This window comes from Ammodytes marinus (genome assembly GCF_949987685.1).
Source record: "Ammodytes marinus genome assembly, chromosome: 9".
Classification (NCBI taxonomy): domain Eukaryota; kingdom Metazoa; phylum Chordata; class Actinopteri; order Uranoscopiformes; family Ammodytidae; genus Ammodytes; species Ammodytes marinus.
This window is the reverse complement of record NC_137213.1, coordinates 23,400,828-23,545,006: the sequence shown is the minus strand read 5'-3', so window position 1 is coordinate 23,545,006 and position 144,179 is coordinate 23,400,828. Positions and strand designations below refer to the sequence as shown.

Below are 144,179 nucleotides of genomic sequence, written 5' to 3'. Positions count from 1 at the left end.
GCCGCCCCTGTGATAATGACAGGACTGGACTCCTACAGTACTAAAGACGACAGGGCAGTCATTTTCAACAATGAACATTGTGTGCACTGCCTCACACACAAACTCTCAGTTCAACCAAGTCCACAAACAAAAATATAACAATTTAAAATAGCGTTTTTCTCTTACTATGCATGTTGCTTTGTGGGACTTACTTTTAGCATGGAGAGAGCTGAAGTAGCGCCGAAGATTTGAAGCCTTGAAATGCGCAAATGACACCTTGCATATAAGGCAGAATGGCTTGGTATAACGTTCAACAAAAAATATGAACTCTCCCACTCTGTTTCGGAGCGAACTTGACACAAATAGTTTACTCACGGAAAACCTCCCTCCAAGCTGAGCGGGCAGTTTTAGGTTGCGTCCGCACCAAACGTTTGCGAACGTTATGTTGCGTCCTCAATTAAACATTTGCGAACAGGCATACACATAGGGCCTACACATTAATAAAATAAAAAATGAAATAATAGACAACATGTAAAACGAACGTAAGAGCCGCATGAAACGTTTGCGAACATGCACACACATAGGCCCACACAAAAAAAAAGTATATAAAAAAAAAAAAAAAAATTATAATCACATAATTTGATAAGAACTGAAGAGCCGCACGAAGCTGGGCAAAGAGCCGCATGCGGCTCGCGAGCCGCGGGTTGGCCACCCCTGCTTTAGGGGGAATCCATCCCAGAGGAGAGGGGAGCAAGGGAGGTTTGAAGTGGTGGGTCGCACTCGCTTTGAACAACAGTGCTGCACCCAAAAGCACTGGGTCTCTGAGACGAAAATAGACTCTCATATTGTGCTGTTGTTTTTTGTTATTGGCCACATTGACCCTCACACCCATCTCTTTTATAAAGCAAAACAACACAAAGCCGGGAAACCGGTAGAACACAGCTGCGGAAGCAGGTTTATGAACATCTAAAAAGGCAGTCTAATTAAAAGTGCTTTAAAATTATACAATTTAAGAGCATACGCTGAAACAAGCAGACTCACAATAGTTGGCAGAACACTATTACACAAGTATCAGCAAATAAATGGAGAAAACATACAGTCTCATGGGACATTCTTGTCCATTTGGATTGAATAAAAACATTTTATTATGTTGCCTGTTGATTATTAACATTCTGCTAACCAACTCCTCATTAGCACAAGACTTGTTTGCTTTTAGTCTTTTTTTAGGATAACATGCAAATTCCAAGCTATCTTGCGGGGGTAACACTTTACAATAAGGGTACATTAATTAATGGTTAGTTAATGCTTAATAAGGTTTAACTAACCATTAGTTAACTGTTAACTAATGTGTCTAGTAAGCATTTACTAATGGTATTCATGTTAACTAAGGTATTAATTACTACATTATGTAATGTTTATAAATATCCTATATTAACCTTAGTTAACCCATTAATTAAGCTTGAACCAACAGTTGATTAATATAATAATAAGCATTAATTAACTGTTAACAAATGTCATTTCTGTAACATTACTTAAGCATAATTAACCATTTATTAATGCTCTTTGTGACCCTTATTGTAAAGTGGGAACCATTGATCCATTAAGTAACACTTAATAAATGCACACCAGTGCTGAATAGGCATTACTGAAGCATAATTAACCATAATAGGCATTACTTAAGTGTAATTAACCATTTATTAATGGACTTTGTGACCCTTATTGTAAAGTGAGAACCATTTCTCATGAATTAACACCTAATAAAGGCATACTAGTGCTGATTAAGCATCACTTGAGCATAATTAACCATTTCTTAATGTTATTTGTGACCCTTATTGTAAAGTGGGAACCATTTATCACTTGTTACACTTAATAAATGCAAAATAGTGCTGAATAAGGATTACCTAAGTACAATCCATCAATCAACAATGCTCTTTGTGACCCGTGTACATTCTCTATAATAACAATATTAAACATACTAAAATATTTCCAACTGGAAATCAATTCATGACAACAATCTGTTATCAACACAATGCAGTCACAATTTAAAAAAGAGAGAATTTTATTTTATTTAGAATCTTTAGTTTTATTTGGAAACACGGCTCTCACATTTGACATGAATACCGTCAAAGAACTCCAAAATAGTTTCTTCAACAAATTATATCCAGTTTAATGATTTTCTCTGAAAGTAACAAACAGGAGGAAATGGATTACTAACAGCAATGGTGAAACACACTGACTCAACAGTTAGGTTTAACAGGTAAATATGTATTTTCTACTCTCTTCCTTGAAGTGTATATCATTGTTGCAACATAAACAAAAATAAAATACACAAAGAACATAACAGTTCCATTTTTAATCATGGACTGAAGATATAACAAAATAATGATCACTCTCTTGTGACTAAACACTAGTTTAACCTGGCCCTATCATTGTTATTTGAATGAGCACATATGTATTTAATTTAACCTTTATTTATACTCGAATGATCAGTTGAGGGGTGACCCTCATTTATAATCTTTCGCTCTCTTTAGATCCAGTTCTTGGGTTTGCTAGCCACTCCAGGCCTGGGTGCTCCTCTCCAAATGAAGCAGTTGGGCTGGAATCCAAGAATCTTGTCTAATCACCAAGTTGATGTACATGGAAAAAATGAAAATAATCAGTTAACAGTTCAGATGCATTTTTGTTTCCTTTATCTATGCATTGTTGTTTTTCCTTGGAATTTGTTTGAACTCGACACCATTGAAAATGAGGGTCACCCCTCAATTGGTCTCTCGAGGATAAATAAAAGTTAAATGAAAATGAAATTAAATAAATCATTAAAGCATAGCATTACGGTTCCACATTATGTATTATTATTATAACATAATGCATTGCATTGCTTAACTGAAATATCTTTGGTACCTTAATCAAATAAAATTCTAACTGAACCTTTAACAAGTTGACACTATTTTTTCATTCAAAAAACATGTTATCTCTATGGCCATTCTACACAACACATGCTCAGCTTTAGCTCATTTTAGCAAGAAATAGCAACATGCACTTTGCATATGGAATAATGCTAACATTTATTCACATACGGTTTGGTGTCCATGAACACACACTTTACTTTGCCACCACTACAATTACTGCTAAAAGTTACCTGTGAAGCTAGCCAGCACAAGCCTCATGCTAACGCTGCTCATATAGCAGCGCGCTAATGCTAACGTTGCTATGCTAGCGGGAGGCTATGTCGCTAATATATTTCAAAGTATTCTTACACACACACAACTATATCATCTCACTAACACCTTAATTAACTCACCAATAATTTCATTTGGCTAATGGCAGCATAACTGTAACCACCACAGGTCTTTTGTGTGAGAATAATGGGTCGGTCAGGTCAAGCTGGCTTCAAGCACGTAGCTTAGCTGCTGCTTTTACTGTCCAGGCACACATCCGTCTTTCTATCCTCCCAGTGGCCAGGATCCAGTAAAAACGAGATCTATAGGTGATTTATATGATCAATAATAGGCTATTGATAATCAACAATGGCTGTAGAGTGAATGCATGTATGTATGCAATGTATTTTCAACTTTGGGAAGGTGAAAATATGTTTGGAGACTTTACTTAAGAAAAATATTTCTTTACAAACCTTATTGACATTAGGATTACCCACGTTTTACAAGCACTTGAACTCGCCCAGCGATCAGCTAGCAAGAAAGAGGATGTGTGTCTGGACAGTGAAGCAGCAGGCCAGCAGCTATGTTCTTTATTCTCACAAAAGACCCGTGGTGGTTACAATTACAGTATGCTGCCATTAGCCCAACACAATTATTGGTGAGTTAACTAAGGTATTCGTGAGATGATATAGCTGTGTGTGTGTGTGTGTGTATGTAAGAAATGAATAATGTGAAATATATTAGTGATGCAGCCTCCCGCTAGCATAGCACCGTTAGCATGAGGCTTGTGCTGGCTAGCTTCACAGGTAACTTTTAGCAGTAATTGTAGCGGTGGCTAAATAAAGTGAGTGTTTATAGACACCAAACCATATGTGAACACATGGAAGCATTTTCCATATTCAAAGTGCACGTTGCTATTCCAGGCTAAAATGGGCTTAAACTGAGCATGTGTTGTGTAGAATCGTCATAGAGATTACATGTTTTTTGAATGAAAAAATAGTGTCAACTTGTTAAAGGTTCAGTGAGAATTTTATTTGATTAAGGTACCAAAGATATTTCAGTTTCAGCAATGCAATGCATTATGTTATAATAATAATACATAATGTGGAACCGTAATGCTATGCTATAATGATTTAGATAAAGGAAACAAAAATGCATCTGAACTGTTAACTGATTATTTTCATTTTTTCCATGTACATCAACTTGGTGATTAGACAAGATTCTTGGATTCCAGCCCAACTGCTTCATTTGGAGAGGAGCACCCAGGCCTGGAGTGGCTAGCAAACCCAAGAACTGGATCTAAAGAGAGCGAGAGATTATAAATGAGGGTCACCCCTCAACTGATCTTTCGAGTATAAATAAAGGTTAAATGAAATACATATGTGTTCATTCAAATAACAATGATAGGGCCAGGTTAAACTAGTGTTTAGTCACAAGAGAGTGATCATTATTTTGTTTTATCTTTAGTCCATGATTAAAAATGGAACTGTTATGTTCTTTGTGTATTTTATTTTTGTTTATGTTGCAACAATGATATACACTTCAAGGAAGAGAGTAGAAAATACACATTTACCTGTTAAACCTAACTGTTGAGTCAGTGTGTTTCACCATTGCTGTTAGTAATCCATTTCCTCCCGTTTGTTACTTTCAGAGAAAATCATTAAACTGGATATAATTTGTTGAAGAAACTATTTTGGAGTTCTTTGATGGTATTCATGTCAAATGTGAGAGCCGTGTTTCCAAATAAAACTAAAGATTCTAAATAAAATAACATTTTCTTTCTTTTTTAAATTGTGACTGAATTGTGTTGATAACAGATTGTTGTCATGAATTGATTTCCAGTTGGAAATATTTTAGTATGTTTAATATTGTTATTATAGAGAATGTACACGGGTCACAAAGAGCAATGTTGATTGATGGATTGTACTTAGGTAATCCTTATTCAGCACTATTTTGCATTTATTAAGTGTAACAAGTGATGAATGATTCCCACTTTACAATAAGGGTCACAAATAACATTAAGAAATGGTTAATTATGCTTAAGTGATGCTTAATCAGCACTAGTATGCCTTTATTAGGTGTTAATTCATGAGAAATGGTTCTCACTTTACAATAAGGGTCACAAAGTCCATTAGTAAATGGATAATTACACTTAAGTAATGCCTATTCAGCACTGGTGTGCATTTATTAAGTGTTACTTAATGGATAAATGGTTCCCACTTTACAATAAGGGTCACAAAGAACATTAATAAAAGGTTAATTATGCTTAAGTAATGTTACAAAAATGACATTTGTTAACAGTTAATTAATGCTTATTATTATATTAATCAACTGTTGGTTCAAGCTTAATTAATTGGTTAACTAAGGTTAATATAGGATATTTATAAACAGTACATAATGTAGTAATTAATACCTTAGTTAACATTAATACCATTAGTAAATGCTTACTAGACACCGTAGTTAACAGTTAACTAATGGTTAGTTAAACCTTATTAAGCATTAACTAACCATTAATTAATGTACCCTTATTGTAAAGTGTTACCCTTGCGGGTGTGAGTCATGTAGATGAAATGTTGTTGTTTGATTCAAATAGCTACTGTAAGTCTTTTTGGAGGGAGGTACCGTTTTTCTGCAATTGAGAAGTATAACATTTATAGTATAACGTTTAGCAGAAATAAGAATTTACTTGAATGAGGGTCTCTTTTATATACAGTCTATGGTGTGGCTGTGTGCGCAGATTCACAGCTTTGCTTGGCACAAAGATGGGATGAGTTATCTGTGCTCTAAGCATGCACACAGATTGGATTTGCACTGAAAGGAATAGTTTGACATTTTGGTAAATGTGCTTATTTTCTTGTCAAGAGAAAACATTTGATGATTGATATACCCCACCATGTCTGTATAATATATGAAGCTAGAGCCAGTGGGTGGTTAGCTTACGTTAGCACAAAGACTGGAAACAGACCCAGCTAGCTTGGCACTGTCCAAAGGTTAAACAATAAATAAAAATCACACCACCAGCACTTCTAAAACTTCCTAAAACATGTTATATTTTGCATTTTTCATCCGTACCGAAAACAAAATAATAAAAGAAAAGTCACGTTGAGAAGATATAGTATGCCAGAACTACAGACGTGTGTTACTGCACCCAAGAATAAAAAAAAACATAAATAGTCAGTTTTTTTAAAATAAACTAACGATATTTAATGAGTTCGAGTTAGTGAGCTTCAGAAGTAGGCTTAATGGTGGATTTTTTAAACTTTAGTCAGTTCCTGATTATCAGTCTTTATGTTAAGGTAAGCCAGCTATTGGTTACCTTCTTGCTGTAGCGCCAAATTTAGCATAGGCTACAGACATGATAATAATCTTTTTATCTCCGTCCCTGCAGGGAAAAAATAAGCTTATTTCTCAAAATGTAAATGTAATAATTGCAGAAAAAAAGCACAAATTCAACCATCCAAAAACCCTTTCACTAGCGTTTAGTCTACATATCTGAAAAGGTCAAGTGCTCTCTTACAAGAATGTTATTGAACAGCTATCCCTCTGAGAACATGTGTTCTTTAAACACAACACTGTTTGGTGACAGGACCACCTTCCTGTCGTAAGTCTGCCTCTCAAAACGTCGAGCCTAACCATTCCACAGACTTCCAGTGTGGGATGCTCCGTCACCACAGGAGCTGTAACTGAAGTCTTCCAATAACTCTGCCCAACAACACACACTGAAACCTCACATTTTAAACAGCCAAGTGGGGGTTATGGAAATGCCCATCAGCCCACCAAACACAAACTCCTGCGCATTCAGCCGTTGAAACAGAGAAGGTGACATCCTTGGCTCTGTTGAGGGGACCACACTCAGGCCCGTACCACCTAAAAATACCTGGCGAGCCGACTGGTGATGACCGAGCGCTGCTGCAATGTGGTCTTCTGAGAACCGCTGTAGAAAGCCCTCTTTGTCAGTGTGCGTGAAGCTTAGCTGTCAATTTTACCACCAAAATGGCTCCAGGGCAAGGCTCGGAAGATTTCTTGAAAAAGCTGTCTCTAAGGTTTGCTGAAAGACATCTGCTGTTGGGGGACGTGTCTGTGATAGTGACTCATTATTAGCCATCAGTTAGTGCCAACCAGCAAATCAACAGGCAGGATGCGGAGCTGTTTTCTTTGAAAATAACCGCCATGACTTATTTTTGCCCCAACGGGGACAGTTAAACAACTGCATAACTGAGTTAATATCTAAGTGCCCTTTTGATTTGGAGCTTAACAGACAGCCACTTGCTTGAGATGGATGATCATTTGGAGGGTTCTGGGAAGGCTCACTGAGCTTGCAGACAGCTACGGTTAGCAGTTTCCACTCTCCCTTATTAGTCTAAAACAAACAGTAGAATGATGTTTCATTTAGCTTGCAGACCAACGATAATAAACAGAAATACATTTTGAACCATTATAAGCGTGCTCCTTGAGTTTCATCTGGCCTGCTAACAAATAGGTAGTCTGTTAAATGACTCTATTAGTGACCAAAAATGCAGATGGTTTTCATTGTTCTTGTGGTCGGCACGAAAAGCTTGTTTATCCTAGACTCAAACCTTGAAACCCCCCTTATCAAATGGATCTCCTTTTGTGAAGACTATGAGCTCAGAACACAGTGGAGTCAGCATTAGTCACCGAACCGGAGGAGCCACTAATAGTCTGGAGTATGACTGGTAACAGTATGTATTCTGGATATACAGTTTCACTCATTGTGATGAATGGCATGAGCAACGGAGGTCTGTTCAAGGGTTCATGACTGCCTGGGGAGACACAGCCAAAGGAGTGATTGCCTCTACTACTCAACTGTTTTTACACCATAGTTAAAAGGTGGAGGGGGGGGGGGGCTAAAGGGCCTCCCAACCTAAACTTGCTCAAGAGAGACATGAACCATAGAGCCACAAAAGACAACAGAAGGGGCCACAAAAATGTTTTATATCCAGTCCATCTGAGGATTAAAAGAAGGAAAAACAAGATTTATAGCAGTAGCAATAATACTGACCTTTTGTTTCATCCACTAACAATAAATTCTACATCTAACAAAAAAGGAACAAAGAAAAATTGTTTGAGCAGATTCAGATTTATTGGCTTGTTTTTGAAAATAATCAGGAAACACGTTCAATGGAAAGAATAGATAGACATAATGAATATAAAAGTCAAAGAATTAAATAAAAAGAGGCTGGAAGCAAGAAAAGATATTTGGGATACATTTGACCAAAACCAAAGTATAGACAATTTAAAAACAAAGACCTGCTAAGGCCAATCCTATTTGTGATTAAAACCTTTTTCCCACCAGTTTTCAATTTAACTGGAAACTCTATCACGGTTAAAGGATATAACAGGAAATATGCAGTCTGATCTTTTCATTTAGCAATTTAAAACAGCTGCACATGTGACGACTTTTGAGCAGGGAAGGAATTACAGCGTTTAAAATGGGATGTGATACAATTCTTTATTTTTTTTAATGACAGCTTCTCCAATTTTATTAATAACACTCAGCTCTGCATGGCAGCTGGCTGTGTGCTTGGAAGGAGGTTCTTGAGATAATTTGAAGTAGTATTTCTACAGCTTATGGACCTTAAAAATCCCTTTCATATTATTTTTCTCTGAGCAGTAAAAAGTTGGAAGACAATTTTCCGATATTACTAATACATTCCTACAGTTGGGGAGGCGAACACATTTAACTTTTAGATGTATTCTTACTTCGCGGCAAAATGTTGCAACTTATGAGAACATGTTTTTTTCTCTGCTGACACTCTTGGCTTGATCATGTGTGCAATGACCCTGCATCCAGTCTTTATTCACATCTGTTCAGGCACCAGTGAGCCCATGGTTCCCTATCAGCTCATATGATGTGTTGGAACAAACATGCTCAATTTAAAATATATTGAGCAAAACAAAATGGCAATTCTTCCGTGAAAACAAGAGCTAAGCAAGCTTTAAAAAAAGGCACATGCGCCCTTGCTGCCTTGGAATGGAACTACATTTCAGGGATAAAATGTTCATTGACCTTGCTGTGATGTGACACTTTGATAGAGCATGTACAATTTGAAAAGGCACTGGACTAAATCCTGTTATTACTCAGCCCCTCTCTGAACCAAGCTGTAAGTGAACAGGGTTTTGCAGAAGTTAAATCATACTATGGTGCCATCTAGCGGTGGACTAGTTTCACTACCTAACCCTAGCCCTCATCATAGATAGTATATAAAAGGCCCTCACTCAATGGTATAGGGCAGGCAATATGGAATTCAGTTTATTTTTCAGTCAATTTGAAAAAAAAAAAACATTCATTGATATGCCTATGAAAAAACGTTGCACTAGTATTAGGCTATGTGTTATGGTAGGCTACTTCTTGTCAAGTTATAATTTTCAGCCTGCTTGCAGCGCATGTCACCGGATGATGACGTCATCGTAGGATTTAATGAGCGTCATGGCGGCTCATGCTAGCGAGCTTGAGATTGCTAAGAAAAATTTAACTGAAGCAATCGGCGATAATGTCAAACAGTAAGTAAAACGTTGTCCGTGTGTGTTTTCTGTTCGCGGTGGTGTTTTTTCTTCTTCTATATTGTTTCGCCGCTGAACTATGAAGTAATTTTGCCATTAGCCAGCTTGGCGCCACTGAGCAGTTTGCTAATGTTTGTAGCATCTCTCCTCAGCTATGAGAAACTGTTCAGTATGGCTCACAAAAACAATATTATCTCTACAGTATTGAATATCAACAGCTGACCCTATATCTATTTGAACGTTTTTACAGGTGTGTATGAATACAGCTTAAATATGTTTGGATGTGTAACCTGACTGAGTCCATTTTTAAAGATGTAAATGCTCTAAATATTAACGCTTTAATTCGTAATGAGCTAAGGTTAGGTTAGGTCTACATACCGACTCTCGTAGGCTTGTTTATTAAATGAAAGCAATGTTGTGAACCCACATTACCTGTTGTGTCTCCATCTAGTTATTGGGCAAACCTGAAGTTATGGTTCAAACAAAAGATCAGCAAGGAGGAGTTTGACGTTGAGGCACGTCGCCTGTTGGCGCAGGAGAATGGTAAACAAGTCAAAAAGCTTATTACAGTTTATTATGTTGAAACATTGTTGCTATGTGTATAAGCGTTGCATTCTGCATTTCCTTCCCGATTTCCCCTGCAGTTCACGTTCACAATGATTTCCTCCTGGCTATTCTCACGCGTTGCCAGATCATCGTCTCCACACCAGGTACGAATTGTTACATTATGATACATTTCCTCTGGAACATCATGTCAGCTTCTGTTTAATTGTTGTATTTAAACTTGCAGTACCATCATTTGTTATCACTCCATTGGCTAGTTGTATTTATTTATTTGAATTGTTGGTCTTAGATGCTGGAGCAGTATTATTTACAGACCCTTTGTAAAAAAAAAAATTACAAAATTGTTATGTTAATTGCTGTATCGGTGTGATTTGAAAGTTTGTTTAACAAAATACAAAATGAAAAATGGCCCGTATCCAAAGAATCTCAATACTCGCCAACTACATTCAAGCACACATTGTTGATGGTTAGTTATTCAAAAGCCAGTAAGATGAAAAATTGTGTCATGTGTTCGTTGACTATCCTCTAGAGGGCGCTGGGCCGTTACAGTGGCAAGGTGGCTCGGCTTCAAAGCCCGGCAAACCAAAAGGGAAGAAAAAGTGTTCCTCAAGACAGAAATTTGATGTAAGTACTTATTCTCCTATACATCCCTGCACAGGCTGGGTACCTTCAAGTTCACAGCAACTCTACTTAATGTTGTATATTGCCTTCAAAATGGCTGGATGTATACATGATTTAAGGTTGGTGGAACCCTAATGCAAAATGAAAATTTGACTGTCTGTTTCATAGATGTGTGTCTTGTGTGCGCCCCCAGCATCGTTTCCAGCCCCAGAACCCTCTGAGCGCTGCCCAGCCTTTCAGCCCGCGGGAGGTGGGAGGGGAGGAGGAGGAGCTGCGTCTCAGCGCCCACACTCTGCTGCTGCCCACACGGGGCCAGCTGGAGGCCCGCATGATGGTGACCGCCTTTGAGCTGGGCCTGGACAACATCACAGAGGATGCCGTCAACACCATGTCCTATGCTGTTGAGGTTTGTACTCATAAACAACTGTCCAGTGGCAGTTTGAAGTCAAGTGTGTTTATATTTCTACAGCCAAAATCACACATTTGCCTACGCAAACTGTATTGCATATTCTGTTAGAGTATGGGGGTATGAGTAATAAGTAGGGCTGGCCCGAATGCCATTTTTCAGGCTTCGAGTATTCATTGGTTTTTCCGAGTGAATATTCGGATAGTCGTTCCAGAAAAACACACCATCAAACCAACATTAATAATGCCAATGTACTCACTGAAACCAAGTGTGTGAGCCGAGACAGCAAGCTGCTTAGTTTGTTGATGCTTTAATAACTTTCGAACGGTAGTAAAGTCGGAGTTCCTTACTTTTTCCCCGTGGAGGCAAACGGCTGTTTTTACGTTCCAAATCAGTTGTCTTCTGCGCCATCATAACCCATACAGGAGCTTATCAATTCATCCAGGAACGTGCATCTTTTCGGCGATTTATAAATCCATACAAAGATCCAATATTGATAGTCTTTTGTGTCCATATTATATCCTGCCTATTCCCATGATGCAAGCAAGTCACGGTTGATGATGGCTGAATAGCATGGCTGAATGTAAACAAACAGCTGAGCTAAGCTAACGTTAGCATTACGTCAAGCATTACATTTCCTTCCGAAATTGCGCTAATATTGTGGTAGCCTATTGAGTTATTAGGAAATAGGAACACAATCTATTCTTCCTCCATCTCTCTCTCCCTCCTGCGCTTGGTGCCGCTTTTAGTTTGCCTCACTCTGGTAACATCACGTAGCCTACTACAGCTGATATCACCTGTGGTTGCGCTTTGAAAGGGCACCAGTTTGAGCTACCTTTGCAAAAAAAAATGTAAAAAAAAAAATTTGAATAAAAAAAAACGAATATCCCAAATACTGAATTGAGCTCCGAATACTTATTTAACAAACGAATACTCGGATACTCGAATAATTCGGGCCAGCCCTAGTAATAAGCCCTGCGTTCCAAATCTCATACTCTTTTCTTTTTCACTATTCTACAAACTACAGCAAATCATTAAAAGTATGTAGTTTAAGCATGCAATTTGGCATACGATTGGGTTTACTTTTACTTATTTATTTCATCATAAAATCCCGCCTTGACCTTGCCTTTTGCTTATACATTCGTTACATTGCTGGTTGTTTTCACATGGATGCTTCTTCAATGTGACTTCTGGTGCACAGTGGATTGTGGGTCAGAATTGCAAAAAAGGCATGCTGATTTCCCCACTAAAAATGATGACATTTCTGCAAGTTTCATGATTTCGTATACTAACTTTGCTAAAAACTGGACATGATGAAATGATGATCTTAGCTTTTTATTGACATTCTGTGTCTTCACATCCATGCCGAGGCTTCAAATGAATGGCGAGATGTATCGTCTGTACCGCTTATTTAGTATGAGTGACAGCTGTGTTTACCCAGTAAATGGAGCAAAGCTTGACTCGCCGCTCTGTCTGATTTCAGCACCACTTGAAAGACGTCCTGACGGCTGTTATCACCCGGAGGAAGGCGTATCGGTTACGAGACGATCATTTCCCCTACGCCTTTGGCAGTGATGTTACGCCGCAGCCCTATCTGAAGAACAGCCTCGCTGCCTACCACAGTGTGACTGAATGGTAAGGACAGCTGTGTGAGCTCGCACTATGTGATCAACATTTTTGCCAGTTTTACATGAGGGAAAGAGGTCAATGTAGACAAATACTCCTGCTGCTCTGAAGGGTTATTCAGCTTTGATCTCCACACAGTACATTTAAGAATGCGTTCCTGTTTATTGTAATCACATTTTAGTAGTAATCACATTTTTCACTCTAGAGAGTCATTTAACTTTTTCTTTCTTTCTTCAGTCCGCCTCCATGTGCTTCCCATCCTGCCGGCCCACCGACTCAAGTGTCACCTGATGAGGCCGAGCAACAAGCTGTTCACCTATTGGCTTGTTCTGCCGACATGCTCCCTGCGCCCCTCCCTCCAATCAGCATGTTCGATCTCCTTGAGGCTTTGCAGGTAATCTTAGGACTTGTTCAGACAGCAGGCACATCCCATTTCTTTCTCAAATCTGATTTTTAACTGACTGTCAGCAGCGTCAACTGCAATTGGATTTGTTACATCCAGACATCACCGCTCTATACCAACCTACCTCCATGGGTTACTCCGGTTATAACTGTGGTAATAATTTGGCTGTCATTACGTTTGCTGGTGACGAAGGTTTCAAACGCGGAAGTATGACGAATGGAAGTCGTGGTGCCAAAGTCCTCAATGTCGATCACTGTCAGTGGTCACAATGCTGCCAAACGTTGTTGTTGTTGTTGTTGTTGTTGTTGTTGTTGTTGTCAGGTGCACTCTCATCTGCGTCTGAAAGAAGTCTGTGATTGTGTGTCGTGTTGTAAGTGACACAAAAGGCACTCTTATATTTCAACGACCAGATATCCGGACTAAAGATGCATTTGAAAAATTCGATTTTGATTGCATATGAAACCACCTCGTCATGTAGTTTTGATTTAATTTGCAACAATCAGATCTAAATATATTTTTCTTGGTGTTCAGACTTAACAAAATCAATCTGGATACAATCTGGATATGCCAAAATGTGTTCATGTGTGTCCCAAGTCCCAGGAACTTCAACAAATTAAGCATTGCAAATTTGAAGCAACTAGAATTAAACTTATCAAATGGATATATCTGGCCATATCTGCATTGTGTGGTAAGATTTGGTGAAGATGGCCCTGTACCAACTCTAACCTTTTGAAAGGGTTGGGCCGATGGGCGATGTTGTCATCCTTCAGCGATGGTTTACAGCCATGGCCGATGGATCAGTAACCATGGTCACATCCTGTTTTAAAGGCACCCCTCCCATCCATAGACATATTATAAGCTCTCTTCCATGTACCGCCTAATCAGGTAGAATTTGTGTTCCGGGTTTTTAAATTTGTTACTTAAGGTTCAATTTCAAATCTTGTGCCTGAACGATGGCTCCCAGCTACCAATAAGGTAATATAATACCTTATTGCAGGTAAACATCAACATTATTTTTGAACTACCTGGTTTGCGCCTGCTTTTGCAAATAACGGGCTTTAAAAAGTATTTTTTGTATCGTAAACCATCAAGCAGTAAAGGCTTCATGGTATACTGTAGAAGTCCCTTCTTTAAACTGCCTATGTCTTTGTTTTTTAACACTTTATTTTGAAAACCACGTTGACACACTGTAGTATCCGTGTGCTAACTTGGGCAAGTCTGACGCAGTTTGAGACTTCATTATTACAGATTACTTGTGTAGCCTATAATTATATTGCATATCCCATCCATCCAGGTAAGACTTCCTTTCTGCAAAACTTGAAAAAATGACACTAGAAAGTTGCTCACTGTGCCTGTTGGCTCGCCCTAAGCCGTATCTGTACATTTACTGTAAAGTATGCAATAGAGGTGCACTTTAAATATAGGAAGGGCTGGTTTGACCACGCAAAAATGAGACATGACTAACCACTACAATACTTGACTAACCACTACAATACAGTACAAGTAAATATTTTAACAATATATGTGTAGATTGTTGTTATATATTGGTGAAATTGTGTTTGGACCTCTGTCTCCTGCTCACCACCGAATTTATTCACATTATTACTTCTGGCCTGTCCCTATTTAACCACTAGATGTTTATATGGTTAAAAATCCTTCTTAATCATTGTCTGATGTAGGTCCACCATGGCGTGATGCCCTCCCACACTATGTACGCCCTGAACATGGAGCGCATCCTGTCTCGGCTCTGGCACCCCAGCCACGAAGAACTAGAGCAGGACCACGTCCACCGGCAGCGCCTCGCCGCCAAGGAGGGTGTGCTGGTCAGCTGAGATCCACTCACACACAACTGTATATGAACTGTGTGAACATCATCAGGAAAACGCAAAAAAAACAATCCACACTTTGAAATGGATGGAAAACCCATGTCCATAAAAACTGAACTGATTTTTTTTTTTTTATAATACATGAAAAATCACACATCCGTTTCTCAAAGAGATTAAAGGACTGAGATGAGAGAAAACAGTTGGACCATGAAAACAAGAGTGGGCAGTCGACTCCACCAGCCAATAGCTGGCAAATTAGCGTTGTAGCTGCTTTCTTTTTGTCTGTTCCACCAATTTTGGCAGTCCTACCGACCGCTTACTTCTGTTATATCGGGAAAAAATATAATTTGGTGATAAAATATGGAATGAGTTTTGGATGTACAAGCAACTTCAAACACTGAGCAGGAAAATGAGCTTCCAGGCCAGGATTCACAATGTTGATGTTCAGGTGTGTGTGGTAAAGAAGCTTGTTCTTTCACCACAAACGAGAGAAACAAAAACATCTGAAAAAAAAAGATTGTGTGTATGACCAGGTCACACAATACACTACTGCATAGGGAAGTTTAAATATATTAATATGAAGATCTTCAAGGCCAAGTATGTAACACTCTGGTGTTTTGATTTATTCTGGCTGAATTTTAGTAAGGGGCAGCAGCACTTTGATAAGAATTCTGGAAGGTCATCTTGCTCTATTCAGAAAAAAAAGAATGACAAATAAGAACATTGTCCTGCCTTCAAAGGTGCAACAGAAGTGTCTGTCAGCACAGGGTTCAACAATAAGTGAAAACACCTGTGTGGCTTTATGATGGGTGTGCAGGGTTTGTAAAATGGGTTGGACAGCTGCCTCCTGTGCCATCACGCCCCTCATGAACATACCTTGAAGTATCCTTAAAACATTTACTGGTGTCTGGTGTATGGCCCATCTGTGTTAGTGGTCCACAGTGTGTGTACGGATTAAGCTGAATTTTTAATGTCTTGGTGCACTTACATTTCTGCTCCGTCTAATGGCAGCATCTAGTTCAGGTTTAAATATGTAAACATTTTGTATTTTTTTCTTTTCTACACAAAGCTCATTTGTGATTTTATATCACACTTTCCACAACTGTTCAGAAAATGAATAAATGTTTTTTTTTTGTAAAAGTCGTTCACGAGTTAATAGATTGAGATGATCAATGTCATTGAAATATTTCTTTTGTTCCTCGACACACACCCATAGTGAGTAAACAGCTCTGCTTATGCATCATAGGTTTTCTTGAAAGAGTCACCAGCTGTAGCGGGAGGACACACCCACCGTCCCACTGCGCATTGAGGACCTCTTGCCATATTTGGCTGCATGCGGCTCACTTCCGACGCCTCGTTGGCCAATGAACGGCCGCGTAGATTCACCAACCATTACACGCGCCATACACTGCACTGGTGACTCAATATCCCGTCCGTCCCAGTTCCTTTAATAACAAACACTTGGTGTAATGCACTGTCTGTAATGCGGATTTACTCGCCTATTCAGTAGGCACCAAAAGTACTCACACATCACGCGTGTCCAACATTTTATTTGATCATATGTACAGTTCGGAAGTGCTCAAAATACAGCGTACAAACATTAGTACAAAGTGTTATTTCAGGTCTAACATTAGTTATACCTATATCACAAAGTCGTATGAACATAAGTGTTAAGAAAGTAAGGCAGGTTCTGTCAGTAAACGCTATACACACACACCTATAAGACTCCTTGCGTAAAGGTGCGAGACATTTTTTCCTTTTTTTTGTTAGTGTTACTCTGTACATACTGTATAGTCGCTGGTGGGATACTCAGTGCTAGACTCAAGTCTATATGCATACATTGCTATACTTGACATAGTGAGAGGGATTCGCAGGGGCAAGGCCTCGTTCATATTGTGTCTCTGTCCGTTTTTTTGGCTCGGCTGAGTACGAATTTGATCTCTTGGTTTTGAGTGGAAATAAAATATAGACAATTCTTTTGCCAGGAATATCTTAACCAGTCACATCAGAGAGAGGGGGGGGGGGCGTTTGGATCAAACGTTTCCTCTGAGCTGGGTGCGTCCGTGCAGTAAGTTTGGTGGCCTCTGCTCTGTAGTATTTCATCATACTGAGCAATTACACGAATGTGGTCAGTCTCCATTCTTTTTGCTCTTTGTCAGCACAAACTTAGTGGATAATTTGATGAAGAAAAAAATGAAATGACTTAGCGGGCCCCAATTTTAAAAGCTGCATTTTGGTCCAATTTGGAACCAAGAAATGTCCCTTGGTTCTTTCTCCCCCATAGGGCAGTCTCAGAACGCTTGGAGCTGCTGCGTCAAAATGAGCTGGCAGCCGCTGTTTACGTGGTCCATGACCTTTTGCTTGAGCAGAGCCAGCTCGTCCCGCAGGACGTTGGCGGAGGAAACCAACTCCGTGTTTTGGTTCTTGAGGTTTTTGACCCTGTCCTCCAGCCGGGAGATCCTCTCCAGCTTCCTTTTCCGGCACTTGGACGCGGCTACCCGGTTCCTCAGGCGCTTCCTCTCCGCTTTGATGCGCTCCTGGTTCTCCATGTCGATGGGGGACATCGGCGGCGTGTCTCCGGACATCTCGGGGACCGTCTGCGGCTCCTCTTTGAGCGCGTGTAGCCGCGAGTGCTGCTGCCCGTGAGCAGCCTGCTGGTGCTCCATGTGGTTTTGGGACGGCGGGGCGTTTGCGTAACTCATAGGTGGACCGTGCCTGTCGTTGGCAGGTGCAGACGCGGAGCCCACAGCCCGGCCGAAAGAGCCCAAGTTTGTGTACTCTGGTGGGTCGGTGCGCACCGTGCAGCTATAGGGAACCCCGCCGCTCTCGGACGCGGTAGAGGCGGAGACCATGCTGTTTGCCGCGCCTGTGGTCTGTGCGTCAGGGTGGCCGGCGCCTGCTGGGGGTGGCTGCTGGTGGTAGTGGAGCTCGGCCAGAGCCCTCACGAAGCCCTCCGCGAAGCCCTCCTGCTCGTCGGTGATGTTCTTGGGACAGACGAACTGTGTCGGGGTGGGAGTCGTGAGCCCGGTGCACGACTGGATGATGAGTCGCTCCAGTTCAGGCGAGGCCAGCTTCAGCAGCCCCACGTCCGGGGACGTCAGGATGTCCAGGGCCTTGGCGCTCAGCTGGGGTCTGAAGTTTTTCGGGTCGTTTAGGTTCAGGGTCATTTGTTGTTTGAGGGTTCTGGGGTTGAACCCATACACCGTCGCCCCGTCATGCTGAGAGTTATTGGAACCGCTCACGGCTTCGTCGTAGAATGTCGCTTCCATTTTTCTTGACATAAAGTTTTTCTTTTTCTCTTAATCACCTTGAGGTCATACAAAAAGGGGAGTCCAAGATCGATTGTTTACATATGTCCAGTGATTACCTATCTCTCTGCTGTCTTGTGAAAGAGTACGCCTATTGTTGAAGTTCAACTCACTTGACAACTTCGCGTCCGGAGAAAACTTTTCTCTTGTGAACCGTGCGATCATCCACAACAAACAAAAGCGATCGTTTCCTCCTCCACCACCGAGTTAAATTCACCTGAAGTATCCTCTAGTTTTCTTTCCTTCTTCTCCTTCCCAAAAACTACAAACAGTGCCTGAATACGGGTAATACTTTCTATCACTTCCAACGTGGAGACGAACTTTATCCACCTCTAAGCTGCAGCTCTACTGAAAATAACAATGATGTCATTTCTACGGCCTCTCATTGGCTGGAGATGATTTGGTGGGCGGGGTATGTCTAATGACATACAGGTTGCTCTGACAACTGGCCATATCCCCGCCTCCCGCAATGGATTATGGGATTAGGTAATGCGGACAGTGGAGCAATGTACTCTGGGATTACGTAGTCTTTTTGAATATTTAGTTACCCGCTCAATTATTAGTTAGTTACCCATCCTAAAGCGAGGGCTGCCCCAGATGGCTAGTAGCCTATACTTGAACATTGATTAGCACAAAACAGCAAAGCCATACTCTGTCGATGAGATTTGTACACGAGGAACGGGTAGGCTAAAACGCATTAAGTTTCACACTCCCTGACCACTATAAGCACGTTCTAATGATTAACCTACTTAAACGTAAATAAAATCGTCACTATATAAACTAGTAGCCCATTAGTGAGAAAGTGACTGCTGCTGGCTGATAAACCAGCTGAGGGTTAGACAGAGGAAAGACAATGAGGTCATACCTGTGCTTAGAGCCCCTTTGTTGAAAAGAACAACACAATGTAAAGATGTCTTGCTACAACATAGCCTACATGTTTAAGTGTCTTAAAGGAGAAATGTGTTCACAGAAACACAATCACTACTATTGGCAAAGTAGGCTATGACACATACAAGAACACACATTTAGGCTATACCAATATAAATAAATATATAGGCTATAGGCTACTAATACACACCTATACTCAGACATGGGCTATGTATGCTTATGTATACTGTAGGCTACATGCTGTGCGTATAGCCTAAATGTATTTATATTACATGTCAATATGCCCAGAATCTTAAGGCAAGACACTACTTTTAATTTATTTTATATTTTTTTATACAAGTGTTAGAATAGATATGCAAATTTGGCAAAATGTTACTAATTATGAGTACATTAGCATCTCATTAAAAAATAAAAATCTACATGTTTGATACAGCCAGTTAAAATCTTTATTTAATTTTCAAGAGTCCAAGGATTTTGAGGAACAGATTTTGGAAACACTCTTTTTTCCATTTAACAAATAAGAAAAAATGCTTTCTACAGGAATTGAAAATTGATTTTCGGCATGTTTATAAGAACAACAATTAGCTTATCATATATCAGGCAATCAACAACATATGAACGAATCCTTCTGTATTAACCTTCATAATGGTGCTAAGAATGATGATGGAAAGTCAAGTTGATTTAAGAGCTTGAAAGAGATTTTTGGTTGAGAGTATTGAGAAAATATAATGTTGAGAGATAATAGCCGTTAAACATGGTTGTAAAGTAGAAATATACAGAGTCAGACAAGGTTTAGTAAAATAAACACTTTCATTTACATATTCGATATTTTATTTATAGCCTTCTACTATGAAAGAAAACATGTTATGGAAGCAAAATAGACAAAACATCTCAAAATTGACCAGTACATTAATGTTTTTACCTGCCATGTATCGCCTTAAACTGGTCATACATCCACGGACAACATATAAAAGGAAATATAATGCATTGATGAATTAATTAAAAAAGAGGTCATTAACCATTGCACGTTTTGTTATAAAAGCAAACGTATCATAATTTTTAGTCTTAACCCTCATTCTACCAACGTATTTTACAAAGGCATATAGACTATCAACAGGTCACTAGAGCTCCCAAGCAAAAAAAACAAACAGAAAAAACACCATCACCATCTCCTACAAACATTATTAGTTATGTTAATAATTCCATCTCAGAGAAAAAAAACAACAGATTGTTATCATTTTAGGAGGGTTAAAGTTATCTTAGTGCTCTAGGGGAATATCATTGTTTTAGAGTGAATCTGCAGTCTGTCAACTTCAAAATGACTGAGAGAGCCCCCCTACTCTCCCTGATGGCGTGTGATACTTTACATTATACCTAGGGGGCAAAACCCCTTTTTTTTGAAAAACAGACATGGAGCGTTGTAAAAGGTTGTTCACCAGAAATGATATCCAGGACCTTCAAGGATCCCAACCTGGGTGGACAACCTGGTCAACTAGCTGCTGGAAAGCTACAGGGGGCCGACATAGAGCATATCAGAACCACTGTTTAAGCGAATGGGGGTGGGCTAATAGGGAATTTTTTAAACTTATAGATATCATTATGAAACTTTGCAAGTTGATTACTGACATTAAAACAACAACTTTTTGTATTACAGTATTTTCCAAAAAGTTTGAATAAATATGACAAATCATCAATATCTTACTAATGATGCGTACATTTGCATATCTGCAAAGCCCCAAAATCTAGATGTTGGACAAAAGCACAGTCAATTTGTTTTTAAATTTTGAAAACAAAACAAGTGTCCAACTGCCTGAAGCCTTTCCTAATCACAGTTCAAATTTGATCAATAACCCATAGAAAATGCATTTTTTACACTGTTTTTTCCAAGGGAATGTCTAGCCGTTTCCTAAAATACCAGCTGGAGACTCCAAAAGGACACATTTGGTCCATGGCACATGAAATGTAACTGTGTAAAAAATGTATTTTCTATGGGTTATTGATCAAATTTGAACTGTGATTAGGAAAGGCTTCAGGCAGTTGGACACTTGTTTTGTTTTCAAAATTTAAAAACAAATTGACTTTGTTTTCTTCCAACATCTAGATTTTGGGGCTTTGCAGATATGCAAATTTACGCATCATTAGTAAGATATTGATGATTTTTCATACTTATTTAAACATTTTGGAAAATACTGTAATACAAAAAGTGTTTGTTTCAATGTCAGTAATCAACTGGCAAAGTTTCATAATGATATCTATAATTTCAAAAAAATTCCCTATTAGCCCATCCCCATTCACCCCCATTCGCTTAAACAGTGGTTCTGATATGCTCTATGTCGGCCCGCTGTAGCTTTCCAGCAGCTTGTTGACCAGGTTGTCCACCCAGGTTGTGATCGTGGAAGGTCCTAGATGTCATTTTTGGTGAACAACCTTTTACAACGCTCCATGTCCATAAAATCACTTTGCCCCCTGGGTATTACAAACTATGGCAAAGATAAACTCAATAAATAATTATATTTATTAAAACTGCATATGGCAGGAATGACTAGGGTCAAAATGACCCCCAATATTTTTTTATACTCTTAAAAAGCAGGAATTTGAATATAATCACAAAACAATGATATTAAATCATAAAAAATTTGAATGATAGAATATAAAACCAGTGAGATATGACAAGATGTTTACCTCTGGGTTCAATATGACCGAATATGTCGATATAGAATGATGGTTAAAACGTAAGTGGTTGGCCACTCGATCTTTGCTTGTGACAGTGTTTACATTACATAATAACCTCCCTGTTGGGAAGTTATATTGATAATATCCAGTGTGTCAGTCCTCCTATAGGGTGTCATATGTGAACGTGAAGCTGCGCTGCTGTGCGACTGAAGGCCCTTTGCAGCTGCAGTCCAGTCTGTCTGGCCTCTCCCATTGTATTATTCAACACGTCCTCCTCAAGCCAACTATAAATAAGTTAACAGCCCCAGACAGCCTGGGAGAACCAGAGCTGCCTGAGGTCAACACTCTCGAGATGACATGTTGTCCTCACAACACGGCCGTGCAACACCCATTTGGAAGTATTTGACACCCTGAAGTGGAAATTGCAGCGCTGGAAATCGTTAAGAGACGTTTGTGTCTAATACTGCTGCCACAATGAACTATTGAACTATTAGGACTCGGATTTTCCCGTCTGTCTGTCTGTCTGTCTCCCTTCCTTTTTTTCTTTTCTCAAGATAACAGGGCAGCTCCCAATGAACTAAAAACCAGCAGTGTAATGATACTAACTAATGTTACTTAAGTACTATATAGCTACAAGTTTGAAGCACTTGTTCTTTACTTGAGTATTTTCTTTTCATGCTACTTTATACATCTACTACAATTCAGTGGTAACATTTTACATTGTTCTCCACTACATTTATATGATGACTTAAGTTACTAGTTACTTTATGAATTAAGATTTTTGCAATCAAAACATATGAAGAGTTTGAAAAGATATATTGTATACTACCCCAACAATATGTTGACCAAAGTTTCAAGCACAGATGAAACTTTGGTCAATTCATCGATAACTTAATTGTCAAAAATTTTCCAATGACCATTTTGAGTAATTTTGAATGCAAATATGCTGAAAACAAAATGGTTCCAACTTCTCAAACTTGAAAATCTACTGCTTATCCTTTTTATTCATTTACATTTTTACCAAGCAAAACATCTATTTATGAGCAAATGAAATAAGGAAATACTTTAATCTATAATAAAAATAAAATGTATTGCAGATAGTTTCCAGCTACAAACCCTGCCTCTTCAATGGATGCATGATAATAATATGCTAATAATCATCTTATATATAAAAGTAGAACTGTCACTTTTACTTTTGATACGTTAAATACATTTTCCTGATCATACTTATACAAATACTCATGATTTTGAAATACGTTTCAAATCAGATACTTTGGTACTTTTGCTCAAGTGTTTTGTAATCTGTGACTTGTAACGTAAAGGGGTCATTTGTCTAGTAAGTCATCTCTTTTCTTATCCAAGTATGTTTTTCATGTGCTCTTTAAACCTCTGCCAATAACTCTCTGACCCACTTCACTCTCCCCTAGTCTCTCTCTGTACACCTGTGTGAACTGTATTTTCCTCTCAAACTGCCGCTGTGGCCCGGCCTTGCTTCCTGTTTCTCTCTCTGCTTTTCCCCCTCTTTCTGGCCTGACGGGGTCGGCTTTTTAAGATAACACCGCTTCCCTCCTCCTCCCTTGCCCGGGCCAGCTGTTTCCACTGCATGCAGTATTTCTAATCAGGAGCTATAGTCCCTGCCCTGCCTCCACAACAGGCCAGCTTTTGTTGTACAGAGGTGGGACAGTCCACGGTCTATGGAAACACTCCCCCTTTCAATTCACGAGAGCAAAACACAGAGAATGACTATATATGCAAGTGTTGATGTATCAACAGAAAAAAGTTTTGATTACCTTAAGGCGTGGACCAGAGGGACCGGCACACACACACACACACACACACACACACACACACACACACACACACACACACACACACACACACACACACACACACACACACACATCGAGCAGTGAGAGAGACAGATGAGATTTCAAACATAGTCCGCACAGTGTTTGTTGAGGACCATCTGTTTCTTCCTGTCCTGCTGCTCGGTTGTCCTCCGTACATCTCTGCTGATCATTCCTGGTCCAAACACGGCGGTCAAACAGCCAGCACCACTTCCTTTAGACAGCTGTTCATCTCCTCTAAGAAAAGAGCACAATAGAATGAAGGGACAAGGTGGGACGAAGAGTAAAAACTTTGACATGTCAAATGTTTTTGATGGCTGCAGGTTATTGTCTCTGCCTTCCTGCGACACATTCCGTTTTGCAACCCTAATGCTTCACCATTGTAACATTGTGTTATCTATGATGGTATATGTTGTCTTTCCTTATATGGCTCAAGTATGAGTTGTCAGTATCATGTAAGAGACACTTTCCACAGAAGACTTTTTGACATTTCATTTAAGGAAAAGCAGAGGTGTACACTACTTAATAACATTAACAATGGCTGCATACCATTTACTGTGTTCTGTTTACTCTGGGATGACAAGCTACGTGGTAGAAGTGCTGGTCGCAAGGCTAACGTGTATATATGGGTAAATAAAAACGCTGGACCCTGATTGAACTCAAAAAAGTTCCAGATAATTCCAGTGCTCACAGCAGACTACATATGGTGGCTTTGCTTCAGTTATTCGCTCAAACTTTCAAGACAAGTCTAATATTTAAATTTTCTGGTGAATTTTGTACTGATAGAAACTGCGAGAAGTCAGGATTTTTGGTTGAAATCCGAAAATGTCTAGATAAGCATTCAAATCATTATGACAAAGAATGATTTTAGTGTTTTTAGTGGTAGCTTCAGCCCTGGGCAGGTTGTCGGACACAATTAATTACATTTTTGAAGCAGAACCCCTTGAGCCGCCCATTAATATTTCTCATGATAGTCCTACTCCTATTTGACTGTTTAAATAAATGACATATGTTTCTAATAGGCTAAGTTTTCAGCTACTTATTATAGCCTGCTATATTAGGCTGAATGACATTCCTGTATCATAATCACCCATAGTAGGCATAGCTAATGCTTTTCTAAGTCTATTTTTGTGTACAGGGACTTTTCCATGGCTTAGTTGTCTACCAAAATGCTTGACTTTACAAAGAAACTAGGATAAAAAACGAAAGACAGAAACAATTGTCTCACTGCACTTAAAAAGAAAAGGAACACTTATACGTCTATTATAGACTACTATCTATGGTCTCAGCACGGAAACTCGCTTTGCCCTTTTTGGCCGCTTTGGCGTTCCGTCGCAACCACCGTCTCCTGCTCAAAGTCTCGACTACGCTCACCAGACACTCAAAAGTGATGTCCTCTGCGCTGATATAAGGTTTTGATCCGCCGGTAAGTTCGGAGACGTTGTTCTAGCAGATGTTCAAATGCCCTTTATGTTTGATCCTGTTTTGAACAGAAAATCTCTATAGGCTATCTTTTTCTTTTTTCTTTTCACTGAACGATAACGTGCAGTGTGGGGACGATGTTAGTGTCTGACAAAACACAAGAAATACATAATTCATTAAGAGCAAATGTACGATATACACGCGTTGGTAACTGTGTTTGAAGTCAACTATTTCGAAACCTATATTAACTGTTGACGACAGTGCAACCTGGTTAATAATCAACTCCTGCCCTCTCTGCCCCCCGCCCCCTTCTCCTCCTGTACATTCAGCTGGTCTCCCCATCATGGCAGAGGTCTACTACGTTGGGGTGGACGTGGGCACTGCCAGCGTGAGGGCAGCGCTGGTGACGAGGGACGGCGTGCTGAAGAGCACTGCAGAGGAGCCCGTCAGCATCTGGGAGCCCCACACTGACCACTATGTCCAGTCCTCCACGGAGATCTGGGACAAATGCTGCACAGTAGTCAAGGTAGGGTGACGTCAGAGCAGTGGTCTCCCCAAATATGATGTAGCCTACGCAGCACGCACAGATCCCTGTTCATTATTCTTAGCTCAGTATTTAGTTCATCCACTACTCTTAGCTTCCATTTTTTTTTAATCTTATTAGATAAATACTCTTATTAACTAACATGTTAACGGTTTATCCATATAGGCCTTCTCTTAGCTATTTCAATTGTTTATGAATTGCTTTTCTAATTCAAGAGAATAGTCATTGCTCACTTTTTCAACTGTTTATCTTTTATTCACAGCTTACTTTTTCAATACTTTATCCATTATTCCTAGGTAAATATTAATAAAAGAAATCCAGCCTTGATACACAGCCTAGGGCTATGTAAACCGGCATGTTACTAGCTAAGGTGTGCCCCCTTTGTTAACATACAGGTTTACAGAGCCTAGGCTGTGTATTAACACTGGATATTCTTTCAGCGCACAAACAGTACGGACAGGTAGCGGATTGTGAGGTGTTCTACAGAATCACTGACTCCACCTTTAAAACATTACTCTTATTTTACTATCTCAACAGCTACCCATAACTCTTAGCTAACTATTTCAATATTTCAAACACTACTCTTAAAGCTTGGGGGGGGGGGAGGATTTGGGGAGAAAATTGGGATAGAGATTCGAATTCAAATACCTCAACATCTCCACTTGTTCTCTTTGGTCCCTCCCCTATGGTCCCTCCCTGACATGCTCTACACCAACAAAGTTGTGCCAAAGTGAATGGACAGTCCCAACAGCCAATAAGAACAGAGAATCGGAGCCTCGCTCTGATTGGTCAAAGTGTACAGCTCAAGTTAACTTTGACCAATCATAAATCATAAACCCCAGCTTTAAGTGACTTTCTCCATCACTTTTAGCTAAAAATCTTTCAATTGCTCTGCTAACTTGCCAACTTTAATGCACTCTCAAATGTCAACCCATGTCTTTGAAGTGTTAACTTACAACTGCCTCAGGTTGATAGAAAGTCAGCGTAGTGCTGCTTACTGTTTTTTTTACATTTACTAAACAGCAGCATCACAACATCAGCATCACACCAGTTCATGAGTTTATTTGGAAGTTAATAATTCTGCAATACACAAACACGTGGATCTATTTTTCATACTCAGTATAGCTACTGCAAAATCCCTCCAAGAGCCACCTGGCAACTGCAAAGGTACTCTCTGGGGTACAATTGCACCTGGTTAGGAATCACTGGCTTAGAGGACATGCTGATCATTGGGAAAAATGAAATAAGGGCTCATTTCATTTCAGCTGTTGTAATCATATATCATTGTAAATGGCAGTGAATGTTGAAACGATGTGCATGTGATATGTGTTCCAGAGAGTCACCCAAGGTGTGGAGAGGAGTCAGGTGAGAGGGATCGGCTTTGATGCCACCTGCTCTCTAGTGGTTTTGGACCAAAGCTTCCAGCCTGTGCCAGTCAGCCAGGATGGTAGGTGGAACATTTCTTTCCTCTACAGCCTGACCTTTTTACTCACATGGCTTTTTTAAAATGTTATATTGTTTTTGTTTCAGGAGGCGCTATTTATATATTCCTAAGGACAAAATGATGGGGTTTTGTACAATTTGATATATGTTTGAAATGTCGACTGAAATGGATCTTTTGAAGTGTTTTCTTTTTTTTTTCTTTTTTTTTACACAAAACCTTTAAATGGATGACTTTTTGCTTGCACCAGTTATTTTAAGTCTAATGTAATGGGATACTTTATTGATCCCTGAAGGTAAAATCCCCTCCTCCACAGCCAGGTCAGGGGTCAGGGTCAGCTAACAAATCAGGACCCCTGGAGAAGGTAGGGATTGTGTGTGTATTTTTACTTTCAATTAAGCAAGGTGGACACACAGGGGTACCCAGATACACAGGTTAAATGACTGATCATGTGCTCCATAGATATTTCATACAGTATATCCATCACAACAGTTATTTTTATTGTTATCCTTACGGACTCATTTCATTTTGGGTGTTGAATCTAAGTTATTCAGTCCATGCCGTAGTAGCTATTTGGTATGTTTAGTTCAAATGTACCTTGCTCTCCTGGCTCTCCCAGGTGACAGACAGAGGAACGTGGTGATGTGGATGGACCATCGTGCTGAAGAGCAGGCTGCTCGTATAACTGACAGTGGCCACAAGGTCCTGAGTCGGGTGGGAGGGGTCATGTCACCAGAGATGCAACCCCCAAAGCTGCTCTGGCTCAAAGAGGTGAGAGGTGAGAGGTGAGCAAGGTCACTACAGGGCTACCGATCTCTCTTTTTTTCTTTCTTTTTATTATTGTGGCTTTCTGTATTGGCTGGTCAGCATGTGCCTGAAGTTGTTTTTAGATGTTTTTTGTTGTTAAAGTGGACTCTGGAAACCTGTTCTAAAATAGTAAAAATCAATATATGATATCAAAGTTGGGTGTCTCAATAAGCTAATAAATATTCATAAATATTATAAAACTTAGTTAAAAAGAAATGCTTTTTCACTGTCTTGACGTTTGACAGGACTGTGTGGGCGTGCCCGTATCAAGCGGTCTCCATGGAAACAGTCATTGTTTTTATAGAATGTTCAGGCAGAGAACTGCAGTGATTGGTTGAAAATAAATATTGTGTCATAAGAACAAGAGCCTAGCCCGCTTCATTTTAACCGAATTTCTGTGAAGTTGATTAAACTTAAATATCTAACAGATATGAAACAATATCTTTAATTTGGATTGATAAATATGCCTAACTCTTTTCAGAAGCTTACTATCATGCAACTAACTCCCCAAATGACATAGGTAGAAGGATTTCCTTGATTTACAGGGGCTTTAAGGCGCATTATTATTCATTATTATCATTACTCACCGATCAGGGATTCATTAGCACACATTTCTCCTGCCTTTTCATCAGAATCTTTATGAAAGCTGCTGGAAGAAAGCTGCTCACTTTTTGGACCTTCCAGACTTCCTGTCTTGGAAGGCGACAGGCTCTTTGACACGGTGAGCTTGGTTTGGGCGATGGTCATTGTGACCGTGTGATACATTATCCTTGTATCAGATGTCTGTTTAATAGAAAGAATGGGGTTGTCCTTCATAGCTGGGCTAATTATAAGAAAAATGTGCCCTTTTTTCACGGACAAAGTGTTCTTGATAAGGTGGCCTTCACCAGATACTGCTAATATGACGCCCTTGCTGTACTTTGATGAATATATTATGAGGCCACTCTGCAATGTTTCACAGGTCTTTGTGTACTCTGGTGTGTAAGTGGACGTACTGCCCTCCAGAGGGATGGAATGCCGGTTTTTGGACCAGCATCGGGCTGGAGGATCTCCTGGAAAGCAACTTTTCCAAAATAGGTCATTTACAAACAAGCTTTTAAATGAATTGTACATTGTAAGATGTTTAGAAAATCTGAAAATACTATAAAGACATTTCAAAGGGCATTGGTGTTATGATGTTTTCAATAAAATGTTCTATAATTTAAGCCGTGCCGATGTTTTGTCGTCCAGGCAATGTGACGTGTTCTCCCGGGAGCCCGCTTGGAGACGGCCTCACCAAGGAGGCAGCGTCAGATTTGGGTCTGGACCCGGGGACTGCAGTCGGTGCTTCTCTCATCGATGCCCATGCTGGAGGCCTTGGTATTACATTCAACAACTCTTTTATTGAATCAGTTCCTCTCCGTCAAATATGTCAATTGTTTTTACAGGGTGCATTTGCAGCTTCCATGTATTATGAGAGTTAAAATTGAAAAAAATATATATACAGTATATAAACTCGTATAACCATACATCATTAAGAGACCAATGGAAGAAGGTAGACAAAAGATTAAAAGGAGGAGTCAGCAATTCTGGAGATCTCCTCACGATCCACTACCTAAGTACTGTGTGTGCGCTGATAAATAAATCTGATGTTAATACACAGCCTTGGCTCTTTGAACTGGCATGTAAACAAAGTGTATGTTAACAAAGGAGGCCCACCGTAGCTAGCAACTTGCCTGTTAAGAGTTTAGGGTGATTAACACCTGATTTTATATTTCAGCACGCACACAGAATGTACAGGAAGGGGATCGTGAGGTGATATTCACTGATTTTGGCAAAAAAATATTTTGATAACAAGCGTTCTCCAGAATCACTGACTTCACCTTTAATGTTTATGTCATAATTTTTGTAATGAGTGGCTGTGAGATAAAACTCTAAAATGTCAAAAATGAATGTGCTTATAAATTAGCATGGCATAAGTACTAGAGAAGATCAGGGTATCATCAAGCACTATCATTTGAATATCAAGGCGATGTAAATATCCACAGCAAGTTCATGGAATTCCAGCCGATAGTTTTCAGCGTGTTGAGCACAAAGTTGTGATTAATGATGCTGATCACACTGTATCTGGAGCCCTGTGTTAGCTTCAGAGCTGCGGCAGACCATTCCTCTGGTTCACAAATCTATCCTAGCCATCTGGTTTTGTTCTGGGAGATAAACTGCCTGTGAACTCTACCCTCTGGCCTCTGGCTGTCACCTCTGCTGCTCACACATTGTTGTACCAGTCAGAGGTTAAAACACGCTGCCCTGTGAGTTGCTGTCTGTGTGTGTGTGTGTGTGTGTGTGTGTGTGTCTGTGTGTGTGTGTGTGTGTGTGTGTGTGTGTGTGTGTGTGTGTGTGTCATAGTGATGTACACACACACACACACACACACACACACTCCGGCCCTCACTCGCAGATGAGCCTTCCACCGTGAAATGAAACCAGCTTAGAACAACATTATTCCAGCAGTTAGTGTCACTGCTGAATGTCTCGTGAAGGTTAGAGAAGCACTTCAAAGGGATTTAAAGCCTTTGGTCTGCAAACCATTGTCATTTGTCCCTGACAAAAGTTCAGTCAACTTTTATATTATTTTTCTTATTTTCTTCTCTGCAAAGTAGAATTTGATTACAATCTGTTACTTTGCTCTTTCCAGGTGTGATAGGTGCTGATGTAAAAGGCTTTCACTTGCCCTGTGAGGACCAGTCACTCACTGCACGCATGGCAATGATCTGTGGGACATCAACCTGTCACATGGCCGTGAGTGCTTCAAATTAGCAACAATGTTTCCTGTTGTAGATTTGAGTTGTAGATATGCATATGTGCCCTTAAAAGCATGAATATGGTGTGAACTACATGCTGACCTCCGACACTTGCACATGTCACCGCATAACTAACACAAGACCTCCTATAATGAATTATATACCTCCCAGACTTCACAACTCTGATTTGATGTAAAACGTAGCTAATGCTAATACTCACGTATGCAGTCTATTATGATAATTTCTCTGAACATTTCTCATATTTTGAGTAAATTTCCTATTGTGTGTAATGCGTAAATTTGCACCAGCCAATAGCAGTAAGTATATGAAGTGAATCTAACTGTTGGTCTGTTGGCACATCTTCCTTTGTTCGCATGGTTTCCATTGCCATTTAAAACAAGCCAAGGATTTCTGTTGACTTTAGTTTCTCTCTGCCAATGTCAAATCATTGCCGTTGTGATTGTTCGATGCCAACTTCAACATTTAAGAATTTCTCTTCATGTGCGTCAGATCAGCGAGCGGCCTCTGTTTGTGCCAGGAGTGTGGGGGCCCTGCCTGTCTGCCATGGTGCCTGGCATGTGGCTCAACGAGGGAGGACAGAGTGCCACAGGAAGGCTGGTCAGTCCACTGTGGGCACACACACACACACACACACACACACACACACACACACACACACACACACACACACACACACACACACACACACACACACACACACACACACACACACACACACACACACACACACACACACACACACACACACACACACACACACACACACACACACACACACACACACACACACTGTCTTGCATATTCACACAACACTGTTTGCAAAAAGAGACAGCATTATGACAATGCATGTGTGAAGTCAACAAAAAATTCACCCAGACCTAATCCACACATGTAGCCAAATGGTCAACGTTTAAAAGCAATCTGCTTCCTCTCCAGTAAATATGTCGCTCAAAATAATTGTGTGAAGCTACTCATTGGTTGAGGAAAAACAGTGAAATGTAAAAAAAAAAAAAAACAGTGAGGCCTTTTTTGGGGGGGGTGGATACATCAGACTTCTTTCAGTATACTCTAGTTATCTTCTATCATTGGGCTGTTAAGATTCAGATGAGCTTGTAAACCTACTACCTTTCTGTTGAACTGGTGTTGCTCTCTCTCCTCCCTCAGATCGACCATATGGTGAGGGGCCACGCTGCCTACACCCAGCTCCAGGAACAGGCTCGGCAGAGGTCAGCTGATTTAGTGCTGGACTAGCCCCAAAACGTTTTAGCACAGCTGTAATCCCTGACCAGCTGATGTGTTCAGTAAACTGGAAGATGTATATTAAATAATTATGTAATTGGTTGACTTTCTTAGCATTTTTACTTAGTATTAAACAAAAACTCCCTGCTATATGGTCAATGCCCACCCGCTTACTTACTGGAACATGCTTTAAATAATGCCTGGGCTTTTCCTGCTATGACATGTCAAAATGTCTTCTGTGAAAAAACCTTGCTCAACAAATTGACAGTGTCCATTCATCAACATCTTTATTGTTATTTCATTAAACTATGTTCTTTATTAGCTTACTGTTATTTCTCCCAGAGTTCCCTTCACTGGCGAGAACGTCTACAGCTACCTGAACAGCCACCTGAGTTTAATGGCTAACTCCCGCTCTGCTGTTGACCTGCTGGGCTCAAGTCTGCACGTGTGGCCGGACTTCCACGGGAACAGGTCGCCCCTGGCTGACCCCACCTTGAAAGGCATGGTGAGGGAGCATGAGCCTGAGGCTTCCTGTGACTCATGACATAATATATGTTTGATCAAAGTGTGGGCTTTTCATTTTTTTAAATAGCTTATTAAATTAAAATGTACTTAAATAAATAATAATTAGCAAAGGAAAATAAAAAAGCTGCTCTTTGACTTTATTACGAATTTATTTCATTCAACATCTTTTGGCGTAGTTAGCCTAGCTATACCACTCTCCTATGCAACCCCAAATCGTAGTTTTCCTATTGCTGTGTGTGATTATGGTTTAAATCACTGAGATAAAAGGTTCATTAGGGCGCTTTTTGGAATTCTGGACAGCATCAGGCTAGCTGTTTTCCCCTGCCTCCACCCACTAAGCTAAGCTAAGCTAATTTCCTCCCATCTCTAACTCTGAATGTAATGCACAAACATGAGAGTATCAATGTTCTCATATACATCTTTAAAGTAAGCAGAGAAATTTGCTGAACTATAAAACTACTTCTTAACAAAACCAACTCATACTAAAGTTAGCCGCTTCCCTTAGCTGCTAGCTAACTTGAGTCAAGCCCATGATTAACTCTAATTTCATTACAAAATATGAAGTTATATTTTTCATGATTTTGTCAGTGAAAAGAAAACCTGTTGCCTAAAATTAGAGTGTATTGTAGTTGAAGGCTGGGACAGTTGAGCCACTGAAATGATTCTGTGAAGAGAACTGTTGAATATTACTTCGACTGAGTCACTGTTGACTTGGAGATAGTAGTGATACCAGACCTTTTTTAATGACAGCTTTGCATTCACCAACCCAGTACGGTTGCTAAATGCCCTTCTTTTGCTGACTCTTCTTACTCAGCACCGAGACATTTTTTGCGCAGATGATTCATTACTGTTTTGCAGGTAGTCGGACTGTCACTCTCCCAAACCTTGGATGACTTGGCCCTGCTCTATTTGGCCACTGTACAAGCCCTCGCTGTGAGTCTACTGTTTTTGTATTTTTTCGAAAAGTTTCACTTCACATTTTTGTACCTTTTCTAAGTAAGAACGAAGGTTGTCTTTGTGTATTTGTAAACTGAAAACCCCTGTATGTCGTCTTCTCTGGTGTCAGCTTGGTTCTCTCCATATACTGGAGGCCATGAAAGAAGCAGGACATGACATCAGAACCCTCTTCCTGTGTGGCGGCTTGAGCAAAAACACCCTGTATGTACAGATTCACGCCAACGCCACAGGTATGAAGTAATGAAGTATGAAGTATCTGTTTTGATCTTGTGACTAAAATGACCATTTAAATACCGATGAGACAAAAACTTTAGCTTTTCACTATTTGCACTCAACCATACACATTGTTTTTTAAACCTTTTGGTAAACATTATCTCCCATGGAGGCTTTATCCGGTTCCACTTTTTTTTTAAATACATTTTCAGGATTGCCTGTGGTGTTGCCTGACCAAATGGAGGCTGTGTTAATAGGAGCGGCCATCCTGGGTGCGTGTGCATCACAGGACTACAGCAGTATAGAGGTGGATTGACACACAGACAAAACACATCACACAAAGTTACATAAATCATCAAAGTATGCAACTCATTTGGAAATATGGTGCACATTTAATCATTTTTCAGTGTATATACACTGAAGAAATTATGAATAGTCATAATCAATTTACACTTGCTATTTCATGCAGTTAGAAAAGACAGTATCAAGTGGGTTTACGCCCCTTAACTCTGATTTAATAAGGGTTTATCGCGGCCTCTCGTGAGCAATTCTTTAATTGTATCTCAACAGCAAATATATGAGGATGAGCCTGAAGCAGCTGAACCAAAACAAATTTGTATCAAAAGTTTATAATATAATCTTTTTAATGATGTTTAGGTATTTCAACGTAATGCACTGAAGTTAAAACAATGCCGACATTGAAGCAAATAAATAGTGTAACATTTGGTGGCTTATTCTGAATTTTGCCTATTAAAGGAGTTGTCATGTGATGTAGTATTATACTGCAGGCTGACTGTTAAAGTGTTTAAGGATAGAGCCAAATCCGAAATAACAATAATGTTCTTTTAAGCTCCCTCCAGGGCCACTGAAGACATGATACAATTGTTTCCACAGGCCTGAGTAGTGTTCCTCATGCAGAGTAAACTTAACTTCATGGTTTAAATCGGTAGCGTGTCCCTTTTTTAAAACCTGTTTATTTTACAATATATATTATTTAGCACTTTGAAATCCAATCTTCTTATTTTGCTGTCCAATAAAATGTAACCTCAAAAACATTACCATGCCGAGCCATACCATATGCACGTAGCATAGAGATCTTATGATCACTGACTCAATGCCTCCATCTGCTGGGTGGAACCAGGAACACACAGTGCATTGGTGCTGCTGGCCTCCATCAAAGAGAAGATTTGTGCAAAAATTAAGTGATGATTGATCCCTTTTTTCTCATGTCAAGTCATCGTGCCGGTGTCTCAGTACCAGAGCCAGTAGCACAACAGAATGGCTAGCCTTAAAGCCAGATATACTAAAAATAAGACGTTATTGTTTGGACTAGGCCGCACCTGTCAATCCATTTTGAGCTGCAACTATAGCAGACAGTTGTTGTGTCTGATCCTTTGAGCTTCATGCCAGAGTCCACTGGCTGGATTTTCTAGGTTTAGGCAACAGAGAGGTCCTGCGGTTTGCCTTTGTTAATAGTATAAGTGGGTCACGCTCTCACAGCTGGTCTGAAACCGAGTGTGGCGTGCATGCATAACATGATTTATTAAGTGGTATTTGTCTCTGCAATTTCTGTATTTAGGAGGCAATGGAGAGAATGGCTAAAGTGGGGAAAGTTGTTCAGCCTGACCATGAACTCCAGAGGTGAGACGAAGAGATTTTTTATATATATATATACAGTATATATATAGTTAAAGATGGAGACAGCGATTCAGGAGAATGCTTGTTGTCAAATTCAGTGAATATCTCCTCACGATCGTTACCTGACCGTACTGTGTGTATGCTGGAATAAATGGAAGCCTAGGCCCTGTACATGTAAAAAAAAGGGGTCTTCTGCAGCTAACAACCTGCCTGTTTACAGGGCCTAGGCTGTGTATTAACAGTGGATTTTTTTCAGTTTTGAGAAAAAGAGATTTTGACAATAAGCATCCTCCAGAATCGCTGACTTCACCTTTAAAGTCATGGTAGCGGCAAAAGTCCATTGGGTCATAATATCGCTTTTATATGAAACTGGACAATGTAAAAAAGTCTGGATGTTGTATTACAATGAACCATAGTCATTCAGTATTATGCATTACATGTGTTACATTATTTTCAGCTTCTATGAGAGAAAGTACAAGGTGTTCCAGCGACTGTTTGCCCACCAGAGGGAGTACCAGGCCCTGATGAACCAGAGATGACCCAACGGGTGGGAGGCGGCTGAGCTGGAAGTGACTCTCTCTGACATAATAGTGATGACAAATCCACACACTGGAAACAGGAACAAACGTCTTAACCTGGCTGCTTTTTCTCATATGATTAATGGGCCAGCTTTAAAAAATATATATATATCTTGAGGGTTGTATATGTGTCCGGGGGTTTGGTTGGTTCCGATGAAATGACTACTAGCATTATTTAGAATTAGCACATGCAGGGATTTCACACCACCTGCCAGATAACAGTAGAGAAGGCCTCTATGGACACACGCTGTTGGTGCTTTTCATGGCTGCCGGTCATGTAGATCCACTGCTGCAGTTCTACCCAACGTGAAGAGGAAGATGCAGCACTGGACATATTGTATAGTGGTTGACATTGTCCATCCAAATTCTATTACAATCAAATACTCTCGCCTTCAAATGTATTTCTTAATAAATAATTTAAATGATAGAACTGTGCTTGTGCCTTTCACTGTCACTTCGCCAATAATGTGTTTTGATATATAATTCAGTGCGCGTCGACCCAATAGTGACATTCATTTTTAAACACCTTGTCCTTTGTTCTCTCTTCACCCTATCCAATCTTATCCTTCCATTTCCTGTTTGTGACGCTTCCACTTTTCCTTAAATTCTCCTGTGTGTTGGACACAGAGAGGAGCCTATTGCCAGCAGCTCCCAGGATCAAAGTTGATAAGCTCTTCTCTGATGCTGTGGCAGAGCCGGCCCGAGGCATAAGCGAACTAAGCGGTCGTTTTTTTTTTTTTTTTTAGTTTGTGTGTTTGATATTAACATCATATTACGCAAATGTGAGTCATCATACAAACAAAGGAATAAAATATTTTGGTCTAGGTAATTAATAGCCTAAACATTTACAGATTTGTTACGATTGCTAACCCACAGTGGGCACAACTGTAGCTCAATGTGCAAAACTACAGTCTGCACTACCAACATTCACTGGAGCTGAACAGTTCACTTCACCTGCAAAATAGGCTTAGTGCAGCAAACACTATGAACCAGCCTCATTGAGATAACACATATTGTCACTCAGAACATACTCAGAGTATAAACACTAGCATCAAACCCCAATACTCAAATTACAATAATTTGAGTTACTTCACACAAATTACGTGATATTTTCTTTGAGGAAAGACTGACATTATTTCACATGAAATTGTTTATTTTATAACATAGCTGTTATGTTTACGTTAAACTAAAATAAATGGAAATCAGAAGTTTGCTTCGATAGATACATATTTTATATTTTTTTGAAAACATTTCCAAATGTAATATTTATCCTTGTAAATATTCTATAATTGTAATACAGAAATCAATTCCTGTTGTTATTTACTATAAGGATGCAACTGTAAGCTGTTTGTTTGCTGGAAAATTCGTATTACAGATGCAACTTTAGATCTTTGCAGATTGGGTTGCACTCTCAACCCTGTCTCTTTCAATGAGATACCATGATTCACAATAGGGTCTATCACTGTAGCCCTTACTGTATATTAAAGCAGCTAAGCTGATGCTTCAAGCTACTGAGATGGTTCGACCCAGATCACCTGGCTGACGCGCTAGTTTTCTCTCCACTATGTGCTTTCTTGAGTTGTAAATAATCTCATCCGAACTTCTTCTTGCGTTTCATACAATAAGTTTATTCCACCGTGCAGTATTTACTTTCAAAGTGCAGCTTCATAGCGATGCAAAACATTTGCGGTCAAAAACCGTTTGCCCTTCCAGGTCAAACACCTGTCAATCATTGTTCCTGTCATGCCTTTATAGGGCAAGATTAGACTGCCACCTAATGGCCACACAGTGCATAACAGACGGACACTTGTAGATAACATTTGGCTTCTACACACCTCCCCCTAATTGTTAATGGCAGCTGACATAACAATTCAAACAATCAAAAAAAAGAAGAAGCAAATGTTACCTTTCAGCAAAAAACACATTCCTACATTTCATGTACCAGACACAGTTTTGTCACTGGTCTTACAATGACATTGGACTTGGTCTGCAGTTTCACAGAACGTACAAGCCCTTGTTTATCTGGAAAAACCTCTAGTATCTTGCCAAGTGGCCAGGAACTACGAGGAGCTGATGAGTCCATAATCACCACAATGTCTCCAGCTGTTAAGCTCCTCTTCTTCTGGTGCCACTTTTGCCTCTCTTGAAGTAAGGGCAAACTACTCCCGTATCCATCTCTTCCAGAAAAGATCCGAGAGGTACTGCACTTGTCTCCATCGTCTTCTTGTGTATTGGTCATGGGACTCGAACACTCCAGGTGGTAAGGCTGGTCTGTAGGACTAGAAACATCACACACAGCATTTACTGTTGCCTCCCTTTTGACCTCCTGATCATTAGAGTCCACCGAGAGTTCCACCACAGGTTTAGGCCACTCCTCCTCCTGTTGCCAAAGAAACATGGGACCTTCAATCCATCTGCTGCTCCTCAGGAAGTCAGCAACTTTTAATCCCCTTGACGCATCATCAGCTGGATTGTCTTTGGAAGAGACGTGTCTCCACTGTGAGGGTTCAGATGTTTCTCTGATGGTTGAGATTTTGTTGGCCACAAACGTGTGAAAACGCCTATCTTCATTGTTGAGGTACTTCAACACTGCAGTGCTGTCAGTGCAGTACATCGAGTCTTCCAACTGGAAGTTCAACTCCTCCTTTAGCAATGAGTCCACCCTGACCGCAAGAGCTGCCGTTGTCAGCTCAAGGCGGGGAATAGTTACAGCCTTCAGTGGTGTCACTCCGGCTTTACCAAGCAAAAACATGACCTGAATGTGGTTTTCCTGGTTTAATATTCTGATGAATGTTACGGTCCCATAGCCACCTTCACTGGCATCAGCAAAGTGATGTAGTTGTGCCTGTTTGACCTCTCCAAAGTCCTCTGGCTTGACACACCTATCCACATTGAATGTAGCCAGCAGCTCCAAATCCTCCAACCACCCTTTCCATTGATGCAAAATGTCCTGTGGTAAAACATCATCCCAGCCACACCTTCTTCGGCAGAGCTCCTGCTGCATCATTTTGGCAAGTAAAGTGACAGGTGCCAGGAAACCTAGTGGATCGTACACTGAACTGGTTATAGACAACATACCACGTCTGGTGTTAGGCTGTTGTTTGAGCTCCATCCTGAATCTGAAAGAGTCCGTCTCCACACACCACTGTAAACCCAAAGCTCTTTCCAGTGGAAGATTGTCTCGGTCAAGATCCAAATCTTTTAGGTCCTTAGCCCTTTGATCCTCTGGGATGGTTTGCAAAACCACACGACTGTTACTGATCCATTTCTCCAAGATAAAATTCCCTTTACGACAAAGAACGTTGAGATCTTTTATCATCTGGATAGCTTCTCCTTCAGTGGCTAAGCTCTTCAAACAGTCATCAACATAGAAATTCTCTTTGACACATTGAAGTACTTCAGATGAAAACTCAGACTGGTTATCGTCAGCAGTTTTTCTCAATGCATAACTTGCACAGCTGGGAGATGACACAGCGCCAAACAGATGTACAGTCATCCGGTATTCCTCAAGGTCTTTAGTGACATCTCCTTCTGGCCACCAGAGAAAGCGAAGAAAATCCCTTTCTTCCTCCGCCACCTTCACCTGGTGGAACATTGCTTGGATGTCACCCATGAATGCCACTGATTCCTGCCTAAAGCGAGCAAGAACCCCAAGAAGCGAGCTGGTGAGGTTAGGACCCTGCAGTAGTTCGCTGTTCAATGATGTCCCATGATACGTTGCTCCACAGTCGAACACCACACGAAGGGACCCTTTCTTTGGATGGTGTACACCATGGTGAGGGATGTACCACACCTTCCCATTCTCACACCACTGTTGTTGAGAGACCCGCTCTGCATAGTTCTTACTTATGCGTTTGTTCATGTACTCTGTGTACTCCTGGTGAAATACTTTGTTGCGGAGGAACCTTTTCTTTAGACCTTGGATCCTTTGCTTTGCCACTGTGAAGTTATTAGGCAGATAAACCTCCTTTTTCTTGAATGGCAATTTCAAACAATACCTTCCCTCCTTAAGTACTGCTGAATTCTCCATAATCTCCAGAAACTTGAGGTCTTGTCTGGACATTTCATTCTCCTTCACCGACCTTTCATTAAATTCCAGATTGTACTGATTAATCAGCATTTCTTCGAGTTTGCACACAGCAATCCTGTTTACCGTAGCCACAGGCAGGTCCTCCTCCAAAGCATCACTCTCTTCATTCAGTGGACCGTTAACAGCCCATCCTAGCACAGTTTTTATAGCATATGGGCCATTCCCACAACTGTTAATGACCTCCCAAGGCTCCAATATCTTGGGGGCATTAGTTCCGATCAACAGGTCGACATCTGCGTGTATGGGTGGGATGTGCACCTTTGACAAATATGGCCATTTTGTCAACTCTTCAGGTGTCACCATACTATCAGGAGTCACTGGCATCCTTTTCTGTGTAAGAACCTCTGGGAGAGCATGAAAATGAGTGTCATTCAACTTAGCTATCTCCAAGCCACTCAATGAGTAGGCTGGAACAACTGCTACTTGCCCCATTGTGCTCAGCTGGAAGTTGATTCTTTTGCCTGTGATGTTTAGCTTCTGCATTAAATTCTCAGAGCAGAAAGTGGCTGAACTGCCAGGATCCAAAAAGGCATACGTTTTTATGGTACGATTTCCCTTTGCAGCCTTCACTTGCACAGGGAGTATGGACAAAACACACCGATCCTTACCGGCCCCTGTATGCCCGCATGTTTCGAGGGAAGCTGGTTGGTTGCTAGATTGATCAGTTACCATTCTCAGAGTTGTTTGTCTCTTAATGTGGAGCACAGTGGGGTGGGTTTTACCACAGACTTTACATGTTAAGCGCCTTTCGCAATCTCGGCTTATGTGACCAACGCACAAGCATGCGAAGCAAACTCCATTGTCTTTCAGTATTTTAATTTTTTCATTGTGCTTCTTCCCATTGAATAGTTCACAATCCTCAAATGAGTGATTGCGGTCACAGCAAAGGCATCCAGCTTTCACTACTTTCTCAGGGTCTGATGTTGGCTCCATAACTCCGCCAGATACGTCCATCGATGTTACTGTGGTAGCCACAATATTTCCCTTTATACTGTTTCCAGGTGGCAATTTAAACCTGGGGAGAGACTTTATTCCAGAAACATTAGTTACTGGCTCCAGTATGTCACCAAACAGGGGATCAGACAGAATGCTGACACGGCGCTCAATAAATACGACCATATCAGCAAAGTGAGCTCTTTGCTTTGTTTTTTCCATGATGTCATGTGCTATTGTCCTCCATTGCTCCCTCATTTTGAATGGTAACTTTGAAATGATGGCTCTCATGTGTACTGGCATATCCAGTTCCTGCATGTACTCAAGCTCTTCCATGATGTTGCAGCAGCCACGTAAGAATAAGGAGTAGGCTTGGAGTGCTGTCACGTCCTCAGATTTGACTGGTTGCCAAGCGAATGCCTTTTCCATATAAGCAGTTGCTATTTTGTACTGATTCCCAAAGTGTTTGTCTAACAGGTCCCTTGCCACTTTGTAGCCATGCTCAGGAGCCATGTGCTGACAGCTCCGCACCAGTTCTTGTGGCTGACCTCTAGTAAATTGCTCCAAATAGTACAAACAATCTGCTTTTTCTGCCTTTTTTTCCACTCCTTGTTCAAATAGGATTCAAGCCTTTGACGTCCTCGCCTTTCTTGCTTTCCTTTCCAAAATAGGAATTCATGCCATTTGAGGCTGCTTGAGAAACGCTTCTCTGATAAGAGGCCTGAAGTACTGCCAATTTTGCAGTGGATGCAGCTATTTCAGTTTCTATAGCAAACTTCTCTCTTTTCCTTTTAAGTTGTTGTGCTTGCTCCTCCAAAGCATGACTTTCCTTTAAAGCTGCTGCACGAGCAACAAGTGAAGCTCGTTCTGCAGCAGCCTTTATCTGGGCAGAGGATGTTGTGCTTGATCTACCACTTTTAACACTCCTATGGCTCGAGTGTCTACTAGCAATGTTGGAAATGCTGTCCTGGGGATTTATTTCATCCTCCCCTTTACCCTTTTCATTCAATTCAACAGCACCGTCATTGTATGAAGAAAGCCACAATTTAGCAACAGAAAAACACTCATTGTTGGAAATCATTTTTGCATTAAACCATATATTATGTTTTTCCTGTTCCTCAGGGGGCAATATACACAACAACGATTCATGCATGCATTTTGCTTCATCACACAGTGTTTGCAATTTTTCCAGAGCACTCTGTACCTGTACGTTTTCACCAATTGACATTAAACTTTGCATTGATTTTCTGATGTTAGTTGCCTTGTTTAGCTTAGCTTTCCTGTCACTTTGTAACCTGTCCAATTTCCCAGCTAGTGCTTTAGCAGTAAGTTTAACCACACGTTCAACATCTTGCGCTTGAGCGTCACTAGTCACATCCTCGCGTCTAACAGTCTCGGTAACGTGAGTGTCCAATACCTCGTCACGTTTCTCCATGATGTCAATAGTCAGTACAAAGTTTGCTGCACGCAACAACAGTCAGAGCAAAGTCAATTGTCCCCCAGCCTCGGAAACCAATGCATTGGATTTTTGTCTCTAATGTGTGCACACAAAATAATGGCCATAAAGAGTGTAGCGCTACAAATACCTCCGTGCGGTGGGCGCCGTGCGATGCTCCGGTGGTCCGATGCTCCAATCAGCTGTTAGCAGCATAGCTCCGACTCCTGCGTCTCCAATCCACGGACGTCTGCAAACTGCTCCCGAAATCTCCACACACAGCTCCCGGCCTCCCGCTTCTCCTCCGTGTTCCAAACGTGCCAACAGTTCCTTTACGGATTCCAAAATGCAGGTTTTTGACTAATATTAAAGCAGCTAAGCTGATGCTTCAAGCTACTGAGATGGTTCGACCCAGATCACCTGGCTGACGCGCTAGTTTTCTCTCCACTATGTGCTTTCTTGAGTTGTAAATAATCTCATCCGAACTTCTTCTTGCGTTTCATACAATAAGTTTATTCCACCGTGCAATATTTACTTTCAAAGTGCAGCTTCATAGCGATGCAAAACATTTGCGGTCAAAAACCGTTTGCCCTTCCAGGTCAAACACCTGTCAATCATTGTTCCTGTCATGCCTTTATAGGGCAAGATTAGACTGCCACCTAATGGCCACACAGTGCATAACAGACGGACACTTGTAGATAACATTTGGCTTCTACACTGTATTTCATAAAAAAATTACATTCATTGGTCCATTTAATTAATTTTTATTTTTGAGCCTTCCCTATACTGTATATACAGTATATTCACTAAAAAGTCCAAAACAAGACACCTTCTTAGTGTTTCAGTTGAAATTGTAATCCGCAGTGTTTGAAATGCACTAGTCTGAAATCCATTTTGTTTTTTTGAATGTGTGGTTTACAGTTGTGGCAGCAGTGTGTTAGCATTTGAAAAAAGTGCTGGAAATCCACAGTGTTGTGCAGGCTGTGGTTAAGCCATGAGATAGGTGTGTAGAGTTTTGAAAATTGTGTTTAAGCAATGAAAAACGAGCTACAGTTTGGTCCGAATGAACCGCTGCTCTGCATACTCTTGTTAGAGTTTTGCACATGTCGCTCCAGTTGAGCCCACTGTGGTTTAGCAATCGTAAAAAACTGTAATCAGTTCATCTGGGAGGTAATCCGAAATTATCTGATCATTTCACGTCCACATCCATGAACAGTGTGTATTGAGTTTATTTAAAAACAATTGGAAATGGGGCTGCCCTCAGTTGCCCATGCACTGTGTATAGTCTATTGCCTATTTCAGCCTCGTTTGTAAAAAAAAGAAAGCTGGACAACAGAGTTCTTCTGCTTCGTTCCTCTCACTGCATTTAAATCCATTCATTATATTACAGAGAAATATGTCCCGTAAAAGAAAAAGAGCTCCAAGCCCAACCCAGAGGACCCTCCATAATATTTTATTTTATATTAATATTTTTATGGAAACTCCATGTGTCCTTCTTCAATAGCTTCTAATTCATCTGACCCAGTGTCTCCAAATAATTTTTTCACACAAAATTTCACAGATTTAGCCTCTTAATTTTCCTCTCAAAGTGCACCAGATTCATGCATTTCACTTTAAAAAGGTTAAAAAAAATCTCCCGGGGGGGCATACCCCCGGACCCCCATAGGAGGGTCTGAATCTCGGCTGTCTAATATTTTCGCACAGCTGCACAGTGGAGGCACTAGCGGAAAACACTGGGTATGTGAATGATATTTAACAAAGATCTATAGTTTCAGCAGCGCTAACATTGGAGAGGGGCCCCCTGATCATATTTCGCTTTGGGCCCCCTGAAGGCTTGGGCCGGTTCTGTGCTGTGGACCCGGTGTTGAAGGAGGACGCCAAATCCTACACAGCTGAGTTTAACTGTCGCCCTTCAAACAGAACTACCTTACAATAGACAGAGGGATTTCATTGCAGTAGTCCATCATTTACAGAACATAATTCAAATTAGCAACCGTAATGTTTTTATTGTTCCACACAGGGAAGATTCTTACTTACTTCTTACTTTATAGTTAAACAATTCACATAGGAACCCAAATATTTAACCCGCCATGAAGTATCTCTCTTATACAATAGAAAAATTATTCTGCCATACTGTGTACAATCAACTTTTTGTGTATCTATTAAGAATATGTATTTGTTCAAATCTCAGCCCTTGCCTTTCCAACAACATTCCCCCTTTATAAAAATAGACCCAACCAGATTTTATTACTGAAACTGCACATACCAAAAAATCTCTGAATTAGAAACATTTTCTTTAATGAGTTTCCTTCTATTTCATCAGTTTAGTCAGGAACTGATTGACACCTGAAGGTCCAGAATGGAGGCCTGTTGGATGAACGTGGAGTCAGCCATTCTGTCATTATAACTTTATGGTAATAATCAGCAAATATATCAAGATCTGTTACCTGTCCTTACTGTGTGTACACTGAAACGAAATCCAGTGTTAATACTGAGCGACTCTGTAAACTAGTATGTAAACAAAGGGGGCCCCACCGTAGCTAGCAACCTGCCCATTTACAGAGCATAGGCTGTGTTTTAACACTGGATTTTCATTTTAGCACCCAACCAGGGTACGGGATTGCGAGGAGATATTCACTGATTTTGACGAAAAGGGATTTGGAGTGTACAACAAGCTTCCTCCAGAATCGCTGACTCCACATTTAAGGTACAGTCACATGTGATATTAGTGAGCATTGGATATCAGTGCTGTCACTGCCTGTGTTATGGCTGAGGTGTGTAGCGCAGGTACTTCTTTCCAGAGGGCAGGTCTTTGGTGTAGGTGCCAGCTGGAAACAAAGCCACAGCCTCCTCCTCTGTTATGCTGGGGGGAACCATCACACAGTCTCCAAGCTGGAAGAAGACCCACACAGAAAAGAAACCAGGTTAGTCTGAGTGACAGCAGGTCCATTACTGTCAATGTAGGTCTCTTTAACACATGTGACATACGATACGCCTACCTTCCAGTCAACAGGTGTGGCCACTCGGTTCACTGCCGTCAACTGAAGTGAATCCACCACGCGCAAAATTTCATCAAAGTTGCGTCCGGTGGTTGCCGGGTAGAGGAGTGACAGCTTAAGCCTTTTATCTGGGCCGATGATAAACACCTACACACCAACAGAGACAGAGGGGTGGAGCCTGAAACTGTTATCTGCTATCACGCCTGTAGAGAATTAGTTCTGGAGAATGATTGTTGTCAAAATCACTTTTTATCAAAATCAGTGACGATCCGCTACCTGTCGGTACTGTGTGTGCCCTGAAAAAAAGGTGCTGATACACAGCCCAGCTTCATATAACGTGTATGTAAACTAAGTGTATGTTAACAAAGACCACCGTAGCTAGCAACATACCTGTTTCCAGAGCCTAGGCTGTGTTTTAACACAGCCTAGGCTTTTTTTTCTTTTTCGTGCACACACAGTACTGACAGGTGGAGGATCGTGAGGATATATTCACTGATTTTGACAAAAAGTGATTTTGCATTCTCCATTATCACTGGCTCAACATTTAAATGCTGCCTTGGAAAAAAGGAAAAGTGGCTTTTTATGGTGAGGACTCTTACACAGCGGGCGGTGAGTGGCATGCCATCTTTGTCCTTCTCGTCTGGGTCCAGCATGCCCAGGGCCACTGCCAGCTCCCGTTTACTGTCCGCTATGATGGGATAGGGCAGTGTGGAGCAAGCAGACTCATCACAGTTATACGCCAGGATGTCCTAGTTAGTACACAGACACAAGCCCTTAGTTATTTGAACGAAAGCAGTGCCACACTGGTGTAGCTCTGTTGGTATATAAACATCTGTGTTAAATGATTATTTTTTTTTGAAGATTAATGACAACAATATAAGGGAAACGTGTAGTGGAGAAGAGTGTCAATGTCAAATTGAACAAAACAAAGATAAAAAGAAAATAAAGAACAAAATGTAGCTTTAAGATTGCTTCTAAAATGGGATATGCTGTATATTAATTTGATCTTGATTGACAACCCACTACTGTATTTCATTGTGTAGATCGGACCTGCAACACACTAAAGCGATCAAAGTAATCCGATCTGCTGTTAAAACAAGGGTTTTGTGTAACCTGCTTAATTCCTTCAAAAAGGCTTTACTGAGATCAATCAGAGCTCACTACAATTTTACCAACTTGGAACTCAAAACGTTGACGCTCAAAAACTTTTGATTGTATTCAGCCTCATGGCTACTAGGTTTTACTGATATCAGCTTTGTATGTTACTCCAGGTGTGTGGTGATAGAAAACAGAGGCTGCAGGTATCACACCTTGGTCCAGCCGTGGTGATCCTCCAGGCTATCGATGGACAGGGCGATCATTTTAACATCTCGTTTAGTGAACTCATGGCTCAGTCTGGCAGCCCGTCCCAGCTCGGTGGTGCACACGGGGGTGTAGTCTCTTGGATGGGAGAACAGGATTCCCCATCTGGAATGAAAAGGGAGATTAGTGAGGCCCTGTGTGGAGAGGCAATCTGAGGTTTCAATCTGACTGATTGTTTCCTCTGCAATCGGACACACACACCTCTCAATATCGGGGTAACTATCTTTGCTTTGTTGTAAGGTTGCACAATAGGCTGAAGTTGAATGACGCATTTGACACCAAAACTGACAGGATGTGACCTATTTGTCACTCAAATGGGTTTTAAAAATGATGATGGCATAGACTCTTTTTTCACGAGGTCAGCTTTGTGATTGTGGAGGGATTTTAGGTTTGACCTTTGGCCCCGTTCAGTTTACTGATGCTTTTGAATTTGAATCATCTCTCAAAAATGATCAAGAGCCCAATGATCTCTAATATAATAAACAGCTGTGCATCTGTAAATGCCCAATGCATTTGTCGACTACATTATAGATGAATATGTGAAGAAGCCACAATATCACCTTTATAGGTGTAAACGTTTAGATGCTATGTAAAGAATATATTGACAAAGGTCAAAAGCAGAAGTTGAATAAAGTTCAACAGGAACTAGACTAACTGCCAGACCCCTTTCTGCATATTGCTCAAGTGAACTGAACTCTTGGTAAGCCTGCAATATATCAATCTATATAAGTAAACATATCCAATAAGTCTACTTACGAATCACCGAGAAATTCGTGGAGTTTGATTATGCCAGTGGTGGTCTCTGCTTCAAAATCAGGAAATACATCTCCGAGCAGTAGTCCCGGCATAGTCAGTGTGACCGCGGAGTTTTTGAGTGAGGTGTTTCTGATATGATGAGCGTGAGGCAAGAGTGGGGAGGCGGAAACTTCCCTGTGAACACGCTGCACTATTTGCATAATCATCAACTGTGTAAATGGCCACGTTCTGACTCGTAAAATGCGCTGCGTTTTTCAGGTCAGTTTCGAAGTTGACCAATGTTTCCAAATGACCAATTTACGCACGCTCACTAACAAGGATTTGGACATTTTATCAAAGTGCAGCACTGACACACTTATCCTCTAGAACATGGTCATGTTGTCTCATGTATAATAAAGAAAACCAATCATAAAGTGAGTGCAACATTAAAAACTAGCTGCTAAATTAACACATTAATTTAAAATGTCATACTGGTTTAATAACATGTTTCAAGGGAGGATAATGTAGCCACGTGACGTGACCAGAGCAGTCCACTTCTGAATCGGTGACATTTTAACCCCTGTATTCACTCTCCTATGTTTTTCGTCGAAGGCAGGATTTGAGTGTTGAACAGGCCACAGGTGGTCGATAAAGAAAGGATACATACATTAGCCTACTGTGGACAATTTGTCAAACGAATATGTCTTTACCAGCGTCCAGACGGAATAGTTGCCGTGGAGTTGCGTGTGGAAACCGGGCGTCATCATCATCCTCATCGGAGTGCCGCCGCCGGGCCTCCAGCTGTGCGTACTTCTCCCCCGGAGCGCAAAGCGAGGACTTCTCCGTCAGTCTGAGCCTGCCGATGTTCACCATAACGCTGCGCTTTTTGCTGGCGATAGATCTGTGGCTGTCCAAGCGGCTCGGAGTGTGCGCCTGTGAGGAGTCTTCTTGGGGCAGCATACGGCCCCTGGTGCGTCTGGTGGAGTTCTCCGGGCATGTCATCCCCTGGCTCGTCGGCGCAACGTACACTCTGCTGCAGGGACACAGTGTGGCGGAGCAGGAGATCATGCTGAACTTGGCCCTAGGTGAGCAAATGTGTTTCGATTGTTTTCACTGTTGGTTAAGAAGGACTCAAGTATGATTAAAATAGTAAGTCTAGGTTATGTATTTAACATTGGTTTGAATGTCTTCAATCAAATTCTGAATTAATCTTATGCCTAAATCAGTCATATATTCGCAACCAAGATCAATAGAAACATTGTTGGCATTCGCCTTGTATTTGGTACGCTAGTTGTGCTACTTTTCGTCATCAAAGAAACATGTCTTTATTTGTGAAATAAACATTCCTGAACGCAGCAATCTTGTATGAAATGCGAACAATCCCATCATAAACAAATATATCAATCTGCTTAAAGTTGCTGTCCTTTATGTTTATTATTTATCACCATATTAGCTGCGCTAAAGATGATGCGTTTTTGCGCATATTGGTGCCAAAGTTAACGCAGTCATCACTGGTTTATGTTTTTTTTTTTTTTTTTTAAATCAACAAAAGTAATTGGCTATGGAAAAGGCACAACATAACAGGCCAAATCCAAAACATAATAATGCATCAGTAGTTCTAGCCTTGAGAGGCTTTTTTATGTGCATGATTAAGTTCGTTGACTGACAGCCTTTGAAACCAAAGTGTCAGAGACTGTGCGGTTGTACTGTATTGTGCTGTGGTGAAATACCAGAGCTATTTTTGGTACGCAATAGCTTAAAGGATACCACTGTGTTTTGGAAAAATGCTTCAGACTAATGAGAAATGAATGAGGTGAAGGTTCAATTTCATTTCATTTCAGATAACTTTGTAAACAATCAAATAACTGTAGTATTGTTACTATAAGTATAACACATTTGGTTGTGTATTCCTGTCAAATATAAACAGTTTATAATTAATATTTTTGCAAGTAGTAAATAATGGTAAGCAAATACTTTCTTAACGCTTTACATACTTATGCGCCATTAATTAATTACAACTTTGGGGTTGCCAGGTTGTGATTAAACCCTTTTTGCTCTTTCACAAAGACAGATTTAAAACAAAACGCTGTATTAATGACTTATCAACATTACAAGTTATAATACATACATATTTATTGGCTTATTCCAAAGTAACAAACTAATGGATTTCCAGCATTATGACAAAATAGGACAGACACTGGTTTAGGGAATTATCCACAAAAAAGTTGTTTTATTAGTGGCTCAGAGGTGCTTTTTAAAGAGATAGTAGGGCTGTGAATCTTTTGAAATCCCATGATTCAATTTGATTCCATTCTGATTCCTGGGGTCACAATTTGATTCAAGTTTTTGATTTAAAACGATTCCCAATTCACCACTATTAGTAGGTGAGTTATTAACCATTAAGATAGCCAGTAATTTGTACTTCTGAACCATTTATACATGGTGTCTTATTACAAAGTGTCTTATCTTTCAGAGTGATAGCCTAGAATCAATATAGAAAAGTTATTGCTGTGAGGTGAAACATTTCTCAATGTGTAAAGTAAGCTAAGTTACTTTGTGAATAGGTGAGCTTTTGGCCTTTATCGCAAACTGAAAGCATTGTTTTATCTCTCTCTCTCTCTCTCTCTCTCCTCCTCCTCGTCACAGCTCTGTTGTTGGATCTGCTGTTGGTCAGAGTTGTGAAGACTCTGGTGAGGCGTCGCGTGCCCGCTCAGAACCGCTCAGACATCCTCTCCACCCTCTTCGTGGAGCGCTACTCCTTCCCCTCGGGCCATGCCACACGGGCGGCCATGTGTGCCCGCTTCCTCCTGGCACAGCTGGTGGACACGGCCTCCATGAGGGTCCTGGTGTTGGGTTGGGCCGCTCTGGTCAGCCTGTCACGACTGCTGCTAGCCAGACATTATGTCACAGACGTGGGCTTTGGCTTGGCAATGGGCTACTGCCAATATAGTCTAGTGGAAAGGTTGTGGGTGACCTTGGACTGCCTGCAGGACCTACTGCTCCTGCGACTGGGGGAGACACTCAACAGGGCTTACGGTGGACTCTGGATGGCAGATTGGAAACATTAGGCTCGGTGGAACTGTGTGTGTGTGTGTTTGTGTGTGCACAGCACTGTTAATCTGTATCTGTTTTTATGTGTATTTGATTGTGGTATCTTTGTTATCACTTGTAATTGCAAAGAGCTGGCTCACAAGCCCTCCATGAATAAATAAAGGTTATATAATATTTTTTAAAGATTTTTTTTTTTTTTTTTTTTTTTTTTAACTTTATTTGTCCCCAGGGGGCAATTGAAGTTCCACTATTGAATCAAGTGGTAACATTGAAATGGATGGCTTATGTAGTCACTGGTGGGATGTTGCATATCCTTTTAAGATGCATACACAGCAGAATTGAATTAGTCTCTAACAAAAAGACATTTAACATCTAAATTAAAAATAAAGCGAACTGTTTATCATATACAGGTGTAGGTTTTTATCTCACTGTATGAAAGCCCAAACTAGTGCATACACTTATACTTATAAATCGCTTAAGTGACACCTTCATCTCAGTATGCAGTGGCACAATAATGTTACAAAGAGTATCAGTTTTGTATTGAACTGAAACAATCCACATTGGGTTGACTGTATGATTCTGTGAACAGTGGTTGGGGGGGCGGGGGGCTGGCGTCATCAAACAGTCGCCAAAGTTTCCATCAGCTGCTGCTGAGTCTCCTGACTGTCATTACATGACAACCCATCTCCTCTTACGGCATTGTTATTCTGTGCTGCCGACCATCATCTTTAACATACCATTGAAATTTACAAACTTTACCAAAATGTGCTAATATTTTGTGGGTTCGCCTTCAAACTTAGAGAGCAGACAATTATTTTTTTCCCTGTGCATGTTCAGTCGATCAAACTATTTGTCACTATAGCTTGTAAATGTGCAAGAGCAAGACCATAGAGGGCAGTGCACAACAGGAATATGGCTGCTAATGGCAACATTTCTGTGTCAGTTACATAGCTGAGTTTTTCATGAATATGGGATGTCTGGTCAGAGACTGAACTTGTTGATACTGAGCTCTAGGGCGTCCATTACATGGGCATAAACTGCTCACAGTCCCTCAATATCAGGCACAATGCAAGTGAGCTGTGTGTGTGTGTGTGTGTGTGTGTGTGTGTGTGTGTGTGTGTGTGTGTGTGTGTGTGTGTGTGTCCATTAAAACAGTAAAAGAGCCCAATATGCAAACTGAAATCACTGAAATAGCAAGAACATAGGCTAGGCTAGCTAATAATCAAAAACCAGCAATAGGGTGCTGCTGATTACAGACAAAGCTATAGCCCTAACATTAACACAACTAATAACAATCTCCATAACAAACTGAGAAGTCCACTTACTGAACTCCCTTCGTATCCTACTGTGGATAACGTGCCTACTTTGATAGGACCGACTGTCGCGTGCCATATGTGTCGAGTCCGCCAGAAGTCGTTGCTATGGGGATTAATTGGCTCTCTGTTTTTATCCGTGAACCACAGGTGCGTCGTCTGATCTGCTGATATTACATTAGACTAGAGAACGTTAGTTGAAAACTGTTTCGACTCAGGACTCTCTCTGCCTGTGAATACATCTGAATATGTAGTAGGTAGGTAGCCTCCAGTCTCAAGGTTTGGATATTTTCTTATTTTTATTAGGTATTTTGTTTTTAGAAGACATTTTAAAGACGCTTTTGCTATATTTCGTCGTGCCCTTAGCCAATTGACATCACATTTCATATATTTAGGCTAATTCTATATAATTAACTTAATTTTTACAGACATTTTATTAAAACACACAAAGCAAACTTTATTAAGTGCCATTCATATAGTCTATAAGAAGTAACGCTTTAATTACAGTCTCCAAATATCCCAAGCAGTTATCAGTTGTTAGCAAATGTTTTTTCTTAGCACCTGGGTACATACGCATGCTTTACTTAGGCCTACGTCATTCATCAGTTAAAGTTAGTGAATAAAAACGTAATATAAGATGATGAAGTCTGTTTTCGTAACTTTGGCCATATAAGCTTGAACAAATTAAAGAAGTAGATAATACACAAATAAATCATACACCCACCATTTTGTAACATTTCTGTTTATCATTAGAAAAAGGATGTGAATACTTTCATATACAATTACACAAACAAGCACATTGGTCGTTTAAGAAATGTTTTTTTTCATTATTATTCAGAACATTAAATAACATAACGTGTTGACAGATAACAGAAATGTTTCAATTAAAAACTCATGCTCGCTGTTGGTAAGGATTCCTGCGTCATCGGGGGCTCTATCACAACTACATTAATCTTGTTCATGAATAGTTTTGTTCCTAAAATAGATCTTATTTACAATAGCGATAGAAAAAATAGATTTTAGTGATGCAAAAACACAGTAGAATGCCAATGATTACATGTTTTATCTCATTCACTTGCTCTTGCATGAGCACAGTCCTGTTAACAGCAGACTCTCTACCTGTGCGTCCTGTTTAGCTGCTGCCATGGCTGACCCTGCCCAGCCTGATGTCATAGGTGACCATGTGGAAGTTGTCCCAAGCGTACAACTTCCTCAGGGCGTGGTTGTAGTCCACCATGCTGTTGTAACGGTACATGTTCTTAAAGGGAACAGCCACAGCCTGCCCATTGCCAGTGGCCGTGTCGAACATGTAGTTGATAGTAGTGTTGGGTGCTGTGTAGCTGGCCAACGTGTACAGACGCCCGCAAACCATGAATGCGTTGCCCACTGTGTTCTTCCTGATGTTGGTCTCCCAGGTCTTCCTCACCTCCAGGCTCTCCGGGTCCAGCTTGGAAATCACAATGGCCCCCTTAGCCTTTTGTGTGCTGTATATAGCCCAGAGGCCCTGTTCGTCCGCTGCCAGGTCAATGTCAGTGTAGCCGCCCCAGGAGTAAGGGTACTGGCCGTGGAAGCCAGCGTGTGGCAGGTCCACGCGTGACGCCAGGCTCTCAGAAGCCAGGTCGTAGCGGACCAGGGCACGGCTGCGTCTGCGCTGGTAGTAAAGGGAGCCACGGTACATGGTTGCACCGGTGCTTTCCACCGGCTCTGGCAGCAGCAGGACCTTCATGGGGAAGCCTCTGGAGAATTGAGCCATGTCTTCATATGCAAAGAGCTGACGGACATCTTTGCCCACTGTGTCGATGCGCCACACAGTCTTGTTGGTGTAATCGGGGCCCTGAGGCTCGGGGTCCTGCAGCCACACTCCATACTTCCCTGTGATACTGTCAGCCTTCCTGTGCAACACAGGCTCTCCAACGGACTGCAGCTCTCCACAGCCTGCGGAAAAAAAGAGTTACACTTTATGGTGTTTGCAGTATATTTACAATGTTTTTTTAAGGCAATGATTTGCATCACATCCAATTGGCTCATTTCCGCAAAACCCCAACTTTACCTGTGGAATTTTGATTTCCTCCAGGCATGAGGTGGGACGCTGGAACCTCTGTTACCTCAGCCTTCATCTCCTGATATGCACCATTGCCAACATCATACGCAGGGTCTGACAGGGAAGAAAGCAAAACAAATAATTGTGAGAAAGCGAAAGATTACATAAAAATACAGAGTGGGAAGGAATTTTGAGTAGATCTTGACAAAAAGATAATTTATAAATACATTACTAGTAAGCTAAAGTCCCAAAAAACAGACAACGTCTAAGTGTCTTGTTTCTTGGCCTCAGAGCACAGCAGGTACCCCCTATAACCTGCTCCTGCCCTCCTGAAAATGATCACACACAGACATGCATGAGTGACAAAGCCGTAAAAGAAGAGGTTGTTTTGTAAATTCCAATCCCCTTTCTCAAACTGAGACCGCTAACTGCAACCTGACCTGTCGCTCCAGGAGGGTCGTCATAGCCATGGTAACAACAAATCCATCCCCCCCACCCACCATTAATTACCATTAAGCTATCAATAGTAACATTTGTAACATTTCTTATTGTTAAGTGGTTAGGAGAATGTGTGCTCTTTTAGAGATCATTGGGTTAATAACAAGATTCTAGTTTTATATTTGTGTTTTCCCTTAACTCAATGATGTACATACCACTGGCAGGTCTGTTTTCACGTGGAGTCCCCCCTGAGGTGTGTGTCTGCTGGCAGGGTTTCTGCCTGAGGCTCTCTGCCTCCTGACTCAGCTCGTCCAGCCTCCTCTGCAGCTCCTGGACCTGTGTGTTCAGACGCTCCTTATCCTGCTGCAGCTGCTCTCTTTCCCCCGTAACCTGGGACAATGCTCTCTGGAGAACCTCTTCACCGTTTGTCCCCAACCCAGTCCCCTCACCTCCGTCCCCGCCTGCTATGAGCCGACTGACCAAAGCCTCCAGCACAGTGAGCCGGGACATGACTCCTTCCATCTCTGGTTTCATGCTGATCCTGGAGCAGTTGGACTCCTCCGGACTGGCTACGGTGAAGGTGTACTGGCAGCGTCCGGCGTGGTCATTGGAGCGGCGGAGCGAGGCTCGCCCTTGGGCTTGGCTTGGGTTGGACAGAGCCAAACAGGACAGGCACAAGTAAAACACCTGAAGCCACATTCTGGATTCAACTGTTTGTCCTCCTCTGTTCGGTAAGTCTTGTCTGGATTTATACTTCTTCTTCCTTCCTTTAGCTGGTCTCTTCCCAGCTGGTGCAGGTCAGTGTCTGAATCCCAGCAGTGCTGAGACAAGGATATTTATACAGTAAACCACCAACAAGTGGGAGGGGACCAGGAGTGTGGCAGGGAGGGAAATAGCCAGGGGGGGTAGGTGAAGTCAGTGTGTGTTAAGGTCCACGTGTGTTAGCTTCTTACTGGTAGTGGGGTGACGTGCACTGAAAGGGACATATAATCGGAAAATCACATAGTATCAGTGGAAAAATACACAAATTGGGGTTTGTTTTTTCCTGTACAGAATTTGTTAATCATGTCTCAGCAGTTGGTATGTCTCTGCAGGTTGTTTTGTCTGGACAGCAACTCTTTATGTGTCTACTGGATGTCACCTGCTGTGCTGTTTACTTCCTCCGTAGCTGATAGTTTTACTATTAAACCGCCATGTGATTAAGCCTAATCTCAAAGAAATTTTGGCTCAAGGGTGAGTGAGCCAACATTCCCCAACACAGCTCAACACCCAGGTACATTCACTGCTCTTTTAGAGGACTTGAGGGCACACAGGTAGTCTTGCAACTCTCCACAGCTGTGCAGGATGTCTGGCACAGGAGGATAGGCTGGCAATCTGGCTAGTAATGGAGACATGATGTAGTCTTCCAACCAAACCTGCATAATCCTCATGCCCACATCAGGATATGTGCTATACTGTATAGTGCTGGATGTTGTGCACTACTTCTGTCTGAATTCTCACTGAAATGTATCAATTGAAGAGTGCTCTAAATCATTTTTCACAATGAAATGAAAGAAAGGGTATGTGAGTAGGCTTCATCTTTTGGCGACCATAAATATCCCCATTCTATAGTTTTTGATAGATAGATAGATAGATAGATAGATAGATAGATAGATAGATAGATAGATAGATAGATAGATAGATAGATAGATAGATAGATAGATAGATAGATAGATAGATAGATAGATAGATAGATAGATAGATAGACACTTTATTGATCCCTTGGGAGTGTTCCTTCAGGGAAATTCAAAAATCCAGCAGCTGTAGTACATACAACATGACACAAAACAAGTAACACAAGAAATATTGAAATATTTGTCTTAACCAAAATGATGGACTGGTTGACCAGCAGATAGACAAACATCACCAAACCCCTAGAGTCATGCTGCTAGCACATGGCTGTAATAGCTTTACATGAAATCCATGGACTTTTATTTGTCTGGTCACATTATAGTGGAAACTAAACCTTTTTATAATCAAAATCATCCCCTCCAGCTTTTCTTTCTCTCTTTACAGAGGGATGCGGTCCACCTGTGTATCAGCTGTCTCCATGTGATAAGTCTGGGACCTGGAACTGGTATTACTTCCTCTCAGTTGTTTCTCCACTGTTCTTTCCATTGTTCTTTTCTTCATCAACTTGCTGAGACTGCCCTCTGTGACCAAATGTTTCACAGAAGTTCACATAAGAACCAGAAAACCCTTAAAAGCAGCTAGCAGCGCACATCTGTGTTTGGTTCCATAAGATCAATCTACTGTCTTGTTAACCTGCCTGTTTTACAGCCCAAGGGAAGACATCGGTATTCCACAATGTTTTTACCACTGAGGTGTATTTTTGTTATGTAACATAACGACTCAGGATCGCAATGTGCTCACAACTTCCTCCATGCGAGTACAAAACAGTAGACATCATATCAGCAGTTATTTAAAAAAAACTTCCAAAGTACAATCCCAGAATTCTTGGCATTGTAGGATTTCAGCTGTTTAAGGGATATTTTACTGCTTTATTTGTTTGAATATGAATTACATAATGTTATATAACAGAGGAGGGAGGGGGCTGGGGATATTGGCATCTTAAGAATAACTAAACCAATGAGATAAACAGTGTGACTGCTGAATCAGGACAGATGTGGAAAATGGAATGCTCACCATTAGAGTTGTTTACACAGCAGCCACTGCAAACCGCAGTTTAGAGGAAAGCATGTTCAAGGAGGAAAGTGGGCTGGTTAGAAGTTTAGAATGCCTTGCCAGTTCTCATATTTTTGAGTTGCTGTGACAATGACATCATTTTCTAGGAAAAACAATTTTGAGAAACACCCTTATACTTAACAACAAATGGCTCGCCAAATGTCCATCAACAGGTGTGAAGTGTTGCCTAACCTGCCATTTACATGGGTGCCAGTCTGGCGTGGTCTGGTTGATGCACAATGTAATGCTCACATGAAGCACTCCCTCAGAAGAAGAGTGTTAGACAATCAGCGGTTAACACTCACAGCCTCCCACCTCAGTGTATAGCTGACATTTTAACTACTTTCCATAAGAGTTGGAGCCTGAACTGTGTGTGTGTGTGTGTGTTCAAGTTTATAAGTTAAGCAAGTGAGACAGTCTTGACACAGCTTATGGTGTGAGCAATGGATTGCATAGAATGATTTTGATGCTTTTGACTATTTATTGCATTATGTTCCCTGAGTGGGCCCGGTGGGGTTAGCGTGAGGTGTTTCTGAGAAAAACATTCAAATGGCCCTCTGTCTGATGTGAGCGTATAATCACAGCGGATCACACGCCTACACACGTAAAACCTCAGCCTCACAGCAGCACAGTAGGGGTTGTTTGGTCTTTCACAGCTCAATGCAGGTGTTACACCAGAGGTCCTCATCATTACTGAAACATACATGGCACCATCTTGTCCATTGTTAAAACACACAGTCGACAGTGGGTGTCTGATGCACTACAGATTGTAACATGTTTATTTGTGATACTGGACTATATAAATAAAATAGGGATTTTCAGAATATGCAAAGAGCAAAATTTAGAAATGCCAGCCAACATCAGTGGGCAGAAGAATAAATCAGCATCCCCTACAGAAAAATGTAACACTGATTAACAAGTGATCTGCAGTTTAATAAAACAGCTATGTTATGTGGCATTAAAAATCGGATCACCAAAAGTATATCAATCTTTAATGAAGGGGACATCAATCTTTGAACCAAATATAATGGAAAAGAGATATTTCAGTCTGTACTAAAGTAGTGGACTGCTGCCATGACTAGGCTGAAAGGGTTACTTACTGTTTTTGTTTTACATTGCGTCATCTAAATACACAGTGTAAATATAATAGAATTCCTGCTCTTTGTAATTCCAGTAATATCTCCAAGACAGTCCCTGTCAAGGCACGATGTTTTTTTATAAGTATGGGTGTATGGGATTCCTTTGCTTGTAATATGCGTTTGTCCGTTTCAGTAAATTCCTCTTTTCCTACCTATGACACAAACTGTCATTTCATGTGTGTGTGTGTGTGTGTGTCTGTGTGTGTGTGTGTGTGTTTTAAAGGTGTGCATTATGTAATGGGGCCACTGTTTTTCCCCATTGATGGCTGTTTAAGCTTTTAGGTTAGTAGTTTTAGAAGAACAAGAAAGTGAGTCTGTGGATTTAAATATGTTTTGTTCAAACCAGTAATCTCAAACACTCATCTGTTTTCATTTAGAAATGACCAGGAACCTATATTTCTCCGTGGAACATCACAATGGACAATCATCTCATTTGAGAAGGGAGAGAGGGCAAGGAAAACAGAATTGCTTCCGGGTGAGTAGATTTAAATATGCCATGTCTAAAGGCTGTTACATACTCCGCGAGAAGAAAGAACAAAGTTCTCGTGACAGAGCTGCGAGAAGAAAATTACGTAATTTTCTTCTCTCAGCTCTTGTTTAGCTGTTCTCGCAGCTTGTTCTCCACACATCACCCGGGCCAAACTTTCTTCTCGCAGCTTGTCCGAGAACTATTGTGTGATTGGTCAGTCTGAAGTCAATGAGGAAAGCGAAGTGCCCGTTTGAAAGAAATAAGGAAAATCAGCTGGCGCTACTGAGTCAATTACCATGGTAACAATGCGCCGTGGTGAGGAGTTCGGCAGTTGAGTTCTCATGAAGTATGTAATATCAGACGAGAAAGAACTTCTCGCAGCTCTGTCACCGAGAACTTTGTTCTTTCTTCTCGCGGAGTATGTAACAGCCTTTAGTCAAAAGCTGCACGTGCAGTACCATCGATGACTTCTTGTTGGGCTCTGCAGAAGACAAAACAGAACCTTACTTGCCGCAGCAGCTCATGTTGTTGTACTTCTCAAAAAGGACACAGCAAGGTCATATGGTGGACTCAGACACGGACAGCACCATTCTGTCCAAACACAGTGCTGCAATGAATCATAGGTAATGCATGAATCAGCCAATGAAGGAGTGGCGCATGGACACCAACATGTTGATGACTACTCTCCCTGGCCTCCCTTTGACTTGAAGCCAATCATTTGTTGTGCTTCACCATCCGTCTCTTATGAAATAAAAAAACATACATGCAATGTCAAACAAAAACACATATGAATAACACACACAAGAATATACCCTGTACTTGACTGGACTACTGCTCGCATACTTGTGTTTAATCATTTTCATCCTTTATCCAACCTCCTGATAAAACCATAGATAGTATTATAAAAGGATAAAACACACAGTATACATCTGCACAACTGTAGGATCCACTAAGCTGTGTCCTACATGGGCAAAGGTAGACAAAATAATAGAAACACCTCATGGAAAGGACTTTTACTCTGAAGTAACACAAGGTTAAAAATCATTAAAGAAATGTTTAAGTCACTTCTACAACTATACTATACAGTATAGATAATAATAACAATGCTATACCATATTACATGCACTGCATTGTCTTCTACATTCATATGATTGTGCATATTGTATAACATAGGATGTCAGGCCATTCTACCATTCTATGTTATCTATACTTCTGTCAGCTAAACTGTTACAATAGTTATCTTCTGAAAATAAAATAAATAAAAAGTCCACCAATTGTAACTGACTGTTCGAAAAACAGATACTTCCCGTTAGAAATGTATGTGGCGGTTGCAGTCTCACAATATTCACCCCCCTTGAGAACACCTCAGTTCTGACCCAATAAATGTGTATTATTCCTACAATGCCCTGGTAGGCCTACTCTGTCCAGCTTTTAGGCCCATAGATCATCCAACTTCACTGCTGTAGTTGGACAGGTCAGTGTTGAAATGACTGCCATGGTCCTGGTCTAAAAACAGGCCCATTTTGAAGTCTTAAATACTGACCTGGAGACCAGTCTCCTGTCACCCCAGATACCTCAGGAAACAGGATCTTTGGCAGAAGATGAAAGGTTTGGTTCAGATAGAGAGAGAAAGAGGTGTCGGATTGATGTTGACGTTACTGGATACCGCTGCTCACACATCCTTTCTCTGTCAGGTAAGGTCACAGGGATCGAGCCTGAGAAGAACCACAGTGGCCCCGTTAGACCGATGTATGTGCCATAATTCTTCACAACATCATAATAACAGACCCTTACTTCAATTTCTAAGACCATCAGACACTTACAATACAGACCCCATAGGCCTACACCCCCCCCTCCATGGTTCTTACTTCATAATGATGTGTATTGTAAAGTTATAATTTTTTCTTATTTAATCATTTATTACCAAACAAAGAAGCATAGGCCTACATACACTCGCCAGAGACATGTCATGTTTTCTTTAAATAATGGCAGGTATCAGCTGGTCTCAAACCGCAGAGAAGCAGTGGTTAGGCTGTTAGTGCCATCTAGTGGTATACCAGTTCCCTACATGAGCAACACAGTATTATGTGTGGACTACATCTTTACAGGCCTGATGATGATGAATTGGGCAAATTTGAATAAATCAATACGATTTTACTGTCACAGGCTGAGACAAATGAAGGTGGTCGCGCAAATGAAGGGGCTCTGCTTGTTTTGCCCTCGATGCTTCATATAGGCTATCTGATACATTTTCAACATCTTTACAGATTAGCTTTAAAACCAAACTAGCTCTCTCCTCATATAGTCCTATCGTCTCATGATTGGCGATGTTCACAATCACTTCCAGCTGAAAGACACTTGTTATCTGCCACAGAGGAGAGAGATTAAGGCAGAATGGCAGCGTCCTTTCCGCATGACCGCCTCCACCAGCCTGGGTCTGCAGTGACAATCTGGGACCGAGCATCACACGTTTCTGTCCAGTTCAAGCGATGTTTTCAAACATGGGCCGATGATGTCAAAGCCATTATGTCGTGCAGCTCATTGCAATGTTTTTTTTTTTTGTTTTTTTTTAAATTGTGTATACATGCACTATGGACAGCGACATAAAACGGCCTTATGTAAAACTGCCATGAATGAAATGGCAGTGTGTGAAATTTACGACAGCTGGTTTCTGCTCCTATACTGCAGGGATCTGACCGGGCTCATCCACCTCCTCCTCTGTTGCAGCGATGCGCGCAGCCGTGCCGCATGACTCACGACGGCAGAAATGGCACGGATGTAAACAGGGGGCGGGTTCAGGTAGGCCTAACCTGTACCTGTGCAGCCAATGGGGCTGCGCGTTTCTCTGCCTCCTCCCAAATCCCGCGCTTTTCATTGGTCCTCCGCCGCGTCGATATGCTGTCGGGAGCGAGGCGCAGCGTCGCAATTACACCGCGCAACGGAGGAGAGGGCGAAAGAAAAAAATGATTTAATCTGTCAAAGGCGAATTTGTGTTCGCAATGAGACTGCTCTGACATTGAGCCGACCGGAGGAACGGAACGCACACAGGAACAGGGTTGATGCAAAAGGCATTTGAGATAAAGTGGATGCACCACCATAGCAGGTGGTGCTGTTATAATCGTCCAAGGTTCTTGTCACTTGTCTTTGCCTTGTGAGCTGCCGCGTCGTTTCAGCACTGGACAGCGACCGGCACCATCGGACGCTGAATACACCGAGGGAATTCTGAGGCGGGGTATGCTCACAGCAAACACAGCGCTACAAATGTGTGATTATTTATCAATATGACGTGTTTCCCCCCCCGGACACTATTATAATCTATTTTTGTATCGACGCCTAGCTGCACGTAGCTGGCGATGCTTTTGTTTTTCATGTATTTAGCGGTATTCGTGTGGGATTTGTGGAGCCTAGGACACACGGGTTTGTTACGTGTGACTATATGGAAGCCTACGGATGTCCACTCACCAAATGCCCTTGAAAGCTACAGGCTTCGTGCGGCATGCTATATATATGTGTGTGTGTGTGTGTGTGTGTGTGTGTGTGTGTGTGTGTGTGTGTGTGTGTGTGTGTGTGTGTGTGTGTGTGTGTGTGTGTGTGTGTGTGTGCGCGCGTGCGCGCGCGCTTTTGCGTGTGTGACTAAAGGAGATGGGGGTTGGGGGTGTTATAGTGGTTGTGGTAAGCAAGCAACTGCGCAATTGTCTGTCCCTGTCCGTTCATATCCCTCTGTTCTGCACCTTTCTCTCTCCCTCTCTTGGTCTCTCTCTCTCTCCTTCTCTCTCTGCCTTTACAGTCAGTCCGACCCTCACTTGCTTGGGGCAATGCGCGGCTAGATGACTTCACTACATCAACAAGCACCGTGGTATCCTGGACTAATATAGCAGCAACCACATCCCCCTCCTTCTTTCTCTCTCTCTCTCTCTCTCTCTCTCTCTCTCTCTCTCTCCATTTGCTGATCCAGAGTCCCTCCATCCAAAGGCACCATGGGAAACCGTGGCATGGAGGACCTGATCCCGATGGTCAACAAGCTGCAGGATGCCTTCAGCTCCATCGGCCAGGCCTGTAACCTGGACCTGCCGCAGATCGCTGTGGTCGGTGGCCAGAGTGCAGGAAAGAGCTCTGTGCTGGAGAACTTTGTAGGCAGGTAAAAAACACCACCACAAATAGGATAATCCCTTCTTGAGGATGACATAAGAGGCCTATGTGGCCAGCCCTTCTGTGCAGAGTTCAAAGAATCTCTCCAGCTCTAGGTCACCACTGTTTTACCTTGTGATGAGCACAGACCTTCACCTTATGAGCAGGAGTAGCATATATATATATATTTTCTCAACCACCCAACATTGTAGCAACTATTTTTTTAGTTTTTTTATTTGGATTTTATTTGGACATGGACATGACAATGTCATTGGACGAACCAGATGCATTGTTTACAGTGTGTTAGCATAAATGCTAGTTTACAACACCTGTCCACAGGAGGCTTTTTTAAAAACAACAAAATACACTAAACAAAACAGAAACAAGATCAAATACTGATAAAACAAGACAGACTCTTTCTCAGTCCTAGAAATATCCACCTGCCTTTTCAGTTTCCAAGCCTCCTTCCCCGGGCATTAATAGGTCGAAGCCCCTGTAAAAATGACAGCGTCATGTTCTGTGTTGTATAAAAATGCAAATTAGAGGGACTCATCGTTGCATGCAAGCATTTTAAATCATCGTCCTACTGTAGGTGCATGCAGCAGTGTCAGCCCTGCACTCCTGAAAACACAAATGAATATTCATCATCTCGCCCTGGATTTTGGTCACTCACAACAAATAAATTATGAGCAGGCTAGCAGCTGTAGAATTTATATTTTGTTCAAGATAAGGATCATGCCATTACAAGCCAGCAATGGGATTCAGCTGGTACTATCACTTGCATAAGTTTTAATTTAATTGTTTAAAAATAATCAGAAACAGAAGTACAACCATATTTGTCGACTGCCAAACTGCTACTATAGAATGTGCTTCTTCTAAGGTCCTTATTTTCTGCTCAATAATGTGATAGTACTTTGTTTTATAGCACTGTATTTAGAAGATCTGGAGGCCTTAGTTTTAGTTCCTGTAAATGTTCTAATAATAAAAAGAAGGTCCAGTTATTAGGGTTTGTTGAGAAAATAATCATCTAAATTATTTAATTTATTGTAGAATGAATCTTCTTCTCATTTTCACATTCTATCAGTATACTCTTCGTGGAGAGCATCATTCAGTGTGAAACCAGGTTTAAGGGGTCTTCTGTGGTTCTAGAGGGAGCTTTCTAACATCTGAGTAAATAGCCCTGATGATGTCATCAGGGTAATTCATGATGATTTCTTCATCAGGGTTATCTTATTTAGGCTTTAGACTCCAACTATTTGACAGGAAGCAATCTATAAACAAAGGGGAATTGAGTTTGAAAGATGAGAGCAGGACATTTCTAATGAAAGAGGCTATCAAACTGCATTATGGAATATGTAGTTTTTTTAGCACTTGACCCTTGGGGCTAAAAGTCAATGTCTTGGCCTCTGCTGCTTTAATTCTGGCTTTTATTTTTGCAGTGTGTCCCTCACAAGTCCTCCAAATATGTGAAAGTGCAACGCTTAATCATTAGAGTATCAATTCACCATTTCACAAAACATAGTCTCATGCCATTTGCTCGATTGTCTTCAATAGAACCAAATTGTTAATTACTTTCCCAGTTCTGTCATACAAGTGTGCAGTTTCCAGATGGATGCATTGATTTTGTTCTGGTCCAGCCCTTATGGGGAGTCGTGGTGTTGAGTAATGATCCATCTGTCCAGATCTGGCTGTGCACAGCGCTGAATGGAAGTAGTGGGCTCCTCTTTTTTTCTCAAACTTGTCCCACTTGAGGGAGTTCCTAGGGTTGATGTGTGCTAATAAGGTTTCTTAGAATAGACCTTTAGCATAGGAGGTAGGCGTAATGGCTGTCAGATTTGTTGCATGCTCACACACAGTAGCGGTAACCACACATGCACACGCACGTGTACGTACACACACACACACACACACACACACACACACACACACACACACACACACACACACACACACACACACACACACACACAATGAGTTGGAAAGCCAAATGGTGAGGTCGTTGTTTTGAGAAAATAAAGTCTCAAAATGAAGATATCATAATGCCAACTATAGCCATGTCTTCTCTCATTGATACATGTTTACATTGGCTGTGGTTTGATATAATGAGTTTTTTCTTCCCCAGGGACTTTCTGCCCCGTGGATCTGGCATTGTCACACGTAGGCCCCTGGTTCTGCAGCTTATCAGTGCCACTGCAGGTGGGTGCTCGCACATTTGCCCACCCACACATGCTAGCATGCTTACACACATACATACAAACAAACAAACGCACACACACATGCAGCCTCCCCCTCTCTGCTTTTTAAAGGGTATTAATTTTTCTCCTTTGGCCTTTTTCCCTTTCTTCACACAACTGGCATTATTTTCCTCTCTTGCAAATGCAGCACCACCAATCTCAGTTATAAATTCTTAATTTTTATCCTTTCAGAATGGGCTGAATTCCTTCATTGCAAAGGGAAGAAGTTCACAGACTTTGATGAGGTTCGCGCAGAGATCGAGGCAGAGACGGACCGTGTCACAGGGGCCAACAGAGGCATATCTCCTGTCCCCATCAACCTGCGGGTTTACTCCCCTCATGGTGCGAAGCTATAACCCAGCTTTCCTTAGTTTAACTGTCAAGTAACTGCATTTATTAACACATTTGAATCAAAGTAGACTGTGACAACCTGTGAGTCATCATACTTTCACTCTTTTTTGATTAACCGGCACAAAAGTGGGTCATTAGGGACAAAGAATTTGATTTTGCTAGCCAAATAATTATATATTAAGATATATCTATGTTGTTAAAGAGTTGGCTAACAGGCAGTTTAAAAGCTTATTATTAATGCAGAGTACAGTATGTTTAAATACTCAACTCTGAAGCTATACTGACATGACAAGGTGAATGTTATCCTTTGCAACCACTTCAAATGATGGTCTAATTAAACCTGCTTTCTACCACCTGTAGTCCTCTGCTCCACACAGAATAGCCTCCAACATGTAGGCCTAATGTGAATTAATAATATTTGTATAATGATTTCTCATTTCTTCTGTCCTGAATCTAATAGCATGTACAGAAAACATTCAATAATGTTCTGATGGTTATTTGGCAAGTAATAACAAGGCCTAAAAAGCTTTAGCAGGGACATCTCATCTTCATTTAGTTAATATGGAGTTCAGGATTGAGGTTGTGGGAGGGAGTTGGTCCTGTTGATTAAACACGCACAAAGCAGATTCATACACACAGTAATCACAATTAAAAGTGAGTTCTCTAGTTTATTATCGATTTTCTACAATATCCCCTGCTTTTCTTTCCCTGAGGGCGGTTGCACCACCTGTTAGCAACTTCAAAAACATACCTATAATTTAGCCAGGTGATTACAAAACAGATATTGGTGTATCACTAAATTAAAACTATTTTTTTTAAGTTAAAATATTAGTTGTTGCTTCATATTTACACAAACTAACTGCCAAGTGAAGCTAACTGTTGCACGATCTAGCTACTGTACCAAACTGAGGAAATTAGCTTGCTAACATACAACCTTCTTATGGTGAAGAGTAAAAGAGGTTGATAATATGGAATAGGGTTGATGTGTTGATGTGATGTTGTAAATTAGGAATATTATTAATATTTTTAAGACATTTTGATGACAATGTTAGCTCATAACCAAATGTTGTGGGTTTGGTTAGCATAGTCAGATATGTCCCAGTTATACTGCACTAAAACTTCTACCTCTGAAACAAGCATAAAGCAAAGTAATATATTTACACTCGCAAAGGACTGCCAGTTAGCTAGGTTTATTTTATAGCCTACCAATTTGAAACTAGCAAGTTACTACAAACCTTACATCATAGCTTTGTAAATGGATTTAAACAAATTGCAAGTTCAACCCAATCTTGTTCAGCTCATTCAAGGTAAAAATTTCACTGGTATTTGGATATTTACATGTATTATGTTTATGTAGGCCTATTCTTTTCTTGACTACAATTCTAGTTGTTTTGGACAGGCTGAGAATTATGGCCAAAGTTTTAATTTCACAGTACATTTTTTTCAAATATTTTTTCAAATTATTATTACATTACGTTTTTTTTCTTCTATTGCGTTCCTGTGACTATGCAGTGCTGAACCTGACTCTCATCGACCTGCCGGGGATCACCAAGGTGCCGGTGGGAGACCAGCCTGCGGACATCGAGCAGCAGATCAGGGATATGATCATGCAGTTCATCACCAGAGAGAGCTGCTTGATCCTGGCTGTCACTCCAGCCAACAGTGACCTGGCCAACTCCGATGCTCTTAAACTGTCAAAGGACGTGGATCCACAGGGTAAGGCGAGGGCAAGAGGGCCATGGGAAGGGTACTGAGAGAGGTTGAGATGAGTAATTGAGTAATGGAAGTAAATAAAGCAAAGTAAAGGTGCTCTTGTGGTCTTTTAGATGGTCCTGAGCATCATAGACATCCAATCTCTACCAGCTACAGGGATGGTGTTCACTGTCTGACCTTGTTCCATTGTCCTCTCTGATTGCGAAAACAGAATTTCCCTACAGGGATCGATCCGGTGTCACATTATTATTAGAACCAGAGGCTGAGAAAAAGGGGGAAATGAAGGTTATACTGAAAGGAGGGTTTTAAAAGAGAAATGAGAAGAAGTAAGGAGAAAGGCAGAAAATAAAATCTGACACAGATGTGTGGAATTAATGAAACTGGGGAAGGAAGGAGAAAGGAATCACCTTAATTTAATGCCTAAAGGATTTGACCTTCATACAGGACAGGAGTACATGGGAGAGGAGAGGTCGATGAAGTCGCTTGGGAGAGGAGGACTAGGGACAAAGTAACCTTGTGGGGGGGATTAGGTAGCGGATAGTGAGTTGCGGACTCCACCTTTAAATACGAGCAAAGAAGATGACATTTTGCTTTAGATTTCTTAGAAGAGTCATTCAAACGATTAATCGAGAATAGTGCCTTCAAGCTTTAAAAAAAGCGCTTCCTTCACATCTTTCCACACTCTTTTTGAAAGGTATGAGGACCATCGGTGTGATAACCAAACTGGATTTGATGGACGAGGGCACAGATGCCCGAGAAGTGCTGGAGAACAAGTTGCTGCCGCTGCGAAGAGGTGTGTATGTGTGACTGCTGGGTTTCCTTTTGGCTATTGAACTTGCTTCTTCTTTTGTAACCTTCACCCCCTGTGTTCATGATGACAGTATCCAATAAGTCCTTCCTCTGTTTTATCTTCTGTCGCTTCTTGATCATAGCTGTTGCTGCCTTCATCATTCATTGTTCCTCATGATCTGCGTCCTTGTCTATTCATCCCCCAGGTTATATTGGTGTGGTGAATCGCAGTCAGAAGGACATAGACGGGAAAAAGGATATCAAGGCAGCTTTGGAGGCCGAGAGGAAGTTCTTCTTTTCCCACGCATCGTACAGGCACATGGCTGATAAGATGGGCACCCCGCGCCTGCAGAAAGTGCTCAACGAGGTGATCATAGATTTGATAGCTTGTTGCTTGGCCACAGAGCACTTTGCATAATTAATAAGAGGGCGGCCATGTTTTTTTTTCTTTCAATTTACGACACATCAGTGGGTGGTACAAGGCTGTCAGTAGATGGGTAATTCACTCGCTCTTTATAGTTCCACTTGTAATAATTTACAATTTTGTCCTGGCAGATATTCCACACTTTCTCTGCATTGATATTGTATGAATGTTGCGTCGTCTTTGATCACAGTGACTTATACAGTCTTTTTATTTAGTTTTTTTAGTTGTTGTTTTTTCAAATGTTGTGCAAACAGAATACAGACAGCACCGCAACAATGAATAGGTACACCAATGGAGAATACACTTTAGAAAAAGGCCAATGAAATTGCATATGATACATCCAAATAAAACCAATACAATATACTATACTCTATACAGCCTTAGAAAGAACGAAAAAAAAGAGAGAAATACAACAAACAAAAACAACAGATGTAAATATACTTAGTGACTTATAGTCTTGAATGGCGAAGCAATATAATGTACATATTACTATGTGATAGTAATTTGTTTCATTTTGCCGACGTTGTGTCTCCATAGCAACTGACCAATCACATCCGCGACACCCTGCCAGCTTTCCGCAGCAAGCTGCAGTCCCAGCTGTTGGCTCTGGACAAAGAGGCCGAGGAATACCGGGGATACCGACCCGATGACCCATCCCGCAAAACCAAGCAGCTGTTGCAGTCAGTGCCCCTGTTTTCTCACAAGAGCATTTACATTATGTTTAGCTCATAAAAACAAACTATCATGCAAATATATCTCACCTCTGGCACCCACTGCTTATCATCTTATATTTTAGAGGTCATTGCTGATCCTCTACTGATAATGTATATAATTTTAAACATTGTTGTGGTTTTCAGGATGGTGCAGCAGTTCTCTGTGGACTTTGAGAAAAGGATAGAGGGTTCAGGGGATCAGGTGGACACAGTGGAGCTGTCTGGTGGAGCAAAAATCAACCGTATCTTCCACGAGCGGTTCCCATTCGAACTGGTCAAGGTGATTTATATCGCACCACAAGGAAGCTGGTATTTCAATTAACAAGTGGAGAAATCTGCTGCAGCTGCAACTGTTTGATCTGTTTAAAAATAAAATGAAAACAATTAAACATTTTTGTTAGTGCAGTCATCTCCCACCTTTAGTCAGGATTTATAAATGATTAAGGTCAAGAGCTCAACTTTCCAACATAAAATCTCCGGCCAGAGATGAAAATCACTTTTCATTTATTTTAAACTTTAATAAAAGGGTCTGTTCATTTCCCCAAATTAAGAATTGTGGATTTAAAGTAGTCACATTTAAATACATTGAATCTGGTTGCCAAAATTCCAGTGAGGCTTCTGCCTTATTCTGTCTTTTTTGAAGGTTGTGACACTAATCTCTAGAAAGTTCCTGAAACAATGGAAACTGCACAGGGAGGAATTTTAACAATGAAACCCCCAGTAGATCTTTTTTATTCATTAGAAAATAATTACGTTTTGAAGGCTGAATATAATTAAAAAAAAATCAGAAATATTTTTATTACAGTTTTCGAATATAAGACTTTTTACAATATTTTCCCTGTTCCTCATACATAATAGTCTCTTACGTTATTTTTTTGTAGATTTCTATTGAATTATCCCTTAATAGCATCACTGCTAGTGATACCTTTACAATATTATTGTACACATACAATATTTGGTTTTATTTTCTATTCTTATCTTATAATTATCCTTGCTATCATTGTTGTGCTTTCTGTCTCTCATTTAACAATTTTACGACTCTTATTCTCTGTATCCACTGTCTAAACTCCTTGCCTCTGTTCCTCCTCAGATGGAGTGTGATGAGAAGGAGATGCGACGTGAGATCAGTTACGCCATCAAGAACATTCACGGTATCAGGTAGGAATTTGTCTCCCAACTAAACTATGTTTCGTTTTCTTTTTTCCCCAAGAGCTGAGGCACATGAGGCACACCCTCAAATATTTGACATATACTAACCAGAGATGCTGCCACTCAACCTCCTGCATGTTAGCAACACAAAGGGAAAACACATTTATTTACAGACTGAATACAGATTTGAATTTGGTTAGCCAATGGCCTAAAATGACATGGTTTGGAAGGGAAAGAGCATGTTGTCTTCCTTGCTGCTTTTTTGAGCCAAGCTTCTGTGTGTTTCTTTACTGATTCAGCAGTAGTTAAGCACCGCAAACCAAAAAAATTGCCACCCACACAGGGAGAATCTGACATTTAAGGAAACACCACATTATAGCCTCAATTCCCTCCAAAAACAAAAGCATGTCATACTTATTTCTATCTCTTGGTGGGTTTCAGGACCGGACTATTCACCCCAGACATGGCGTTCGAGGCCATTGTGAAGAAGCAGGTCATAAAGTTGAAGGGGCCCTGCGTCAAATGTGTGGACATGGTCATTCAGGAACTGATTAACGTTGTGCGCCAGTGCTCCAACAAGGTAACTTGTGGGGTTGATGGGGTTGTGCAAGTTTGAAGGATAGGGAGGCAGGAAGGGAAGTAGGAAGGGGGGAGGATAGTTGATCACCGATTGATGAAGAAAGGAATCTTTAATTGAAAAATGATTAAAACACAGAAGAATTTAAGATTCTTTTAAATGTATTTATTTATTGGGAATATTCCACATTCCTCAGATGGAATGATTGTTAAACTGTGTGATATGCTTACAGCTGGATTGCTTCCCCACGCTGCGGGAGGAAACTGAGAGAATTGTGACTTCTCATATCCGCGACAGAGAGAATCGGGCCAAGGACCAGGTAAGACACATTAGTGTTCTGTTATGACATGCACATGTTAAAATGGGAATGTCTGTGACATCATACATATGCATGCAGAACCAGTCAGTAGCCTACACATTTCTTATGGAGAGATCTATAACCATATCTGTAAACAAGGTTTGCTTACCCAAATAGTTTAGTATTCAAATAAATACTGTATAACATATTTCATTTAAAGAAAGACTTTGTGAAATTGGCTTATTTGAAGAGGATTAATGCCACTCTTGTGTCAGTACTAGCCTTGGTATAAGCTAGCTAGCACCAGGGGCTGGTTAGCTTAGTTTAGCTGAGCAAAAAGACTGGAAACAGGGGGAAATAGCCCAGGGGTGTCCAAACTACGGCCCGCGGGCCAACTGCGGCTCGCGGCCCACTTTTTATTGGCCCGCGGCCGATTTTAAAGATATAATGTAAAAAATAAAAAAAATAAAAACTTTTTTTTTTTTTTTTTTCTTTTGCATTTCTTAGTTAACCCACTAGTGCAGGGGTGTCAAAACTGATTGATTGGCCCGTGGCATATTTTAAAAATATAATGTAATATGGCCCTTTTAATTTTTAAATAATTTAAAAGAAAAGAGCACCAAGCCCATCCCAGAGGACCCTGCATAATATTTTATTTTAAATTAATATTATTATGGAAAATCCATGTGTCCTTCTCCAATAGCTTCTAATTCATCTGGCACAGTGTCTCCATTTTTTTTCATACAAAATTCTTCAGCTTTAGCCTCTTAATTTCCCTCTCAAAGTGCACCAGATTCATGCATTTCACTTTAAAAACTTAAAAAAATCTCCCGGGGGAGCATACCCCCGGATCCCCCTTGGAAGGGCGGGATCTCGGCTGGCTACTACTTTCACCCAGCTGGACATTGGACGCAAAAGCAGAAAACACTGGGTGTATCAATGGCATTTAACAAGAGGGGGAATGTATCTGTTTAATGTGCAAGTAAAGTGTTGCCGTGAAGAAGGATTACAATTTACGAACACACTATGACACTAAACATCAGAGCAGCTACATGTCCTGATAAATGTGTTATTTTTGCAAAGTGGCCCGGCCCTTCGTAGATTTTTCTGTATGTGGCCCTCAGTGAAAAAAGTTTGGACACCCCTGAGCTAGCCTGTCAAAAGACAACACAATCCTCATGCCAGCACCCATAATTGGGCTCATCCCAATGTTCCCAGGGCCTGTTTCCAGGGCTCAATCCTCCCAGATTATTATGGCACCAAATGGGATGTTTTATTAATTGCATATTTGATTTTGTAGATAAAATACAGTTGTAAAGTAAACAACACTGACTTGATATTCATGAAAGGCCCACATAAATTATGGGTTAACTTTACTTGATTGATTCTTCTATATACCACTTGATTGAGTTATGTTATACAGAAGAAGACAAACCCACTATACAGTATCACTGTGTGTTTAAATAGTATGCCTTTTCAGTCCCCACCACCTACAAGAAAGTTAAAAAACTAAAAATGTCACACAGGACATGTAGGGAAGTTTTCAAAATGTTTTCCCCTGAAGTATTATACCATTTTGCCCTAAGACTATAGTTATGCTGCCCCTCTCATGCTCACTAAGTATAACTATCACATTTGCTTAATCTGTACAAAAAGGAGAATTATATAAAAAAAAAAAGTGTGGTTCTGCTCAACACATACGTCACATACTGTATAAAAGAAGGACTGAGACAAGCTAGTTCTTTTCCCATGCTCTCAATCTTTATGTTAATAAGCTAAATTAGCATTACAGGCATGAGAGGTATCAATCTTCTTAACTAACTCTCACCAAGAAAATTCACAGAGTTTCAAACTACTGTAGTCCTTTTAGACGAGTCACACTCGCTCATGTTAAATGTTCTGTGTTGTTACAGGTTCTGCTGTTGATAGACATCCAGCTCTCTTACATCAACACTAACCACGAAGACTTCATTGGCTTTGCTAAGTAAAGACTTCCATCTATTAGCTTGGCTCTCACCGTGATGAATTATTGGTGATAAAACATATTAGGCTTGTGGAAAGAAAATGCTTAGAGAACCTCCTTTTACCACTGTCATGTTTCCGTCCTCTTCTTCCATTTCCTACTCTTCATTCACTTTTTTTTCTCCCTTGTCTTAAAGTCACTCCTGGAACTCTGTCTTATTGTTTTCTCTGCCCGCAGTGCGCAGCAGAGCAGCCGTCAGACTAATAAGAGCCAGAGTTCAGCAGGGAATCAGGTGAGCATTTGTCAGGTCTTGTCTTTCGTACGCAAAGCAGCAAAGCACGAGGTCAAGGGAGGACTGCATCTCCCCCTGCACACACAGCAGCAGGACGGCTACTGCAGAGAGAATAGAAATACCAAGATGCTGAAATAAAAGAGATCTCCTCCAAGATGCTCTTTCATTTGAGTCAATCTTTTGCATTGCACACATTTTATTTTATATTCCTTTTACATGTTTATTTATTTTTATTTATTAAAGCTATGGTGCGTTCTGTTGCCCCCATGAGTAATTCTGAGTAATTTACACAACATTTTCGGCACACATAGCTACACAAGGTCAGCCTTCTGTGATCGCGCATGGATTTTATACCTTCTGCTATCCGTCAAGTTTTTCAACAACTAAAACATTTACACAAATACAGAGAGAGTATTGTGGAGCTGATAAGCTTGATCAACTTTGTGTCAACTGGTTGTGCAATGTTTTACATGTAACCAACATTAATTTACATGACAAATCTACGCACTATAGCTTTAAAATGTAATGATTATTATTTTATATTTAAGTCATGCATGCTGTATTATGTTTTGTGGGGCACCAGTTGTGCACAGTGGTTTGTTTGCTTCTTTGGTTGTATTTGATTTGATCTCAGTGAATGAATCACATTGAGTTCTGTTATCTTATGCCACCCTCATCACTGGTGTCGTTGTTGAGACATTTCCCTTTGTTTGAACCCCTCCTTTGTCATCAAGGTGCCACTTTGCATTTCATCCCCCATCCCTTAGTGAGAATCTCAGCTGCCCTCTTAGGGTGTCTGTTGGTGAGTATGGCTCATTGTGGGTTTTGGTTTGCAATGTCATTTGTGCCTGCAGTAACACTTCTGCCCATTGTGTGGTGCTCTCTCCAGTGCCATGCTGCATCAGAACCTGCTAGTGTCTAGTTTCCACTCTTGACAGGTGGAGAATGGCTAATTGGCTGTGCAAGCTAATGTTTGGGCAGAGGCATTTTCTTTTTTGAGACAAGTTGCACTATAAAAGTTGCCTATTTTTTAGTGCGACAAAGTTTCTGAATCCCCCACATTCCTTCCTGTTGCAGGCCTCCTCTCCTCCCGCATCAGGCCTGATTGTAAGAGTTTACTATCTAACCGTTTACTTTCTAACACCCACCGCCACCCACCCACCCGGGTCCGCAGACTACAAGGGGTTGCCGACTTGACAATTAGAAATAAAAAATGTTGTGGTCAAAATATAATCTTTAAGTCTAAAAGTGTTTGAAACTTTTGGCCATAGCTCCAAGCAAAATACAGCCCTCTAATTTGTTCCTATATCACAGAGGCTTTATAATGATTGGGGTAACCTCCTTAGTGAGTCTTAAGCGGCGCAAGACTGACAGTAATCTAACCTAATAATCACTTGGCACTGTGCCCTCGGGCTTGTGTACGTAGGGCTCGTGGGGTTAATACACTTACCACAGAGGGTGCACACATGCTCTTTTGTGAGCTTGAAGCACTTTAACACAATGGTTGCTTAACAAGCTAACACGGGCCTGTGCTTGTGGCGTTTTGAACACAGTCCCCTTTGCATGAAACTGCACTGACACACAGTCACATGCTGGACTCAGATGTGAGTCGCAAAAAGACACACCTAACCTAACCTAACCTGACCCTCACACATATTTCATCGCAAATCACGCACTGCTGCCTCCCACAGATTCATACGGGCTACTTTTAGCCATGATATGTTGTACGATTTGTCTTTCTAGAGGCCAATTAGTTTTTTTTGGTTTTCTGTTAGTTTTGAGCAAAATTATGACAGTTGAAGAGCTCCTCTTATCTTCCTGTTTTTGTGTAGTTTTTAATTAATTGTATTGCCTTCTCCTGACTTTCTACCTTACCTTCGCCTCAGGTCATTCGCAAAGGCTGGCTCACCATCAACAACATCAGCATCATGAAGGGAGGTGCCAAGGAGTACTGGTTTGTGCTGACTGCTGAGAGCTTCTCCTGGTTCAAGGATGATGAGGTACGTTTTATAACGTATTAGAATGCATCAAAAATGTATCAAATGACTCTTTGGGAAATCTGAAATGGTCTCCCTCGTAATAACAAACTCTCAGAGAATTATCACTGGAGTCTGCCGTTCTCTTCCCCTAACCAAGCAGTTTAGTGTCTTTCAGCTCATTATTTTATTTTGTTTTTTTTTCAAGGCGCCAACTTAAAGGTACAACGAGTAAGTCGGCACGTTGGCGACACCTTTGAACAAAAGCGGTAGTATTTTTACGACGCCAGCTGTCGTGAAGCTGTTTTCTAGCTCGTGCAGGGCCTCAAGATTCAAATAATCAGGAAGCAATATAGTGCGTGTCCGTGTGTTGAAAGTGTGAGGGCACCGGACTCTTTTCGGCTCGGTGAGAGTGGTTAGTGACACAGCATCAACTACACCTGACCTGATTGCAATGAGTTGATCCATTGTCACCTCTCACGGAGCTGAACGAGTATGTGTCCCCAGTCCCCACACAAAGCGAATGAACGAGAGACGGCAGTTAGTTATGGATCACGATGAGGTAATGTGTTTATGTTGTTGTAAATAATGACTATTTCAGATGAATAATGGTCATCTGATGATGCTGGTGAGGCAAAGTAAACTTTGTTTTAGTAGGCTACCGCTCATTCATTTAGGAGTAAACACTGCAGTCTAGGTTCGCTGCGTGAAATTGTGTATACGTTGCTTGGCAACGCCCTCCCGCCCGCCTATCACTCTCCCTTTGAGCTTTTCTTCATTGCATTTTATTTTTTTTTCTTTGATGGTTCAGCCCCGTTATCAGTCATTATGACGACAAATAACTGTCTCAAACAAGGCTCCCGCTCCCCTTCTAGGATGACCAGATCGCATTTCCATTACTTTTCACACGTCCCGCAAATTGAGACGTTGTCCCGCATTGTTATTGAAAGTGAGCCCCCTTTTTTAAATGCGTGTTTTATAATCTGGCATTTATCCGATAGCTGTCAGGAGACAGCAGTCTCCGTTTGTCTGTGTGTGTGTTTGTCTGTGTGTGTGTATCGGGCTGCTGGGCTCAGTGGCTCTGTGAAGGTGCTGCCTGCAGTGCTTCAACGTTCACTTTCCTGTTACTTCAAAATAAAAGCCAACTCACGTTTGTCAAGTGAAATGCTAATGTGAAGCCAGTGAAATGCTTTTAATGTGAAGCCGCAGCCTTAATGCTCTATTTGTTTAACAGTAGCTAACTTAACTGCTGCACGCTGATCTAAAGATAGTGTTTTTTTAATTTAGAAAGCCGTGTCTCTGGCATTACCGGTGGTGACACGAGTTTATTTTGCTAAAAAAACGGCACTTTGTCCCGCATTGTCCCGCACAAACGTAGTCTTTGTCCCACATCTGGTGAATTGGGATCTGGTCTCCCGCTCCCCTTCCCTCACCTGGAGTGATAGGCTTTTCAATTCACGTTCCTGCGCCACACTGAAATCTGCGACCAATACGGATATGTGACCATAGAGCATGCACGCGTGAACCGAAAATCGGACTGGGTGTACGACCAGATCAAATGCAGTAATAAAAACTATATAAAAACGTCTTTCTTTGCACTGATGGTCTCGTTTGCTGTTAAAGGTAATTTATGATTATCAGAGGAAAAATTAGGCTGTTTAAAAGATATTTAAATGTTACTCGTTGCCGCTTTAACTGTTTTGGTTCAGTCTCACTACCTGCACTGCACCAAACAGCTGGCACAGCGTTAGCAACTTTAGCCAGAATATTCAGCAGGAAAAGAGACAGATATGTAGTTATGGACTTAGAGGATTTGTGGTCTTGTCCCTTTGTTCTTTTCCATTTTTTTTATTCATATTTTAGACCTTGATCTTTAAATCAGGATGAGGATCGAAATGATAAGAGTGTCAAAATTGGGAAACAAAAAAAAATTTAATGTGGAATTGCTCTTTATGTATTTAACTCTCTTTTAAAGCCACTACGAGTAACTTTTAAATATCTTTTAAAGTTGCATTAGTTGATGCAGTGTCACTAACCACTATCACAGAGCCGAAAAGAGTCCGTGCCCTCACACTTTCAACACACGGACATGCACTATATTGCGTCCTAATCATTTGACACTCGCACGGCCGGCACGCGCTAGAAAACAGCTTTACGACAGCTGGCGTCGTAAAAATACTACCGCTTTTGTCCAAAGGGGCCGCCAACCGACTAAGTTACTCGTAGCCACTTTAATAACATATTTTACAAAATACAGTAGGACAGTCTGATGTTGTTTAAAACCATCAAAAAATCAATCATGGATTAATGACTCAGATCTCGTATGTGTTTTTTTTTTAAAGCAACATTTTATTTTATATGTATTTTCATTTCCATTTTCATTGATAATACACCATCAGTCTTCAACATGCTGGTTTCAGAAGAGAGTACAGACTTTGTTCCATGCTGCTGGCTTATTTGGCAGGCTGATGCCTATCTGCCTGTCTGTGCCTGCTGTACAGGTTGGAAGATATTCTGCACAGCAAGTGTAGATAGGCAGACACACTGCAACTCCTTCAGCCAGTTGATATTGTTGCTGCATTGTTGTTGGTTTATTGGAACTTGTATATTCTCTTGTCAGGGTGAAGCTCTAAACACAGAGTAGAGTTTGTGGACTGTTCGATTGAGAAAAGTCTTCTCTGCAGCTATGGTTGTAAAATAGATGTTAATGTGTGGCTACGCTTTTAATGTAGGCCAACTTTACTTTACTACTTGTGAGCATTGAGGTTTAGTGAAGGAGTGCATCATCACCATGATGGAGCAGTTATCTTTCTGAATGACGTATGTGGCCATGGTCCTGTCATTCACTTGTTCTTTCCATTCATCTCTCCTTTTGTCCTGGAGTTTCCCTTCTTTTCTCTCTTTCTTCCCTCCCCACCTCCTTCCACTGGGAGTTAAGGCATTTGCTTCTTCTCTGTAGATTTGAAACGGCCCCAATCCCCACCGAATGTTCTCTCACAGACACCCAGAAATATATGAAAGCCAACTCTGCCCCTCACACAGCACATGGGCCGCGCAGCATTGGATCTACAGATTGTCATTTGATCCGCCACTGTGGTAATATGGGAAATTATAGCCTGCGCTGGCTTCGCCTTGTATATTTCTGTTTTAAACTCTGTGAACTTTCTATAGTCACACACACGTGCACACGCGCAGATGCAGATACACACACTCACGCGCTCTCCTCCCTCTCTCGGTGTGGTTGGCAAGTTACTTTGGAGCTGCTCACATTCTTGGCAGGAAAATCACAAGCTTTTAATCCAAACATCAGCCTCCAGAGTGTCGGCAGAGAGAAACCCCTCTATTAAATATCAATACCCCCCCACCCCCCTTTCTGTTTTTGACCTTCAACTTCATAACCACAGTCACTCTTTTAACCCTGTACTATGCACAATATTCCACATTCAACAGTTAAAGTGTTGCACTTTTCATACTTCCAGCACACACCAAAAACACAGGAGCCTGCCTGAATAGACTAAAAGTCATTTACTTTGTACATTTGGGCCTATGCTCATGTATTTCTTGGAAATCACTCTCCCTACCACTTTTTCTTTGCAGTCATTTGACACCACATAACTCTAGTCTAGCACACTGTCCTCTGCCTTAAGCCTTCCTGAAGTCCATTTTGGCCACCCAGTGAAATAACTTCACTGGAGGTGTCTGGCTGTATTTTCAAACTCCACTTGATTGATTGGCCCCTCGTCCCTTGGCCTGCGTTAGATGCTTTGCAGCCACATTCAGCTCCTCCCCCTTCCAGTGGACCACATCCTCATCAGAGCACCGGGCTAGCAGCCTGCACACTCACTCATTCATGCTATAAATTATGTGAGCTCACTATTTTATGAGCACTGGCTTTAAATCTTTTCAAAACTTAGATTTTTCTTATTTCTTTTACACCTCGGTTTTAACAGCAAGTCGTCATATGTGCAGTTAGTGTTGAAAATTGGTGATGTACGTTTATTTCCAAAAAGTAGTGAAAAGGGAAGTGGTGAGCGTTAGAATGCACTTAAGGACAATATTACAGAATATAGATCACATACACATGACAAAAAGATTTAACATTAGCAAAGGGTGAGAAGGAAGGTGACAGATGCCAGAAGCACACATCTTGGAGACCTGAAATGCCATCAGAGAGACAGAGATAGCGACACAGAGAGTCAGACTGACAGAAGAGGGTCCGTGCCCAGTCTAACCAATGTGCAGACTACTGTACACCAGTATGACAATGAACAGGTAGTCTGAACACTGGGTGGACGGAGCCGGAGTTAAGAGCCAGGCCTTGTGTGCTGCCATTCCAGATGCTCGCTGCTGCTGTGTCGTCTGTGCTCTCATTTTCGCCCCGCTCCATTTTGGCAGCAAAGGATCCAGAAAAACCCCTTTCGAAAACTGCGATTCGGCCTTGTCCACGTTCGCCGTCTTTTCTGGGGTGCACGCGTCTCTTGGCGTGTTTGTTTTGGTTTGGTGGACGTCGGAAGGCTCTGGGTCCCCTCGCGGTCCGCTCTGGTCACGCCGGCCATGAAGAGTATCCAGCCTTGACGTGGCATATTCGCTCTCAGACGACTGGGACAGACTGGCTGTGCGTTCAGGGAGGGGATATTACAAAAAAGAGGGAAAGAGAGAGACGGAGGGGGGGAGTGAGTGAGTGAGAAAGGGAGAGGAAGAGAGAGGAAGAGGGAGGGGACCTGTATGACCATATATGGGCTGCGGTGACCCCTTGGGGGAATAAAACTCCAGAAGAGTCTGTAGAGTTTTGCTTGTCTTCTCTTTTTTGATCTTCTCTCCTCATCCTCTTTAATTCTTACCTGCGACCATCTACCACCACTTTTCCGGAACCTCCAGACCAGATGCGGGGCTTTCTTCTCCAAATCTCTTTGCAAATCCCACTTTTGTGTTGCTTGCTTCTTCTCGGCTCTCTCCTCCCTCCTTTCGCCCGCCGCCTCTCTCCCTCCTTCCCTGGGTCTCTGTGTGCCGCTAAGCACTACCAGATGTTGAGTTTTAACGCCAGGCTGTCATTTAATCTCTCTCTCTCGCTCCCTCCTTAAAAAAAATCAGGCAGGAAGTGGGCCCCTCTGGAATGGAAAGAAAAAATATTGAAAAAATATAGAGGGGGGAGGGATAAAAGAAAAAAAAAAGACAGAGTGAGTTAAGGAAGATGGTGGCTGGGATGGAGTGTTAAAAAATGAAGAGCAGAGTTGGTTCACCCCTATAGCATCCGTCAAGGGCCAATCTTTGAATCAGTCACAGCCGTTGCTGGAGCTTGGACCTCGGGAGATGAACATTGTGTTTGAGGAGTACACTCTCTGGACCTTTGGTGCTCACTGCTCACACGTATCTGCTGCATGCTCCCCGAAGCACTTAGCTTCCAGCTCTCTCTCTCCCGCGGCAAAACACACCGTGAAGAACGACTGTGTCCTGACCCAGACTGTAATGACTTCCACATGTGCTCCCCTCGCTCCCTTTTTTCTTTCTCTGGCTCTGGATCCCCACCAACCCCCCTCCTTTACCTCCCACTCTAATGTCTCCCCCATTCCTCCTCCCTTTCTCTCTGCTCACCACCCCTCTTTACAACACCCCATTTCACCTTTCTCTGATGGACGCAATCAATGCAAATGTACATCGCACAAAGATTCAGAGAGTTTAACAAACAGGGCGGAATTGCATTAGTCATTTAAACGTGGTCATGATCCATACCTCCTGTTTTCTTCCTTCACAGGAGAAGGAGAAGAAGTACATGCTCCCTCTGGACAACCTGAAGGTCCGCGATGTGGAGAAGAGTTTCATGTCCAGCAAGCACATATTCTGCATTTTCAATACAGAGTCAAGGTCAGCTGTGAGATCTCAAAATACTAATTCCTACTTTAATCCTTTTATGTGGAACTGAAAAAAAACAGCAAGACTATAAGGAGTGAGAGAGAGGCCTGTGTGCTGGTGCAGCAGCGGCTGAAATATGTTTTGCATTATGTGTTTTGTACAGTATGTATGCATGCATGTATGCATGAGCGCAGCCTACACCCAACTGGAATCTAAGAGTGTTCATGAAGTTAGTCTTTTTTTTAAAGATTTTTTTTTGGCATTTTTATGCTTTATTGATAGTGTAGAGACAGAGTTGAAATGGGGCAGAGAGGGGAGTGACATGCAGAGAACGACCGCGGGCTGGAATCGAACCCGGGTCCGCTGCTGGACGAGGCTCATGGGGGGGACGCCCTACCAACTGAGCTAAGGGCACCCCGTTAGTCTTTTTTTTGTGTGTTAAAGAATCACGCAATTTGTAACATAATGCATGTCAAGGGTTGCAAAACTACCTTTCGTAAAACTTGAAGGTCATGATGTTGTAAAAAAAAAAAAGATGTGTAAAGTGTTTAGTTTCAGGTCTAAACTTTAAGTTGTGCAGAACGTCCTGTAAAAAGTTTTATGGTAAATCACTTTCTTCATCCAATTTAAGGAAGTCTTGGCTAGAACAACAAAATATCCCACATGGAAGGAGGCACATAACTTAATACCATCAACACTTCCAGATGTCAGGGTTTAGATCTTTTGTCGAAAAAGTTCTTGAAACAACAAGGAGCATTGTCCACATGTTTTTAAAAGAGGAATCCTTTGCAGATCACTTTGAATACACTCTCCCACTTTAGTCTTTTGTGGGGTTTTTTGACACATGGTGGTGTCAAAACATGCGATTTGCCAACTTCCCACCAATGCATGTCTGTCCTTCCATGTCGTGGTGTTTAGGAATGTGTACAAAGATAATCGCACCCTGGAGTTGGCCTGTGACTCTCAGGAGGATGTGGACAGCTGGAAGTCTTCTCTGCTACGTGCGGGGGTCTATCCTGATCGGAGCACTACGGTAAGCAAACACAGTCATTCTACACTCACTTGGTCTCACACTCCCTGGCTCACACTTTCCTTTCACCCTGCTCTGTTAGTCATTTTTATGTTTAATATTTGATCTCATAATCAGAGAAAGTGTCATTCGACATTTATTTACTAATTACTAATTAATTTTTAACCTTTGAAGTTTTCAAAACTTGAACATAGTCTTCAGTGCAATGTTGGAAATAAACCCATTTAGCAAGCGTTTTGCCTTCTCCCATGCAACACCTTCACATTGTCTCATGGTATTTTTTCCTTTCTACCTCTCTATAGGTTGAGAGTGGTGAGACCACCACCACGGTCCAAGAGTCCTTCTCCATGGACCCTCAGCTGGAGCGTAAAGTGGAAACCATCCGTAACCTGGTGGACTCCTACATGGCTATTGTCAACAAGTGCATCCGGGACCTCATGCCCAAGACCATCATGCATCTCATGATCATCAATGTAAAAAATATATATATATATATATATATTTAGGAGAAAGCTTTACTTGGTCGTTATTTCATTAAAAGAGGCATTCTTTTATAATGATGATGATAAAACTGACAGATTTACCATTAGGAGGGGTGAATCTTTTGCTGAATGTTGACCTGTCTGATGTGTTGTCATGCACTACGCCTTCCTGTCACTAGGTGAAGGATTTCATCAATGCAGACTTGCTGGCCCAGCTGTACTCTGCAGGGGACCAGAATGCCCTGATGGACGAGTCCCAGGAGCAGGCAACCAGGAGGGACGAGGTGCTGAGGACCCACCAGGCCCTGAAGGAGGCCCTGCACATCATCGGTGACATCTCCACCTCCACCATCACCGTCCCCGTTCCCCCACCTGTCAACAACTCCTGGTGTGCTGGTGGTAACAGGTAAAGTCACTGGAAATAAAGGTGGAGGCAGCCATTTTGGAGAGCGCTTGTTGTCATTATCACTTTGTCAAAATCAGTGAATCAGTCTCCTCATGACCCGCCACCTGTCCGTAATTTGTGTGCTTAATACACAGCCTAAGTTCTCAAACTGGTATGTAAACAAGGGGTATGTATAAACCATAAATAGCATATAAAACATAGGTATAAACAAAAGGGGCCCACCCTTGCTAGCAACATGCCTGTTTACTGGGCCGTGTATTGACACTGGATTTTTTTTTGTACACGTATAGTACGGGCAGGTACATATCAAGAGATATTGACTGATCAATATCAGTCAATACCAAGGAATATTGACAAAAAAAGGTTTTTGACAACAAGCATTCCTCACAATTGCCTACTCCACCTTTAAACTAATCACACACACATGCATTTCTGTTACCATTTTAGATTACCAAAACTACTGTCACCTTCTTTTTACCAACCATTATTAAATTCTATACACTTTCCTTCCTAGAACTTCTCCTCCAGTTAGCCCCACTGCCCCCAGGAGGATGTCTTCTGGCCAGCGCCCGGCTGCCCGAGGGGCCCCGCCACCACCAAACCGCCCAGGACCCCTCGGGCCCTTCAATAACAGTGCTGACAGTCCTCAGGCTCCCAGCCGCCCTAACAGGGCCCCTCCTAGCATCCCCAAGTAAATGCAACCTTCACACAAGTTATCCATTGGGAAGACACATACAAATCTACATTGACATTTGGGCTGAATTATTTTTTTTAATACCAAATTTAGATGACAGAGATTAACACTTTCGTCTTGTTTGTAATGGTAAATATGAAGCTACTTCACAGCCAGTAGATGGTAAGCTTAGCACAAAGACTGTAAACAAGTTGAAACAACTAGCTTTGCTTTATCCAGAGGAATTAAAAGAACTTCTGAAGCCTAGCAATTTACACTGTATACCTCGTTTATTTAGTCTGTACAAAAACAGAAGTGTAAAATTACACACTATGGTATTCTTTTATATTGAGCCAGACTATCTGTTTCCCAACATATTCAGGCTTTATGCTCAGCTTATTAAACTACTTGGCTACAGGCTGCAGCTTCATTTCTAACATATGTTAGCCATGAATTAAACACAATATTTGTACCCTTTTAAAGACATTTATTTTCCTCTATCTGTGTTATTTGGAGCGTAAAGCTGGAGTCAGTGATTTTTGAGAACGGTTGTTAAAAAGGTTGTTGTCAAAATCACTTTTTGTCAAAATCAGTGATTATCTCCTCACCATCCGCTAGGAGTGAGGTAATATTCACTGATTTCGACAAAAAGTGATTTTGCTAAGAAGCGTTCTCCAGAATCGCTGACTCCGTATAAATATAGCATCTCTTTTCTTGTTGGAAACTGACGACTAATCTCTTCTCTTTCCTTGTCTTCTGTTGTCTTGTCCTTTCCTTTCCAATTCTGTCTTTGCAATCTTTCTCCATCTCCTGACACGTCACTATTCATCCTCTACCCTTAGCCGGCGGCCCCCGCCATCCCCTACAAGACAAGCACCGCCGTAAACAACTAAAAGGGGTTCCTCACACCCATATCTCCCTCCGTCATTCACCTCTCCACCCCTTCTCTCTCTGCTGTCCTGGTCTCTCCCTAGTGCAGACGCTGAAGTCTTTGAGCCCACCCACTTTGACCCTCAATTTCCTGCCAGGTGACGGTGTCCATATATCTATGTACAGTATGGTACTTGTCTTGTGGTGTATGTGTATGTGTGCTTGTTGCTCGCCTGTGGTCCAGGTTTGCTTAGCAGATCCACTACCCCGGTATCAGTCCCTGGAACCCCCTCCCTCCCACACACAGGTACACCCCTCACCAGGTCAGCCATTACCCCCACTTGCTGCTTCTACATGAAAATACGCTCAGCAGTCATACTGCTCTACTCATTCCAAAATGCAGCATGGCACATGAGCTGCTCTTATTGCATGGGAGTGTGTGTATGCAGAGTGTGTGCGTGTGTGTTTTGTGTGTACTGTAAGTATACAAGGGAGGGAATAATTTGCCTATATGTAGGCCGAGTTTGATTTAGTGTTGTATTAATTTATTGTATAATACCCCCCTTAAGTGTTAATATTCAGCTTAATGTTCTCTTAGGAACAGAAGTTGTATCTTAGTATGTGAGCGTATGTGGGTGTTTGTGCGCAAGTAATTCCATGTATGTGTGTGTGTATGTGTGTGTGTGTGTGTGTGTGTGTGAGTGTGTGTGTGTGTGTGTATGTGTGTATGTGCGCGCGCGAAAGAGTGTGTGAGGACACGTGTGCATGTGCCGTCCGTCTGCACGTTTGTTGCCGTTTCAGTTGTATTTGTTTTCATGGTCAGAGCTGTTAAAGATGAATCATTCAGCCCCTCGGGGTGAAATTAATTTTGGACTTTTTTGTGAGTTGTTCCTGTGTTGTAGTAGCAGCAGCAGCCATACACACATAGCAAGATTCTCTATATGGAAACAGCCTCAATAATACATTTAACCTTGCCATAGGTGTCCCACCATAGACTGTATAGGTGTCCACCTGTGCTGTATCAATGGTCAAGTTGTGACCCTCGCAGCCTCAAGCTTGGATGCAGACGCTGACCGCTGAGATGGAACTTGTCTCTTTGGGAGAAAAAAAAACTAAACTTGGCAAGGTGTTCCTCTTGAATGGACAATGAACATGCATTTACATGTTTCCATTTAGCTTTCTTCTCAGGTTTGTAACATGCGACTGCATGCACATCACAAACAAGCGCTCTTTCTCTTACCCCAACTCTTCTAGCCTCTCTGACTTTCTCTTCTCTCACAACCATCGGAGCCAGTCAGTCAGCCAGTCAGTCAGTCAGTCAGTCAGTCAGCGTCTGCGCCAGAGCTTAAGGTGCTATTGTCAGTGTTCAAGTGCTTCTCTGTCAGTTTGTTATTGTGTATGTGGGCCTAAAACGTGTTTTGTATATAGGTAATTATAAGGAGATACTGTACTTGTTGACTATAAAAACCTCATCAAGGATCCTAGCGCTTTAATCGTTATCTGTGTCTCTATTCGCTAAATGATTTAGACAGCCTTACCGGCATGAATTACAATTCTGTATTGCCAAAGTAAAATGCAGAAAGAGAATCGGGAAGGTTGAAAAAAATATATAGATAAAAATAAATATATGCTGAAGACCAACAACGTAAAGGTTCCAGTTGTAGTGAAAGGGCATAATCTTAAACTGGGGAATTGCATCAGTTGTTATTTTCTGTGTCTCTGTATCACTCCTCAATAAACGTCTTCCTCATAATGTCTCACTTTGTCAACAGTCTTTATTTTTTAAGATACTGAGTCTTGGGGACGGTATATACAGTATGTATCTGCACTACAGTGCCACAACATAATATGTTGTTTACAAATATAGCTTATTTACATTTGCTATGGCTCAGTTGCTTACTTATTGATTTATACATTGGTTGCGTTCCGAATCGCATACTCTTTCTTTTTTCTATTCTACATACTACATCCGACGATAAAAAGAATCTAGTTAGGATGCAGTAGACATCCTATTGGGACATACTTTTCTCTCTTATTTCATCATAACATTGCGCCTTGATCTTGCCTCTTGCTTTTATATCCGTCGCATCCCCGTTTGTTTTCATAACATGGACCTATAGGCTTCGTCGATGTTACGTCACTTCACGTGCGCACTGGATTGTGGGTCAGAATCGCCCAAATAGGATGCACTTTTCAACACTAACAATCTTGGCCGCATGAAGTAGACCATCCGGGTATTCTAACCATCCTAAATCTGGCCACAAGAATCGGGACATCCTAAATCTTTTTTCTACATACTATATAGTAGAAAGTATGCGATTCGGAACGCAACCATTGTCTTCCATGACCACCAGACAAATGACCATAGTCATTTTACAGTAAATTCTGTGATAGCCAATACTATACCAATACTAATCAGACTCACGTGCTTGTCAAACCATGTTCAATAGCTTACTTCTTATTCAAGATTGCAAACTTGAGTTGAAGTCCAAATCATTTTAACAAGACTATATACACTATTGCATTTTCGTAGGTAGGATTTTCTTTTAGCCAGAAGATGGCACCAAAAAATCCTTTTCAGCACTGAGCGGCACATCCTTTTAATATACTATCTATGTACCACATCCATAATAAACCCACAACTGCAGTTTCCTTAACATAAAACTGAGGTGCAGAAGTTTAACTCAAATAGAAAATGCACACATGGATTAACAAATAATTTTTTATCTTAAAACATTACATTTGAAATATGTTTGCTTACCTGATTGCCTGTGGATATGGTCTTTTTTTCTCAGTGTCACTCAACTATAGTGTATTGGCTATTGTTTGGTATAATTTGGTATTGGGTATTTGTTGAAAGGTATCAATCAAGTAACAGTTATAAAAAGTAGGGGAGCCCAGGGGCAATTGTAACACTTTTTGGTTTTAGTGTCATTACTCAAAAACCTCTTGAACTATTTAGATAATTTGTTTTAATCAGGCAATTTGTATCTGTACTCTCCTTGTGAACATTGATAATTTTCTTTTACAGGCAATGTTAGATTCACAATATCGATCTAGAAATTGCAAGTCAAACGTTACAATTGCCCCCTGGTGCGCGAGCAATTGTAACAGTGTGTGGGGGCAATTGTAACAACAGATCTCATAGCTTCATATAAAAATTAAGGACCACAATAATCTTCCTATTAATGCAGGGAAATATAGGGGAAACTATTTAATATCAATTGGAAAATTTATTTCATATCAAAACAATTAATATTAGACATCGACAAAGTGTGTATAAAGAATTAACGTTACTGGAAATGCTTATTTCATTATATTCATAATTCATGATTAAAAAAACAACAAACAGTTAAAAACAAACCAAATTCAAACCATAACTTCAAAAACTAACAATCAGATAGCTTTCCTGTCACAATATGATTTTTTTGTATTTTAATGTATAGCATTGTTATAGGGTCGGGGGCAATTGTAACACTGTGTTACAATTGCCCCCGACCATAACAACTTGACACAAACTACCCTGATGGCTAGAAACAATGGAGCTAATGTTTAACAAATATGTCATATCTTACACAACAGTAATGTCATCAAAACAAAACAGAATTAATTTAATTGAAATTAAATATTAAGACTTTATGAGAAAAATACTGTAGATTTTATTTTTTACTTTCGTACCTCAGAAACGTGTTTTTTCTGAAAAAATATTTTAAAAAGGGAATGTCAATTTTCCCTTTGGAATGCAGAGACATCATCAAAATACATGTCCAAAATAAATTTTGTGTAGCCTATCTACTTTATTCCTTATTGGTGCAATTTGATTTGTTACAATTACCCCGTTACAATTGCCCCCGGTCTCCCCTATCAAATGAGTGACACAAAATCAGTCGCATAATTTGTTAGGGTTTGTGATCAACTTTAACACATCTTTCACACCAAAATGTTGGAAAATGGTGGGGTGTATTACATGTTCTAATGTGTCCGTTATGATTATGCTCACATGACAGCAGCAAAAGTGCTTCTCTGGTATGTGGTACCTTGTCCTTATCAAGATGGTTTCAAATCATCTTTTAGTCTGGAGAATGTGGAGGGCTCCATCTAGTGACCTCCACCTAGACATGCATTTACTGTGTGACTCGGCCTATTAATTCGTTGTTATAGGCCCTATTGTAATATATGTTATTCATATATTATTCACATTTGATGTTTGCGTAGTAGGCTATTATTTGCCACTGCAACACTCCAATTAACCTGAGACTGAGAGGATAAATAAAGTATATATCTATCTGCCTATCGTCAACAAACATTTACGTTAGCACAAGTAGGACAAGGAAATTAGGTATAGCCTGCCTAGTAGGCTAGTAGTAGATTATGTGGTATCCATGCATAGGCCACATGTCTAAGCCTTTACGATTCTATGGTCTAAGCCACATGTGTCAAACTCAAGGCCCGACACGTTTTGATCTGGCCCGCGAATCAATTCGGCCGATTTGAATCAATTCTGAAAAAAAAATAAATAAATAAAAATGCATTCTTCATGGATATATGGACATATCCACACGTCGCATACGCTCCCAACTGTTAGGAAATGTACGTGGCTTACAGCTAGGAATGTCTGCTGAACGTTCTACAGCTCAGGATTTTAAGCCATAAATTGATTAACTTGCATCTAAGAAGAGCTGTCAGTTTTCTGAGGGCCGTAAATAGGCCAATATATGTGGCTAAATAGCATGCTAATATTGATGATTGATTGTGTCAAAAAATATCCCCCAAATTTTCCTACTCCCATGGCCAGCAGCATCCTTTACCAAGACATTTCCTGGGGGGTACAGATATCCCTTGTGATCCGTGATAATGTAGGTTACAAATGTAGGCTGAATGATAAAGCATATTACTGAAAAACAAAGCTAGAGATTTGGAGTTGACATAGGCCTATGTACGTTATTTTGCCATTATTTTACTGGTCCGGCCCACTTTAGATCAGAGAGGCTGTATGTGGCCCTCGAACCAAAATGAGTTTGACACCCCTGGTCTAAGCCTATAGACTGTCACTGTAGGCGTGCAGAATCCTATGGTAGGCAGATTCCTGTTTTGAAGTTCCTGAAAAGTAAATCCCAAAATTACTTCCACAACCTGTTGCAATTATGGTTGATAGTGATACTTGTTTGTAACAAACTGATGCAACAAACGCCTTTATTTACAAATGATTAGGCTCAATCAAGGTGTAGGCATATTACTCATCAACTTCCTGTAAGAGAATGTAGGGACAGTGGGCTAGCCTATTACTCGTCGTTTTAGTTTTGAAATGGTATTTAAATAAAACATTTCTTTTAAAAAGTGGACTGATTCGTGTTTTTCGTAATTTTTTTGAAAGGGAATTATCTCCTTTACACGTTAGAAATACCTATTGACGCGAAGCACCACCCACCTAGGGCGACCTCAGGCTATGAAACGAGCGCTCCCAGACACACACACACACACACACACACACACACACACACACACACACACACACACACACGCTCAGTTTGAACTGCGCAACAGCCCCTCTGCCCTCTCATTGGACAGCTGCTCAACACTGACAGTCGGTGGCAGGTTGAGTAGTTCTGGTGACACACGGCAGCTAGCATCACACTTCAGGCGTGAAACAGCGAACGAGGGCAAAGTTAACTGGAAACAGCAGGTGTATTTATGTTCTACGTAGCAAGAGAGAAAAGGATACTACGCTTTTTCTGAGCACGGCGAGAATGTCTGTGCCGGGAGGAGAGGGATGAAGATGATACCACTGTTATGGCGAGTTGTGTCAGTGTGGCTATGTGTAGCTGTAGTCTGTTGGTAAGTTGACTAAATTTGACCTATTTGAACCGAATGTTTTTATCATTAGTATGTCATTGACACCCATGGACTAGGAAACGGTATGACAATCGTTGCCTAACGTTCAACACTATTTCAGCAAATCACATTAGCTAGCTAAGTTAGCTAGCGTCAACATTAGGCTGTGATGTGGCACCTGGCGGACTTCTGACTTGTCAGTGTTACGACTTAACTCGTGCTGCTGCTGACTATAATTACTAAGATAGCTTAACATAGCAATCTAATAAACAAGCTAACCCCAATTTAAGAACTACCTCACACACATACACCTCATGCCATTGAACTAACTAGTGAGTTGGCAGGGTGACAGAATTGCAAACTTAATCAACCGCCAATGTATGAATTGTCCTTTTTAAGCACATGTTGAAAAACATAGTGTAAGCTTTCATGAAAGACTCTCGACCACAACAACTACAGAATCTCTGGTACACACAGATTAACCTGCTGAGTGCTGAGTCTACAAACCACCATGTTTCATTCCCACGATCAGTGCTGTTGTCACAAAGCTGCTGTTGTAAACCGACGTTACATGGATTTGACCCATCCGCTCTGGACAGGATTACGCGCCCCACACACATCCTGCGTCTACCTCTGGAGCGCGTCGCATTACCTTACTGCTGCCTCTCTCGGACTTTTCTCGGACACACATGCAACGTCTCAGCAGCTGCTGCTGCAGCGCTGCTTCTAAAAGCCCTATCTTTCTACATAGAGTTTTCATAGATAATTCCCATTAAAAATGAAGTTCTTTCATGTCATCTATGATGCATATGATTTATATTGAGTCTGGACAGTAATCCGTGCGCCCCATTGCCATTTTTTTTCTTTTTTTTTTGCCATATTTTCGCTTGTTGGAAGTTTTATTTTGAAGGGGACACACCAGGAAATGGTGAAACTACAGCGAAAGCTGCCAGTATGAAGTCAATATGACTCTCAACAGAGTATTTCAAAAATCACAGAGGGGGGTGTGGTCGGGGAAGAAGAAGGCCGTAGACACAGATAGAGCAACGGAAAACTGTTGCGCTCATCATGATCTTTTTTATTTCTTCACTATATTGGATCTCTATATGTGTCATTTATCCAAAAATGAAATGCCAGAACTAATTGAAAATTAGGTTTTAAATCCCTCGGATTTTGATTGCACAATTAAATCGTGAAATAAAGGGATTATTCGCGTATACGACTGAGGGATGTTTTATTTTGAAATAAACACACCGGGTAAACGTGTAACTAGAGTGAATGCTGCTGGTATGACTGTCAACAGAGTATTTCTCTATCAGTTAAAGCACAGAGACGCGAGAGAGACGCGCTGCTCTCAGAAAAAAATAGGCGAGCCTCCTGAGGTGAAGGGGAGCGGCGCTGCAGACGTGCCTCCGACGCGCCTCAGCAGTGCGTCTGAGGTTGGATGTGTGCTCGCTCTACGTTGATTTCACAGTCTGTGACCAAAAGTCAGACGCAGACGCGAGGTAGACGCGCAGTAGAGGTAGGATGTGTGTGGGGCGCGTTATAGGTCTTTCTCGTCACTCCTCCTCTTGACAGCTAGATGTTGTGGTGAGGCCCATGTAAAGTCTGTCAGGACACGGTGAAGCCAGCAGCAGAAAGAGATTATAGCCTGTACAAGCCAATAGTCATGTTGTTGGAGGAGAGAGTATCACAACACAACACAAAACAACACACACTGACTGATGTAGTACTACTTCAAATAGGCCTACAGAGGGATGGATATGATGTAATGTAATATGGTATTAAGATCTGTGTTGGTGATGTTGACCTGGCCTACTTTCACCAGCATAGCTTTGGCTCTCATTTTAGTGAGTGAAGCTGTGAGCGATGGTATTTTTGACCCCTTTTCTTGTTATTCTTTTTCTGTTTTCTATTTCTATTGGGCATTCCAGTAAAAATTAAAAGTCCTTGTTCAGTATGTGGAGTTTTTCGTCAGTAAATAGATGTAATATTTTGTTTTTATTTCTCCTTTCTTTTTCTTTTCCTTTTCTCTTTACAACACTAGACATGTCACATCATGTAAAGCACTGGTGTGTCATTTGTAACATGATTAGCAGCTGTCAGTTCCAGGGTACTGGTATGGTGCAGGTCTGGCTAAACCTGGATGACGTACTACTGTGAAACTCGATGGAGGAACTGAGCCGTCATTAAGTTTATTAATCATTTTCTTGCTCTGACATGTTTTTATTTCTGCTGTGAAAATGTCTGTCTGATGATATTGAAGGCTATCTGAGGGACCTCACAAAGATAGGATTTAAGTGTAGCTCTTCAATTGGGTTGGCAAACATAGATTTACTTTAGAACACATCCATTGGTCCACCTTTTTTCCCAACAATCTTTTCAATATACTATCTGGTTATATACGACACTTGTAGGGTTGTTTTTATGGCAGTATTGGATTTTTATTTGCAAAATGAAATGTTTTTTTGACAGTATTTTGCCCACGATAAAAAATATTTCCATAGCACAAGTGATTTTTGTACGTTCAATAAGCTGGTGCCTCATTATCAATATGTTTTTGGAGGGCACACCCTTATAACTGTGTCACAATATCAGTGAATATTTTCTCCACTTGTAATAAGAAACCTTTAGAGCATGACATCATTACAAACAACTTATTGTCACATACTCATCTTATCACATTAATTAGGTTCCTAATTTTTATCAATGATGCAACATGCCATGATATGGAAGACGTTGGAAGATTCACGTGTGTGTGTGTGGGGGGGCCTGTACCTCAAGGACAATCTTGGTGAGATTGGACACATGCACTTGATCTTTGCACTTTTTGGAGACGTGTTTATTTCATTTGTTGCATAGTGGCACATCTCACTTCTATATGCCCAACATGCTCTGTAAATGCTCTGTTTCTAGGTATTGCATGGCAACACTACATCCTATTCTTGCCTATTATTGAAATACATTTTTGCAGTTTTTCTTGAATATCCAAAGATGAAATGAATAACTAGGCTAATCCCACCCACAGGGAGGATACATCTAAGACCTCTTGCATTCCCCACCATTTCCTGTGTAAAGTCTAGTCTACTGCTTTAACTCTTCGCGTGTAACCGCCGGGTCAGTTAATTATTTAGCAAGTCATGTCTTAACACTGCTCTTGCTCCTTTGGGAGTTACATTATGGCTGCTGGCTTTCAATTAGAAAACAAATGCTCTGTTGTTTACATGGGTGTTTGTGACTAGTCTAGCCTCTGAAGTCAGACCAACAAAGCAGTTGTGCCAGCCCAGTGGCTAAGTAAAGAACTTGACCTGGAAAACTGAATAAAATCCAGATAATGGCTCGGATTGTTGGCAAGTTGCAGTAGCTGTAGGAGTGTGGCCTCTTAGAGTGGAGGGAGCGGGGGGGCTTTTTCTGCTACAGGAACGTGCCATTGTTATTGCAATTATTTAAAGCCTTGTAACTGCTAAGTATAGTGGTTGACAGTATCTGTCTCACCCTGACCTGTCCTAAGGCACAGTGTCACCCAACCGAACTGTGGTGTTTGAAACAAAAGAACAGGGTTTTAATATACTCTATCTATACACAGACATTCCAATTAGAAATAAACTACATAAGCAAAATAACTGAGAATGATTAACTCGGATATTTTATTATTATTATTTTCTTCTGCAGGTGACAGATACTGTAGGCTTCAGGCAAAAGATGACAGACAAATAAGACGGTTTCTTTTCAAAACATTGAAATATATTTTGTGAGTAGGAGAACAGAGTAAGAATTTCATTGTACAGTGCAATCGCCTGTTTTACTGCACATACTATATAACAATAAATATCTTGAATCTTGGTTAATAAATACATTTTGCTAATATTTTTCAAGGTCCTACAGTGGGGTTGTTGGCAACTTGTTTGAGGTGTGTCACTTTGCTTTGACAACATTGCATAGTCAGGCATACAGATAAGATTAAATGTCCACGTTGGAGTACATACCACCAGGATTTGTCATACACAGCTTCCTGTGTGTATATGACTCACTACAGCCATATAAAAGTTTAGTATGCTTGATTGAGGCATTTGTATTAATACCTTTTATACGTATTGCTTCTTTCTCAGATACAGGACATTTTTCCTTAAAGCTATAATGCGTAACTTATGTTGCCCCATGAGGATTTCTGAGTAATTACAACAACACTGTCAGCGCATCTACTTTAGGTAAGCTTTCTGTGATCGCACTTGGTTTTTATACATTGCACTGTACGTCCAGGTTATTTCTGAGCAGTAGAATCAACAACTCAAAGATTTCTTGGGCACTTCTTGGGATTTTTCTGAGCTCCTGCGCCAGTGTCGGTTATGCAACACCAGTTTGTAAACGCTGCAAAACTGAGAAATACAGAGAGTTTTGTGGCGCTGATAGGCTTAATCAACTTTGTGTGAACTCGTTTGGCGATCTGGCTTGAATGTAACCGACATTCATTTATATGAAAAAGCTATGCACTATAGCTTTAATGCATGATGAAGTGACCCATATTCAGGACTGGACTCAGTGGTATTATATGACACTGATTGTCTTTCCCTTTGTCTCCTAGGTACCCTAGTTGCTATGTTGGTTGTACGGAGCCGCACCAAGAGGCCCAGAGGCCCGTGTCCTCACAGGACGTCGGTACGGAGGAAGAATCAGAGGAAAAGATTCATCATCACAAGGTAGTGTCAGCAGTATTATACTACAGTACTGTAAGGTTTCTCAGGAAGCTGTGTTCAATCACTCATGTGACCATGTACTTCATTATCATTTTTTAGATAAACCACACAGGAAACCTGCTGACATGCTAGGCACATATCTGATTATCAGCTGTTGCACAACACAACAGTATAACGATTTGTGACTGAACTGTCCCATCTCATTGGTGTGTGTGTGTGTGTGTGTTTCTCCAGGATGAGGACATCTTGGTGCCACCTGCTCAGTCCCTATCAGAAACTGTGCAGTTGACAGAGGATGATCTGCAAATGGAGGAGCCGACAACACAAGAGGTGGACAAAAGAACTACATTCAGAGATACTTATTTATGTCAATTAAAAGTAAGATTTGAAACATGCCCAAAAACAAGCTTCTACTAAGTACTTCTGGATTATTTAAAGGGACATGTGCTTAATGCATTAAAGCTTTCATTTCAAAACACAAGTTTAAACTTATATTTCTAAAGGTTTTACCATTTTGTTTCCTCCAGAGAAGCACACCAGTTTCAGACCTAGATACGTGGCCATGTGCATCTCACCGTCCAGTTCTTTTTATTGATCGTTCCTGGAACCATTTGAAGCTTTTAAGTGTTTCGGTTGATCAATCCATCTTCTGACTAATGGGCAAACCGTTCTGACATTTCCCCTCCACAGCTCACCTTTGAATGGAAGGAGACCACTGTAGCGGAAGTGTCTGAGGTCGACAAAGCAGTTTCACAACCCGAGCCAGAGCCTGAGAGAAGCTCGCAAAATCACCATACTGAAACCTCCATCACTCCAAACCAGGACCCAGCCTCCCCACAGCCTTCCTCTGACCCTGTCTCTGGTCTTACTGCTGAGCCTAAAGAGGACCGTAGCAACCTTAACCATCAAATCAACATCCCGAATAGGCAAGATATTATAACCTCCAGCTAAACATGTTTTTCACAAGAGTTATTCAGTTCAGTTATTGGTAAGAATTGCAGAACGTTGGGCTATACATTGCTTATGGTAACAGCACCATAAGGGAGCTAGTTCCTTTTTAAAATCACAATTATTTCTTTGTTGTTTACCTGCAAATGAAAGGACTGCAGAAATGTAACGTGAGTTGTTGTTTTATTCTCAGTCTTTCAGAGGATGCCTCTGACGTAGGTGAGGTCATTGATTCTGGCCTTCCTCCAGCTGACTGTGAAGAAGAGGACAATCCATATGACAATGATAGGTGGGTACGGTTCATCTTGAGCTAAAAATATCAAAAGAACAATTATATTGCATTTTCTCCTGGACAAGTCGGTTTTAGAATGTTGGTTGTGAGCATGACCACCTCAAACTGTGGCTATAGGTCAAATAAAGAGGTGGAGTCAGTGATTCTGGAGAATGCTTGTTGTCACTCTTTGTCAAAGTCAGTGAATATCTCCTCCCGATCAGCTAAAGAAATCTGCTGTTAATAGACAGCCTAGGCTCTGTAAACTGGTATGTAAACAAAGGGGTCCCACCGTAGGATGGCAGTTTAACTAGCCTCTTTTTTCAGCGCAGGTAGAGGATTCACTGATTCTGACAGAGAAGTGCCTTTTTTATTGTTCCCACAGCAGTCCTCCAATGGTTCTGGAGAACATTTCCAATGCTCACACTGCAGGTACTATAACCCACACCGACTCTCCTCTATCGAGTCCCCCGGCCGCTCACGGTACACCTCATCTGGAGGGCAACACATCACACATGGTACAAGAGCAAGTAAGGAACTCAGAACACTTGTGAACTATTTTTCCTTTCTCCGCCAAAGGATGTGTCCCAGCTCTCATTTTTCCTCATTATCTTTGCCAGGACCTGAGCTCCCCTGTTGCCACAGACACAGATTCCAGTGTGAGCAGCAAAGACCCAGAGGACATCCCCACTTTTGATGAGTGGAAGCGGAAGGTGATGGAGGTGGAGAAAGAAAAGAGTGAGTTTATCCTGCTTGCAAAGATGTTAAAGCTAAAGGGAGGACCTTTAAGTGAATGTATGTTACATTAAAGCCCCTTGCATAACGAGTTGACACAAAGTTGATTAAATCTATCAGCTCCACAATACTCTCTGTATTTCTCATTATGGCAGCGTTTAAAAACTGGTGTCGCCTACCGACACTGGTGCAGGAGCTCCAAGCACCCAAGAGATGTTTCAGTTGTTGATTCTACTGCTAAAATAAAACCTGGATGTACAGCAGAAGGTATACCATCCATAAACGATCACCGAAGGCTTAACTCGTGTAGATGCACGGACAGTGTTGTTGTAATTCCTCAGAATTCCTCATGGGGGCAACAGAAGTTACGCACGATAGCTTCAAGCTTGGCGATCCAGAACGCAATTACGTTGAAGTGTGGAAACCAAGAAGTGAATTTTAAAACTCCTTCTACTTCTTTGTAATATTCTTCCCTTCAATAGCTCAGTCTACTCATACCTCTAGCAATGGAGCTTCTCATACGGTGAAGAAGGTCCAGAAAAACTTCAACAACTACGCCTCAGTGGAGTGTGGAGCCAAGATCCTTGGCGCTAACCAAGAGGCAAAGGTATCGTATATATGTCATAATAGTAAATCTGCTCTGTTGGACATCGGCATTATGACAAATACAATTTTCTTGCTTTATTGATTTGTGAGTTTGTTCCACACAGAGCACTTCGGCCATATTGGAGGAGAACAGGGACGTGTACATGCTGAACCCCTGTAGTAATAAAATCTGGTATGTAGTATGCATGCATCTCCTGCTTGTTAGCCACAGATGCAACCTGTGATGCACAATGTCTTTTTTTTTTAAATCTCATCTTTGTTTCTCTTCTTGGCTGAAGGTTCATCATTGAGCTGTGTGAGCCCATCCAGGTCAAGCAGTTGGACATTGCTAACTTTGAGCTCTTCTCTTCCACTCCCAAAGACTTGCTCGTCTCCATCAGCGATAGGTATTTACTGACCATACGGGTTTTCATTACAACGTGGGAATTTATTTTTTTACAGTAAAGCTGGGGATTAAAAACTATGCTGATATTATTGATTATTTTTTTTCTATATGGATAACTAACATTTTATTGTAAAAACTGAGTGTTATTAAATAAACAATTGAATATATCACTGAGCTGACTGTGTTGTGTCAATCTACTCCCCTAGATATCCCACAAACAAGTGGCTGAAGCTGGGAACCTTTCACGCCCGGGATGAACGCACAATTCAGAGCTTCCCATTAGATGAGCATCTTTATGCTAAATATGTAAAGGTGAGAATGACTTATATCAAATCACCACTGTAATTGGTCTTAATTCTTTGCTAAAGTATTGCAGAGGAATCCATGTGATCCCTTAATGACGGTAAACATTAACATTTACCTGTGTGGTTGTGTCTCTACACTTTCCGTCTGAATCTCTTTGAATCCAAGTTTTGTCTTTTTCTCTTTGCCTCTAACTTTTCCTGTCAGTCGAAAGGTTGTTAGTCTGTAGAATAAGATTGTATTACGTAGCTGTTTTAATGTTGCCCACATTATACATTATTCTGGATAAGAGCACCAGCAGATTTCTGAAATGTCAAATGTTACTAGTCTGTTCTAATTTGAACTCTTTATTCCAGATTTGAATGCATGTGTACATCTCTTTAATCTGTTTCTCTTTTTTTCCTCCTCTCCTGCCTCAGATGTTCACCAAGTACATAAAGGTTAGCCTGCTTTCCTTGTAGAGGTCTGTGGTGGAGTGAGCTGAATAGTAAACTTGGAGGGGAATGTATTTTGGGGCCTTCTTCTGTCTTAAAGTTGGGGTGGAGGATTTGGGGAGAAAATGGCAGTTGGGATAGAGATTCGAATCCAAATACCTCAACCGCTCCACTTGTTCTCTTTGGTCCCTCCCCTATGGTCCCTCTACACCAACAAAGTTGTGCCAAAGTGAATGGACAGTCCCAACAGCAAATAAGAACAGAGAATCGGAGCCTTGCTCTGATTGGTCAAAGTGTACAGCTCATGTTAATTTTGACCATCACATATAATTTTGAAATCACATACCCCAGCTTTAAGTGGTGTGATCAACTCTAAGCAGAATTTGATCCAAGTTGCTATGCTAGCTGCTAATCCATTATAACTGCAACAAAGAACTATTTGAACATATTCATATCAAACGTAATGAACATGTGTTAACTCATGCAATTATACATACCAGTTGCCATTCAAATAATCAAGCACAGCGTGCCAAACAATCAAACTGAACTGAGATTTGAACTAAAGTCTTTCAAGGTTTTATTTTAACCCATTGTATTGATTTCGCAACAAAACAAATTCATGGCTTTGCTTTCTGGCAATAACAAAACTACTGCTCAGTGTTGATGTGGGTGAGCTGCTATACAGCACTCATTTCCATTTGTATATCTGAATCGGAAATTTCGCATTCTTTTAGGTGGAGTTGGTGTCTCACTTTGGCTCTGAACATTTCTGTCCCCTCAGTCTCATAAGGTATGTAAAAATGAGGCAATGTCAGATTGTAATATCGTAAGATGTTATAAAAGGAAGTGAACTGAAAATGTAGCTATTGCTATGAGTGTTTCGGGTTATTACCGTTGTACTTTTTTATGGTTTTGTATTGAATTTTAAATTGAAATTTTTATTAACACTATCAATGGTAGCTTGTTGCATTCTGCATGAGCTGTAGATGTCCGGTGACATTATGTAACATTTGGCATGTGGTCATGGTCAGCTCACCCTGACCCCTAACCATACTATCAAGCCTTTGGTGGGAACAAGAATAAACAAATGCATATGTTAGCAGCTGTTCTTTCCACTCATGCAAAATGCAAAGATAAATCTTTCTGGCGCCAACACACAAGAGGTATCAGAAATAGTTTTTACCAACACACATCACAACATGCTATAACTGTTGACAATACATGTGATAGTTATTAAGGAAGTAGCAAGAGAGATAGATGCTACCTGTTATTTCAGGTGCCCCATCAAATAAATCAAAACTCAGTTTGGTGCTTGTGTTAAGGCTGTAGTGCGTAACCTTTTCATATAAATGAGTGTCGGCTACATAACACACATACATTGACGCAAAGTTGATTAAGCCTATCAGCTCCACACAACTCTCTGTATTTCTCAGAATGGCAGCGTTTACAAACTGGTGTCTCCCCCCCCCCCCCCCCCCCCCCCCCGAACACTGTTGACTAAGCACCTTATTCATTTTTCTGTTGTTGATTCTACTGCTAAGAAAAATATGTGGACGACGTACAGCAGAAGGTATAAAACCCATGCTCGATCACAGAAGGCTCACCTCATGTAGATGAACAGACACTGTTGTTGTAATTACTCAGAATTCCCCCTGGGGGCAACAGAAGTTACGCGCTATAGCTTTTAAACCTCACGTTGTGGAAATGGACCATCTGTTACCTGTCTATTCCACTATAGGTTGTAGTTTGGAACACTTTTAAAATGCGAGATGAGACACGAGTTGTCACTGTTACATGAAGCTTGTTATTAAATGATCCCCACCCAGGGTGTTTGGCACGAGCATGGTGGAAGAGTACGAGGAGACTGAGCCATCTGAAAGTACAGACGATCGGGATGATGACTTAGGTAAGAGCTTTTTATCTACCTGTAATCATTTGAAGCATAACAACATAATTCTGTACGGAGCAGCCTATCTGGTACAGTTTGTAGGTTTGAATTACCTGCGCAGATAGTATAATACATTGAAAACCCCTGCTCCCTACAGATGATCATCTTGGATATGCACCTGGGGAAGACAAGTTACCCAATAATTTGATTGGATCAGCAAAGGGTAAGTATATGAAACACCTAACTCTACTGTATACATTTGAATACAATGATCCTCGATGACTGTATTAACCTGTTACACTGGTGTTTACACTTTCTCTTCAGATGTCATTCTGAACATGGTAAATAACCTCGCTGTCAATGTTCTCGGAGGAGGAGAGCAAGGTATGATGACCAACACAATCCGCTTGAGGTTTCCCATGTAGCTTTAACGTTCAGTTGAGTCTGAACAAGCTCTGTTTGTTTAAGGAGATACACAGTCTGTTTTAGTTCCCCTGCTTTTCAGTTGTTGACAATATGTTGGTGAGGACTGTTATAGCTTAAATTAAATTGTGTATTCTCTCTCCGTTTTGCGTTTTGTAGGCAACCTTTCATCACAGGAAGTGAACGGGACTGAGCCTTCATCCCAACTTGAAGTCACCACTCCGGCTACCACTACGGACTTTACTTTAGTGTGAGTACATGTCAGAACATCTTCAATAGTCAGACATTGACCTTTAACACACCTTTTTGGAGTTGAGCAAAAGTCTTTATTTTTATTAGAAAGGGGGGCGGGTGTTAATTATGAACTAGTGTTATGCTTAAAATATGTAGAAGTCTATATGAAAACCTATGTGAAATCTTTTGAATGTGTTTAATAATAAGTATCTTGTACAAGTCTATGTGTGTGTACATTGGAATGAATGTGCAAGTTGGGGTTACCATTTCTATACTGTAAGTAATATGTACTGTATTGTCCTTCTTCCTCTGTAGTCCATCTCATGAAGAGGAAGAGATTTTAGCTGACCCTGATATCACTGCAACTGAAGCCCCAGAGACTCCTGACCCAGAGACGCCAACAGATGAAACAAGAGAACAAGAGCTCCCCCCAGTGGAGGAAAGAATAGTCATTCCTTTAGGGAAAGATGAGGAAGAGCACATTAGCTCTACCATCACCCTATTGGATAAGGAGGAGGAATCTGAAGAAGAAAAACAGAAAAGAGATCGGCACGGGCGACAAGAAGAACTCTTACACTACTGTTCGGTACTCTATTCATTTTCCTCTTGCTCTTGTGCAGCCTCCCTCCAGGAGTATCTCCAGCAGCAGTGTTCAGCCCTGCTATCCAAAAATAAGAAATGCCAATCTACGGAGAGAAAACAAATGATTCCTCCCATCCATGAACAGCTGCCCCTGTCCCCCTCTGTCTACCCTGAACCTCAGCAGCACCACAGTCAGGTTCACCAGCCCAGTGAAAAAGAACAAGCTCTTGAACGGGAGCCAGAGAGCGGTGCCAGCCTGTCAGAAACACCACCACCACCACTACCGCCTCAGGAGAACGCCGCAGAATCTCATAAAGAGCCCACGTCCCAACCTCTCCTGCTGGAGCCCAGTCAAACCGCAAACCTCCTTCCCAAACCCAGTGCCACCGTCGACTCATCCCCTGCCAAGCCAACTACTCCTATTGTGGAGACACCGCCACAGCTCTCTTCTTCCGAGGATCTAGAGAGGGAGCCGAGGCCAGAAAAGAGCCAGGACGTGCCTGCCTCGCAAGAGAAGCACACTGAGCCGCCTTCTTCTTCTTCAGCTTCTCCCACTCACTCCATCTACGTACAGCCCACTGTCTGTGCAACAGAGGAGAAGCCTAGCGTTGATGTTTCTCAACCACAAATAAATATACAGATGAAAACTCCAGATAAAACCGATCCATCTTCATCCCAAGTTCTCCATCCCAGTTCTACCCCTCATTCAGACCATCAACCGGACACACCGGCGGTCCCTGAAAGTGGCACCACCTCTGCTGAAGTAGCCCACAATGCTCATGACATAGTAGCAGAGCTTGAGCCATCTGTTGGTCAACAGGTCATCACAGAGGCAAAGATGGAGGATCTTGCAGAAGAGGGTAATGGTCAGCTGCCACGCCCATCTTCTCCATCTCCTTCCTCGCCCATCTCTCCATCTCTCTCAGACATCTACGCAGAGCCTCCCAACGGCACGGAGCAGAACGGGAACCAAGTCCACGGCACCAACCAAAAGGAGTCTGTGTTCATGAGACTCAACAACCGCATCAAGGCCCTGGAGATGAACATGTCACTGAGCGGACGCTACCTGGAACAGCTAAGCCAGAGGTGAGGAGCGGGGACAAACACGTGTGCTACATCCTTCATGTATAAACTGATCAGAACTGATATTAAGATTTCTTCTGTATTTTTATTTTAAGGTATCGAAAGCAGATGGAGGAGATGCAGAAGGCTTTTAACATAACCATCATTAAACTCCAGGACACCTCTAGAACAGCAGAGGAGCAGGTGAGCAAACGCAAAGGGAGCTGCTGCTATTCCAGTCAATGCAAAGATGACTTATTTTTGTCCGACTTTGACATAATTGGCCCAAAATCATTTTGTCACATTTTCTCAAAATGTTACTAAAATCTTTTTCCCCCAAAAGCTTTCTGCTTTAGTTTTAAAGCTACACTCATCGTTATTTTTATATTAGCAGTCAGTCAGATTGTATGTGTCATGTGAAAAGGGTCATTTGGAGACAAACTCGTAACATTTTTACTCGACTCAGTAGTTCCCTATAAATCAACAATTTTTTTTTTGTGTATTTTAGCTGATTATTTTTTTTATTAGCTTTTTTTCAGTTTACTTGCTCTGCTTTTATAAAAGGAGAGTGTATATCGGACTTGAATACATTTGGTGGCCAGAAGCGTGACTCTAAATACATGCTCAGTTGCTCCATATCTGCAGGATGTTAAATACTAAATAGCCAACTGTTTGCCAACGCATACGCCTTATCAGCTTTAAAAACTGATAATAATGTTATGTTAATGATAACGTCAATGTTGTGATTCAAGCCCCACCCCCTAGTTACTGCTTTGAACATTTAACCCTTCATACATTTCGAATACAGACTGATACAGTGATTTTTTTTAATTTTTGTGCACATATTCCAATGTAACTGTTACGGTTTTTGTCTTGAGCTGGTTGCTATGTATCTGTGTGTGTTTTAGTTTAGCCATTTGTCAACGGGAAGCGTAAGATTGAGGGATAAATGGAAAAAAATATATGCACATCAAGTTAATCTGTACTATTCCACTTTGTCATTCGATAAATTAACCTTGGGGGTAAAACATCTTTTAAATAGTCAGGTTACCTTGCAACGACGTGAATGTATGTGGTCGTATAATGAGTTGTCCCTTTTCTCCCCATAGGACCAGCGTCAGACTGAGTCCATCCAGTTGCTGCAGGGCCAGCTGGAGAATATGACTCAGCTGGTTCTCAACCTGTCTGTCAGAGTCAGCCAGCTGCAGGATGAGGTAAATACACAGAGCCCCGGGCACAAAGCCATCATCTGTAATCAGCTGTGCTTTCAGCCTCATTTCAAACTGAGTACATTTAGTCTTTTCCCAGGACCGAGTCATTAGGATGTACTGGCGCTCTTGCCCAACATGTCCTGCTGACACATTGTTTCAGAAGCATCTTTAAGGCTATTTAATGCACCAGTACATTACTGATTTAACTTCTGGAATATGTCTGAATTAATTACATAGGTATCACATTCAGTTACACTCTTATTTTCTTCACTGTGTTTTCCTGTCTCTCATTTCGTCACAGCAGACATCACAGATGCTTTGCTAATGATATAATCAATGGTCTGTTTCCTAGGTGGCAGACAGGCAGAACTACCTGCTGCTGTCTCTGCTGTTGTGTCTGTGTATGGGCCTGATGTGTGCCAACCACTGGCGCTTCTCCACCTCTCCTGCCACCACAGAGCCAGAGTCACCTGTACCCAAGAACTACACCTACTGCTGCCCTGAAAGGTAAGACAGATGTAAAAATATATAAACTGACAAATACTGTTCTACGTATTATTATATGTAGGCATGGGATGATATGAAAATGTCATGTCACAATCTTCCTGGCTAAAATAATTGCAATTCACAATTTTATCCCGATGGTCATCAAAAAATACTCTAAAAACTCTACAAATGGCTTTAAAACATCAAGGATCACTTGCATAAATAGTGCAAATACACATATTTTGATTGCACCAATGAAAGGGGACATTCCTTTGTGAAAAACAATACAGTGCGTTCCAAATTATTATGCAAATGAAAAAAAAAATAAATCAAAAGCTATTTCAATCAAAAACATCTTAACAGGCCAAGTTACATGTTAACATAGGACCCCCTCTTTGATATCACCTTCACAATTCTTGCATCCATTAAACTTGTGAGTTTTTGGAGAGTTTCTGCTTGAATATATTTGCAGGATGCCAGAATAGCCTCCCATAGCTGCTGTTTTGATGTGAACTGCCTCCCAACCTCATAGATGTTTTGCCTGAGGATGCTCCAAAGGTTCTCAATAGGGTTGAGGTCAGGGGAAGATGGGGGCCACACCATGAGGTTCTCTCCTTTTTATGCCCATAGCAGCCAATGACACAGAGGTATTCTTTGCAGCATGAGATGGTGCATTGTCATGCATGAAGATGATTTTACTACGGAAGGCACGGTTCTTCTTTTTGTACCACGGAAGAAAGTGGTCAGTCAGAAACTCTACATACTTTGCCTAGGTCATTTTCACACCGACAGGGACCCTAAAGGGGCCTACCAGCTCTCTCCCCATGATTCCAGCCCAAAACATGACTCCGCCACCTCCTTGCTGACGTCGCAGCCTTGTTGGGACATTGTGGCCATTCACCAACCATCCACTACTCCATCCATCCGACCATCCAGGGTTGCACGGCACCCATCAGTGAACAAGACAGTTTGAAAATTAGTCTTCATGTATTTCTGAGCCCAGTGCAACCGTTTCTGCTTGTGAGCATTGTTTAAGGGTGGCCGAATAATAGGTTTATGCACAGCTGCAAACCTCTGGAGGATCCTATACCTTGAGGTTCGCGGGACTCCAGAGGCACCAGCGGCTTCAACAGCATTTTAGCAGCTGCTCTCCTCCGATGAATTTGTCTGGGAGAAACCTTCCTCATTATGCCTTTCTCTGCACAAACCCGTCTGTGCTCTGAATCAGCCACAAATCTCTTCACAGTACGATGATCACGCTTAAGTTTCTGTGAAATATCTAATGTTGTCATACCTTATCCAAGGTATTGCACTATTTGACGCTTTTCGGCAGCAGAGAGATCCTTTTTCCGTCCCATATTGCTTGAAACATCTGGCCTTCTTAATAACGTGGAACGTCCTTCTTAAGTAGTTTTCCTTTGATAGGGCTCACATGGCAAACTAATTGTCACAGGTGTATGAGATTAATTTCAATGATCCAAGGCGTCCTGAGACACAATATCATACATGAGTTTAATCGAAAAACAAAAATGAAAAGTTTATGACACTTCAATCCAATTTGCATAATAATTTGGAACACGGTGTATATAATATACAGTAAACAGTCTTAAAAGCCTTAAGCCCTGGTGACAGGTCTAGGATTTTGGAATGACTGGGAAGATGCTGCTCCCTCTTGTTGCAACTCAAAATAAATCAGGAACTTGATATAGGACTTGAATGTTAGCAAGGTTTTGTAAGAATGGCTTTTTTCATGTTACCCATGTAATACACTATCATGATAATGCAAATACCATCTCTAACCAGATTCAGTAGAGTAAGATGTGTCTTTACGTAGATTCAGTACATAAAGGCAAAGAAAAAGCTTTGATGGAAAGGGGAGATGTGAATAAAATCAGAGTGATATCTCCAAATGGGCTATTACAGCTTATGGGCAGAGGTTACTGCGCCTTGAAAGGCTCCTACTCATTAAGCCAATTTATTGGTACAATTATTCATCAAGAGCATCGCAGGAATCTTTAAAGTGATGACACTGCTGTGACTCACGTCTTCATAAAGGTGCTGCATGCGGTCTTTTCCCTCAACCATTACCGTTTCCCTTAATAGGCAGTTCTCTTCTGGAGATGAGACGGGCTTGAAGAGGAGCGCGTCCTATCCACTCATCCAATCTGAGTCATTCCAGTTAGCCAGCACTGAAGGTACACTTAATACAATAAGCTGTTTCAAGCTTTTTCTCATATCTTCAACGATAGCTAATAAATCCAGAATTAAACCATTGATACCTTGGTCGAAATTAACCTCTTTCTTTGGCTCACAGACCCAGAAAGGCTGCTCGCAGAGGAGACACAGAGTCTTTGTCCTGCTAACAGAAAGGTGTGTAAAGACATTTATTGCAGTACAGAATATATGGGAAAAATTTATTTTTTCAAATATAAGTTGTTACTGATTATCAGTTGTTTTTTCTCCCCATCATTTCCCCACACAGAAGCGGCGCCGCAAGATGACACCCATGGAGAAAGTAGAGACTCTGAAAGCCGGTTTTCACGCTGCTCCAGACCTGTGTAATGGTATTGTTGTATCATGTAATGGTCTACCTGTCACCACAAACCCTGGAGCACTTACAAAAAGGTTACTGCAACCTTTGTTTAGAGACTCGCCGTCAGAGATGAGCTCTGAGGGATCTTCACACTCTGACGACCCCTCCTTCTGTGGCATCACCACAGTGTGCAACAGGATCTGTGACGGCCTCCCTCCTCCCAAAACCCGGGCGGAGAAAAGGGCTTTAAGACGCAGGCGTCCCAAACCCAGTTGTGCTGTGGTGGACTTGCTTCAGGTCCCTAAGAGGGACAGGGGGGAACAATTGCCCATCTCTACCATAGAGGACATCATGAACAGGAAAAAAGAGCAAAGCTCTGGGACTTATGGGGTAAATGTTGCCCTCTCACGTCCGGTTTGACGTTGGACATCTGGGCTCCTTCTCACTGACAACTCTTTCCAAAAGAGCATGGATGTTAATTTATGTAGCCACAGGCAGCTTGTAGATAGGAGACAATCTCTTCACGCTTACTTTAGTTTTTCTTCATTTTCTCTGTACAGTTCTTGTCAGACGTTTATAATTGTTATATTTTGAATCAATGAAATGTCTTCCCAGCTTTCCATTAAAGCTATTCTCTTCTGTTTGAAAACATTGACTGTGACTATTGACCCTACCAATTTAACAAAATGAGTCAGTTGATATTTATTGTCTACGTTCATATATTCATATTTGGGAACAAATTCCTGTTTTTAAAATGCCTACCATCTTCTTCACTGCCTATACCTTTTTATTTTATAAATAGTCAGCTATTACTTCGAAGTAAACCTGCAGCTGCAACGTTGACTCAAATTGTCAAGGACAAGCATAGGACTTTTCATTTTTCAGTTGATTAAAATAAAAGCACAAACACGGTTACTGGGTGTAAAGCTCACAAGACATCCCAAAGTATTTGGTAATTTTTACATATTGAAAGTGGATAAATGGAGTGACTAAAATCATACTCTAGAAACTGTATAATATCCTTTAGTCTATGTAAGTCATTGATCCAATGAACCTGAAAGAGAAGAAGTCGTTTATTGTACACAACATGAAAGGACTTCAATTATGACCTCTCAATATCAGCCATGTAGTTGTAACTGGAAGGTTTTCTATTTGTATAAGCGAGAAAACGTTGTGAAGTCGTATGAAACAAGGCAGACCATAAAGTAGGGAAAAACATACTGGCCATATGAAAATGTCATTTCTTAGTCCTTGACATGTCTTGGCTTTAAAATGCCAAGTCTCCCCTCATGTTGCTATATTGTTCAGTATTCGGAAGCACGATTGGTTGGTGTGAATGACGGCCCTGGAATCGTACATCTATAGTAGACGGATAAAATTGGAGTTTTCCACCCTTTTTCTTCAGCAGAATGAAGCATTATTCTGATTCTGAAGTGGTGATGCTGCAATGAAAGTGAGAATTTAATTCAAGGGCTGGGATGGATTTGAGCTTAGACCTTCCTGGAGCTGCCTGCGACATCCACTTGACTGAAGTACCTTGAGCAATGAGCCCCCTCCTTCCCCGGCCTCAGGAGAGCTGTTCTGTCACTGACCCTGAGTCCTGAGCACTGGAGGAGAATAATGTTCCCCCATACCAGCCCCAAGACAATTTCCCCGGTGAGTTAACACAGTGAAAGGTAACATTAACGGCTAAGGATTGTAGCTGACGAGAGTTTTTCCGGTAGTATTTGCTAAATATGTTGTGCTTTTACCAGTTTGTGTGCAGTTCAGTACCATACGCAGGAGGTTTAATTGAAAGAAATACAAATGCCATAACGATTAGTGTGCTGTTTCATAAACATTTGAGGTACACTACAGGGTCAACTGGAGGAGGAAAAATACAGACGGCTGAACATTTCTAATCAGGCCACACATCTTTGTTGTTGCACTGCCACTGACCAGAAGATACTTTCCTTTGATTGGCTGAATGATTTTTGGACTTTTTTATTTTTTTACAGCACATTTCATTTTCCAAATAGTCTCAACATTTAAAAAAAGATTACAATGTAATAAAGTTGAAGCCACACACCAATGAAACTAAGCTGAGAGAAAACACACACACACACACACACACACACACACACACACACACACACTAGGGCTGTCAAGCGATTAAAAAAATTAATCTAATTAATTACAGGCTCTGTGATTAATTAATCGCATACTTATATGACACTTTTACACCTGTTTGTAAACAGCTGTATAGCCTGCTACAGTTTGTTTCTCTGTCTCTCTCTCTGTCTCTCTCTCTCTCGCGCGCGCGCTCGCTCGCTCTCCGTCTCTCGTAACTTCTGTCTCCTCCCCTCAGCCAGCTTTATACATGACTAGCGCCGAATTTTCAAAAAAATTACGACTTTCCATCTCCCACAACAGACAGCGCTGCACTGCCACCATTTCGTAGCCTACTCATAGGCAAAAATATTGACACACACACACACACACACACACACACACACACACATACACACACACACACACACGGGGCGGGTGCTAGACAGCTAGCAAACAAAATTGGAGGAAGATTGAGAGATATGGCCTACTACTGTTTTGAACCTAGCCTACATTGTTGCACCCACTAAATAAATAATGCACGGACACTGCGGATAATTAAGTAAGATGTCTTCCTACCTTCATGCATCCCATAAACCGTCCATAGAGCCCTCGAGTCGGCCCCTTTCCCTTGCTTCTCTCTTTACCTTTCTCCCTTTAACCCACGCGCCCGGCCCGGCGAGCTACAGGTGCAGCTCCGCACCACTTTTGCACCGGGTCAAAAGGTATTATAGAAGTGTGATTAATCTGCGTTAATTTTTTTAATCGCGTTAATTTTTCTGTGATTAATTAATCGAAATGAACGCGTTAATTTGACAGCCCTAACACACACACACACACACACACACACACACACGCACACACACACACACACACACACACACACACACACACACACACACACACACACACACACACACACACACACACACACACACACAGTAGGTAGACAATATACTCACTCACAGAACTCTCGTATGTAGATGCTTTGTCCAGCAGGGGGCAGTGTGATCCTAAAATAATCTCTCATTGTATGATTTTTGATGTACCACCACCATCATTTTCTATGTGATGAGTCATTACTCAGGATGGAAGTAAATTAGTTCAAGGGCTAACACCGCTCTCCACCGTGCCAACTCATTTGATTCTGTCTCGGTTTTCGCCACTGAAAGTGCTGTCCTTATTATCCCAGCTGTGTTCTGTTATTAAAATGGACTTACTCGACTCTGAAACAGGGAATATTCTCACCATATGTGCTCAATACATCTTGTGTAGTGTATGTTTTAATGTGTGGTCTTGAACCAAAAGCATTTATCCTTTGGCTCCAGCTGTTTTTTTTTCAAGTAAGAATACTGGATTGAATGGATTAATTCCACCACTGCACACACACACACACACACACACACACACACACTGTATCATGCTCTCTGTGGTCATACACGGTCAGAGCCGTGGTGGATGTGAGAAATTAGGTTAAAACCTCTTTATTCGTATGACCCGGTTGGGTAGCAGGAGCCTCTCCGAGATAAGCGTGCCTGATGCTCCTTCCCCCCCCCCTCCCTCCCTCCACATCATTTTGTTAACAGAATTCCTAGGTTTCTCTTTGCCCGACCTCGTTCCAAAGATTATCTGTAAATGCAGAGCTGCAATCCTCTTTACCCAGGCACTTTGTTTTTATCCGTGGTCTGTTATGGATTGAATATTCTTAGTGGGCCTATCTGTGTGTTTTCATTTTGGTATACAGGTGTCTGCTGCTCTATACTTGCTGTTTGCAAGCTCAAACTCTCGCCCCAGTCCTGTCAGAATTGTCCCGATTTAAGGGGTATTACACTAATTGTATACATAAATGTATGTTTAGTAGTGCTTCTTATCTTAAGAAGCACTACTAAACATGTGAAAACCGTTGTGTAATGTCTTGTTTCTCTTGAGGGAGCTTTATAAAGGCTGAAAGCAAATTTTGGCCTCGAGTTATTTGCACAAATTCAATCTAGGTACCATTCCTGTTTGTGTGTTTATTTAACACACAAAAAGCTGGCTAGCATCTGCCTTGTGTGTGTGTCTTGCTCAGCCTTTGACCGAACTCACACCTCACTAGGAACTCCAGTTCATTCGCTTATTTCCATCTCCCTCTTATTACTTTTAGTCTCTGTACATTTACGATGTAATAGGCTACTACAGTAAAGGATAACCCCATGTTTATTGTTTAGTAACCATCATGGTTTGGGCTCTGACACTAAAACTGAATTACAGAGAACCCATGTTAGAAAGTTAAACTAGGAGCATAAGGGGCATGGACATATCTGAACATCAGACAAATGAACGCTGATCGTTGCATTATGGGAAATGTAGTGTTTTCCAAGCTGGACGCTTTCTGGGGACTAAAACATGATAACTTGTCCTCTATTGTTTTGATTTTGACAATTTTTTTGTACTACTTCTAGTTCTCCTCTTTAGCTCTCACGCAAACTTCTCCCTCTCTCTCTCTTTCTGCGTGGGAGGGGCTACCTCCGTCAGTGTGAGCACCACATGCGATTGGAAGAGAATAATCCTCAGTGTTTTGCTTTCTTAGATTTTTGTGAGAGTGGAGCACGAGTGGAGAGTGGTGCTGAGTTGGGGGGGGGGGGGGATTTCTATGATGTTATGCGGATACCCTTTGAGACCGCGGCATTAAATGCGGATTTACAATTTCTGTCATAGATTCTCCCATCCCCTCCCTCCGCCTGTCCTCATGAGTGCCCATTTCCTTATTTTTCTTCCAATTGCACCACTCATTATATCTCTACGACCCAATTTCCTGCACTTCCCTTTGAATGTCGGACACCACAATAAACACACTTGTACTTGTGATTAAGGAGCGGCCAAATCTTCTTTGTGGTTCTGACTGGGCCGTTTAGCAGGGTGCTTAGCAAGAGGCCGATAAGACGTTGGCAGGCCACTTGGAATCAATTCGCCCATGCCTCACCCTCGGTAAGCCCACAGTCGGAGGAGTCCCGTCCCAATGCGCTTGTGATTAAGCCCGGTGCGCAGGCCTGAAGAAGTAGACATTCAAAAAGCGGCAGCAGACATGCCACATTTGATAAGCCATTGGTTTGGAGATGTATGCATATGAATAACTGTCTCCTCCAGGGAAGCTCCTGCTTAATGTTTCATGGACTTCTTTCCCTCTGTGCCTCTGTCAGCTGAGATTTGCTGCTGTCTGATGATACACACAGGAACATGAGGTGTTCCTTGTGATCGTGGCTCGACTGACACACGAGCCTGCGGTGTGTGTGTGTGTGTGTGTGTGTGTGTGTGTAGGGCTAATAACTGATATACTTTCACATACACACACACACACACTCCTGTGTCCATGCGGCAAGAGCGCAGACGTGGACCTACAAAATTGAGTCCACATTCACTGGGTCACGCTGCGCTGTCATGCGAAGCCCACACACGAGTGAGACACAGCTGAGACACACACACACACACACACACACACACACACACACACACACACACACACACACACACACTAGAGTCTAGAGATGTGACATGTTGACTAAATACAGAACAGGATGGACAGCATTCGGCCTGGAGTAAAGAATGATCATGCATGACGTGCACCTTCACAGAAGCATGTTGACTGACCTTTCCCCATCTGATGAATGAGTCACAACCCCAGATGCCAAAGGTGACCTTACTCGGTGTGTGCCTCTGACTGCAGCCAAAAACCGCTCTCCAGCACTGTGTCCCCAGACTTTTGAACCATACCGACTCACTAACTGTCTGTCTCATTTTTAATCTTCTGATGAAGGTGCTTTTAAAGATACTAGAGTTTTCGCGCCCGCTTTGTGCGCGCTCAACCTCTAGTCAGTGGAAAGTGAATAACTACATAGATATTACATACAGGAGTGGGGAAGGAATTATGGCAGATGTTTTTTGACAAATGCAATGTTTGAGTATGTCTTCATCACTTGTGGTGTTCACTTTATGAGCCATGAGGGCATGCTTGGTGGATGAGGGAGTTGCAAGGTTTGTGTTGGAAAGGCCGCTTCCCTCATGCACCCGCACTCGCCGTGCCCGCGCTTATATTACTTTTGGACATTCCATGCGCACAGAGGGGCAGAGAGTTCAGCGGAGGAGTAGTGTCTGTTTGTGTGCGTTATTGACCAAAACGTGAGTTTGTCCATTGTGAACGGCACATAACATGTTTTAGGTTAAGCCTACCGTGACTTATATATTTCTTGAGCTTTATGAGTGTTTAAAGTGAGTTTATTACCTGTTTGTCACGGCCTGTGTTAAGCTAATTATTATGTAGAAAACGGCGATTTTTCCCACTTCATTATCCTAATTTATGCAGCCTTAGTTGAAGTTACTAGCCTGGTGTCACCCTATTATATGTAAGCCCCTGTTATTAATGTTATTTCGCTACATATAGTGCAATGTCGACGATCTTTGTGTGTGTGAATTCGCGGGTCGTTTATAGTGTAACGGTCACGTTAATGAGCCATTAAGCCCTTTGTTCTATATGTTTCCCGCCTTTGACCACTTAACACTGGTTTGTGTTTCACCATTGTAACACTGTGTTAGTGAAAGAGTATATTTGTTTAGCCTACCTAGTAATGCACAGGCAATACTGTTATTCCCTTTATCATATTTATGAACATACTGTATAGCCTATATTATTTGATATTAATGCAAATGTGGCTTCTTGTCTATTTCATTTCAGACCACACACACACTCTGTTAAACAGACATAACCCCAGAGCCTAAGTTAATTAACCTGTGCATTGCTGTGCTGTGTTGTAAACCACCAAAGTCTGCTATTAAAGCCCATGACTGCATCCTATACTCTACTGTGTGTTCTTACCGACACCCCAGGAAGACACTCTGCTCTAACCCAATAGCCTTATACAGTCCACCCATTCAACATTTGGTCCTTCGAGCCGGATATTGTGATTTTCCTGGATTGAGACGTTGCCTTTCAACATGCAGCCAAGGCCACGACGCCAACTTCAACCACCTGCCTACCTCCTAGACTATGTCTATGACTTGAGTGTAGGCCAGAGATTTAGTCAACCTCCTTTATCCCTTAACACAGCACAGCATGCACATGGCACCGAGGATGGAGCGATAGCATCTCCAGGCTCTTCTGGAGCATCCAGCCCCTTAAGCCAGTCAGGCCCCATGGATGCACTGACTTCAGCCTTCGAGGAGGGACTTCCACCTTCAAGTAAGCAAAGCATGGATCCGCGACATCATGCTTCCAGACCTCATGGTCCCCTCCTACAGCCTATCCCCGCTCCACAGCCCCTCCCTTACCACCGGCCATGGGAAATGAGCCTCCAGCAGTTACCACACGTGCCACCTGGCCCGCCCGGGTTACCTCAACCTCCAGTGAGTATGTACCAGCCGTACGCTGTCAACCCAGCACAAAGTACTGCAACACTGACATTTCCTCAGTCTTTGCCTGCGACTACGCAACCACCCCAGATGAGTCACAACCTTGGAGCTTCGACGGCGCAGTATCTTCCACAGTATCCTCCACAGCCCAGCTATAGCTATCCTCACCCCTCGAGTCAGTTGACTGGTCACCAGCCTTATCCTCATCCACCCAGCCTACCCCCTACCAAGATGGATGGTTCAGCCAAGGACCAGGGCTTATATGATCTCTTAGGGAGCATGCTACACGAGCTGCAAGTCGTCAAAGATAAATTAGCCTCTGTGACTCCTAGTCAGCCCCAACCAGATGCGTTACCACAAGCTGCCTACATGCCGTACTATGATGCCTCTCGGGTGCAGCCTACAGCGATGCTCTATAGCTACCTGCACCAGCCTCCTGTTCAGTCACAACCTGCTGCCTACGCAGCTCAGCCTGCTCATGCTTGGTATCAACAGCCCAAGGTAGAGCCACCTGGATCCTTCCATGCTCACCCACCACAGGTGCCTTCTCAGCAACCTTACCCCACTCCGCAGAGACCTCACTCAGGTGCCCCAATGACACCTCACGCATACTCAGCAGTCCAGGAACAGATCTACCGGGGTCCCAAGCCAACAATACCAAACTTTGTCACTAACGACCCTAGCGAGTTCACTCGTTTAAGGATAGCCCTTGACAACCTGTTGCCTCGCGACGCCACCGAGTTATTTAAGTATCAAATCTTGATGGATCATTTGAAGTTTGAAGATGCTCGCCTGGTGGCGGACGCCTTTCTTAACTCCCCATCCCCCTATTCAGACACAATGGCTGCTCTAACTGAGAGATATGGACAGCCTCATAAGCTGGCTCTTAAGAAGATTGCCAATGTGATGGATTCACCTGACGTCCAGAGGGGAGACACAGAAGCATTTCAGAGATTTGCCTTACAGATAAGGGCCCTTGTGGGCATGCTGAACACTCTAGGCCCTGAAGGTGAAGCAGAGCTGAGGTGCGGGTCTCATGCAGAGCGACTCCTGAGTAAGTTACCAGCAGAGATGAGGTCAGAGTTCCGACGTCATATGGGCCGTCGCCCTGGGCCAGTGTACACTCTCCATGACCTGTCAGAGTGGCTCCAGTATGAGGCTTGGTGCCAGAGCTTCGATTGCCATACCAGCAGCAAGGGACCTAAACAAGGGCAGAGACCGGATCCCAAGAGAGAGGTTAAATCATTCATCTGTTCAACTACCGTACTGCATGGAGCCGCTGAGGTTGAAGAGGAACAGACTTCTGAGCCAGCCCCGTCCAAGCAAACTCAGAAGACCTTCTGTCCTTACTGTGGAAAGGACGATCATTATCTCAGCCAGTGTGCTACCTTCAAGGCATTCAGTAAAGATCAGATTACCGACTGGATCAAGACCAATCACAGATGTTGGCGCTGTGGACGTACACACATGGCTGCTCAGTGTACCCTGAAGAAGCCATGCAGCATATGTAACGGAAAACACCTCCAGATCCTCCATGAAGTCAACTCCAGAAGTGCGAGTGAAAGGTCCCCCTTGGTGAGTTCAATCACACAGTCCCTCTATCTGGACAACCCCACAGATTGCAAGCGAATCCTCCTTAAGGTCATCAGAGTTCTGCTTCACTATCGAGGTAAGACCCTCAACACTTATGCAGTACTGGACGATGGATCGCAACGTACTATCCTTCTCTCTCCTGCTGCCCACAAGCTTGGTTTACAAGGCACAGATGAGAGTTTAGCCCTGAGAACGATCCGCCAAGATGTCCAAACCATTAATGGTTCCTCAGTCTCCTTTCAGATCTCGCCTGCAGCCCATCCTCAGAAGATCTTTGAGATCACAGCAGCCTTCACAGCCAAACACCTTGAACTGGCTGACCACTCCTACCCTGCTGCCATCCTGCAAAGGTATAAGCACCTCAAAGATATCCCACTGCAGCCCTTTGAACATGTGCAGCCCTTACTCCTCATCGGCGCTGATCACACTCACTTGATCACTCCAACTGCACCTGTTCGCTCTGGCCCACCAGACGGGCCAACTGCCATCAAGACACGGCTTGGATGGGCGCTACAGGGACCAGCACGATACCTCCAGACACAGCTTCAGCCGCAGCAGTGCCTCTTCCTCTCCCTCACCCCTGCAGAGCTCAAGCTGAAGAGAGATGTAGAAAGGTTGCGGCAGCTCGATGTCTTACCTTATCGCTTTGAGAAGCAAGTAACAAGATCTAGGGAGGATCAGGAAGCCTCCAACCTCCTGAAAACCAAGACGACCAGAGTGGAGGTGAACGGTGACCTCAGTTACGCCACACCACTACTACGCAAGAAAGACTCGCCATGCCTCCAGGCCCCCAAGGAAGCTGTGATGACCTGCCTCATGAGCATGGAGAGACGCCTTGTGAAAGACCCTGACAAGACAGCAGTTTGCACTGCAGAAGTGGAGAAGCACGTTACTAGCGCTGTAACTGATCTTACCTCAGAGACCACTTTCCGTGGGTTTATCACCCCACTACCACCCGAAACAGACAGGGCCAAATACAGCAGCCGGCAGGAACTGGGAAAGGCAGGGGTTGAGAACCTCAATGGGGCGGCAGGTCTTCCTCCAACCAGTACCTTTCAAGATGCAAGGGATCAAGCTCTAAGTAGGGACCAGTTGGAGAGCTTTCCTGAAGATTATCGACTCCTGAAGGCAGACCTAGCAGATCCAGATCCTGTGACACCCAACAGCCTTTTGATGGGGCGGCCAGCCGATTCCCTCCCCCAGATCGTGTATCCAGAGTCTGAGCTGCTAGGAAGACGGAGATGCTACCTGAGTTACCGGACGGAGAGGGCAATCCTGACGGCCAGGATGGACCTTAGGTCGGCCTTTCCATGGTGCAAATTTCAACACAAATTTGGGGGCGGCTTTGTTGGAAAGGCCGCTTCCCTCATGCACCCGCACTCGCCGTGCCCGCGCTTATATTACTTTTGGACATTCCATGCGCACAGAGGGGCAGAGAGTTCAGCGGAGGAGTAGTGTCTGTTTGTGTGCGTTATTGACCAAAACGTGAGTTTGTCCATTGTGAACGGCACATAACATGTTTTAGGTTAAGCCTACCGTGACTTATATATTTCTTGAGCTTTATGAGTGTTTAAAGTGAGTTTATTACCTGTTTGTCACGGCCTGTGTTAAGCTAATTATTATGTAGAAAACGGCGATTTTTCCCACTTCATTATCCTAATTTATGCAGCCTTAGTTGAAGTTACTAGCCTGGTGTCACCCTATTATATGTAAGCCCCTGTTATTAATGTTATTTCGCTACATATAGTGCAATGTCGACGATCTTTGTGTGTGTGAATTCGCGGGTCGTTTATAGTGTAACGGTCACGTTAATGAGCCATTAAGCCCTTTGTTCTATATGTTTCCCGCCTTTGACCACTTAACACTGGTTTGTGTTTCACCATTGTAACACTGTGTTAGTGAAAGAGTATATTTGTTTAGCCTACCTAGTAATGCACAGGCAATACTGTTATTCCCTTTATCATATTTATGAACATACTGTATAGCCTATATTATTTGATATTAATGCAAATGTGGCTTCTTGTCTATTTCATTTCAGACCACACACACACTCTGTTAAACAGACATAACCCCAGAGCCTAAGTTAATTAACCTGTGCATTGCTGTGCTGTGTTGTAAACCACCAAAGTCTGCTATTAAAGCCCATGACTGCATCCTATACTCTACTGTGTGTTCTTACCGACACCCCAGGAAGACACTCTGCTCTAACCCAATAGCCTTATACAGTCCACCCATTCAACAGTTTGTCATGTTTTGGATTTATTTATTAATTAAAAGATAATGTAAATGCAAAACAGCAATTCTGTCAGTCAGTCCATCTTGGTTGTCTCCCACAAACACTCTCACACTTGTTGCTGGTTTTTCTCTGCTTCGGTCAGTGTACAGCCGGCCGTGTCCCAACACACTGTGGGGCAGGAACACACCACTCTCTTGTTCTCCTGTCCTGCAGAAGACACATGGTCAGGTTATTATTACTAATCAAAAAGTTGCAATGAGAAAATGTGCGTATGCAAGATGGATTGTATCTCACCTTTACTGATTGTGAGAGCAAAGGGCAGGTGAAGGAACTGCCACTGGACCACAGTGAATTGGAACTCCTGGGGACGGTCATGGAGAGGTGTCCTTGGCAAGAATAATCCCTTGTTAGGGCCGACTGCTACCCCACAGTCCACTGCCCTGGGCAACATTAGCCCAACCATGAGTCTGGTCCGGTTTCTGAGGCTGCAGCCAGCTCCTCAGCAGCATGACAGGGCATCCTGCCTTCTTTGAATTGTGTCATAAGTGTTGTGTTGTATAAGGTGTGGAACCGGCTCCATGGTGCGATTGTCTCCTACTGGCAGCTTTCTTTCTGTGGTTGTCCACATTTTCAGCAGCCGTCAACAGTTAGTTGCCTTTGTCCTGTGAATGTCAAATTATTACAGTAATTACTTATAAAACTTTGATCTGTGATATGAAAGTGATCTGTCATGATAATGGTAGCTGAACTGGTTAAATGTCTTTGTCATAGGAGGGGGATGGAAAAATGTAATAATATCATACATACTATAACATAATATAATAATCTAAAATAATATTTACCATGTTTGTGGCACGGCAGCAGAGCATGGCGGCTGAAACACTGAGTGGCTGGGAACAGAAATGAGCAAGTGTAGGTTGTTAACTTCTGACTTTTTAGACACAATACAGTCCAATGGAATGTTATTGTATTGTGCATGTTGTCCGTGCATTGGCAGAAATCAATGTTGAACATGTTAGGACCTGTTCGGAGTGCTAACCCATTAAAACCAAATAGAGCTGGATGCATCCACATTGTTTTATCAGTCCACTTACTACTAAGCCAGTTATAAAACATAAACATGCAGAGGGGGGAGCAGCAAATTATGTCCCCCACAGAAGTAGTTTCTTTGGGCCCTGGTTCTCCTGTGATTCATGTTGAACACTTGAATTTTGTGGTTAAAATAATTAAGCACAACTGTTCATATGAATCAGTAGAGTTTATTAAGGTCACAAAGAACTGTTCAAGTGTAAAAGTTGTCTCAGTCAGTTATATGGGGTTAAGCCCGCTTTTCCTTCTTCTAGAGCAGTGGTTCTCAAAGTGCGGCCTGGCGGCCCGCATTGAATTGTTTATTATAAAAAAATATATATATTATATATATATATATTATATATGGGGAAAACGGGGTAATCTGAGCCACTTTTTACATTTGCTCCCCTCTAAGTGAGCTAAAATGATTTATCACTCAAATTTACACATTTTCCATTAATTCAGGATGTTTCCTAGAAATGGGCATTAGCAGAATTTTTTCATGACAAAGGGCAGTGAAAATATTATTGTTTAAAAAAAAGTTGTCATGTGGCTCACTTTACCCCAGCTGTGGGGTAAACTGATCCACTTACTTTTTCTAACTACCATAACAACACATATTGTAACAGTAAGAATCCTGAAAGCTAGCCACGCATTCCAGAACTAATGTCGGACTAGTAAAAGAATGATGGGGTTTGGTCAATTAAGCAAAGCAAATTTTGACACCAGTTTCTAAACAGTGCCACACTGCGAAAGACAGAGACATTTTTATGGGGCTGATAGGCTTAACCAACTTTTGTCAACTCTTTTGGCCATGGCTTGAATGTAACCAACATTCATTTATCTTAAAAAGCTACGCACTATAGCTTTTAACAAATGTTTCCACTTAACACACATAGGGTAATTCTACATAATATAGATCACACACACTCACACTTGATCTCATTTAACAGCATTTATCACACTTCTAGTGTAAATGTGATAACTGATTATATAAAACTGAATTGAATATTAATGTTAATGGCTCATGTCATTCATGAATTAATAGTGGGTTCTGAGTTGAAACCGAGATACCAGTCTACTTAACATGAAAGGACACAAGGGTGAATGGTAACACTTACGTTATTATGAACTAAAGAGGTATTCCTTGTAACAATTCAAACCATGTCAACAGTACACCAGCTAAAATTAAAATACAATCTTAACACCATATGTATGTTTAATGTTTAGGTGTGAAAACAGTTTGTGTGCAGCTTCACATTTTTTGACCTCTGAAAGAAGCGATCTTAGAAAATACACAGGCAGCTTACTGGAATAATCACATGTATATTGATAATTGATACAGCCAATTAATATATGATTGGCCTTATATAATTATCTATACATGATCTGCCTTATTGACTTGTTGGCCAACACTGGTTACAGGTTAAAGAAGGTTGTTGTCTTGTTTGTAACACTTTACAATAAGGTACACAAAAAAGAGTAGTTACTCTTCCAAAAAGAGTAGTTACTGTTTTAAAAAGCCACATTACACGACATGTGCCTTGTTTGTCAAGCACTATAAATCACAATATCAAAAGGCAGCTACACAGGAGACACATATTCATAAATACTAATTAGCACATTACGAAGGCACATGACACCGCGCAGTCGTTTTCTATACTGTTGGTGAATTAGGTATGTTTTGCAACAAATGCAATATCAAAAGTAGTCATCCAATTGATTCAGTTTCAACTGATTTGAGCTTCAATAAAATGGAATTTACTCCAGGGCTCTAAACCAGTGGTTTATGAATGACCCCTTGAAACAAGGGCTATGTTGTAGATACAAATAATAATTATCTATTGATGAACCAGTAACTAAAGATCAGTTTTCACTCAATGCCCATCAACTTTGAATCAGTTGCCAGATGGGAGAACATCAATAACATATCTATAGTAACTACTTTGTTGCCCAGTTAACGCTAGAAGTGTATTTTAGAATAGAGAAGGAAAACTAAGCTAGAACACTATTGAAGAAAACAAGACGGTAACACTTTACAGAGTAGTTACTGTTTTAAAAAGAGTAGTTACTCTTCCAAAAAGAGTAGTTACCCTTCCAAAAAGAGTAGTTACTCTTTTTAAAAGATTATTATTTGTATCTACAACATAGCCCTTGTTTCAAGGGGTCATTCATAAACCACTGGTTTAGAGCCCTGGAGTAAATTCCATTTTATTGAAGCTCAAATCAGTTGAAACTGAGTCAATTGGATGACTACTTTTGATATTGCATTTGTTGCAAAGCATACCTAATTCACCAACAGTATAGAAAACGACTGCGCGGTGTCATGTGCCTTCGTAATGTGTTATTTAGTATTTAAATGAATATGCGTCTCCTGTGTAGCTGCCTTTTGAAATTGTGATTTATAGTGCTTGACAAACAAGGCACATGTCGTGTAATGTGGCTAGGGAAAAATAGTGTCAGAAAATGGCATACTCTAGCTATATTATATACTTTCTGTCAAGACAGGAAAATTGTAGCCTATATGTCAAAGAGAAATTGCGTGCTGCTTCTGTTATACTTTGTTCGCAGAATTGCAGATTTAAATTGACGGTCTGTAATCACTATGTTTCACAAGAACAAAAACAATATTACACTGAATATGAGCTCCTAAATGAAAGTCCCATGAATGTCATTCAATCTCAATGTCATATGACTTATCATTCATTCTACTGCACCTGTGGCAAACAATTTCGGCTGTAATTCGTAGCCACAACGGTGTGTTCAAGGTGTTACGTAAGTTATATGCATACTGTCACTTACAAAGTAGTTTTCTGTACACAGAAAGGCAGCTCAAAGGCCACTTCACTGACCCTGAATCTGCACCGACACCTCAAGGGCGAGTGGCCCCCCTCTTGCTCTGATGGTCGCCATGGTTACACAGTGGGGTGGGGTTATGAAGATACGATGGTTATTATTATGATGATGATGATGATGATGGTGGAGGTGTTGGTTGTCATAGTTTGTCCCGGGGGCTTGTGCTTTCCCATCATGCCCACCAATCTCTACCCCTGACCCCTGCCACCTTCCCTGGGGAGACACATGCCAGGTGAGAAAAGCACGCAGCAGGAATTAGAAGTACCAACTGGCCGGCTGTGTGTGTGTGTATGTGTGCTCCCCCGCGAGCAAGGTTGTGTTAGGCTGATATTTCTGTCCTTTTTGCTCATTTAATAAATACAGGTTATTTTCTTCTGACGAAACCAGGATGCGCAATAGCTGGCATGTATAACTAGCAGAATGGAGATGCTCTTAGTGAGATTTTAGTTTTAAATCATTATGAGGTCATTTCGACTGCAAACCCCATCACATTGTGTTCAAAATAGAAGGAAAGAAAAGTGAATGTTTTCAGGGAGTGAGGAACGTTATCCTTCTTTAAGTAACCGAGTGAGACTGTTTTATAACTTTACTGGCCCCGGAAACATATTTTCTCTATCAGATTCTTACTTACTCATTAAATATTAATCTTTCTGGTCAGGCATTGTTAATATATAATTTAGCTTAAAGCAGTAAACAATGACCTATTATCCCAATTAGCTTACAGTATCACTTAAGAAATCCTTTGAAGCCTTATTTCTGGTGACCTTGCGATGTACTAGTCAAAACGGCACTCTTCTTGCAGCTGTGCTTTGGTCTCTCAACAGACATTGTGAAAGTATCTGGCTCTTTAGTTGCTAAATGAATATGGCAAGAGCAGCTTTTATTAAATAGTGGATGCTCCACCATCGGACTTCAATCTGGACCAAAACTGTGACTGTGAATATTTTCTAGAGTTTTTACATCCAAACAATACTTTATGGTAACCCTAACTTTTATAAACCAGAGAAAATGCCCAGGAAGTACCCTTGGAATAGTGCTACTGCATGCTGGGAGGCTTTCCTATGATGGCCCTTAACCAATTTGGCTCTCAATTCTTTCTCTTTGAAAGAGAAATGTAAAGTCAACTTGTAAAGATTACAAAAACATCTCTAAGTGAATCCTTTTTCTTTTTAACGGCTAGAGAGAAATATGTAAAGCATCAGCAACCAGACTAAAAATACCTGAATTCTTATGTAACTAGAGTGAAACAGAGCCCCCCCCCCCTCAATGCTGTCTTGGGCCACTTTAATTAAACCTCTCTCCATCCCTGTTTTAGTTTGTTGTGATATGCAGAGGGATGTTGCTGCGCAGGTTCATATCCACTAGTCTTGTGTTGTATCGTGTCGATGCCATGTCGGCCCGCGGCTCATACATAGTGCATGAAGGGTAATTATTTGGTTGGAGGCTACAACTAGAACGTGGAAGAGGAGAGTGCATCCCTGCAGGGTTTTCTAACAGTCGGACACGGGCATGAGTACTCTTTACTTATGCAAAAAACAGCAAGTTAGGTTTTGACTTTGCTTTGAAAGGACTTGGCAGATATTATGCCATTGTTGGTTTCCTGCACTTTTTTCGTTATGTCAGTCTAATTCTCATATTGGTACCAAACATTGTTAGTTTGCCTCAAAGAATGCAAGTGCTGGACTGACAGAATGGTCTAGAACTTTGGTCTAGAACTCTGGTCCAGCCTGATATGTCACCTGTTTGAGTGCTGTGACATTTTTTGAAGGAATTCATTGTAGCCCAGTGGATGAGTCATACCGCCTTTGATTATCTCTCAACCTTCCCAGTCCAATCCTTTTGTTCATGAACAAATCCTTCCAGTTTGTTTAGTGTTATTTCAGCAATGTAGCATGCTAACATCCTACACTAAGATGGTAAGCATTGTAAAAATGACCTGCTAAACGTTGAAATAATTCAGCATTGGCATGAGAATGTTTACATAAGCATCTAGCCCAAAGCCTTGTTGTACCTAATGCGGCAGTCATGTCATATCAGAGTTGTAGTAATACTGAGTTTCCAAAGTGTAAATAGTCTTTACCTGAAGCTATGATGAAATCTCACTGGGCAAATTTAGTATTCCAGAAGTGCTTGAAAACCAAACAAATGTGGATGCCTCACATCAGCCCAAAGACCAACGTAACGTGCAATGTAATTAAACACAGATTAAGGTGTAACATTGTCAATGAACAATATTTGTGTCCACACAACCAACTGTGATCATACAACCAATATTTTTCATTTAATAGAAATGCACCATGAAATACATGCCTCACACAGACTCTAGCATGGATGTAGACTCTTAATTATTGTGCTACAGCCAAGGCTCTCAGCTCGCATGGGTCCAACTGCATGCCATTGGATAAACCTTTACATGGTCTCTGGAGTGACATTTTCTCAGAAACGGCGTGGTTTCATTTTTGTGGTTTTATGTATGTATGTAGATATGTGGTGTGTGTGTGGTCACATGTGTGCATGTATCCTCTCCCACAGAGTCCTTGCAGTCTGTTGGGCCAAGCTGTTTGTTTTCTCCAACACTTTTAAATCAGTTATCAAACTGACACATTTGTGCTAAAGTTTACATGTGAACTGTGCTTGGAGACAATGCAATGGGCTGTTATATAAACTTTCTCCTGCCAAAATAATTAATTCAGTCTTTTTGCCTTTTGGCTCCAAGTTCATTAAAACACTGTTAATCTTCTTGTGTGTGTGTGTGTGTGTGTGTGTGTGTGTGTGTGTGTGTGTGTGTGTGTGTGTGTGTGTGTGTGTGTGTGTGTGTGTGTGTGTGTGTGTGTGTGTGTGTGTGTGTGTGTGTGTGAGTGTGTGAGGGGGGGGGGGCAAACAGAAATAGGCCTATGACTTATTTTGGATAAATGAATCTTCGGCTATGACTAATCATTGCGTGCTGCTTACTGAGTGATCTGTGATGTTGTATGTGCCATTACGTGGTGCTGCTGTGTGTCCCCCCCCCCCCCCCCCCCTGAGTGGGCTTTTAGAAAACAATAGGCCACGTCGTGTGTTGAGAGAAAGCGTGTTCCGGTGACTCAAAATACTCCTTTCCCAGACCCTTTCGAAGCCAGGAAAGAGAAATGAAAGATTTGTAACAACAGCTCCGATGAATATTGGGTGTAGTTAAGGATGCAGCAGTGCCATCAGCAGAAGTGGGTTGCTTCACATTGAAGCAGCTTGTGTAGGCCTACTAGCGAACTCCTTAGGCTTGCTTTCTGACATACACCATAAGCAATTTAATTCCTCCAGAGTTACTTTGCGCTTCAGTCCTATATCCACTCGAGAGCCTTGACATCATTAATCCATTAAACTTTAAATTCCAGAGGATTTTTTTAGCCCTCCTGCTCCCAGATTAGCAGTTCAGTGCGTTTCTGTGTCAGTTCACTGGGTTGAAATTAATTTCTCGACTAATTTAGTAATTGCACGCCAAAGCTTTTTTTTTTTTTTTCATCTGTGTGGAGGATAAGCTGCAGGAAGGCTAGATGTTTTGCGGTTGTGTTCACTCTGCAACAACACAGGCTTTATGATGACACCTTTTGGCATCAATACTACAGTAGCCTGCTCGCAACACCTTGCGCTTGGGCTAATACATTTGACTGACCGGATCAACGCCATGCAGAAAAATAGGCATTTTTAAATTCAATCTGCGAAATCCAGATTTGTAGAATATACTGCACACTGTGACCTGTCACTGCAGCATGATGTAGACACTGATACATGATCATTTTGCACAGGCTTTTAACCACCGTCTTTGAATGTCGGCTCAAACTGTGAGTAGGACTGTATTATAGTACGGGATTGCTGCTCTGGATAAGTGCTTGATTCACTGCTGCAGTCCGCTTTGCCCATTATGGATAAGCTCCTCTGACACACTGATGTAGAGGGCTACTCCTTTCATACACTGTCATGTGTGTGTGTGTGTGTGTGTGTGTGTGTGTGTGTGTGTGTGTGTGTGTGTGTGTGTGTGTGTGTGTGTGTGTGTGTGTGTGTGTGTGCGTGCGTGAGTGAGTGTGCGGCGTGAACATGCTCTTAGTGCTGTGGGTGGCGTGGGCCGTAATGAGAGAGGGGGGTGGACGTGGGCACATGTGTGAGGATGAGTGACTCTCAATCCTTCTTTCTCTTTCTCTCAATCCCCTTCCATTCTACAACAGTGTGAGTCACATGTGTCCCCCTAGACGCTCACACAAAAACATTCTCACTCACACACCAATCCCAATTTTGTGCTGGCACGGGACGGCTGGACACTGTCCCCGCCGATCAGTGACCACAGTCTGACATCTTGTGCCTCACAGCGTGACTCAAGTTCACAGGGCGTGTATGAATACACCACACAAGAAATACTGGGTGTCTCCTGCTCAGCCGTGGATCCGCTATAGTACTACAGCTAGCCTCTGTAACTACACATGACAGCGCACTTGAAATGCACATCGGCGCTGTTGTGACACTGACTAGAATAACACTAAATTACCAGTTTGTAGTGAGGTGTAATAACAGCATTTGCCAGTCATGGTTGTTCCCATGACGCCGGCTGTGCTGCTTCACTCATACCAGGCCCATCTGCCAGGAAGAGATGTGCAGCGCCGTCTTACAAGACGTGCCGTGAACATGAGGTGCTCCCTCACACACACAGACACACACACACACACACACACACACACACACACACACACACACACACACACACACACACACACACACACACACATGCGAGGACATGCCTGAGGTGTGAGAGGCGTGTTAATGGTGTGTCTTGCAAACCCTAGTCATCACATGTCACTTTTGACAGTCAGTACTCGCCTCTGCTTGTGTAGACGGGCGGTTCACGCACCCGCCGTCACAAATACGTGATTGTTGTCACAGAGGCACGAGCAACAGAGAGAAGGCTGACAGGCTGTGATGAGGAAAGGTGTTTCCTTCTAAAACAAGCGACAAAGCTCACTAACATGCTATTACGACAGGGATATCTTTGAAGATGTTGCATCTACGACGGGATATGTTTCTGACCCTTCTCGGCCCCTTTCCTCTGATATCTTTACAGCACTTCTGGTTCACTTTTGATTCAAAATAAAGTTTAGCTTAGTTAGCTTCTTGGCCTAGAAAGACCCTAGAAAGCATTAACACCCCCCCCCCCCCCCCCCACTCCCCTTTATGAGCGGCTCTGGAAATAGATACAACGTTATCATCTGTTGTGATAATACTCGTGGTATGCTCTGAGGTTCTTGGGGCAGCTCTCTATAAACTGGCATTCTGTCTATAGCCACACTGCCTGCCTGGTGTGCTGTGCAGTTGGTTAGAACAGTGTTTTCTTTGCCATCATCCCTGTAGTCATCCCTAATCCTGTGACTGCAGCTGTACACACAATGGGCTAATCCCATCATGACTCAATTGTGTGCGGAAATAAAGACACACGATGGCTATGAGGAGGGGACTTGTTTGTTAGGGCTCAACGCTCTGTTGTTGTGCTTTCGCTGGGGAAAAAGGGGGAATAGTATTAAACGCTCACCTGCCAATACTGTCTCTCAACTTGGACAGGGGCCAATGCGGCTACTGCTGCAGTTAAAAAGAGTGAGAAGACATTTTTTCTTTCCTCCCTGAAAAGGTGTCACTCTTTTCAAAGAATCTTGGCTACTGGATATAATGCAGACTATGGTGTGTGGGGTTAACAATGCTCCTCATATGGCAAACTCTAGGCTTTTGCTCAGGGCTGAAGGAGCTTTTTAACAAAATGAATTATTGAAGAGACGTAGACAAAAGTGAATTTGAATATTTTTTGCCTGCAGCTTTTGTGCTCTAAGAGAAAAGTATGTAACTGTTAAGCCGGAAATTGCTATAGGCCTACTGTTAGTAGCCAACTATTTTGCAGAGGGATTTCCTTTCTTGTTTACAGAGGGATACCATACACAGTTTAAAAAGCTCAGTACAACCACAGGCTGTCCTTGTTGATGTCTGTTCTTTGGCATACAGAGCCCATTGACCATGCATGTATATGTGTCAGCCTGCCGTCCGTGGCCTCCATTTCTGCTCCTGCTTCAGTGAATTTCCTGTGCACTGGCTCAGATAATGAACAGTCCAACAACCCAAGGGGGACAATTAGCTTCTTAATGTGTCTGGTCTGATAGACGCTTTGCTCTGCTGCGTGGAGAGGCTGTGGAGGGAGTGAGATGCGTAGCCGTCGCCGCAGCCAGACCCTGCGAGGCTGGCACGGTGACACAGAGGGGATCAAACTTAAAGCACAAGCCTTCTGTCTGACACACCGCCGTGTCTCTCTCGCTACAAGGGAACATGAACCCCGCTATGCATTTGGGATTTGCCTTTTTTTTCTGCACCCCCTCACAGATTCCCACTGCACTTTCACACTCAAAGCCAGCAATTGCCTCAAGGAGTTTGAATCCAGCACCTTTTGTCTGTAAAACCCCCTTGACACAGCAATCAGGCTAAGAGGCAAGCACAGACGGTTGGAATTTTAATCGAAAAGAGAATATTGAATTTTGTGGAATTTGAAAATGTGCCTCTCAAACAAAATGCTCCCAACCCCTCTTTGATATGGAAAGCTACTGCTCCTCCCTCCCCTCGCTCCTTCATGAATTAAATTAGTTTTCCTGTCTGTACAGTCGGGTAGCCCAGGGCACTATGACCCTCATTACATGAGTTGTACATATGAGGGAAAAGCCTCCACGTCTATTTATTTGCCCTTCATTCTCCTTTCTATCTATTTTTCTCTCTCATGTACAGTGACACCTTGGCCAAGCAGCGACAGCGTGGAGCTCCAGGGTGACAGGGGGTTAAATAGGTTGTGAGGAGGTCTGGAGGTTATACAAAATGAAACAGTTGGGTCTAATTAATTACTCTACAGTTCATCATGTGTGCATCAACCTAAACTGTGATTAAAACCCTACAGTGCAAATATGACCAAGACTTGTCATGTTGTTAGTTAAGCCTTATACCAGGCAAATTTAATTTAGAAGTCTGAGATTTTATAAAAGCATGTTGTATGTTCTTAACAGCTTTTTGTGTTTCTCTGCACCTGCAGTTTCTCTACTCTGACAAATGATAATACAACACTAGTGTGTAACTTTTGTTTCCCCCATGAGGACTTCTGACTAATTACAACAACACTGTCGGCGCATCTACATGAGGTAAGCATTCAGTGATTGGATGGATTTTATACCTTCTGCTGTACGTCCAGGTTTTTTCTTAGCAGTGGAATCAACAACTGAAACATTTCTTGGGCGCTTCTTGGGATTTTTCTGAGCTCCTGCACCAGTGTCGGGGGCGACACCAGTTTGGAAACGCTGCCATACAGAGAAATACAGGGAGAGTTTTATGGAGCTAATGGGCTTAATCAACTTTGTGTCACCTCTTTTTTGGATGGCTTGAATGTGACCGACATTCATTGATATGAAAAAGGTACGAACTGTAGCTTTAAAAATCGCTTAAGTGCAACATTTATAGGATGGTTGCTCTCACAGATGGTGGTTGCGACCGTCCAGCTGTGAAGTGACAAGCCAAATAAATATTTCGGTCATATCTGTCTCAAGCCAAAATACTGAGTTGCATACAAAATTGCTGTCTGTCCTCTGAGCCATGTGTCAGACTTTCGAACTGAAGGCAAACCAGTTCACCTTTCCTGTCCGGTGGCACCTTTGTTCCAGCCTACAAAGGGTAGAACCAAAGGATAGCACAAAGCAGCCTCCCTCTCATCTAGCTTGTGCTGCACGTAAAATAACTCCACATAATCAATCACCATTGGCAGAAGTAAGCCCTATGTGGTTCAATTGATCCTCCCTGCACTTGTTATTTCTAATAATTCGGGACCTGTTTGAGATCACTGGGATATCTCCAATGATAAACAACATCCTGAAATACAAATTTGATGCAAACTTAAACATGCAGTCGATGTTGCTATGTCGAACATATAAGAAAGCGTTTGCTTGTTTATACAGCTTGCAACATTAGTATTCATTTGGAGTTGTGTCTGGCCACAGGGCGATTGTAAATCCAATATTATGGCTCTTTAGCTGCTGTTGAAGACCGCTATATTTGCCTTAATGGAGTCTATAAGGATTAAAGGTGGCCAGTGCTGTTGCCGTCAGGGCCCCTATCAGCTCCTTTGCCTGAGGAGCTCAGGCTGCAAAAGTATCATGTTTTAAATCACTTCTCATATTATGTTTTATATGGATGCCTTTATCTACTCTTACATTTCTCATTCCTTTTCTGGTCCCCACGGCTGTTATACAGTAGCTACTTATCTTTTTTTTTTATTTTTTCATTTGAGCCTCAATTATTCAGCTTATTAAACGTTGTCTTTTGTTTTGAAAAGTGCTTTATATTAGCATGAACCATTATTTGTGTTTTAAAGTGTGATTCGGAGTATAGCACAGTTATTGTAACGCACCACAAAAGCACAAAATGACACACATGAAATAAAAATGAGTTATAGGAGATTCGGCCGATGTGAGCAGAAGGCTGTAATATATTTTAGTTCTGCTCTAACAGCTACAGTATGTCTGCAGCTCCAGGTTGTGACACTCTGGTGTTACTGTTGTTTAAAGCATATGGCGGGCTCCTACTTGGCTTTGCAGAGCCTTTAATTAGCCCAGCGGTCCAAACAAGGTTACTGCAGTAAAGGAAAGAGAAGTGTGTGTGTGTGTGTGTGTGTGTGTGTGTGAATGTGTGAATAGGGTAATGTGGGGCAGCGTTGGGGGGGGGGGGGGGGGTGTCTCCTGAAGATATTATGTAATTCAGTGCTTGGTTTAGTTATGTAAGGGATCAATAGTGTAAGCGAAGCACACATGCTAATTATTGTTCTCCACTGAAGTTCGTGGCTAATTGTTTCTCAGGAGAGGTGCCAGGCGTCCTGTGCTGCTCCCGCTGTGGAAACAGAGACGGTGTTGCATGCTATGTTGTCAGACATGCAAAGGAAGAACTACACTGCTTTACTAGGCAGGTTCCCCCCAGTGCTTTTTAACATTAAAGAGATGGGAGTAGTGAGGCAGTACTGAATCTTTTCTGAAGCATGAGCCAAAAATTGAATTGCGAGTTTCTTCTTCTTCTGCAGCATTCATTTGGTAAAAAAATTACATTTATATTGCATACTTTTTGTTCACATGATTTCGCCTAACAAGCTAGCAAGAAGAATATTTCCAGCGCATAGCAGGCAGCCAAGGCGACGCCTCACCGGTTTTGCTAATACGATTGAATTGAGAACGACTTTACGCGTCAACCTCAGCCCTGAGTAGACAAGACACGAGGTCTGTACCAGTTCTTTGTTGGTTCATTTCACGACATGTTGCTCAGAATGCAAGCAACCTGCTCCCTTCAGCTCTATCTGATATGTCATGCTTACATTGTGCTTCACATCCACTCTCCAAAATGCTACCCCCGCCTAGCTCTTCACAACTTATTACTAGTGTAGTAAAGTATGAATCTTATGAATCAAATAATTAATACTTTTTTTAAGAAGAACTGCTCATGGTTTCAACATAGGTTTAAAACTGTCCAGACCTTTCTCTAACGTTGCATGAAAAACACAGGCTCCTTAATTAATGGAATAGAAAATAATTAGATGGAACTTAGAACTTGTTTTCACACAGCCAATTAAAATCATGTAATTTTAAAATGTGTTCAAAACAAATATGACACTGCTCAATATGAGCTCTCCTGCTAATATCTTCCTATCTACTGTGAATATAAACTATAGGATGTACATCTTTATCCTGCACCTTAGCTTTTTCAACCGACGTACTGTCACTGGGACCAGGTGCTATGCTAACTTCTGTTTACAGGTAAGTTTGCTAATTAACTCCATCTACAGCACATGAACTTAACTGCAAACCACTGCTAAGCAAACCCTGACTGTCCATGGCCTTTAGCTACGATTTATAGCGCAAGTTAAATTAATTTTAGTTCTGTCCCGACTCATCAGCTAGCTGCTCTGTTTCCCTAAAAACTATTTTTTTAATTAAATTTTGGAGGGGAACTCCACCAATGTTACAGTCTTCTTACGGATCTTGGTGAGTATTAATGCTGATAAAGACTTTTGAGGATCCAAATTGAACTGTTTGGATTCTGAGAAACAATTGGAGGAGAAGTAGGAGAATCCTTTTAGCTAACTTCCTGTCAGTGAGTGCAGTTAGCAGTCCCCTCCCTCGTCCCTACGTCACCACCACATGGACGCACAGCCGTCTTCATAGATAGTGCTGCGATGGAGAGTAGCGAGTCATTGTACACGGCTTCATAGCGCTCTGTCTCCTTATTGGATAAAAAAGAGCGGATACTCAAAAAAAATTCTGGCAATTATTGCAAAGCTGAATGACTGGGAGACCTGTGTTATGCATACCGTTTAAGTGATTGCTGTATGAATATAGTGATTTAGCACATATTTTAACAAAATATATCACTTACTACTTCTTTAATGTCATTCAAGGTCACATTGGTTGGATATATGATGTGCACCTGCAGCATACATTTTTACACTTTTTCCCTCCATTGTAAGTTTGACTTTATAGGAATATAATTCTAATGCTATGCTGCTGGGGTACTGTTCAAAATATATTTTAAAAATTATTTTATGGTTGATGGGTAACCCATCCAACAGCTTTCAATACAAAAAAATCCTCCACATTTTGAATTCTGTCACTAAACCCACCTGAGTACAGTTCAGTGAAGAATGGTCATTTCACTTCAACTGAATGTCTATATAGTGTATGTGTGTCAGAGAGCCAACATCATACTCTGTGGATCTCTACATGACACCTGTCAAGACCATGGTAATGGCTGTTCTCTGTTTATCAAATTCCCCTGCGCCATTGCAACGGCCTTGTTCTTTTTTCTCACCGTAGAGGGACAGAATATCACACAGTGTCTTTCTTCATACATCTCTTTCCTTCTCACGCTCTCTTTGTCTTTCCTCCACACTTTTGCTCTCCATTTTGCACTCTTACATCTCTTTCACTCCCCTTCTCCTTGGTCTTATTTACTAGCTCTTGCTCTTTCTTGCAGTCTGTTGCCTTCTGTCTCTTTTCGTTTTTCTCTCCCTGTCTTTCTCTCTCTCTCTCTCTTCGCCTGGCCCTGCTTGGCTTCACCTCCTTCCTCTCAGCTCAGCTACTCTGGGATTGTCCCCGATCATACAACATCAAAATACTTCTCCTCACTGTTGCCCTGTGTTCCCATGATCTGGACCATGTAATATTAAAGTCAGAAGGGACAGGCCTGCTGCTTCCAATGAGCGCGGCAGAGGAAAAAAAACCAATCCGACCGAGATGCAGGAGAGGGGAAAGCGATGTCGCCACACAGCCGAGCCAGCGAGATGAATGCACTTTGACTAAATCTCCCCTTTAGCCACTTATTATTATTCACAAAGTCCAAACCCCGCTCTACCGCAGCTCTAAAAACTGCATATAAAATGTGAGCGATGCATTTGCAGCCGTTCAACCAACAAAGCTTTTTAAGGCCAGGCTGAGATTGAGAACAAGCTCAGAGATTTTTGATTGATTATGCACTTTGATCACTACTGTACATCCGCCATATATGCAAAAGATGTAAGTGGCCTTATCCCTGTTGAGATTTAAAGCAGCTCCGAGTAACATTTAAATATCTTTTAAACAGCCTCATGTTTCCTCTCATAATCATAAATGACCTTTAACAGCAAACGAGACCATCAGTGCAAAGAAAGAAGTTTTTATATAGTTTTTATTACTGCATTTGGTCTGGTCGTACACCCAGTCCGATTTTCGGTTCACACGTGCATGCTCTATGGTCACATATCCGTTGGTCGCAGATTTCAGTGTGGTGCAGCAACGTGATTTGAGAAGCCTATCCCTCCAGGTGAGGGAAGGGGAGCGGGAGCCTTGTTTGAGACAGTTATTTGTCGTCATAATGACTGGTAACAGGGCTGAACCATCATCGAAAAAAAAAAATGCAATGAAGAAAAGCTAAAAGGGAGAGATAGGCGGGCGGCAGGGCGTTGCCAAGCAAAGTATACACAATTTCACAACTGGAGTGTTTACTCCTAAATGAATGAGCGGTAGCCTACTAAAACAAAGTTTACTTTGCCTCACCAGCATCATCAGATGACCATTATTCATCTGAAATAGTCATTATTTACAACACATTACCTCATTGTGATCCATAACTGCCGTCTCTCGTTCATTCGCTTTCTGTGAGGACACGTAGCCTAATCTTTCAGCTCTGTGAGAGGTGACACTGCATCAACTCATTGCAATCAGGTGTGTGTAACACTGACTGGCATTAGTTGATGCTGTGTCACTAACCACTCTCACGGAGCCGAAAAGAGTCCGGTGCCCTCACACTTTCAACACACGGACATGCACTATATTGCTTCCTGATCATTTGAATCTCGCACGCCCGGCACGAGCTAGAAAACAGCTTCACGACAGCTGGCGTCGTAAAAATACTGCCGCTTTTGTCCAAAGGGGCCGCCAACGTGCAATGTTACTCGTAGTGGCTTTAAATTTGGACCAGTCTTCTAAAGTCAGCGATTCTGGAGAATGCTTGTTGTCAAAATAACTTTGTCAAAATCAGTGAATATCTCCTCACGATCAACTACCTGCCCGAACTGTGCAAGCGCGCTGAAAATAAATATGTTTTTAACAGCCTAGGCTCTGTAAACTGGTATGCAAACAAAGAGGGCTCACCTTAGCTAGCAACATGCCCGTTTACAGAGCCTAGGATATGTATTACCACCAGATTTATTTTCAGCGCACACTCAGTACGGACAGGCAGTGGATCGTGAGGAGATATTCACTGATTTTGCAAAAAAGTATTCTTCAACAAGCAGTCTCCAGAATCACTGACTCCACCTTTTAATTCTATGATTTTTCTCTACGGGCGACCAACCGTTGTTGGGAGAAAATGAACCACTCACACAATCATTATCAAGAAAAACCTTTGGGGACTGCCTGCTTGGAGAGAACACACTGACTTTTAGTGCAGCCCACCAATGAGGCTACATAGCAGCACATGTGCAATTAACGCAGGACAGATGGTCCAAGTTCACATCAAATCAATGCCGAGGATGAAGTGATGGGGAGGGAAGGCCGTATTGCCCCGTGGGGCTGCCACGGCTTCACTGTCACTGATGCCTGGCTCGGTTTGACATGTTTGATCAGGTGACTCCATGCAAAGTGAAGCCACTTTGAAATTGAAATGCATGCCAGAGAGTATTTACACCTAGCCCTCTGCCTTTTTGTAACACAGGTGGATCCGCATTACAAAATCTATAATTTTAGATGAGTCTCATACATTATGCATGCAACACGCTATTAGTGAAGACAGGTAGAGGTAGGCCCTGGGGGTTTTAAATGAATTTTTCAGTTGATGATGATAGGGCTGATTTGCATATTGCGGGAGGTGACATTGTGTTTGTTCTGGAAAATTGGTTGAGATTAAGGTTCATGGTCATGGCGTGCTTGTATCAGCTAATACTGTTAAAAAGAACCGGAAAACATCAGGTTGTGGTGTGTGTGTATGTATGTCGTGATCCTTGTATTTGGTTAAACTAATTAATCTCTGCTGTAATCCTGACCTTGTTAAATTAATTTCCATGCCAATGAAAAATTTTAATAGCGATTACTGATGCTGATTATGAAAGTAGTGCTTCACATTGTGTTTGACCATCATGTAAAATGATAGTGTACTAAGAAATTAAAAACCATCAAGCAAACAAATTGACATTGGAGATCTCCCATAGGTAATATTCAAAATATTCACTACAGTAATTGCTTGTGCCATAACTTTCAAAGAATAAGACACCATCATAGATCTCACAGAGTATGGGGGAATTCAATTAAAGTAAAACAATTAATGAGGATATAATATCAATGAAGGATTCTTTTAAACATCAATCATGGAACTGACCACCACCTACTTTTAGTTTTAGCATACATAGCATTTGCTAATAAGTTCTAAGCACAGAATACAGTTGAATCTAATGGGAAAGTCCTCCCTTTGTACTAGGCTACTTAGTACAAAAATCAAAGTACTACACAAATCATAGTTTTGACCTGATGATCAGGCAATCAACAAAAACATAAATGTCTCTGTACCATGTATTATGATACGTGAATGTTTAAGACATTGTTAATCAAAATCAATACTGTCAAACTCAGAATGGTGCTAGAATAAAAGTCAGAAATCACCAAATATTACATTCAGGGATCTTTACCATCTTTACCCTGCAATCAATTTGATATATGGCAGTCTGTCAACCAGCTAACATTGACATTCCTAAAACTACATTGCATTGCTAAGAAAGGATTCATTTTTATTAAAACAAATCATTTTTATGTGACACAGTTTTATTGATTTTATTTATGAGTGAGAGAGGAAGGAGAAAAAACAGCCCCGAGTATGACTTTGGCAGAATTACGCTGTAAAATAATACTGTGCTATAGTAAAAGGCTACTATGCATCCACATAAAACAAGATCAATGCTTTATTAATGCAAATTTATTACAAGACTAACTCTGGCTGGTAAATATTTTATATTGCCCTGCCATTGGCAGCTGAACCCAAAACTTAATTTTAGATTCTGTCAGCCGTAGATTTGTTATACATACTATAACAACGGCATATCGCCTACTCCTTTCTCCAACAATGAAGAAGACATCAGAGGTCATAAACTGGTTCCTCCATTTGCCACAGACTGTTACTATTCTTCTAGAGGCTGTAGTTGAAAATCAAACAGCCTCCACCAAGAAGACCTGAATATTTATATCTGGCCCTCTTGCCTGCACAGCATCAGTGCCGAGCAGCCGTGATTGTAACTGAAGTATTGCGATAATGACCTTGCTTTGGGTAGTCAACAAAATATTAATTAGAGGTTGGCTGTGCTTATGAGTCAGCTGTTGTTGTTATGCAACCCAGGCGAGCAAAGCAGACAACTGTTCAGATGTGAATTCACCCAAATAAATAAAAAACACAAAAGTGTGAGGTTGGTCTTTTGTCTACTGTTACAGCAACCACATAATCATTAGTCAGTACAATGTTTGCCTGACACCTACTCAATTCATCAGTGAATGTAAAGGCTATGAAACGAAAAAATCAATACAGTATAAAAGCGGAAGTCTATTCATGGGCTGTTTTAATAGCAAGCTTGTTGCGTGACTCCATAGTCCTGACGATTTCCATCAGCACCTGCAGTCACAGAGGAAGCCGTTTGCAGGGGAGGGGAGGTATTATGAGCATCCTTGCTAATTAACTGTTTCTACTTCCCTATCCGAAGACTGCAGTCTCTCTCTCTCTCTCGCTCTCTGTCTCTGTCTCTCTCTGCCTCTCTCTATCATTCCTGCCCCTCCTCGTGTTCGACAGCCCAGTCTGATTTGTATTCAGGTGGCTTCCTCTCCTCCTCTGTGTGTGACTCTGCAGAGCAGGTGTCCATGGCTGTGGCTCTGACAATGATAGCCCACTGATAAGCTGCCTGGTGAAGACTGATAGATAGGCAGAGAACCTGTGTTTTCCACTGACGAGAATGACATGTTTTCAGCTGCTATTTTGCTGTTATGGAAGGTCATTTAAATGCAAGCAAGATAAACTTGCCATCCCCATGTGTACTCTACACGCACATGTACACGCACACGATACCGTACCGATAACATGCATAGCAGTCGACTGAGACATCTGAGTTATGAAACGTGCACACTATATGTAAGTGATCACTGTATGAATATAGAGCGATTTACCAGGGTTATTAACATAAATATATCGCTAACTTCACCTTTAAGACCCCTGAAATTGTTTCTGCTTTCTTTTAACAGTTGTGGGACCTGTGGCCGGATCCCAAAGTGGTCCAGTATTCCCCCAAGTGAACTGGTCTGTGTGATTATGATGTGCTGCCTGAACCATGGCATCTTGCCTGATACCACTGCAATGGTCAACTGTAATCTTAAAGAAGTCTCATCTACGGTGACAGGCCAGGGCCAAATAAGGTAAGGGAGGTATAGAGTTAGCCTTGAGTTGCTGCATGGCAATAAATCCTTTTAGCCCAGTATAAGGTTAAAAGCTCCTGTAGGCTACCTCTGCTGGTGCTGTTTATTTTGCAGATGAATCAGGTGACAAAATCAAATTCTGTCCTAAAGCCAACACAGTTTGACTGGTACAAACAGTGGCCTCAGGGTTGTTAATTGTCCCTGAATTTAACCCTTTGTATATAAGTTTTAAATTGGGCCGGATAAGCGTTCAGAAATGAATTAATTTAGTTTTTTCAGTGTGTGTTTTTGAGTGTGCACTTGATCTGTGAACTGTAACCTCAAGATCAGTTTTTAATTCAAACAAACTTACTTTGTGACTTTGGTCAAAGGAGCAGTGTTTACGTCTATAGGTTTCTTCAACAAATGAGGCCTCAGGGTATGTATGTCACTCCCTGCTGAGCTGCATCGCTAATGTCACTGTGTGCGTCTGGGTGTATAATTGAAAAATGGCTACACATGAATTAAGGCTGCCAAAGCAACAGCTTGACAGTGTGATGTAAATAGAAACTTGAGGGGAAAGTAGACAAACACTGAAAAACCATACCATTACATTGTTGTTTTACACTGAAGCTAAATTTCAACATCGCGTTTAGTCCAGCCATCCATCTTGTTTGGAGAAGTTTAAAGTTGATTTTATATTTTTGAGAGAAGGTATTTCAAATCTCACAATTATTCAGTATCTGAGCCGAGCCATAAAGGAAATGGGACCTGAATCCAAGACCTTAAACAATGTTTTATTATATTAACGATGAAAGAAATTACTTAATTGTCTAGCATCACTTTTGACCATGTTATTTTATGGTTGGACATGACTTGTGGGAAAGGGTTTGAGTATAAACTCTTCGTCAAAACACATGCAGACACAGAACATGGAAACGTCTTTTGAGTTTGTTTCAGTCAAAGTAGCCTTTTCCCAAATGATCATCTTGTTTTTTGGAAGTCCTTTGGATGACATGACCGGCTGTCTGCTCCATTTGCCTGAGTGGTGGGGAAAAATGGGCAAACAATCAAGAACAAGCAACAAGCTGACATTATTGATCATGTTGTTTGTAGAGGGGAGGGAGGGAGGGAGGGAGGGGTAGGGCTTTTCAGACATGCTGATGGGCTCATGTTTTTCTGCCTGTGATAACGGATGGAAGATTCACGGTGGCCATGGCCGCTCCATGTCCACCGCCCAATCCAGAAGGGATATTTATGTTGACAGCGCTCCTTCTCCCCAACCAAGCCCCGAAGGCGGATCACACAAGCTGTCACTCAGATTGATGTCTCCCCTGACGGCACAAGTTTAAAGGGGGAAAAAAAGGAGGAGAAGGTAATGAAGAGAGGGATAGAGGATGGAGAATGCTCCCAGGCTTAGAGAGAGACGTATGAAGATGATCTCCTGCCGCCGCATCATTTCTACTCAATTCATCACATTGACATTCACGTACATGCACACGTCGTATACTGTACCAACTGGGAGTTGTTGCACCCAGAGCACTGTTTGTGTATAGGAAAAATCTGCTCTATTACACAGAGGATTTGTTCAATATGTCTTTGATGTGTTAGCCTGTTTATGGAAAGGGGTGGGTTGGGTGGGGAGGATGGAGGGAAGAGCTCAGTCATATAATGTAGCTCGAATGAAAAGGAAATAAAAAGATGCAAGGTAATGTGATGGACGTGACCTCTTTGCATATTGCTGCAATGTTTATTATTTGGCATACTAGGGCAACGTGTGCATAGCTACATGGAGTGGCGCAAGTGTTATCCAGGTCCATCATCATTTTCAGAATGGGATGTCATTTGCTTTTGTCGGCTATTCAACCACGACCAAGAATGAATTTTCTATCTCTTCTTGCTTTGATTTGTTTTCATATCGGGACAGCTTTGCATTGTGCAACAGGCAATTTTTATGTGCACGGCAAGTGGCCCCATAATGATGAAAGGAAACATAATCAAATGTCTGCTTTCATTTCACAGGACATATTGTTCAAATGGAGTAATAACTATCTGCTCTGCCTCTCCCAATCGTCTCCTACTCATCTTTGCCCTCCTTCTTTGCGCGCCTTCTGTGCCTATTTCGGACCCCTATTCAGTCCTTGGAAGAATGCATTTGAAACCATGCAAATGAGAACAAGTGAACGAATGAATGTTTCATGAATGCTTTTATGATGAGCAAATGCAAATGAGGATGAGTGAATGAATGAATGTTTAATGAACGCTTGTTTAATGAAAAGGACTTATTAACTAGAGCGCTGACTTAGCACTGCGCCGCGGCCCGGGCCTATAGCATGCATGATAGGATCACATTATATTTTGGCAAGGAGGTGATACAACACATTTAGACAAACAAGCGCTGCTAATCAGTCGGACCTGATTGACAGGACCGAGACATATTGAATTAGCATTTAACTGTCACTGTGCCCTACCCACCCACCTCTGTTTGTTTTGGATAGTGTTGCACTAAAATACAATCCGATGGAGTTCATTTGGACGGGGCTAGCCAACCGAGCCACATTTTTGGCTTCTATGTGGCTAAGCTGGGAATAGAGGGCCGCACATCTATTGCCTCATTAGCAGTTGTTGTCATAATGCCCCCACATCACACACACAGAGGTAGAGGAAACTAACATTTAACTTCACCCTTGTGTCCTCTAGCTGCTTAGATGGGTTGTGTGAGTGTGTGTGGGTGTGTGCGTGTATCTACGCTTCTTTCAAATGTGTGTGTCTTTGTGCAGGGGCTACATACTTATGCATAAATGGTTGTGCATAATGAATGTGTGTGCCCGCCTTCAAACAAGTACAACCTATGTTTGAGTTTGACTCCGCTTGAATCTACCTTTTAATCGTGATGTTAAACGCCTATGTGGTGCAACCTCTCTCTCTCTCTTTATGGGATATTACTGCCTCCATCTCTCACTCCATACTGGCTTAATCACCAAGGTGAACCCAGAAGAAATGATTGGCAGGCATGTCCACTGGGGTGTAGTTGCTTCCTTCCCACTTAAATCTTTATTGACACGTGGCTTTCAACATTACATAAATGGGAAATATATATATTTTTTTCATCACCATACATGCAGTCCTTCCCAATGTCAGAACGCTTTCTTGTTTAATGTCCTATTATCCATTTTTCTTCTCTGTGTTTTTATTATAGCCTCAATATATGTTTATTTTCTTTTAAGAAGAGTTATTTTCTTTGGTAATATTTCATTAAATAATTTTATATCTGTTGAATCCTATTCCGCTCCAACATATTTGACATGAATATAACTTTACCTTTCAACGTGGTTGTATCAGAGAAACAATTATGATTTTTCCAAGGAGAATTTCCACACACCATTGTCCATTGCTCATGTCCATGCAATAGTAGATGCCTGGTGTATCTGAATATTGCTCTATGTCCCGTTTCACTTTTAATATACTCAGATGAGTGTTTATAATTAGTGATCAATCCTTGATATATTGCCAAAATTATTCTCATTACTTTCCTTGGCTTGAGTCCAGCTTCACATAAATTGGATAAAAAGCTCCTGAGCTGCTGCAGCATAGATTCATTTTACATAACTAATTTGAGACAGAGGGGAGTGTGGATGTTACCATGGCTAAAACCCACTGAAGCCTTAACCACAAACAGCCAATAAATGAATAAATGATTTTGATTTCTAATTATAATTTCTGATAGTATATGATCCTAGTAGGTTTTGTAATTTCTATTGAATTGAATGTTGTCAGTGTTGACCCTCAGCCCAAGTTACATCACATCGACTGAGCCGCTGAGAGAGAACGACCAGTGATGCAATGGATATACTATGAGCAGAGGGTCAAGTTCAATATGCAATGTTCTGACGAAATCATATGTCCAAATTGAATGCATACGGCATGCAAATTACCTACACTTTTCAAGAGCAGATGTAGTGTAGGAAAAGATGAAAAAGTATGCAATTTGTCAGTTTTCATTCTTCATTGATTATCTTTTTGACCACACAGGTTGTTTGTTCGGTTGAAAATGGCCTACAGTTTTCACTATACACCTCCAACACACGTGGCGCAAAATTAACATTAATCTGGAGTTGTGCTGTTTGCTTTGTGTAAGTCTTATATCAACTTCCTTTTAGCTTTGTTTTGGTCTCCACCAATTCCTGGGGCACATATCTGGTACTATAGCAGCTAAATGCTCCCCTTTGTTCACCAGCTAGCTGCTAATTTGACCGTCTGCTGTTTGGTGGTGGGCTGTTAGTGTACCATAGTTTCTTAGAGCTGTTTTTCTCTCAAATCTCTGCCTTGACCTGCTCTAAACATAAGCTGTTGAGAGTGATTAGACTTAGAGTGAACCAAAACGGTGAAGTTGTGGGCACTTAAACTAAAAGAGGAGAAGAGAGCAAAAGGGAATGTTGGGTAAAAAAAAAAATTCTGTGTTGGTTCACAACAGAGATTTACCTACAGTCATTTAATACTGTTTCATCATAAAAGTATTAACTTGCGCAGCTTTAATTACACTCCACCACCAAGGTTTTGCCTCCTTTCACCCAAATCTTGATGTTTTGAATATATCAACGGCCAGTTATCGATTGATTTATGAGAGTACAGTATGTCAGCAGTTTGACAGCTCAACAGCATTGTGTCCTTTAGGTCAGCTGAAGCTCATTATAACAGGGTGGCACTTTTTCTATAATCCCCGGACAAATTTAAACCTTTCATCTCTAAACAGAACCATATTATTCCAATAACCGTCATTATCCCTCATATTAGCTTAGCGGAGGGAACAGGCCAAATGGCAGGGTTCTGACACTGTGTCCTCTTTGACCTTCCACACCCACACTAACACTCACTGCATATGCTCTCTCTCTCCCTCTGTCGTTCCCCGCCCTCCCCTCCTCTCCCCTCCCCTCCCCTCCATCTCCCCATCTCCCCTCTCTCTCCCGTTGCTACAGTTGTGTTAGGGGGAAATGGGGCTTAACAAAAATATTGTCAAACTGCCTGGAAAGCCGAGGGGAGGAAGCTGGGCGAGCATGTCCAAATAGCCTCAATTTGAATTGCTAATTTGAACTCCAAAATAAGAAAGAATAAGAAAAAAAGGTGTTGACAGAACTGAGAGCCGAGGAGAGGAGAGTATATAGGACCTTAATAAAGCAACAGTGTTAACGCTTATGTGAGCGGCTTTCGGAGGGAGATCAAAGTGTTTTTTAAAAACAGGGCGGACTTGGCTAAGCTTCTTCAGGGGACCTTCCTCACCCGCATACATCTTTCTCTCTTTCTCTTTCTCTCCCACTAATTCTGTCCCTTCAGTGGCTATAGCCTCCACAATCCCCTTTTTCTCACAGCCTGGGCTTGCCGATGAGAACCACTACTTCCTCAAAGAGCATGCAAATGTGCCAATGTATGTGCGACAGAGACGGAGAGGGAGGCGGAGAGGAGAGGGAGGAAAGAAGGCGAGCTTTGTTAGAGAGATGTCTAAATTGGGTTGCCTTTGTGCACATCCACTGATCTCTTTCAGATGAAAAATGGAACATGTGCTTGTGTCCCACTGCAAGGCTGTCCACACACACATGGAGCGACCCACACATCAAAACCCCACAGTTAATCATGCGCAAAATGGACTCCTGTATTTTTTCAGGTCCCTTGAAACCTGCAAGCAAAACAGAAATGAATTCTTTATGGCCATGGTTTAATACTGTAT

At 41.7% G+C, this 144,179-nt stretch overlaps 8 protein-coding genes across 10 annotated transcripts; 5 read left to right on the top strand and 3 right to left on the bottom strand.

Moving 5' to 3' along the window:
• Window positions 1-9,576: 9,576 nt before the first annotated feature.
• On the top strand, window positions 9,577-16,200 carry tada1 (transcriptional adaptor 1; the record flags this gene model as incomplete). The annotated part of the gene is made up of 8 exons (XM_080034223.1): window positions 9,577-9,659; window positions 10,111-10,202; window positions 10,304-10,369; window positions 10,753-10,847; window positions 11,038-11,250; window positions 12,734-12,885; window positions 13,114-13,270; window positions 14,959-16,200. The coding sequence occupies 8 exons, from the start codon at window positions 9,577-9,579 to the stop codon at window positions 15,109-15,111; spliced, it is 1,011 nt and encodes a 336-aa protein (XP_079890349.1). The 3' UTR covers window positions 15,112-16,200.
• Window positions 16,201-16,649: 449 nt separating this feature from the next.
• LOC307255044 (transcription factor Jun-like) lies at window positions 16,650-18,734 on the bottom strand. Its single transcript, XM_080033643.1, has one exon. It carries the CDS (start codon window positions 18,384-18,386, stop codon window positions 17,397-17,399), a length of 990 nt encoding a protein of 329 aa, XP_079889769.1. The 5' UTR covers window positions 18,387-18,734; the 3' UTR covers window positions 16,650-17,396.
• A 6,437-nt stretch (window positions 18,735-25,171) lies between these two features.
• fggy (FGGY carbohydrate kinase domain containing) lies at window positions 25,172-36,370 on the top strand. The gene is made up of 16 exons (XM_080033809.1): window positions 25,172-25,247; window positions 25,573-25,769; window positions 27,123-27,234; window positions 27,848-27,999; window positions 28,668-28,756; window positions 28,997-29,112; window positions 29,266-29,394; window positions 30,710-30,813; window positions 31,326-31,433; window positions 32,001-32,062; window positions 32,418-32,580; window positions 33,459-33,533; window positions 33,667-33,787; window positions 33,983-34,077; window positions 35,350-35,411; window positions 35,866-36,370. The coding sequence occupies exons 2-16, from the start codon at window positions 25,587-25,589 to the stop codon at window positions 35,945-35,947; spliced, it is 1,653 nt and encodes a 550-aa protein (XP_079889935.1). The 5' UTR covers window positions 25,172-25,247; window positions 25,573-25,586; the 3' UTR covers window positions 35,948-36,370.
• Window positions 36,371-45,021: 8,651 nt separating this feature from the next.
• LOC307255221 (peroxiredoxin-6-like) lies at window positions 45,022-47,666 on the bottom strand. Its single transcript, XM_080033871.1, has 5 exons — window positions 47,562-47,666; window positions 46,754-46,910; window positions 46,043-46,192; window positions 45,444-45,590; window positions 45,022-45,336 (listed from the first exon to the last, which is right to left on the bottom strand). Exons 1-5 carry the CDS (start codon window positions 47,651-47,653, stop codon window positions 45,208-45,210), a joined length of 675 nt encoding a protein of 224 aa, XP_079889997.1. The 5' UTR covers window positions 47,654-47,666; the 3' UTR covers window positions 45,022-45,207.
• Window positions 47,667-48,240: 574 nt separating this feature from the next.
• Window positions 48,241-50,608, top strand: LOC307255934 (polyisoprenoid diphosphate/phosphate phosphohydrolase PLPP6-like; the record flags this gene model as incomplete). The annotated part of the gene is made up of 2 exons (XM_080034766.1): window positions 48,241-48,625; window positions 50,187-50,608. The coding sequence occupies 2 exons, from the start codon at window positions 48,241-48,243 to the stop codon at window positions 50,606-50,608; spliced, it is 807 nt and encodes a 268-aa protein (XP_079890892.1).
• Window positions 50,609-52,266: 1,658 nt separating this feature from the next.
• LOC307255534 (myocilin-like) lies at window positions 52,267-55,172 on the bottom strand. The gene is made up of 3 exons (XM_080034221.1): window positions 54,599-55,172; window positions 53,955-54,059; window positions 52,267-53,839 (listed from the first exon to the last, which is right to left on the bottom strand). Exons 1-3 carry the CDS (start codon window positions 55,080-55,082, stop codon window positions 53,037-53,039), a joined length of 1,392 nt encoding a protein of 463 aa, XP_079890347.1. The 5' UTR covers window positions 55,083-55,172; the 3' UTR covers window positions 52,267-53,036.
• Window positions 55,173-62,692: 7,520 nt separating this feature from the next.
• On the top strand, window positions 62,693-84,648 carry dnm3b (dynamin 3b; the record flags this gene model as incomplete). 2 transcript variants are annotated; one of them, XM_080033604.1, is made up of 20 exons in its annotated part: window positions 62,693-62,853; window positions 64,966-65,039; window positions 65,270-65,419; window positions 66,941-67,144; window positions 67,836-67,934; window positions 68,137-68,297; window positions 68,892-69,034; window positions 69,212-69,347; window positions 70,158-70,225; window positions 70,658-70,796; window positions 71,026-71,112; window positions 73,005-73,075; window positions 73,292-73,346; window positions 75,233-75,346; window positions 81,075-81,184; window positions 82,091-82,205; window positions 82,505-82,675; window positions 82,864-83,090; window positions 83,605-83,781; window positions 84,606-84,648. In XM_080033604.1, the coding sequence occupies 20 exons, from the start codon at window positions 62,693-62,695 to the stop codon at window positions 84,646-84,648; spliced, it is 2,505 nt and encodes an 834-aa protein (XP_079889730.1). The 2 variants fall into 2 exon arrangements, with proteins under 2 accessions (XP_079889730.1, XP_079889729.1); XM_080033603.1 differs by having other exon boundaries at window positions 73,292-73,361.
• Window positions 84,649-90,206: 5,558 nt separating this feature from the next.
• On the top strand, window positions 90,207-107,903 carry LOC307255205 (SUN domain-containing ossification factor). Of its 2 annotated transcripts, XM_080033848.1 has the most exons (24): window positions 90,207-90,468; window positions 95,048-95,162; window positions 95,394-95,489; window positions 95,850-96,085; window positions 96,301-96,396; window positions 96,764-96,908; window positions 96,999-97,116; window positions 97,596-97,720; window positions 97,824-97,891; window positions 97,998-98,105; window positions 98,311-98,416; window positions 98,827-98,847; window positions 99,576-99,631; window positions 100,668-100,747; window positions 100,887-100,952; window positions 101,054-101,113; window positions 101,312-101,402; window positions 101,702-103,054; window positions 103,147-103,234; window positions 104,140-104,244; window positions 104,594-104,748; window positions 106,831-106,922; window positions 107,042-107,097; window positions 107,210-107,903. In XM_080033848.1, the coding sequence occupies exons 1-24, from the start codon at window positions 90,404-90,406 to the stop codon at window positions 107,678-107,680; spliced, it is 3,972 nt and encodes a 1,323-aa protein (XP_079889974.1). In that variant the 5' UTR covers window positions 90,207-90,403; the 3' UTR covers window positions 107,681-107,903. The 2 variants fall into 2 exon arrangements, with proteins under 2 accessions (XP_079889974.1, XP_079889975.1); XM_080033849.1 differs by lacking the exon at window positions 98,827-98,847.
• Window positions 107,904-144,179: the final 36,276 nt, after the last annotated feature.

Bases quoted from the DNA above. Each gene is read 5' to 3' on its own strand.
- fggy (XM_080033809.1), top strand. From the start codon at position 25,587: ATGGCAGAGGTCTACTACGTTGGGGTGGACGTGGGCACTGCCAGCGTG. The intron at 28,000-28,667 runs GTGAGAGGTGAG...CCTTTTCATCAG, and splicing joins AGCTGCTCTGGCTCAAAGAG to AATCTTTATGAAAGCTGCTG. The intron at 32,581-33,458 runs GTGAGGGAGCAT...ACTGTTTTGCAG, and splicing joins ACCCCACCTTGAAAGGCATG to GTAGTCGGACTGTCACTCTC.
- LOC307255044 (XM_080033643.1), bottom strand. From the start codon at position 18,386: ATGTCAAGAAAAATGGAAGCGACATTCTACGACGAAGCCGTGAGCGGT.
- LOC307255534 (XM_080034221.1), bottom strand. From the start codon at position 55,082: ATGTGGCTTCAGGTGTTTTACTTGTGCCTGTCCTGTTTGGCTCTGTCC. The intron at 54,060-54,598 runs GTATGTACATCA...CTTCCCTGTCAG, and splicing joins TGAAAACAGACCTGCCAGTG to ACCCTGCGTATGATGTTGGC. The intron at 53,840-53,954 runs GTAAAGTTGGGG...TTTTTTCCGCAG, and splicing joins AGGAAATCAAAATTCCACAG to GCTGTGGAGAGCTGCAGTCC.
- LOC307255221 (XM_080033871.1), bottom strand. From the start codon at position 47,653: ATGCCGGGACTACTGCTCGGAGATGTATTTCCTGATTTTGAAGCAGAG. The intron at 45,591-46,042 runs GTAAGAGTCCTC...GTTGGTGTGTAG, and splicing joins TGCCACTCACCGCCCGCTGT to GTGTTTATCATCGGCCCAGA. The intron at 45,337-45,443 runs GTAGGCGTATCG...GTCTTCTTCCAG, and splicing joins CCACACCTGTTGACTGGAAG to CTTGGAGACTGTGTGATGGT.
- LOC307255205 (XM_080033848.1), top strand. From the start codon at position 90,404: ATGAAGATGATACCACTGTTATGGCGAGTTGTGTCAGTGTGGCTATGT. The intron at 90,469-95,047 runs GTAAGTTGACTA...TTTGTCTCCTAG, and splicing joins TGTGTAGCTGTAGTCTGTTG to GTACCCTAGTTGCTATGTTG. The intron at 97,117-97,595 runs GTGAGTTTATCC...TCCCTTCAATAG, and splicing joins GGAGGTGGAGAAAGAAAAGA to CTCAGTCTACTCATACCTCT.